The sequence below is a fragment of the Gobio gobio genome, assembly GCF_949357685.1.
Source record: "Gobio gobio genome assembly, chromosome: 24".
Taxonomy (NCBI): Eukaryota; Metazoa; Chordata; class Actinopteri; order Cypriniformes; family Gobionidae; genus Gobio; species Gobio gobio.
In genome coordinates this window covers 14,202,873-14,347,051 of record NC_137120.1, presented here as the reverse complement: position 1 = coordinate 14,347,051, position 144,179 = coordinate 14,202,873, and the positions used below count along the sequence as shown (strand labels likewise).

The 144,179-nt window shown below is 41.0% G+C and overlaps 3 protein-coding genes across 5 annotated transcripts; 1 reads left to right on the top strand and 2 right to left on the bottom strand.

The window, feature by feature from the left end:
- Positions 1 to 12,685: 12,685 nt before the first annotated feature.
- Positions 12,686 to 21,670, bottom strand: LOC307120773 (uncharacterized protein). 2 transcript variants are annotated; one of them, XM_079807947.1, is made up of 7 exons: positions 21,567 to 21,670; positions 19,966 to 20,089; positions 17,388 to 17,487; positions 16,287 to 17,300; positions 15,890 to 16,048; positions 14,095 to 14,184; positions 12,686 to 13,956 (listed from the first exon to the last, which is right to left on the bottom strand). In XM_079807947.1, exons 4-7 carry the CDS (start codon positions 17,259 to 17,261, stop codon positions 13,642 to 13,644), a joined length of 1,539 nt encoding a protein of 512 aa, XP_079664073.1. In that variant the 5' UTR covers positions 17,262 to 17,300; positions 17,388 to 17,487; positions 19,966 to 20,089; positions 21,567 to 21,670; the 3' UTR covers positions 12,686 to 13,641. The 2 variants fall into 2 exon arrangements, with proteins under 2 accessions (XP_079664073.1, XP_079664072.1); XM_079807946.1 differs by lacking the exons at positions 19,966 to 20,089; positions 21,567 to 21,670 and having other exon boundaries at positions 16,287 to 17,458.
- A 4,730-nt stretch (positions 21,671 to 26,400) lies between these two features.
- On the bottom strand, positions 26,401 to 89,292 carry LOC307120356 (uncharacterized protein). 2 transcript variants are annotated; one of them, XM_079807367.1, is made up of 7 exons: positions 89,142 to 89,276; positions 46,980 to 47,306; positions 40,773 to 41,081; positions 35,079 to 35,399; positions 33,757 to 33,885; positions 32,646 to 32,674; positions 26,401 to 28,219 (listed from the first exon to the last, which is right to left on the bottom strand). In XM_079807367.1, exons 1-6 carry the CDS (start codon positions 89,185 to 89,187, stop codon positions 32,664 to 32,666), a joined length of 1,143 nt encoding a protein of 380 aa, XP_079663493.1. In that variant the 5' UTR covers positions 89,188 to 89,276; the 3' UTR covers positions 26,401 to 28,219; positions 32,646 to 32,663. The 2 variants fall into 2 exon arrangements, with proteins under 2 accessions (XP_079663493.1, XP_079663492.1); XM_079807366.1 differs by lacking the exon at positions 32,646 to 32,674 and having other exon boundaries at positions 89,142 to 89,292.
- Positions 89,293 to 94,068: 4,776 nt separating this feature from the next.
- Positions 94,069 to 117,623, top strand: LOC307120689 (CD48 antigen-like). The gene is made up of 4 exons (XM_079807825.1): positions 94,069 to 94,269; positions 94,386 to 94,688; positions 116,534 to 116,818; positions 116,927 to 117,623. The coding sequence occupies exons 1-4, from the start codon at positions 94,227 to 94,229 to the stop codon at positions 117,115 to 117,117; spliced, it is 822 nt and encodes a 273-aa protein (XP_079663951.1). The 5' UTR covers positions 94,069 to 94,226; the 3' UTR covers positions 117,118 to 117,623.
- Positions 117,624 to 144,179: the final 26,556 nt, after the last annotated feature.

Genomic DNA, 144,179 nt, shown 5'->3' with positions numbered 1-144,179 from the left:
GCCGACGTATGTCAAAAAACTCTCGCGAGCGAAAGGCGGATGTGTCGGATTTTGCAGTCGAGCGCAGCTGCTCTCCACAGACTGCGCGGAGCAAAAGCATGATGGGAAACGACTTGCTGACGACACAGCTTTGCTTATTGGTTTAAACAACCGTGATGTATGGTTCTTTTTCAAAATGTTTGATTTTAAAACTCTGATATCATGTTTTTATGTGTGAATATTCCCAAACTCTCTAACAAAGGCGATCTCTCTGTGGGTTATGTGATTGTTGTCATATTTATAAAAAAAAAAATATATATATATATATACAAACATGTATGTAGGCCTAATTAAAGTAAAAATGATTGATAAACACGTCTTTCGAATGGAAATAAATAACAAAAACTTTGGGTGTCTTGTTCATAATATTTATTTTCATATAAAAGTAACAGAACTTAAATTACATCCAGTTTATCAGCAACAAAGCGCACGAGTGTGAATCCCGCGATATCCGCCTTTGATCTCGCAGGTGTCTGATGCACTACGAGAAGAGAGAACTGTCCGGCTTGCCTGCACTTTTTTCACTCCTCCCCTCACTGCAGCCGCCTAGTCTCGGCTGAATTTCAGGCGAGGCGAGGCGCATCTCAAACAAGCCTAATGTATGCTGTGTTCCACTCGAGTTTTAGACACGTACTTGCAAACTTCCCTAAGCGCTTCCCCTCGGGGGAATCCACTTTAGTTAATAGTCCGCCTACTCTGCTAATGGACAAGCAGCGTTCTTGACAGCATCACTCAGTATATATTTGTATATTTTAGGCTACAATAAAACGAAATATATGATAAAACACCACTCTACCTCTTTTAATTTTCATAAAAAAAATATTAAACATATTATAGCCACACAAATGTAGTGCAGGCAATGCATATTATCTTCAATGCATGTTTATAACAAAACGAAATATAAAAAAACCCAGCCACATTTTTTTTAAAAACACACATTAATGTGTGCATAATATAGGCTATGATTATCACTGTAATAAATGAACTATGACAAAAAACACAACCCAGTCTCTTTTTGTTAAATGTCATTTTATGTGTGATCAATAGCAATTACCTGTAATGATAAAATGATAAAGACAGACATTAGTGTGTGTGTGTGTGTGATCTATAACACACACTGTAAACATCAGCACTATATAACCTGAGTGAAGATCTGAACCTGTAATGATAAAGACAGACATTAGTGTGTGTGTGATGGATCTATAACACACACTTCAAACATCAGCACTATATAACCTGAGTGAAGATCTGATACTGTAATGATAAAGACGTGTGTGTGTGTGTGTGTGTGTGTGTGTGTGTGTATGAGTGTGTGTGTGTGTGTGTGTGTGTGTGTGTGTGTGTGTGTGTGTGTGTGTGTGTGTGTGTGTGTGTGTGTGTGTGTGTGTGACTGATCTATAACACACACTATAAACATCAGCACTATATAACCTGAGTGAAGATCTGATACTGTAATGATAAAGACAGACATTAGTGTGTGTGTGTGTGTGTGTATGTGTGTCTGATCTTAAACACGCTATAAATATCAGCACTATATAACCTGAGTGAAGATCTGAACCTGTAATGATAAAGACAGACATTAGTGTGTGTGTGTGTGTGTGTGTGTGTGTGTGTGTGTGTGTGTCTGATCTTTAACACACTATAAACATCAGCAATATATAACCTAAGTGAAGATCTGATACTGTAATGAAAAAGACAGACATCGGTGTGTGTGTGTGTGTGTGTGTCTGATCTATAACACACACTATAAACATCAGCTCTATATAACCTGAGTGAAGATCTGATACTGTAATGATAAAGACAGACATTAGTGTGTGTGTGTGTGTGTGTGTGTGTGTCTGATCTATAACACACACTATAAACATCAGCACTATATAACCTGAGTGAAGATCTGATACTGTAATGATAAAGACAGACATTAGTGTGTGTGTGTGTGTGTGTGTGTGTGTGTGTGTGTATGTCTGATCTATAACACACACTATAAACATCAGCTCTATATAACCTGAGTGAAGATCTGATACTGTAATGATAAAGAACGTTCCTTTATGCATATTTGTGCAAGTGTCACACACTTTTTTACACCTTGTGGGATTACAAATTTAAGAATCTGTTTAAGATCTGCTGATCCTATGTCTTGAAATAACATCACATGAAAAATTAAGGCGAAGAACATATTATTTAGCATTTAAAGCTGGAGTCCGTAAGTTTTACCTCTTTGTCGAAATCTATGTTTGAACCCTGAAATTGCAGTTATTTTATCTTCTTTACGTGGGTTGTGCATCAACATGGCTCTTCAGCGCGTATTAATCTAATGTTTTGCGGTGTATGTGTGGGTTGCAGCGCACCAGTTTTCAACGATAATTGACGTTTTGAACTTTCTGGATTACAAACCGCCATCAAAATGACAAGTTTAATTACATTCCAGCTGCTGTAAGAAGAGGCCACAAACGATCCACCACCTGCAGCATCCACACACACGATATAGGACTGGTGATACTCTAGAGTCTGGGGTGGGTTCCTATTTAATTTGCGTGCTTTGTGTAAGGCCGTCACCCAGATTCTTTGTCTCCATTTCTAATTTCTGCCCCCTAAAAATGTATACAACAACAACATATCCCTGCATCACAGCATGTGTTCTCAATAAAGAATCCTGCTGAGGTAGTTTCCTGGTCTTTGCTTCTGAGATTTCGAACAGCCTCATTATCACATGCAACCCGTTCTCACTCCCAAGGCGTCAAATTCCGAAGCATGGTCAAGTGCTTTCCGCGTCACAATAAAGACGCTGAAGGCACCCCTAGGCGTCACTATATCGACGCGCTGAGTGCTCTATTGATTTCAATGAGAAACCTTTGGCGTCAGACACAGACGCATCGGGCATGGGAAAGTTATCGTCACGCTGATCATATATTGGGTTATGATTTTGCCATTATGACATGTTGGACTGTGATTCTCAATTTAATCAGCCAGCATCATTTTATTTACGCTATCTAGACACGTTTTAACATTTAACCCAACCCTATTCCATCCCTAAACCTACCCATTTGTGTGGTATAAAACGCAGATATAACAGGCAGAGTCGACTGCATGCACAATTTATTAAAAAAATACAAGCGATTGATTTGTGTGAAGGAAATTCCCAAAAGCGATCAGCGTCTCCATCCGCAGAAGATCACGAACACACAATTTCAAATATTGCCGCCCGTTACGTCAGTTTTCATAGTGAAATTGCATTGGTTCTCGTATGTCTCGTGACCAATTGCGTCATTACGTCACCTTTGATTTTAAAATGTCATTGGCTCTCGTGTGTCTTGTGACCGAATGCGTCATGCTAAAGAGGCGTGTGTACTATTTGAATGAGATATGAATGAGTGCGTTAATGGCGGGATCATCATCTCAGCGATTAAAACATTAAGATCAACTCTGTTCTTTACATGAAGACATTGTGTGACTTCAGAAGACTTGGAATGCAACATGAGTTAAAAGTTTTATACTGTTGTTGGTAAGTGTAACGAAGCTTTGTGTGGGTGAAGGAAGGAAGAAGACAGGGTCGGCTTTCACTGGGACTGTCGCTTTATTTCTCAGTTTTTCTCAAACAAAACACAGCGCATGTGGGCGCACAAACTCAATAAGTATCTCTCTTCTCTTTCAGTAATAGGCACTTGATTTCCTCCGTGTTCTCAGCAGGCAGCAGCGTGCGCACAGTCCCATTCCAAACTCTCTCTCCTCTCTCTCTCCCAATCGCGGGTTTTATGGTCTCTCCACGCCAATTACTGGAACGAGAGACAGGTGTAAGTGATCTGCACTTGACCTACTTACTCACCACTCGTCTCCGCAGTCTCTCTCTCCCGCTACAGACTTCGCAGAACCACGCCCCCTTCGCCACATACCCCACCGCCCGCACCAGGCCGAGGAGCCATCGTCTCTCTCTTAGAGAGCTTGCGACTGATGTACAGCACCGGCCGTTCCTCCCCCTCCACCTCCTGGGAGAGGACTGCGCCCAGCCCCCTGTCCGAGGCGTCCGTCTGTAGGGAAAAAGGGAGAGAGAAATTAGGAGCTTGTAAGAGCGGCCCACCACACAGAGCAGCCTTTATTTGGGTAAAAGCCTGCTGGCACCGCTCCGTCCACTGAACTGTATCCGGCACCTTCTTTTTAGTCAGATCACTCAGTGGGCTAGCGAGGTCCGAATAATTGGGTACAAACCTTCTATAATATCCCGCTAGCCCCAGGAAATGTCTAACCTCCTTTTTGGACTTGGGCCTTGGGCAGGTCGCAATAGCTGCAGTTTTGTCAATTTGGGGCCGCACCTGTCCATGACCCAAGTGGAAGCCCAGATATCTTACTTCCACCCGCCCAATCGCACACTTCTTTGGGTTGGCCGTGAGCCCCGCCCTCCTCAGCGACTTTAGGACAGCACGCAGATACTGCATATGCCGCTGCCAGTCCGCACTGTAGATGATGATATCAACCAAGTACGCAGCAGCATATGCAGCATGCGGCCGGAGAATCCTGTCCATTAGACGCTGGAAGGTCGCAGGAGCCCCGAACAACCCAAAAGGAAGGGTGACAAATTGGTGTAACCCAAACGGCGTGGTGAAAGCTGACTTTTCTTTGGACATTGGCAACAAGGGGATCTGCCAATATCCCTTAGTTAAGTCCAGCGTCGAATAAAAGCGAGAGGTCCCTGCCGATCAAGCAACTCGTCCACCCTTGGCATTGGGTACGCATCAAAATTCGACACCGCGTTCACTTTTCTGTAGTCCACACAGAATCGCACTGAGCCGTCAGGTTTTGGTACCAAACTATCGGGCTCGCCCAATCGCTGCTGGACTCTTCTATTACCCCCATATCCCCATATGTTCGGGTAAACGGTACGGCCGGCTGCGAACTACCACGCCCGGCTCCGTCTCAACATGGTGTTGAATGAGGTCTGTGCGACCAGGGAGGGGCGAGAACACGTCAGCAAATTCTGCCTGCAACGACTCTGCCTCTAACCACTTTTTAAGGAGGTTGAGGTGGTAAATTTGACGTGCTCCCTCCCTATCTGAGCGCACCACCTCATAGTTGAGATCCCCGACTCGCCGTGTGACTACAAAGGGTCCTTGCCTCTTTGCGAGTAATTTAGAATTGGAAGTAGGGAGCAATACAAGTACTTTCTCTCCCGGTGCAAATTGACGGAGTCTAGCCCCTCTGTTGTATAGCTGTCTTTGTCTGTCCTGGGCCTGTAACAAATTCTCCATTGACAGCCGCCCCAGAGTGTGGAGTTTTGTTCTCAGGTCGAGGACATACTGAATTTCATTTTTACTCGCGGAAGGCCGCTCCTCCCAAGTCTCCCTAAGGACATCCAGCACCCCCCGAGGCTGGCGCCCATAGAGAAGCTCGAAGGGGGAAAACCCCGTGGAGGCTTGCGGGACCTCGCGGACAGCAAACATCAGAGGCTCTAGCCATTTATCCCAATTTTTGGCGTCCTCGTGAACGAACTTACGAATCATGGATTTCAATGTGCGGTTAAACCGTTCGACCAAGCCATCCGTTTGTGGGTGATAGACCGGAACTGGGACCACCAGAACACGATCCACCGGAACTGGGACCACCGGAACTGGGACCACCGGAACACGATCCACTGGGACTGGGACCACCGGAACACGATCCACTGGAACTGGGACCACCGGAACACGATCCACCGGAACAGGGACCACCGGAACCGTCACGGAGGGAGCCTTCCTTCTCCTCCTCTGCTTGGAGACCACTGGAACCGGGAGCCTAGTGGTCTCCTCAGTGATACGAGCCCATAGCGCAAAGCATTCAAAAATGTTCATACGAAGTGGAACCTCTCCAGATAGTAACTCCATCTACTGCTGGAGTCCGTCTCCTGCTGACTCCTATACATGGTCGGTACGTTTTGTCACGATCCCCAAACAAATGAAACTGGTGCGAGGACTCAAGTGCAGGGAAAGGTATTTATTTATTTAGGTCTACCTCTTCCTACCCCCTCTTCCCCTCTCTACCCCGTTCCCCTCTCTTTTTTGAGCTTTAGCTACTTTCCTTTGAAAATTGAAGGCCAAAACCTCTAGCATCAGTTTATAGTGCGCCTCTTGAGGCTAAGGGGGGTGAGGTTTACTTGCACAGCTCTTTACTGGCCTCGCTACCCCCTTCCCCTCTCTTCCCCTTTCTACCCCCTTCCCCTCCCTTCCCCTCTCTACCCCCTTCCCCTCTCTACTCCCTTCCCCTCTCTACTCCCTTCCCCTCTCTTCCCCTCTCTACTCCCTTCCCCTCTCTGTCCCTCTATACCCCCTTCCCCTCTCTTCCCCTTTCTACCCCCTTCCCCTCCCTTCCCCTCTCTTCCCATCTCTACCCCTTCCCCTCTCTACTCCCTTCCCCTCTCTTCCCCTCTCTACTCCCTTCCCCTCTCTGTCCCTCTCTACCCCCTTCCCCTCTCTTTTTTGAGCTACTTTCCTTTGAAAATTGAAGGCCAAAACCTCTAGCATCAGTTTCTAGTGCGCCTCTTGAGGCTAAGGGGGGTGAGGTTTACTTGCAAAGCTCTTTACTGGCCTCTCTACTCCTCACTTCCCCTCTCTACTCCCTTCCCCTCTCTACCCCTCTCGACCCCCTTCCCCTCTCTACCCCTCTTCCTCCATGGGCTCCCCCTCTCATCCTCACTCTTCCTCTTCCTCTTCCTCTTCCTCGAGCAGGCAGTTGCCCTTGTTCATTTACTTGGCCAGGTGCCTCCATGTTCAGAAATTGTACTGGTCCTGCATGGTAAAGCTCTTTAAATACATGTTTGGCAGCATTCACAGTCATGGACAGCACCTGTCAGGTAACAAAACATACTGTTTGATTGGTCATCTGAGATGTGTGAAAGTCCTCCTTCATTAGTCAAGTTCTAGTTTTACCTGACTGTCAATTGCTGTAATAAATGTATCAAATGTTCCAAGGGATTCATATATGGTAGGCTATTCATGGTATTATGTTCTTGACTAATTTTGACAATTGAACAGACTATTGTGCAAGTGATGACTTATACAATGAAATGATGCTGACACGTTTTGGAGCGAACAACCATTAGACTGAGAATCAAACAATCAGTTTAGATCAACAAGATCTATTCACTTGGAAATTGTGCTTAATGTAGGCTACCTGTACTTAATCATTTGCAAAGATGTACTGAGACATTGAGACATGTACTTAGACATTTGCAATTTGATGAAATGAATGAGAAATGCTATTCTGTTGTGAACAATTGCCAAGTGGTTTGGAGGTTTGTCCATGTTGTTTTGAGAATGCAATTTCTGTTTCAAGAAATGAGCCAAACCTATAGAGAAACACTTTCTGCAATGCTATTTTACAGTTTATTTTCATGTTCAGTCACTAGGGGGAGCTCCAGGAGCATCGTCTGTTCTAAGACTAGTGCACAATCTGAGGTCTGAAGACAAAGAATGAGACACTCTGATCCTGTTCTGTTCAAACTAGTATTTTAGTGCATGACAGGTTAAAACTATAGGACCTGTTTGAAAGATTTAGACCACTTCTGTTACAGTACTGGGATGTTTATCCTGTGTTCTGAATCTGATTGGTTGTCTCTACTTAGTAGGTGTGGCTGCTGTTGTGCTGTCAACATCAGCCGTTACTGATGAATCAGATATTGTCACATCAGGACACTAGGGAGCGATGATGATGACCTTTAACAAGCCTCAGAAGGTTTTTGTACAGAAAATAAAGATTTGTGAAATAATTGGATTATTTTTGAAGCTATATTTGCCTATATTAACCCTAGAAAATGATCTGAGAGCACAATATGTAAAGCATATGCATACAATGCAAAGTATCAGTTTTATGAAACACATTTATAAAATGCATTTGCTTCCCTGCTGACAAATCCAGCCAGTTCATTAAGCTGAGTTCTGCTGGTCTTTTGTGGAAGCTGAGAGATCAGTTTTTATCAGTTCCAAGTAAACCAGCATAAAGGCTGTTTTCTACGGAAATAGACAAAGGTCAAAACGCTCTACAGGATGTTGCTTCTGTGCGAAATGAGAAGTAAGAAGATAAAAAATGTCTAAGATTCAATAGGCTATTGCAGAAAATACTGCACTGGCATTGCCATGTAAATGCAATAATAGACTATGTATCAATGCACCATGCCATATGAGTCCATTACTATACTGTAATTTTAAAATCATTAAAATAATTATGAGATTATACTGGAAATGATAGTTAAATATTTCTGTAGGAAGTTGTGGCACATTGGCCCTTAAAGTGACAAATTAACAAGTGTGAAATGCCACCTCAGAAACTAGCAAAATAGATTAAATTCTCCACTGCTCTAGAGTCCAGTGGCGGCGTGCTTTACACCACTGCATCTGATGCTTTGCATTGCACTTGGTGATGTAAGGCTTGGATGAGCTGCTCGGCCATGGAAACCCATTCCATGAAGCTCTACACACTGTTCTTGAGCTAATCTGAAGGCCACACGAAGTTGTCAGTGGCTACTGCAGAAAGTTTGTGACTTCTGCACACTGTGCACCTCAGCATACACTGACCCCACTTTGTGATTTTATGTGGCCTACCACTTTGTGGCTGAGTTGTTGTTGTTCTCAATGGCTTCCTTTGTTATAAAACCACTAACAGTTGACTGTGGAATATTTAGTAGTGAGGAAATTTCATGAATGGACTTATTGCACAAGTCGCAACCTATCACAGTACTACCCTTGAATTCACTGAGCTCCCGAGAGCGACCTATTCATGTTTTTAAATGTTTATATGCAGACTTCTTTTCTTGATAACATTAAGGATTTCCCCTTGACAGCTTTACTTTATGTGTTAAATAAGAGGAGGTTTTTTTCATCATGGAAGAAACATTGTTTCCACAGAATGCTTTAGACACTTGCAGCTCAGTTTCTGAGTCAAAGTGTAACCTGCTGTGGTCTGAGTTTATGTCAGGTTAGTCTATTGTCCAAACGAATGTGGCCAGTTCTGTTACAGCACTGGGATGTTTTTCCTGTGTTCTGATTGGTTGTCTCTGTTGTAGTGGGTGTGGCTGCTGTTCTGAGGTCAACATCAGTCAGTTACTGATGAATCAGACATTGTCACATCAGGACACTAGGGGGTGATGATGATGACCTTTAACAAGCCTCAGAGGGTTTTTGTACAGAAAATAAAAAAATTGTGAAATAATTCGATGTTTTTAATCCTATATTTGCCTATATCAACCCTTGAAGATGATCTGAGATCCTTTACTTCAAAGTATATACATTTTATCAAATACATTTATAAAATTTATTTGCTACCCTGCTGACAAATCAAGCCTACGGTGTTTTTAGTCTTAAGTGGACATTGAGCTGAGTTCTGCTGGTCTTGTTTATGGTTTTGGAAGCTGGGAGACCAGTTTTATCAGCTCCAAATAAGACCAGCATACAGGGTGTTTTCTACGGAAATAGACAGTCAAAATGCTCTACAGGATGTTGCTTCTGTGTGAAATGAGAAGTGAGAAAAGAAAAAAAATTCAACGGGTTTTTGCAGAATGCTGCTCTGGTATTGCCATATAAATGCCATAGTTGATAATGAATGCACCATGCCATCTGATTCCATCAGATCCCAATGACAATGAAAGTTGTTTCTGCTTGAAATGACAGTCAGACAGTCAAGTTGTGGCACGTTGGCCCTTAAAGTAACAAATGTTTATTCAGCGTGAAATGACACCTCAGAAAATGGCAAAAATAAATTAAATAGAGCTTCACATGATCACACCAACAAATGTGTGAACTTTAGTCATGCGCTTCATAAACATGATGACCATAATTGTATATGTCATACTAGATACCGTTCCTAAAATAAAACTGGTAAAGCTTCAGGACGATGCATTGAGTAACTAGGCCTAAAGGAAAAACTAAAATCTCAAAACATGCACCGTTGCAAGATCCAATTTATTGTGTTTTAGAAGATTATCTATTTATAATGATAAAAGTATTTTGGTGGGAACTATGGGGACAATGCTTTGGGGTTTATTTTCATTTGTTAGTTTTCATCGACTGTATCATGTGACTAGAGTGTGAAGCACGTTCTCGTACATGAACTGTGACGCTGGAGTTTATTCTCCCTGACTGAAGACTTTCTTTATAAACCTACGGATAGTTTTCAGATCATAGTGTTTTTATCTTAAGCTGTTGGAGATGAAGTTGCACACACTTATTTTGTTGAGTTTGTGTTGTTTGTCTGTTGAGTTATAAACACATTTTTTGTCGTTACTTTTAGTGATTAATATGCTGTTGAAAATGTTCAAAGGATTTAAATGAGTTGTTATTAATCTTGTTCTCCAGGTGTGTTTGGTGTTGAGACAAATGAAGTGAAGATAGTTTCAGTGAAGAAGGGAGATTTTGTCACTCTACACAGTGATTTTAATGGAAAACAGACATATGATGAGATAGAGTGGAGGTTTGAGAACAGTCGTATAGCTAGAATCAAGAGAGCGATCAGTGACAGTCCTCAATATGAGGATGATGAGAGATTCAGAGACAGAAGTGGGGGGAGGGGGGGTCTTAATCTCATAAGAAACCAGAGCGAACATCTCAACATCACTGAACTCTGTCAGATAGTAAATCAGTGGCCATAGCATTTACACTTACAGAGTTGTCTTTTGTTGTAGTTTAAACTGAGACTAATGACTGTCTCTATTTTGCCGTTACAATTCAAGGCCTACATCCTACATCACAACCTCCTTCACCCTTTCCTCCTCATCCTCCTCTAGCTTCAGTCTCTCTGATAGTGCTGATCTCTGCCACTGCTGCTGGATCTCTGTTGATCGTGTCTGTAATCATGACGTTCTGTATGTGCAGGAAACACAAAGACGCAGGTACTGTCGGTGCACCTACAGGCTTTTTTTGTGAAGCAACAATATTCTAGAGAAAAATTATGTTTTGATTGAACATGTCTGTCATTACAGTTCAGACCCATGAAGACGAGACTCAAGCTGATTCAACACTCTACAAACACACTGGACAAATGACGGCAAGTGTCTCTTCAGTGACATTTACATTTATTCATTTCACTTTTTCTCTTTTTGTTCAAAATTTAATGAACAATGCAAAATAATAACTAGGCTACATAACATATAACAATAAAATATTAGCCTGGTTAAATCTGTATTATTGCACATTAAATACTGGCAAATATGTTTAACAAGTTTGTGAAATGGTATACAAATGGAATACAGTGACAGCTTTTGTACCTTTTTTTCTGAGACGGTATGCTGTTCTTCTATTATTAATATATAATGCCTCCTGTGCTAAATGTCTGGCTTGTTTGTATTTAGCCGTGTATTTGCTCTTGTCCTGATATTGAACATGTTTTATTCTTTCCACAGTCCACTTGATTTTATTTTGTCACTGTTTTGAAAGCTGCTCTTGTCTTCAGTGTGAGAAACCGTGTGTCCATCATTCAGTGTGAGAAACACTGACTCATAACCTGTAATATCTATCGATGAATCTGAAGCAGATTTCTGTAATTTTATTAATATTGAGCTCCTGTAGGTTTTGCATTTGAAACATCAGGTTTGTTTTTCTCCTTTGACCTTTTGTGTTTGTGTTTCTTACAGAAATCTGAAATGACGGAGGTGGTTTATACATGTTTCACCACAGATCAACGATCAAACTCTCTGTCATTCTGTTTCTTTACTAATCATACTGATCTTTGTATTGACATTTACACTGTAAATAAATAAAATATACATTTGCTGAATTAATGCTGCTGGATTCCTTTAGACTGATATCAACTACATATTTTGTCTGTTCATTAAATCATGAGAAACTCATAAACATGGAATGTGTAGAATGCATTTATATTTGAGTGAATTGATTATTGATAAGTGCAATAATCAAATAAGGAGTTTTAAATTAATATAAATCAGTCTGTTAAATCTTTAAATCCATTATTATGTGTCTAACTTAAAGCCGCACTAGGTAACTTTTGCTCTCGGGCTCCCCCTACAGTTGTGAAACAGTATTGTCCTCTACTACTGTCGTAAACGGTCATTCTACATCAGGGGATGCATCGCACGTGCATTTGTTGACATGACAACTAGCCCTGAACACTGCAGGAGTTCACATGCAGGTGTTCTGCTTGCGTCGCGTGTGAAATGTCTTCATCCCAGGTACAGTGGCATATGTTTCAGCATGTCATATGAATACAATTTCATGGGTTTTATTTTTTTCAAACGCCAAATGATCGCGATGCTCACGTTTACAAGCCAGCTTCATTATAGTAGCCTAGTCACCGTAAAAAATGATTTGTTGACACAACTTGACTTGGTCAAGTCATCTTGTTGCATTGACTCAGTTAAGTTTAGCCAACATTAGTGGTTAAGTTAACTCAACTTATATGTATTTGTTGAAATAACTTGCAGTAAATTGGGACAACGTACTGTATCAATTAATAAGCATTTATATTTTTTTGTTAAGTCAACTTAAAAACATATTGGTCGAACTTAGTTTTTTATGTTTTCACAACTATTAACCAAGTTTAATTGACATAAAATAGTATTTTTTCCTCAACATCACAACTTAACTTTTTGAGTTTACTAGACTTCATTGCTTGCTTTGACAATAAGTTTTAGATATCTACCTGGAACCAGATTTTTAAATGAACACAACTGCAAAATTGAAACTGTCAGCATTTATTTTTTAAACAGATGCACAGTACCCAAAATCAGACAAAAAGAATTAGCTTGCAAAGATATAAGAACATCACAAGAAATGCTCTTTTTCTTTATGCACAGACCCATTCTTAGAGAATAGTACAAATAATTCTTGTCATTATCAGATATTTTCCTTACAGTAACAAGTGTACATGAAGAATTCACAAAAAGCAGTGTTTCACTTTTCAAATAAAACTGTCTTCAATTCCCAATCAAACTTCAAACATGACAAGGTAACAAGAAAACAGTCTGTTTGAAAATAATTCTAGAATACCAATATTAAAATATACAGCTCACAGAAACGTGCAAACTTCGCTATGCACAGACCCATTTTAGAGCCTAAAATAGTACAAATAACTTTCCTTGTCATCAGATATTTTCCTTACAGGAACAAGTGTACATGAAAAATTCACAATAATTTGTGTTTAACAACTTCAAATAAAATAGTCTCTTCAATTCACAATCAAATGTCAAACATGACAAGGAAAGAGCAGCAAGACAAGGTAACAAGAAAACAGTCTGGTATTCTTAAATTATTTTCAAACAATGTTAAAATATACAGCTCACAGAAACAAGTGCAAAATTTTCTATGCACAGACCCATTTTAGAGCCAACATAGTACAAATAACTCTCCTTGTCATCAGATATTTTCCCTACAGGAACAAGTGTACATGAAGAATTCACAATAATTTGTGTTTAACAACTTCAAATAAAATAGTCTCTTCAATTCACAATCAAATGTCAAACATGACAAGGAAAGAGCAGCAGGACAAGGTAACATTCTGTTTGAAAATAATTCAAGAATACCAATGTTACACTTATAACAATGAGATCTAAAATAACAATGGTCTTAAACTTTAAAACCATGTAACAGTGCAAGTGCTATATTGCAATAGTAGCAAGGAGGAGAAAGTAGTTTCTTATCTCAGCAACTTGCTCTTCAATGAGTGAACTCTTGCGGTGCAAGAGTCTGATCCAACTCCAATGAACAGGCGCTGTATCACTTCAAAAGTGAATTTTAATTCCTTTGGGTAGTCAAGGTTTAATGCGTACACCAGGCCCATCAGGTTCAGAAAAGCATTAGGTATGTCACTCAGGTGACGCATCACCACTTCTTCCTCAATCACCAGGGCAACGTCATTGTAGAATTCAGGCAGAGGTTCCATCACATTTTCCACAACCACTAGGATTCCGATCACCACACCCTTGATCACATCTTCTTCACGGTCACTGGGCTTTGTAGAATGAAAACAAAATTAAGGTCCTATTAGTTAAAACCAATTTCACAAACAATTTAAAGTCCCCAGACCCCTGCAAATTAAGAGATCTAATGTTAATTTTTCCCTCGTTTTGCCTTAAAGGTTTCAGCTTACCTCGCATATCTTCATGAATTTAGAAGGAGTCTCTCGCATGTACCACGGCAGGCCAAGCAATGCTGCAGTCCTCATCCTTTGGTTTGATGTCTGTAAAATATAGGATGGTTAAAGTACCTGCTTTATTGGTTCAATCCTTTGTTTTTCCTTTTCATTTATCCTTTCAACCCCTCCCTCTGTCTTGAAAAATAAAAACATTAATTACAAATGTGTACAGTTGGATACTTTTGTTGTTAATAAATCACCAATGATGTGGTACAACAACAGTTGTTTGTTACCTTTTTGTTCAGCACCAAAATACGATTTAATAGTGGATGTAACCAGCTCATGTCACTTAAACCAGGAGTGTCAAAGGGTGCTTTCACACTGGTCTCGTTTGCTGCGGTCTGGACTCAGAGCCTGAGCGCGATTGTTCCCGGCGACCCCCGCAGTGTTTGTCTGGTTTCACACTCAACTGGATTCTATCGAACACCATGTTTTATTACATCATCACAAACGTGCATGACGCATGATAGAAAACAGAACATGGGTCAATATATAGTTTTTTATTTATTTATTCTGTGCTCTTATGTGCAGCTGAGTGAACAACACAGGTTTACGGTGTGTGTGTGTGTGTGTTTGTGTCTTATAATGTGGGCTTTTGCTGCTTGCAAACTAATTATTTTGAGGAGACAGTGGATTTCCAAATTTGTTGTCCTGATTCCACACGCTGTGCGAACACACTGAAGGTCCACTCTCGCTCGTATCAAAGATAAATTATCAACACTATCTTTCCTTACAAGCGTTTTATTTAACTAAACTACCCGAGTCCACATAATGATTTTGTCATGTGGACTCGGGTGTGCATTGGGGTACCAAAGCCAAGACTACCTGGAAGAAGTGGTCTCTATTCGGTTGCACTTAAACCGTGCCACGGTACGGGTGAATGTGAAAGCAACACGGACTCGGGTGCGCACTTGTCCAGGAAGTAATGTGACCTGTGCATGCGTTTTAGCTTATTATGATGTATTTAGTTAAATATAATGCATGTGAGGGATGATAGTGTTGATGATTTACCTTGGATACGAGCGAGAGTGGGCCTTCAGTGTGTTCACGCATAGCGTGTGGAATCAGGACAACAAATTTGGAAATCCACTGTCTCCTCAAAAGAGTTTGTTTGCAAGCAGCGTAAAACCACCTTAAGCATCACACACACAGTAAACCTGTGTTGTTCAGTCAGCTGCACATAATAGCACCGAATTAATAAAGAACGCAATATATTGACCCATGTTGTTTTCTATCATGCGCCGTGTATGTTTTCAATGACATTATATGCACACAAACACACCATGGTTCGACAGAATCCAGTTGAGTGTGAGACCAGACCAACGCTACTGGGGTGCCACAGGAACAATCACGCTTGGGCTCGGACCACACTGTTCATATCAGGTTTGACGTTACTACAGCATACTACAACAAAATCAAACCTCATTAGTTCTTGTGTCATGACATTTGATCAAAAGACTTGCAAGAACCAATGAGGCTTGATATTTATGTAGTAATACAATAAAACATCATTGTAAATAAAGATTGACATTTTTATGTTTTCATCATACAAAGATGATGTATGATTTCAGAAGACTTTGAATGTGACACAAATTGAATAGGTTACTTTTTAGATGATTACTCTGAAGTCATTGTATGAAAAGATATCACTATCAATATGTTTATGGTGCGAGTATTGAGTAAGTGAGTAAATTATCACAGAATTGTCATTTTAGGGAGAGAAAGATTGCTTTAAAATAAATTGACTCACATTCTTATCAAGGCTCTCCAGTATTGAAGTCATTTCTGGAATGTCCTCATAACGCTTTGACCGGAATAACTGTATCAGCTTTGAGAGATGACCATCTAGGCCTTCCAAAAAGGACTTGCTCAGGTCCTTTGAAACAAGCCTGGTAAATTCTTTGCGGATCTATAAAAACAAATACATTTACAAATTGAACAAAGACGCCAGGGTCTCAGCGACAACCTTAAAACATTAACAAGTAAAAAAATAAAATAAAAAAAGTCACTCAATGTGAAAGAACTATAATAGAAAGAAATATAATCTTAGGATATTAAGTTTGCCCATATCTTCTAATAGAACAGCACAACTTTCACAGCCCAAGATTTTGATTAATTCAAAGCACACAGAAACAAACACAATTTACCTGTCTCTCTGTGAAAATTGCTGGCCATCGGATTTTCATTTGTGACACTGGTGGCTCCTCATCAACGACTTCTTGTCTTCTCAAAGAATACGTGCTGCTCATAGCAGCATCAACAAATGTGATGTCCGGAGTCCTCTTCATCATCTCCACAGACATTTGCTCTCTTTCCTTTTCTAGACTTTCCCGGTCTCTGTCCTGAGGTAGATCTGGTAGAAAATTTGTTTCGCACCGTCTTGGTTTCTTGACTTTGTTTCTCTTTCCTCTTGTCTCCCCAAGACCTCTCCTTTCAGAATTCACTTTCAGTTCCTGACAACCAGCATCTCTCAGCTTTTGCCGGTAGTTGCCCATTTTAAATTTCAAACTAATTTTCCACCCATACCACCCAGATGTGGAGCTTGGCTCTTTGAGACAGGGGTGTTTTTCAATTAAGGCAGCTGCTACATTCTCAATCTCTTCATTCCCAGGATAGGCTTTGTATGAGTATATATTTTCTGCAAGTTTCTCAAGAATTTCAATCTTAATGTCTCTGGGAATTGACAGAAGTGTTCCATCCTTTCGAAATGCCTCATTTCCTTGTCTTAGCCTCAGCTCCACATCATAAGTAAAAACAGGGATGGGAAAGGTGGTTGGCCATGGCTGCGAACGAGGGGCAGATAACTCTGAATGGATGCTGGGTGAAGAAGTTGATGGAGATGACGATTCACTTAAAATTGCAGTGTCTAAACTGGAGTCTGATAATGTATCAGGAAAGGGGGTGAAAAGGACCTTCAGTGTAACCTTGTCTTTGGGCAGATCAGCTACGCAGGTAAGGTTACAGAAATCATGGAAGTCTTCATCTTCATATTGAAGGTCAAAAGAATCTCTTAGTTGGAGCTTGTTTTTTAGTTCAAGCTTGAGGCCATCAACTGAATCTGGAACAGGATCAAGTCTAACTTTTTGAATGTTCTCTGGGGAGACGATCACACGGAACAGCATTTTGAAATGGGAATTGAAAATTCCAGGGTTTCTCTCCAACTGGGGAAAAAGTAAAAAGAGGTTATTCATTTGATTGATGTTTACATATTTTAATGTGAACACCTAAAAAAAAAAAAAAAAATGTACCTTAGTGAAGCAAGAAGGTTTTTGGTGTGATATTTAACTTGCCAGCTCTGACATAAGGATAAAGTGGATGGTATCCATTAAGCTCCTGATGTTCCACAACCTGCAGTTCAGAAGTGCAATAACTTGTCAGCTCATAACTTCGCAAATGCTCTATGTACCAGGCTTTGAAGGGTTTGAGGATGAATGACAATTTGTTGTTCACAATTATCATTTTGACAATTTCGCCAAAGTCGGGCAGTCCACTGGTATGCCCTACAGACAAAAACATTCCCTCCGAGTACTTGGTACCATAGATGCATGCATGAGTTGAAAGAAGTACAGAGTCTATGTGTCCATATTTTTGCTCAATGGCCTGCCTCACTGAACGTTCAAGTGTGTCAGGTGAAACGACAGCAACTCGTCCTACTTCAAGATCAGGTTTGAAAACACTTGGCAAATCCAAGTAGTAAGCCAAAGCAAGCTGATGCTTTTTGGCCTGAGTGAGCAAGACATTTTTGAAGTTTTTTCCATCATGTACAACTCTCTTAAAGAATTTGTGCTTCGCCTCAAAGCGAATAGTCCAAAAATCTGTCAGAGGCCCAAATCGACGAATCATCTCAGGATAGTGTTCCAAGAAGTGATGTTTGGGGAGAATATGGAAATCTGGGAAACACTCTTTGAGCAAGCACCTGTGTTCTGAGATTTTGGACTCCAAGTAGCACAATGTCTCATCAGAAAATTGTCCAGTAGCTAGGAGCTCAACAATATCTTTCAGATCTAGTAAGATTTGCCAAGTTTTGTCTCCTTCTGGTACTCTGTGACCCATCATCAATGGCAGTAGCCTTAACAGAGTCCAGTTTTCATGGCAGTTTCCACCAATTGAACGTTTCGACATAGAAGTCTTTGAAATTTGTTGAGGTTTGTTAGTTTTATCAGTAAACTTGAATGGAAAAGACTTGATGACAGCATTAAGGTCATCTAATGTGAAGTACCTTTTGGAAATAAAGGACTTTATGCAAAGACTTAACTCTGTTGGTACTATACCTTCAAACAGGTCGTGCATAAAATCGGGAGGAAACCCTTGAACTGTCTGAAAATAATGCAGTTTCTCAAGAACACAGTCTCTCTTTACTCCATTCAGGGAAACCAGTGAATTAATCTTCAATTCATCAAGGGTGTGTTTGTGAGATTCAATCGTCCTGAGTGGAAACACCCCCTCTCTGACTTCATGCAAGTCAATATCCTTGCGACTAGCTAGGCAAAATCTGCAAAATTTATCAACATTGAAATTTTCTTGGAAGCCAGCTAGCGAGTGGGCCCCCAAGTTGTCCGCTGACACATACAACACAGAACCCTTGACACTTGTTCCCAATTTTTGAACATATAATCCTTCCTCTTCAAGGACTTGAATGTCCTTAATGAGTGGTTGAAAAATGTCATCATAGCCATAAATCTTTACATCACTGCTATTACACAGGCAAGCCAGATAAATTGATTGTACCGAAGACCTATACTGTGCTGGCAAGTTTGATATTAACCAATACACTGCACAGACCTTATGCTTTTTTTTGGATGTGCCCAGTGGGTTACATACCTCGTAGTCATCTATATACATCCCAAGTGCAATGTTTAAATTCTCTGAGGAAAGCAAAGGATTCCCTTTGCAGCACAGTCCATCTCTGTATGTTTTAATCTGACCGGACTGGTCAACAGTTTCCTGCAGGATTTTATCCAAAATGTCATCACGGTTCAACAACTCAGTCAAAACTTCCAAAATTGGAATATAAACAAACTTTCTTTGGGAGGACGATTCTAAAAAATATTCAACTGGCTCAATTACTTTGAAGTTGTCCTTGTAATAAGTGGTTCTTTTGTATTCGGTTGCAAAAGGGCCACTCTTTGAAAGGGAAGTTAGGGGATTTGTTTTTTCAACGATCTCAGCTAAGGCAGCAGTCAATTCATTGGTTAATAAACAATTGTGCTTAACCAATACACTTTCAATTATTCTTGGAGTGAACTCTTGCACAATTGAATAAACACTGCAAAGCTCATTTACAATTTCCTGTGTGGTGGCCTTTGAGACATGTAAAGTTGTTTGCATGCGAAGTAACAGTGATGCTACTTTGTGTTTAATCAAATCCTGTAGGTTTTCAACATCTATGTCACTGTCTACTGTTGAGCAATCCGGGCTGAATGAATGGGTTTCAGAGTCTGCACTTTCAGGGTTTGAATCATCAGGAATGCAAGTTTGATACAAGTCTCTACGAAAATCTTGTAAAGTGCTGTGGCGATGATTCCTACTTTTGTGAGCACGGAAAGTGCTGCACACACTGGTCTGGAAACTACAGTTTTGAAAGGGGCACCTCACTGACTCTCTCTTTTTAATGTGTGTTGTAAGATGAGCAAAATACTGTGAAATACTGCAAGCCTCTGAAAAATGACACAGGTCACAGTTCACATTTGATGTTGCTTTAAGCAATTTTGAGGAGGCGTGAAGACATTGACTATGTTCGCAGGTTAAATGCTTCTTCAGAGACAGTTCACTCCTAAATGTGCATACACAATCCTTATAGATGCATGGGAGTGGACAGTGACTTGCCTGATGGCAGTGTTTAAGCTTGTAGTGGATGATTAAGGCACGCTGGTTGGGCGAGGAAAATCTGCAAATTTTGCAACACCACCTCATCGATTTCTGCTTCCACTCTGCTTGCACTATACTGATCCTGCAAATAAAAAAATAAAAAAGTAAAACTCCATCTAAGTACACATATACATGTTACATTCAGAAATATTCACTGAACATAGGGCTGCACAACTATTCAAATATCGAATTGCGATTACTGATGCCACGATAACGTAATCATGCAACGTCGATACGTTGTAAATTATAAAGTCACAAAATAAAAGTAAAATACCACGTTACTACTAGTACGTCGTGTTAGCTGAGAAGGATTTGCATGCAGGTATGATGTTCATTCTATTAATCAGGAGCAGTTTCCGTGATGTATTAACAGTTTTTGTTAGTATTGTGCATTTACCATGGTAAGTGTTGTTTCCATAACCCAAAAATACCAATTTATGTTCACTTTGTCTTATTTTGTATATAGCCTGATATTAACTTTGTATAAAATAATAAATATTTTTAAAAGACTGAACTAGTTTGGGACTGCTATTAAATAGCTTAACCTTGTTAAGCATTTATGTATCAGTATTAGTCATATTCTTACAATTTGTGTTTATGTTAAGTAAAGGGGGACAGTAATTTTTGAGTCTACAATTTTTTTTTGTAAACAAATGTATAATAGGCATAAAAAAAATGACCATGCGAAAATGTGGGTGCCATGGGCAAACGAGTTGAGAACCACTGTGATAAAGCTAGGCTATTTAAAACATAACTGAATCATTTGAAATTAATAAATCACCCATTACAATTTAAAGGGAATAATCGAAAATGATGTCATAATTGTGCAGCCCTAAAACATCTTACTTCCCAAATACAATTATGAGGCAAAAAATGTTTTACAACTTTTTATTTCTATTTCTGGTGATGCATTAAATGTTATACTAATGATTTTGCTGTCAATATAAAATTGAGCAGGCTGTTAATATAGCTTTTATTGTGAAAATGTTTTATATAAATAAAGTAACCCTGAACTTGATGATTCTTCAGGGCTTCACAGGTAACACAATTGACATAAAAGTTTAATCTTGTGATAATGAACTAAGTGTACAAATTAATATGTATGATATATATGATTTATGTACAAAAAGTTGACATTATATTAATACAAAATCATGGCAAGTTGCCTATATAGGCCAACAGAAGAATCACCGTTTGCACATGCTCAAAAACGCATGGTATGTCATTTGAAAAAAATAACAACTGGCCGTTTAACATTTAACGTAAATCTAGCATTTATAGTAGTAATGGTCAACACTAATTATGGACTGGCGGCGGTGCTTCAGATATTAACGTTACTGGTCATTCTGTGTTTCTAAAAAAAATATATCCGATTAAGAACACGCTAAAAAGTAACTTATATGTACACAATTTACCATCATTAACATATACTAGTCAAATACTTCTCTTTCTGCTCACGTCTCGACAGCAGCTCGGTGTCTGGCTAACACACTGTATAGCTACCAAAAATGTGCGTGCCTAAATTTTACATGAAAGAAAGAACAAATCAGGGTACTTACAATAAAAATCCATCTGTAGATCTCCTTTCGTCTTCGTCGCCTTTTTTTCTCTCGCACCATCAACTCATGTCGTGATCTCGTCTTCTCGTGCAGAAAATGGCGATGGCGCGTCTGGTTCAAATGCGTTAGTACGTCATCATGACGTAGAGCTTCTGGCACATGCGCATGAGGCAGAAAGTTGAAAGAACCTATGGTTTGTTGTTATATGAACACATTATTATAAGTTTTCCATTTAACTTTAAGTTGAGGTTGTTATAACGCATCCTATTGTGTAGTGAGGCACTGCAAGTTGACAGGACATAATTTTACTTGTCCACCTGACTAAAACTCAGAATCACTTTTTACAGTGTTGGTTCCCGTTTTACAGAATCTATATGATACTTCAATTCAATGTTTGAGTGGTAGGTAATAACCATATATCGTCAATATTATAATATCAAGCTACCATAGATGAATCTGCAAATTTGAAAAATCGATTTGCATTAAAGCTTGAGGAAAGACAAATAAACCAATATCACAGACATGTTAGGTATCCTCAGTGGCGGTTCTAGACCACGGTAACTATGGGGGCCAGGCAGGGGCCACTTGTGCTTTTAGGGGGCACACGTTAACATTTATCTTAACCAGTAGATAATTAGGTAGTTCACCTGAAAATTCTATCACCATTTACTCACCCCCATGTCGTTCCAAATAGGACTTTCTTATGTTGAACACAATATTAACTTATTTATTTTATTAAACTGTTGTATAAGATCAGTAGGCCTATCGCATTTGCACTCATGCTATTCTGGGTAGAAAAACAGAACTTGTGTGATATTGCACTCGTTACTCATGTTATATTGCTTAGTCTATATCATGATGTAAATGTGAGGGCGTTTTCACACTGGCAGTTTAGTTTGAATAATTGGTAATGTGAAAGTTGTCATGCGGACCCGGGTGAGCTGAGCTCAGGGGAACTGAATTCGAGACTGCCTGAAGGAGGTAGTCTGAGCTCGGTTGCGCAAATTGCGCTCGAGCTGTGCTGCGATTCATGGGAATTTGAAAGCAACAAGCTAATACGACTAGCGGGCCAGTGGCGGACCACTGGAGGCAAAGTTGGCGGCCCGCTGGCATTTTGCTCATCGTTTTCCTAGCGGCCCACCGGCGGCAGCCACCACTTTTCCGACAGTGGTCCGCTACCGAGCCGCTGGTTTATAATAAATGTTTTCTGGCCACCCACGGACGATCCACTGGTCATATGATTCACAACTGGGTAATTATAGTTAGATCCAATATAATAATATTTAATGCAATAATGAATCAAAAACAAAGTACACAACTGCTAATAACCATTGTATATGTATTTTTTTGGATAGAGGCAACACAAATGCGTAGCTAAACAAATGGAAATAAACATAAAATAACTATAAACATTATGATAGCCTATTCAAAATATGTACTTTTGTTAATATATATATATATATATATATATATATATATATATATATATATATATATATATATATATATATATATATATATATATATATATATATATATATATATATATATATATATATATATATATATATATATATATAAACAGGATACATAAGACTGTATTATATATTATAAGATTAAGACTCGGGTGCGCAAGAAAAGTAACCTGCGCATGCATTTTATCAGATGACGGTGTATTTAGTTCAATACAACACATGTGTAAGGGATGATAGTGTTGATGATTTACCTTGGATACGAGCGAGAGGGAGCCTGCGGTGTATTCGCGGTGTAGAACGCGCTCTGACGCGGACCACAACAAACGTGCCCAATGTAAAAACGCTCTGAGTCTAAAACTCAAACAGGGGCATTTCTGCCGCATATCTTGAATTTTATGGACATTCTGGCACTGAAATGGTTTGGTTAACGACATTCTAACAATACAGGTTTTGGAACAACACGAGGGTGAGTTACATTAGGTGTTTTTATTTTCTTTTAGGGGGAACTAACCCTTTATTTTATTCCCAGATTATTGAAAGTCTTTTATTTGGCCATGTACTGTATCACTCGATCTGCAGTCTCTACACGTGAAGTAAAATCATTTCAAGTTCATTTATTTATTTGAAAAGTAATGTATCTGTAATATGATCATGCATGCTCAATTTATAAAAGTAAAACTAAACCATTTATTTTACATGTTTTGTAGCCTACCTGCTCTGTTAGCAGACTCTTCGCAAAGTTAGCATAGACATCAAAACAAACATCTAATACTCTATAAGCAACACTGGACAATTGGATAAAATAATATTATTTCTCGCTATATGTGAACAAGACTGAAATTACATTATTCTGTATCTTTTCTCGGGTATGCCTATCTCTGTCATATTCGCACATGAACGGTTCTTTCATTGCGTTGGTCATAATTTATCTTTGGCTGCATCTTCCTAATTCGGAATATGATCAAAGATTACATATGTGGACGTGTTCGGAGAAATTAGCCATTGAAAAAATATATTTTAACTACCAGTAAATGAACGAAATGACTGAATGGAATTCAAAGTCGTCAAGTCAGTAAAATTAATCTCCAGTAGCTATCACTGCTGCGTAAGGGTGCAGTTACATTCAACACAACGTGTATAAAGAGAGCTTATTTTATCTATAATCAAGAGCGTAGCAACCGCTATAGCCCGCGTTTTACAACTATTTGAGCGAATGCAGACTGAGTGACGAATCATTCATAAACAGACATCACTTGCGCGCCACAGCGCGCAGCCTCCTCATTGCTTCTCTGCATTGGTTATTGGTTATGACACAATAAAGTGCTCTTTTCATCACACACCGCCACAGCAAAAAACGCACATTGCAACCAGTTTCAGAACATTGTTTGGTGCGATGTGATTCCAAATTTACGGGGGCCAGAGGGGGGGCCAGGCTTGTTGACACGGGGGCACCGGCCCCCCTGGCCACCCCCCTAGAACCGCCACTGGGTATCCTAAATATGATTTTGTATGTATTACGTATTTACTTGCAAGAATGTGGCCCCTCCTCCTTCAGCTCACGCCAAAAAGCAAACGCTGGCCCAATGTTGATCCTCGTCCTGCCTTTAATCCGATCACTTTCTCGTTTTCTCTTTTTGCTTTCCTCAGACAAAACCTTTGCTTTCTTATTTTTCTGTGCTGCTTCGGCCATGACTATAACATTCGGCAAACAAATGATTTGCGAGCGATTTTTTTCACGCACGTCCGAATTTAAGGAAGTGGGGATGGTGGTGGAAGTGACGTATATGCCGTAAAGCAGTCTAATTTTGTAGTTCTTTTTGTTCTCGGGTTACTACCCGAAACCCGAAGTTTAAAAGTACGATTAAAAACGATACAGACCCCGTCAGGCTATGGCAGACGCAGAGCTGCAAACTTTTCAAAATAACTTAGAGTGAGATTTGGTGGAGCCAACCAAAATTTTGCCACGAACAAAGCAAAAATTGCAACAAAAAATTAAATAAATAAATAATAATAATAATAATATATATATATATATATATATATATATATATATATATATATATATATATATATATATATATATATATATATATATAGATAAATAGATAAGGTTGATAATTAATTATTTCTATTAAGACAAAATGCATCTATATGACGCTTTGTATACAGTATCCTATAGACACACACACACACACACACACACACACACACACACACACACACACACACACACACAATTTTAAAGCACTATGTAGAGGCATGGTTTTGTCTAAATAGAACAAATTGATTATACATCAACCTACAGCATACATTTACAGGGAAGAAAAAGGAAAATAACTGTCTGTCCTGTCTGTTGCTCTTCTGTCTGTTGTGTGGTTCTTTTTTGCTGTGGCTGATCTAAAAAAACAGTGTTGTAGTAAAAACTACTTTGAGTAGTTAAGTTATATTCAAGCTATCCTTTTGAAAATAGCTACACTACAAGTTACTATCAAAAAGTAGCTGGCTACATTGAAACCATGTTTCTTTTTCTTCTTCTTTTTTTACAATGAGATTGTTACAAATAACTGAATAATTGTTAATGAAGAATGTTATAATATTTGGGGTGCAAGCTTCATAATGCAATGTAATTATGATTTCAAAGAGTATAGGGTGAATTCAGGGTTATTGGTACACTTTTCCCCAGTCATTTCAATGGAAAAAACTGTCAGAATCATTACACACAATACTCAAATATAGCCTATATCTCAAACTGGCTGCCCAAGTGCAAAATGGCTACAAATTTAACATCAGTGCAAGAACAAAATGTATGCAAATCAACTTTGCGATGCTGTTTGCGAACGTTCGTTGGAACTATGGTTTCGGGAAACACAACTCGTTTAACTATGCTTATAATGACGGAACTTTTGACCATAGTTAGCGAAGGACGCTTTCGGGAAACGCACCTCTGAGCGTCACAGCGCTCAACTTCGCTCATTACAGGCTCGTTCTCGTCAGAACCCAAAACAGTATGTAACTTTAGGTCGCGCAACACCGTATTTATTTGCCCATTTATCTTGAACCCCCTCACCGAAAGCATGATCGGCTCAACATGTAGATATAGATATATAGATAAACTCATCTTTCAGGCATTTGACAGACCGGGTTGGCACTTCAGCGTGAGAAATCGGGGGTGTGGCGTGTGAGCGTGTGAAACCAATCAAATGCGTGTGTCTCACGGCCAATGCGTGAGAGTTGGCAGCTCTGCAGACGTGTCATTCAACCTATTGTAAGTCGATGTATCATCACAAGAGTTTTGAAAATATATTATGAAGGTTGAAAAGTTACCTAGTGCTGCTTTAAACAAAAACCATGCAACAATTATGGCAAAACAAGCTTTTATTTTCATAATCCACAATGTGAACAGAAATAACTGTGATGTGTTTAATGTTAGAATATTTATTATAAAAAAGAAAAAGCTGAATGAATGAAATGTTCAGACAGTAAATCATCTATAACTCTTGTATGAACACAGAATATCAGAGCGACGCTGAGAGCGTTTAACACTTCAGTCCTCATGAAAACATTCAGATTTATTAGGTAAAAGAGAGACAAGGCAGTCATTGAAAAATATTTAAACATAAATTGAATAAAAAATTGTGCAATGTAACTGGTAAGAGCATAAAGCAAGCCAACAAGAATAAAGCATATATATATATATACACACATATCAAGTTCAGTTTGAGAATATTTCTGCAATAATCATGCCTTCTTACAGAGTGTAATAAATGAAATCAGTTAAACTAACTTTTAAGTACACAATAATAGAGCCCTGCACGGGCCTCAAATCTCGGCCCTAGCCCGGCCCCTGTCCGACAGCTTTTCAAAATGTTCGGCTCGAGTCCGACTGAAGCCCGTTTTTTTATTTTAACCCTCCCTATTACACATTGTTGCAGCCATTAAAATAGCTAGTTCAGTTTTGTTTTTTATGTCAAAGTAGTTATATTTCGTTTTGTTTCTTTATTAAGTTAATTTAGAAAAATTTTTGAAGCATTTTTTTGTTTGTTAAATTAAAGTTTTTGTTTTTTAAAGTGACGACCAACGGCCGACAGTGAGTTAACCACGTTTGATCAATTTAGCCTCTCAAATCAACACTTGAGTTGTCTTGCTTATAATAAAATCCATAGATATAAAACACTTCAAGCATCACAATGTTCATTTAAACGTTTAGCCTACTATCACCACCACAGTAAAAAGGCATTTCTGACAAGCTGAGGCAGACTGATGCTGCAAACGAAAGGGGCTACACAATCTAAACAAATAAAAAAAACATGCAGGTTGTCTTACCTTACACCTCTCCGCGAAATTAATATAAATCCTATCTTCAATTCCCGACCTGCGCTATATGCACATTTAACAGAGTTCACGTCAACGAAAGCAACAGATATGAGCTGCATTTATCCATCAGCTCATTTCAAGATCAAAGACCGCAATATGAGAACGAGCGACCTGAGCTCTGGTAAGAGCATTTCGTCTCATTAGTTTTAATGAAGATGATTGTGTTTTTGAGCATCTAAGATTTAGCCTATTTTCAGTTTCACTTGCAACAGTTTGCGTGTTGGCTTGCTTTACTCATTTGAGGCTATACGAGTTGCATAGCGCCGTATGCTACTCAAAACACTGTGCGAGCCAGTCTAGACAGTCACGGTATAATGGTCTCATGTTGTTTCCACCAGTGCAGCACATCTCATTGTTCCTTTTAATTAATTAATGTCTAAAATATAAAACGAAGGAGCTAGAAGCCTAAAAAAGACCCAAAGCCCGGCCGCGTTTGAGGTATGGCCCGAAGCCTGGCCCTAGGGGTATAAAAAAGTCGGGGCCCATCGCGCTCGGGCAGAAATGCAGGGCTCTACACAATATGATCATCATCAGTGAGGATGATAGCGTTAAACTACATAATGAACGGAAAGCATGTTTCTCTGTTTATGCCAAATAAAACCCCAAAGTCTTCACTTATTGGCTGCACATCTCAAAAGTACACATGGTTTAGACTTCAAACACTGTTAATGTGTATATTGTTACAATGATTATAAATGACTATTACGGCAGGTTACTTATTCAATGGATCATTTGGCCCTTTCTCTTCACCAGCAGAATCATCTGTCATCTGTTTCTTGTCTTCAGAAATGTGCTACAGAATACCTGTGAGAAAACACAGAAAGAATCAAAGAAGAAAATCTGAATATGCAGCATTGTTTTTCCAATTATACTTTTTTCTTGGGTATTAATGGTGTTTAATAAATATACTAATGAAGCCTTAGTAACATAAACATTAACAGAGCCAAGGCTCCTGCTGAAACAATTAAACAATTTTTGTCAACTTAATTTTCTTTTTATTTATCTAATTATTAACCCTCATCCTTCCCTTGGGTCATTTCTTTTTCAATAAAAAATTGAGTGTTCATCGGAGTGGTCCTGGATTTTTGTTGCACTTGAACCACGAATACACACACACACACAAAAATAAAGACTGGATTCGAGGAGTTTTGTGGTTGAAATTTAAAAAAGTAACAAATCCTTCTTCCCTCACGAATGCTTCAGTACACATACAAAAATGCTCAAAATTCAAACAAAAAAATGCTAAAACTACCAAAAAATGATTGTATTATGTCTACATGTGTATCTGAACGCATACTGAAAGAAAAACTGACTTTAGGACCCAGCGGAACAGCTAATTTTCTCATTATAGAGTAATAAGGTCATCTAGTGGCAAGAATCATGAAATATCATGTTATACTATCTTTTTTCTACAAGAGGTCGACAAAGACACCCAATGCAAGATATTTTGAGCTAAATTAAAAAGGTTATGCATGTAGCCCCCCGGCCTGCGAAGGGCGTTGGGGGTATAGAGATTGCTAATGTGTCGTCATCATGACGTATTCCCAGTGGTAAACGCAAAGCATTTTGGGAATCCGCGGCACAAACGGGCGCCAGACTTCTTTGCATGGAGGGAAGAACGCAGCGTTGATGCCGTCTACCTGCTGTGTAATAAACTGCAATAGTCGTTCTCACGATAGAAGTGGCATAAAGCTTAAGAACTGGATATACAAATATAAGTAAACACTTTGCAGTTTGAATGATGTCCTGTATGAACAAAATGACGGAGTATATTTTTATGTGTCCACTGTTGGATTGCGCCCGCTCCCCCCTCTCTCAGGCCGGCTACACACTGTGAGCGTGGTGTTTCTGTTGTGTGTCAGCTGCGTGGCGTTTTCTGTGTCTTTGCACACCTGGGGCCCGTTTCAGAAAGGAGGTTAAGTGAAAACTCTGAGTAGGTTAACCCTGAAATAAGGGAAACTCTGGGTTTTCTGTTTCAGAATGGGAGGTATGTCAAACCCGAGAAAGCAGGGTAAGCCAAGCCCGTTTCTGAAAGAGAGGTAACTTATACTCAGAGTCAGTTACCAGGGTCACTTACTCTGTGAACCTAACCTGGTCAGAAGCAGGTTTTCTTTGGTAAACCCAGAGTTTCTTTCGTTCTCCTCCCCCTTTTCAAAGCACCAGCAGTGTTTAAATACTTTATTCATTCATTCAAACGCCACAAATGCTTTTCTTACTGAGTATTTTGGTCATATTTCAAGTATAAATATAAAAAAAATTATAAATTTACTAAAGTAAGCAAAGTTTACTTAAAACAAATTACATTTTCTGCCACTTGACAAAAATACAAAGTAAGAAAAGCATTCTTTGCAGGAACATTCATTGCTCATATTTTCATCATGAGGACACTGTCAAACTGACAAAAATGGCATGTCCTTTTATACAGGATCCTGACGTTCACTTGATAATCCTCTAGAAGTATCCTAATAATTCGAATTTCCTTTAGGATTTCCAGTGGTTGGACGCATTTATGACACTCATATACCCATCATCACACTTTCTGAAAACGGATTATTGTATGGAATGGAAGGATGCTGCCAGATGGTAGTACAAGATATATGGCATAACCACCACCACAGCTGTTAAATACATTTATTTACATTTTTAGTCATCTTTATTTCCTACAAATACTTTATTCTTTTTCCTGTTGGGTGTTAATATTCTTCCTCCATCTCGTCTTCATCTGTCAGTGGTGCTGGTGTTTGGCTGGCCTGAGTAGAAGTCAATAATGTCATTACCCTGATTAATAAATGTAACCGGTGGGATCAGAGAACATTTCATTATGTGAAAAGAGCATAGACCCTTTTCACATTTCTGGGTTTCCGAAGCTGAAGTCGTCATAGTTGGGTTAACTCTTATAGCGGTGAATGAGAGAATACATTAAATATATATTTCTGTGTCTCCATTTGCTCAAATAGCAAAAGAAAAACTCCACAATAGTGATTTCACAACTTTCAAAAAGATGGAAAAATTAAAGTGAGATTGATAACTCCAGTGAAAAGAGAGAAAGAACGAACCATACATCACGGTTGTTTAAACCAATAAGCATTAAGCTGTGTCGTCAGGAAGTCGTTTCCCATCACGCTTTTGCTCGGCGCAGTCAGTTGAGAGCAGCTGCGCTCAACTGCAGAATCCGACACATCCGCCTTTCGCTCGCGAGAGTTTTTTGACATACGTCGGCATGACATCAGAGCAAGGCGGACCGCCCTCGGACACTTTTCTAACCGGAATGCATCTCGCGCTGATCACCGGTGATCGGTTCTGCGCAGATTTCGCTCATCTCAAACAAGCCTCATGTAAACGGGCCAAACGTACCCATAATTCTTTGCATTCTGATGACGTTGCCGTGCCAGTTGGTCACATGTCTTAGCGATCTCTATTGTGGCGAGCAGCGAGGCCGAGGGACCGTGAGGGCGGGTCGAGGCGGCGTTCATCAGAGAGGATGAGCGCCAGCTGCGAGCCGCAGCGATCTCGGCCCTTGCGGAGGAGTGAGGGAGTATAAAGAAGGAGCGACGACAGTGAGGGACGAGAGAGGACCAGGCCTGGATTTTATGTTGAGTTTTATTTATGTTTTATGTTCCGCTGCAGTCGTCCGCGAGGGGCTGCAGCTGTTTATTTTCATTTTGTGTTTGTGTAGGCGGCAGTCGACCGCGAGGGGCTGTCGCCGCCATTTTGTTTTGTGTTTTATTTATTAAAGTTTTGTTGAACGTTCGCCGGTTCCCGCCTCCTTCTTCCCGTACAAACAAACTTTACTACAGTAATCATTAACATTTTCATAAGTAACTGTAATTGAATTACATATTTTTTCTCAGAAACTGTAACTGATTACAGTAACATTTATTTTGCAATAAAATTACATGTAACTTACTCCCCTCCAAAGTTTTTCAGACAGTGAAGAATTCACTCGCAAAGGAAAGTTCATAATAAATATTCCATCCATCCATCCATCTTCTACCGCTTTATCCAGGGCCGGGTCGCGGGGGCAGCAATCTAAGCAGAGATGCCCAGACTTCCCTCTCCCTAGACACTTCCTCTAGCTCTTCCGGGGGGACACCGAGGCGTTCCAAGGCCAGCCGGGAGACATAGTCCCTCCAGCGTGTCCTTGGTCTTCCCCGGGGCCTCCTCCCGGTTGGACATGCCCGAAACACCTTCCCGGGAAGGCGTTCAGGAGGCATCCGGAACAGATGCCCGAGCCACCTCAGCTGTCCCCTCTCGATGTGGAGGAGCAGTGGCTCTACTCTGAGTTCCTCCCGAGTGACTGAGCTTCTCACCCTATCTCTAAGGGAGCGCCCAGCCACCCTGCGGAGAAAACTCATTTCGGCCGCCTGTATCCGGGATCTTGTCCTTTCGGTCATGACCCAAAGCTCATGACCATAGGTGAGAGTAGGAACGTAGATTGACCGGTAAATCGAGAGCTTCGCCTTACGGCTTAGCTCTTTCTTCACCACGACAGACCGGTACATCGACCCCATTACTGCAGAAGCTGCACCGATCCGTCTGTCAATCTCCCGTTCCATCCTCCCCTCACTCGTGAACAAGACCCCTAGATACTTGAACTCCTCCACTTGGGGCAGGAACTCTCCACCAACCTGAAGTGGGCAAGCCACCCTTTTCCGACTGAGGACCATGGCCTCGGATTTGGAGGTGCTGATCCCCATCCCAGCCGCTTCACACTCGGCTGCAAACCGTCCCAGTGCATGCTGAAGGTCCTGGTTAGAAGGGGCCAACACGACAACGTCATCCGCAAAGAGCAGAGACGAAACCGTGTGGTCCCCAAACCTGACCCCCTCCGGCCCTTGGCTGCGCCTAGAAATTCTGTCCATAAAAATTATGAACAGAACCGGCGACAAAGGGCAGCCCTGCCGGAGTCCAACATGCACCGGGAACAAGTCTGACTTACTGCCGGCAATGCGGACCAAACTCCTGCTTCGGTCATACAGGGACCGGACAGCCCTCTAATAAATATTCATATACAATAATTAAATGAAACAATAGTATTTCGTTTTAGTATTATAGTAGTATTTGTAAGGCTTCTCTGTAAAGATTAGTCTGACAGAAACAATAAGACATATATATTAGAGATCAAGACAAGGTTTTCTCAGTCTTTATATTTGTTTTAATGCTGTTTTTGTGATTGGGTTAATAATGTAATGTTGTCAGAATGAACAAGAGGAATGAATCCATATCTCACATTTTTTGTCCAGTAGCTTTACCACGGCGCTGGAAGCAAACACAGATTTTCTTTTAATGTAAATCTTTCATTATCGCAGGCAGACAAGATCCCACTGAGATAATAAGAACCACCTGACGGACATGTAAAGTGACCTATCAGTTTTTGTTGTTATATGTGCCATTTAGAGGCAGTTTTAACTTAAATAGAAAAAACGCTGACAAAAAGTAGAATATTCAGTTGCTTGTGGATATTTCGTCTTCAATGTGCTTCTAACAAACTCATATTTAATGTCATTACATTTGAATATAAAATCCAATAATTATTCGCTGTATCAGTTTGGTACCTTGTAAACATATGGACTGATAAAAACACCCGTCTGTGCAAGAATGGACTTTAGTTTTTACTTTTCTTGAAGTTTTCTAGTTTAATAACAATGATTGTTTTCCTTATATATCTTAATATGATTATTTGTTTAATTCTGATGAATGTATGTGACATTGTGTGTGTGATGTGATTCTTGGCTGTTATGACACTCAGCATGTTTCACTTAAGAAGCATTAAAAATGTGCAGTCTCTGTATTCCGGGGAATGACCCCTCACTCCCACTGCATTATAATTACCAGCGGCAGCGAGCAGGATATGATGTCACGCCCTAGGGCTTCCTTTTTTAATAAATAAAAATATAAATTGATAATGTAGAAATACAAATAATGATAAATTGATAATGTAGAAATATATTCTCTTTAATGCATCAACACAGGGGTAAACTGTGCTCAAAGTCAATTCACATGGACTTTAATATTTGTAAAGGTGTTTCTTTGGAATGGTATTTGATGTCTGAAAAAAGTCAAACCCACGCACACACACACACACAAAATTCTGAAATCAAACACTGGTATTAATCTGTCCTGTCTGTTCTTAGAGTTCAGATATCAGATAAAGTAAAATAGCAGGATCTTCCTCAGCCAAAGCATCTATTAATTTCAATCAATCCATCAGTCTGGAGTATTTTTACAATTAGACTCTTTTATAATAAAACAAAGATTACAACAATAATCACATACTGTAATTGTAGTAATAAAAGAAACAAATAATTTAATTGCACTCCTTTTAAATTCATGTTACTTACTCCTGTTGGAGGGCCTGGATATATAACCCTTCTTGATCCTCACAATGACTGCAATCAGGACCAGGACCAGGTTCAGGACCAGGCTCAACGCAAATGCAATCATTTTCCAGTCTATAGACACTGTAATAGCTAAAGAAAGACATTAATTAGTGAAACTGCTTCTGCCATTCTGACCTCAGCACTGTGTTTTTCCACACAAGATTTCTGGATCTATGAAGATTGTGTGGATGTATGAAGTCACTTCATTTCTTCACAGGTGAAGAAAATCACATTAAATATCAACATGTTACACTAACCACAAACAAAGTCACACAAAATATTCATAATTTCAACACTAAATCCATTGCTTTAGCATTTCACACTGTAAGCTGATTTCTGTCAAATGTTTTGATTGTAAAGCATGTTTGGGCATCTTTGTTTTTAGTGGAAAAAGTCTTGTTTTTGAACAAACTGGTCCTCCCGTCTGTATATTATATATATATATATATATACACACACTAAAAGTCAGTATTCTGTTTCTCTCAAATATACCTGAATTTAAGCTAATCATAAATGTGACTTGAATGTTAATTTAGTTGAGCAGCTGTATTCAGGGCCAGGGGACATGAAACTGAACAGATCATAACTAATAATCTACTTTCCTGTACATTGAAAGCAAGCAGCATGGAAAAACTAGACCCTAAGCTAACTTAATCATGTTATGACATGTAAATGAAGGTCAAAAGAATTAAAACGTTCCCTTTGCATCTTGAACACAGGTGACTGTACACTTATAACATGTTAAATATATATGAATTTTGGAATCAAAAATATAGAAATTTTATTGGGTTACTTGATTTAAACTGAACAAAAATGTATTTTTTTTTTTTTTAAATGACATTGACACAAAGTCATAATGGTCTACAGGATTTCTCTCAGTAATGTCATTTCCTACTGTATTATTTTCTTAACGACAAAATGACTTCCTGCCATGAGGGATGAAGGGTGCAGGGGTCAAAACTATGCTCAATAGGAAAATAAAAATATCTGACCATATTTGTAAATCACTATTAATTTACTTCTTAAACTATAGTATATAAGCAGCCTCACACTCGCCATCATGCTGCTGTTCAGTTATGTGATCATCTGCTGCCCAATCACTCTCATGATGATATTCAGAACAACAAAATGTCTGTGATATTGAGAAAGTACAATTCTGTAAGACTGTTGTTGAACACATTATAGTAATATTTGCTGGTGGAACTTTAAATCTCAGCTTAATTCAGTTTAATTAATAAAACAAAAAAAAATTAAATACTATTCAATAATAAATGTTTCCTCACCAGAGACAGTAACAATGAATGCCATACTTGAGATCCCAGTGTTGTGGTCGATCTTTAGTTGATAAAGTCCAGTGTGTTTGGTTCTCATGTTGTTGATGGTCAGAGATCCAGTCTGATGATTCAGCTGCAGTCTGCCTCCGAATATCTCGGTGAGATGGGGGTATGAGATCTCAGTTCCATTAGTTTCTGCAATGACTGAACCTGACGCTCCAAACCTCCACAGTATCAGATTAATTCCCTGTATTTGAGTGAGATCAGGGTTTAGAGTGACAGAATCTCCCTCCATCACTGTCACTGTCTTCACTACATCTGCATCAAACACTGCAGAACAAACAGAAACAGTTTCTCAGAGATTAAACTAGTCTGTTGTGATAGCAGTTAAGGTTTATCAGCTTGTTTTTTTTGAGAGTCATCATCAGTCTCTGGCTCAAATTAATATGTAAAACTGACGCCATAGTTGGCATTGTTACAGGGTCATTCCATTCCAAATCAACAAAATTTCATAAACTTCTCAATTCAGATTTCTTGGTTTTATTCAGATTTATTTATTTATTTTCTGAAGAAATAAATAGTGATGAAAGCACTCGTTGCAGTGTTTAAACACGTTGCAGTAACTTTTTTTAACGTGCTTTTCCAGGTGTAACGAGTGGCCCTGATGAATTGCAGGCAACGGAGACCAGCGTGTTTTCCCCCGCGGTCACCAGTACGTTAACCCCGTGTCTCCTGCCGAAACACACACACACGCAGCGAGACAGGACAGACATGTGACATATCTCATGTTTAACCACTATCTACATACAGTTCATGAGTTTGTGTGCCCATATAATCTTAGTGAAAGTGGTAAACAGATGTGGCTTGCTGTCTGCTATAGAGGGGCTCAGCGAGGATATTCTACCCGAGCTCCGATTGCCCCCCCTATAACAGTCAAAATTGTACAAAAGGAGGAGCAGGGGAGGAGGAGGGATGCTGTAGGAACTAAAAATGTGAAGAGGTAAGCTGCTGGTTTTATACCTTGGTATTAATTGGAAGATTAGATGGGCGTACTCCTCCCGAAATTACGTTTAATAACTTCACTAAGAGCCAGTAAGCTGTTCTCTGCAGGTACATGAATGCTGAACGGCCGCTGATTCTGACGAAAGCAATTTTAAATATTTTAAACAAATTGTAAAATAGGCACTATGTTAATAAATGAGTCACATATTTGAGTTCTAAATAACTACATTCTCTCCTAAAAAAAACTCTTAAAACTAAATTTCATGACACAATAACAGTAGTATTTGTAAAAAATATTGTGGATTTGCTCCAGTAAACCGGTAACTTATTTAGTAGCCAGATGAGTGAAAAAGTTAATTTCAAACCCTGGTTACACCACAACTAACGATTCATTCAGGACAGACAAATAATTAATTCGTGGATGAGGGAATGTCCAAAATCATTGGACTTTTATCATGCCTTCATGCGCTATCGGAATTATCGCAAATACGAGCACCCCTCGGGGTAGATGCACTGGCCCACTCGTGGCCCAGAGTGCTGCTGTATGCCTTTCCTCCCCTGTGCCTGATAATTCCCAATCTGGCCAGGGTGAGAGAGGGGGGTCTGTCTCTCATTCTGATAGCGCCCAGGTGGCCCAAAGGAGTGGGTGCCTCCCCCTCTGCACAGATTTATTGTCTCAGGCGAACAGGGAGATTTATCACCCACACCCGGACAGGGTAGCTTGTGAGAGGCCCGTGAGAGGACGAACATAAACGCATTAGGGCTTCTCCCGCGCGGGTCGTGGCTAGTATACAGAATGCCATGAAGGGCCGTTTCTACACGGTCCTTATATGGCTGTAAGTGGCAAGTGTTTGGTGAGTGGTGTGATGGGTAGGGTCTCACTTCATATCAGTGCTCAGTTTCTGATATTTTGTGTTTCCTCAATACCTTATGGATACGGGCAGGTCCTTTCCCACTATTAAGGTCTATCTGGCAGCTATTTATGCTGGTCATGTGAACTTTGAGGGCTCAACGGTTGGGCAGCATCCGCTAATCCACGGATTTATGAAGGATGCCCGTCGCTTGTTGCCAGTCATTAGGAGAACGATCCCTGAATGGGACCTCTCCATGGTGCTGGAAGCTCTGTCTCAATTCCCTTTTGAGCCTCTGGGGAATATTTCCCTAAAGTTGCTGTCCTTCCAGACAGCCTTGCACTTGGCCTTGGCATCAGCCAAACATGTGAATGAGTTACATCCACTCTCGGTTCACCCCTTGTGCATTATATTCTCTCTGGGTGGAGATAAGGTTTTCCTTAAACCTAATCCAGCCTTCATGCCGAAATGTTTCCCTGCGTTCACATCAGAGGTGTTGGAGCTGTCCGCTTTTCACCCTCCACCTCTTTTCCTCTGCGGAGAATCAAGGGTTAAATGCCCTGTGTCCGGTCCGTTACAGTGCGTTCCAGAAGAGTGACCAACTCTTTGTTTCATGGGCTCTTCCCCACAAAGGCAATCCCCTGTCTAAGCAACGCTTTTCCCATTGGCTTGTGGGCGCTATCATTTTTGGCTTACGAACCAAAGGGAGTGCAACTCTCAGGGGACATCAGAGCTCATTCCACGAGGGGCTTGGCCCGCCTCTTGGGCTCTGTTCAGAGGAGTATTACTGCAGGTTATCTGCTCTTCTGCCACACACAACACATGTCCTGCTTTCACAGCGCAGTTACGTGTGTGCGTCGGTGTGGCGGGTTCATGATTATGAGACGTGTCAAGCACCGCCCCTTGGGGTGTCTGTCTTTTTCTGGCTAACAGGACCTCACTGTGAGTGTATTGGGCAATCGGTTTTAAAGACAGAAGGGAGTGACATCTCCAACCACCCAAACACAACAATGGGGGTGTTGTTGTGTTTGGTAAGGATCACTGAACACAATTGGCGGGACGCCTGGCGCTCTTTTATTGATCACCTTTTTTTTGTATCATATGTTTGAGTAATTATCATAAATTAGGTATCATTCGAAACCTTACAAACTCAAAATTCATCCTGTGAAAACCGTTTTGAAATCGGATGTTGCGTTACCATGGAAACTCAGAAACATGGTACTCTAAATTCTTCTAGCGGGCTCCTCCCCCTAGTGGGCGGTGTCATATTTCATATTACAAAATGTATTTTAACCACTTTATAATCAAAGTCTTTTCTAATCTTGACAAAAGACATATCATCGGAAAGGTCTGGTGACTGGTATTTGGTAACTGTTTTGTTATGGAAGTGATATATGGACAGAAATTTACAGGAAAATGCATTTAAAAAAGTACCAATGAAATGTGGATAACACCTGGTGGCTATTTTTGGTATAGCGCCTAAACAAAATCTCATGGGAATTTCAATTTTTGTGATATCAACTTCAAATTTGGAACACAACTTGGTTAGACATATGGCTTTGATTTTATAGCAATTTTATAGTAAAACATTTTTGTAAAATATATATATTTTATATAAAATAAAAATATTTAGTACAGTATTTTTCATTTACAGTAAATTTAAACTTCCATAACTTTTTCATACTTTCATATTTTGAATTGCTTTCACTTCAGAAATAATCTGCTGAGTGTCTTCTTTAAAACAAGACCAGACTTAAATTTCCATTTATTCATTTGTGTGTGTGTGTGTGTGTGTGTGTGTGTGTGGACTGGTAATCATCACGTTATGGGGACCAAATGTCCCCACAAAGATAGCAATATCCGAAATCCTCATCCTTGTGGGGACATTTTTAGGTCCCCATGAGGAAAACATCTTATAAATCAGACTAAGTGATGTTTTTTGAAAATGTAAAATTGCAGAATGTCTCCTGTGAGGGTTAGGTTTAGGGGCAGGGTCAGTGTAGGGGGATAGAATATACGGTATGTACGGTATAAAAACCATTACGCCTATGGAAAGTCCCCATAAAAGATGCAAACACTACATGTGTGTGTGTGTGTGTGTGTGTGTGTGTGTGTGTGTGTGTGTGTGTGTGTGTGTGTGTGTGTGTGTGTGTGTGTGTGTGTGAGAGAGAGAGAGTGAGAGAGAGAGAGAGAGAGAGAGAGAGAGAGAGAGAGAGAGAGAGAGAGAGCATCGTATAACATCAACGATGCATTACACTTTAATTTATTTTGTGCTAATAAAATTATTAAGCCTATTTGGAGAGAGAGATGTTTAATATGACAAAATGTCAGTCATCGTGTGATAACGAAACAATAACTAGGCCTAGGCTAGACTACTTGATTCTGAGCAGGTGTTGTCAGTGAAGAGGCTGTAAAACTGTTGGCTAATTTACAGATACTTATGAAAAACTGACGCCGATTTTCTGGGAAACATTCTCTAACAGCAGTCAAATTGTCATTGTTTGTGTCAAACAAGTTGTGAATTCGTTGTAACATTAAAACAGGAGATCATGATTTAAGGCCAATTTATACTTCTGCGTCGAGTGCACGCAGAGGGTACGGCGTACCCTACGCATAGACGCGTTGGATACGCCGTACCCTACGCCATAGCCTGACGCGCACCTCTCCAAAAATGTAACAACGCGTCAATTCTACGCGGACCGCAAGCGCTGTGATTGGTCTGCCAGAACCCTTCCCTCAGGTCAATAAATAAATAAAAAATCTGCGATAGGAGTGTGTGTGTGTGTGTGTGTGTGTGTGTGTGTCCAGAAATTGGATGATAGTTCCTTATGTCTGCTATAACACAATATTTTGCAGTCCAGCGATTCTTTATGGTAGTAAATAAATACATAGATCCACTGAGTATAGTTTATTTATTTTCTCATTAAAACCAAAGATGTTAATCAGTAATTGTATATCAAGAACAGGGACACATTAGGGTATATTTCGTGAATGAAGTCGCCGCAACAGCAATCGATTGCTCGAGCCACCGATACTGAAAACAGCGGCCACCAGCTCCGCATGATTTCACAAACACATTCCAGCGCCAGATCGCCTTATTTAACTTTACTAATCAACTAGAGATGCTTAATTTGTATTAGATACAACAACTCAAGCTGCAAGAAAAGCCGCTCTCTCACTGCTGCTGATACTCCGACATGAATGTACACATTCTACACAACAAGCTGCTTCTTCTTCGGCTGTTCTCTTGATTACACCAACATGCCCGAGGACACTGTCTACTAGCGTCTGCATGTGTAATTGCACATTGACGCAGACAACAGTGCAGAAGTATAAATGCTCAAGACGGCGTCGGCTACGCGCGTAGCCTACGGCGTACACTCGACGCAGAAGTATAAATTGGCCTTTACTCTGTGCTGTGATGCTCGGAGCTCCAGTGGTTTGGGAGAACGAGGATATGCTTTTTTTTTTCATTGGTTGTTGCATTAAATCTTACCCAGAAACAATAATGCGGTTTTCTGATTGGCTATTGTGTAGCCTCTTTCTTTTTTTTGATTAGCTGATAAGTTGATTCCCTCCCAGTTCCATAGAGTGAGCGGCCCGGCCAGATACATTTTGGGCGCTGCGGCATATTAAATATATGATAAATAGTTTTTCTGCGTGAGAAATACAATGTGGGGCGGGAGTGCGTGACAAAAGACCGAAATGAGTGACTGTCACGCTCAATGCGTGACACTTGAGAGCCCTGATTATTAATGTATATACATTGAAAACATTTCAAGTGAAAGTGATAATTCTCAGAGCACAGATGTAAATAAGATATTGATACTGAAAGATTTGATCTACTCACCACTGACAGTAACACTGATGCTCCTCTGTAAGGAGTGTGAGCTGCTGCTCATGTTCAGATGATAAACTCCAGAGTCTGTGGATCTGGAGCCACGGATGGTGAGAGCTCCAGAGTGCCGATCCAGCTGCAGTCTGCCTTTGAATCTCTCATCACTGGTGTCATGTGAGAAGAACTGATCGCCACTTTTATTGATTCCAGCAATGAGATGGTCTTCAAACTTCCACAATATCAGATCATTTCCCTGTATTTCCTTAAGATCAGTGTATAAAATGATAGATTCACCTGCCATCACTGACACTGTATTTTTACCTGTCACAACAACAAAAATATATTAAGAATACATATGATTTCAGATTTTAATTTTTTTTTTTATCTCACAGTTAAGTGTTCTGTGGTTGATGTACTTACAAAGCGCAAATTATAAAACAAAGACGAAGCAGGCGACAAACACAATATACCAAGAGCAGAATAAATGAGCATAGAGTCGCAAACAAGCAGAGCCACTGATCTACCATAAACACAGGAGCAACAAATAAAGATAACTTGGTTGTCATTTAATTTTGGCCATTTACAGTAGTTAAATTATTGACCAATAATAGACCTGACAGTGAGTAAGGATCAGGAAACATCACCCTATTGCTAAGGGTTAGTTTAATTAGTGTATGTCAGCCACTCTTCTTCTGAAACCATTAAAATAATCGCAGAAGGCAACTGAATGATCCATGTTGTAAATATTTTGGTGCTCATATCTGACTGCTATGGAAGCTTGTTCCTGCCACAGAACAAAATATATAAATACATAAATCAAAAGGTAATTTTTACTTTTTGAAGGAAAAAAAGGCAATTGTGAGACATAAACCCACAAATACCTTTTTTTTTTTTTATTCCGTGACAGAAGTAAAGCTTCTGACTGTTACTGTCACTTTTTGCCAGCAGATAGGCCCCGCCCACAAAACACGTCATCTGTGTTTACAAACACCAAAATGGTCTATAGAGCCACGTTACAATATGAGAACAGTATTAATATTACATTTGTACATTAAAAGAACAATGATTTTAATGTTAATTCCAAGGATTGGCACCAGATAAACAAATGGAACTGTTTGCTCTACAAAGCTTTTTGTAACCAATCTTTTCCAAACAATTTACAGCTTGACAACATCAAACACTGAAGAAAACATTAAGAAAACTGATCAGAGGCTTCAACAGTGTATGTATTTCTTTGAGTAGACTTTTTTCAAAACGCAATGTTTTATATTTATATGATTGTGACTCACACTCTGTTTAGTGTATATATATACAGTATGAAACTCACCAAGTTAAAATAAATTGAACTGAAATTGACCACTTATAGTAGAGTACAGTGTCATTTCTATCACTTTTTTATTTATGATTGAGTTTTTATTATTATTAAACGCATGTTAATTTGGATTGTGTTCTACACATAGCATTGTACCAACTGGCATTTTAAATCCTTAGAACATGACCGTGCATAAAACAAACTAACATATTGTTGTAGATAGACATTATGGGATACAGACAAATGTAAAGGCATGAACCCTGTGTCCTAATGCTGAAGGATTCATTGAGTTTACTATACAATACAATGTAACATTTATTTACTGTGCATTTTCTCTTATAATACAATATAATCTCTATATAATCCAATGAGCAAATGTTTCTTATTTCTGTACTTCTCATCTGCCTATACATTACCTCTTGCCATAGCATATCGAATGTAATACCCATTTTACAATAACCTAACCTGCCCTCCCCAGCTTCACTGTTTGGTACTTTGGTCGTGTGTTTTTGTAAAGTTTCTCCTCCTCCAGGTGACGCTTCATGATTCAGAAAGACAAATTACATTGAGCCACATTCAAATATGAGAATGATATTAGTCTTACTATACATATACCAACAGAATAAACATTTTTTGCATACTGTAGGATTGGCACCTGATAAACAAATGGAAATCTGCCCCAGAAAATAATAAAACTTGCCCATCTTTAAAATTAAAATTATGTTTATTTAGTGTAAACTTCAGTGTTAATTTGAGCATTCAATTGTTCACTAGTGATCAAAGAGTCTAAATATGATAATTATAAAATCAAACTGAACCATCAATTTTTTTTAGAAAGTTTGAGCTACTCACCACTAATATTAATACGTAATTTCCTGAGTAAGATCATGTTGCTGGTGCTGATCTTCACTTCATAAACCCCAGACTGATTGAGTTGGATGTTTCTGATGGTGAGTTCTCCGGTTGGATTATTCAGGTTACTCCCACCGTTTAACCCATTAACTTGCGCGAGACCATCACCGGTTCTAATGTTTGTTTGTTAAAATTTACAGCATGATTTTACCATTAAAGTTTTAATTACTATTGACAAACAATACATCATTTGAAAGTTTAAAAGCTCGCACTTTGATATTTCAAATCATAATGTCACAGCGACAGCATCATTTTAATTTGTTTCAAGAGTAATAAACAAAACACGCAACATTAAAACGAGGAGTTCTGAACTGTTTTTGTCCAGTGATGACGACAGATTAATTAAATAATGTAAAAATCAGCATAGAGTTCATGATAATTATCCAGAACATAATACCAGTTCGACCTTTTAGTCCAAAGAGTGGTGATTTAAGAGGAATATCGATTGATTCTTCTTTGCTTGCAAAATATTTCTTTTGAGAGAATTAAAATTCCTGTTAAATTTTCAATAAATTATGTAGTGTAAGAGGTATTTCAGTAATACAACACTATATTATCATGTTTGCTAGAGTCTTACGAACAGATTAACCCCGCCCCCAGTGTTCTCTGTGCAACACTGATTGGTCAATCATTGAAAACGTTCTAACAGCGCCACCAGTTGTTGGGATGACCAAATATGCACAAACTGTAATATTCACAGCACACAGACAGCCAATGTAAAGTTTTGATGGAAGAAAAATATAGACAAACAAAGAGATAATTACAGAGATTTTATAGTTTGTATTCCACTATCAGCCTTGTGCGGGTGTTCAAACATACACGTTTATATTTAGGAATCGTAATGTTTGTATTCTTAACAAATGTGCATTCTGTAATTTATGTGTCACTAGCATTATCAAACAACTGCCAAAATAATGACTGTATTAAAACAAGTTTCCTGAACAATCCCTTTGTCTGACACTGACTAGAGGCGTCAAATCATATATTGTCAGAGCAGGTAAAAAATGTTATGAAGAGCTTGCTTCTTAAATGTTAAAAATTATGTCCTAAAAAGTATGCTTGTGTGTAGTATGAATACAATCTAGACATATACATCTGCCATGTTAGTATTGTCATATGACCAATATGGAAATTGTGTCACTGTTCACTGATTTGTACAAATTCTTACCCGTGGATTTATGGGATAGTAAAGTGTTCATCCATTGTGAATTTTATAATCTTGATGGAAGTATTAAGTCATCCAGGCATTATAGCTTAAGGAATATGGTTTATTTGGATATTTGATGTGATGTTTTGGACATGATATATAGTAAGGAAGTAGATTTATTTGGACACAGGGACTGTCTTGTCCCCCTGGTCGTGCAAAACTGATTGTCCCACCCGCAAATCCCTCCACTGGGTAAGCCAATGTTGGTATATCAGACTGATCTAGATCCTCAAACAAACGGATCAGATAGTTATGTGATAAAAGGCTGAGAAGTGAGCAGTGTGCTGTACTAAAGCTACACTACACTACTTTTTACATTCTGTCAGTCAACAGAATATATTTTTTGATTCTTAATTGTTCAACACATATAGAACTACTAAACGTTTAAAAATTTGATACAGAGGCAAAGATGTACAGTACATGTTTGCAGACTGGAGAGATATTTGTACAGATATATTGCTTAGAGAAGAGTTCTGCACAGGGGTAAATGTGTACTGACTAAAGTCAGCTGATTGGATAAATAAATTACGGTTTATTATGAGAAAAGTGGAGATGACAAACAATCTATATCTCTGCTGGATAGAGATATGTCAGCAGTAGAGACCGAAAGATGACAGGTTGGGCAGTTTGCTGTAAATCAGTCATAATGTAAAAGTGTCAATATGTGAAGAGTAGATGACAAAATAACAGTCTGGAAAGAAAGTCATTTTGAAAATGTGGGTGTAATGTTTGAGAATGAAGTGACAACGGAAAAGCAGGAATGATGAACTAAAGCACTGCCACCATAAACCTGCAGTCATGTTTGTAACTTTTACAATTGTACCTTCAAAGCATTACTGTTTCAGACTAATTCAGCTGTTTAAATATTCATAATTTACAGATACAACAATTATGTTTAGTTGTGTATATTGTTATATTGTGTTTCAGCTCCGATCAAATCCAAGTTGCCATTTTGGAGTCTCCAAGTATCCATTTTTAAAATGTACATTCTATAAGAAGAAAATGTTTCACGAACCTCATTTATAGTGGCTTTACAATCAAATTTGAATTATAACTTATTCAGACTTGTGGCTTTGAATTCATTGATTTTTGAGTTGCTTATGGCACATTTTCATATATTTGGTTTTAAATATATTTTATATATTTAAAAAAATCATTACTTTCTAAAATATTTAAGCATCTCTCACGTTTTGTCTATAATGACAAAATTGATTTCTAAACTTGAATGACAATCTCTCATCTCTCATCTTTCTAAAGAGCCATCAGTTACACCTGTAGTCCAGAGGGTTGATGAACTGTGACTGTTTTAGTTTGTGTATGTCGGGTTTGGGTTTGAGCTCAACTAGTGGGGGCGACAGTTAACAGGTTAAGCCATCAGTGCGGATGACTTCATCTTTAAACTTCCACTGTATCACATCATCTCTCTGTATATCAGTAACACCAGTGTGTAGAGTGACAGTATCTCCCTCCATCACTGACACTGACTTCACTCCATCTGTGTCAACAACAAACACATCTGGAGAACAAACAGAAGCAGTTTAAAACAGAGATCAAGCTTATAAAGCTGCAAGTATACAGGTCTAGAAGTCAGAGACCACAATGAAAATCTGTCATTCAAAATCTTTAGATGGCTGATGATGGCACCCGATTTATTAATTTCATATTTTATGGTAACAGTTATTTGGAGTGAGAGATTCAGGGGGAGTGACTTTACTTGATTAGATATTGCTCACAGCTGATTGGTCCAATTCCAGTTTGTGATCTCTTACTCAAAATAAAACTAAGCATAATCTTCTTGAGGCCAAAAAACTAGTTTGCTAAAACTAAATTTACATACACACACTGAATTAAGCAACAAATAACCTATTCAATGAAAAGTGTATCTGCTATTACATGTACCGTCTGTTTATCATTCAGATATTACATCTAATTCACTTTGTATCTGATAATAAATAAATTAATAAAGTTTTCTATATGGTACAAAGTTGTTCTTCCTCTAGGGGACGCTTCACGATTCAAAGACTAAATATATTCAGCCACATTCAAATATGAGAGTTACATTAGTCTTACTGGAGACATTTGTAGTCTAAAATAATAATTTAAATGCATTAATTCCAAGGATTGGCACCTGATAAACAAATTGAAATCTGCTCAAGCAAATAATTAAATAAAATGCCAGGTCCTGTATTTTTAACATTAAAATTGTGGAAACTTAAGTGAATTTTAAATCTGGATTTAAATCAGCAAATTAACAAATACAGGTTCACATTTCTACACAACATCCAGCACCAGAGAATAAAGGAGCTCAGAATCAGTCATGAGCATTTCAGCCAATCAGAAAATAAGGCATCACGCCATAGAACATTGGAATTGCTAGTTTTTACTGTTTGAAAAATACAACAGTTGCTTTTAACCAAAAGGAGACATCGATAAACACAAATTAAATCTTAATAAATAATTTGTATAATTTTCTTTTGTGAAAATCATCTGATTTTGTAATTTTTACTTTTGTTCAACTGTATATAGCCTCTATACTGTAAGTTGACATGAAAATAAATAACTCTACACCTCTCTGCTGCAAAATCTTCTAAAGTTCTGATTATACTTTCCTTTACACACATTTCTCATTTTACACAACATACTTTTAACTTAATTGCTGCCTTTAACTATTCAAGTTACAAAAAGAAACAACAAAAAACATTTTTAAGGGTAAAACTTTTTTTTGTATTATTCGACATTATCTAAATGGTTCTCAGACTATTAAGATTTTAAATCTAAAGTTACTCACCTTTGACAGAGACATTGTATTCCATGGGTATCACGCCTGTGCTCTTCCTGATCTGTAGTTGATAAGGTCCAGAGTCTGTGGTGCTGATGTTTGTGATGGTCAGAGATCCAGTCTTATCCAGCTGCATTCTGCCTTTGAATTTCTCAGCAATATCAGCATCAGATGTGTAGACTTTATTGGTTTTCTCCATTTTAAATATGATAATATTATTAAACTTCCACAGAATCCAATCTCCTGTCTGTATTTCAGCATCACCAGGCTTTAGAGTGACAGAATCTCCCTTCATCCCTGACACTGTCACTTTAACTTTCTCATCACCAGACACACCTGTGAATTTACAGTGAATTACAGTGAAATTACAGTGAATTTATCGTTTCACAGTCATTTTTTCCCTTCCCATTATGGTACTGTCAAGCTCTTTTTACTCTTTTGTCTTTTTAATTTTTATATGAAACATAAAAATGAAGAATCCAGAACTGAGTCACTACTCCTGTGTTGTCTACTGTTATTTCGTTTTAAAAACACATGGTTTGAAACGGTTTTCACCTCGGAAAATAATCACATTATGAAAAAAAAAATCCCAATAAAATATATAGGCTATATATATATATACATATATTTTTTACAGATCTTTTGTGCCTCCTTAAAATTAAACAATGTGGCTTGTATTACAATGCAATTTCTACAAGAAATGCTGAATGAGAAAGCATGAAAATAATTCTACTCACATTACTCTCATCCTTACGGTGACGCATTGCTGCCACATACATATAATTTTCTCGTTATAACGACGTGTATTTTCTCCTAAGGACATGTGTTGTATAGTGATGTGTGTATACATGTCTGTATCCACATTAGAGAATTCATATAACCTAATATAATGTGCCTTTGTCACACTTCCATGTTTGAAACGCAGAAGCAAGCTCAGCGTAAAATAGGCTCTTCCACTGCCTGTATCAGTGGCAGTGCCCATAGCACAAAATTGTTGTAATTTATTGATGTAGCCTAGACAGTTCATAACAGATAACCATGGGTAACGTGCCATGCATGGACCACTCATGATTATAGCCTCAGTGGCATAACTTTAACCTAGTAGCCTAAATAACGGACCCCGGTGCAGCCACAAATATCATAGCTATCTATAATAGGCCTACTGTAATTAAGACATATATTCAACAAATGTATTAAAAACAGAAAGACGCTATAGTTTCAGCCTTAGGCTACTCAAAGGCCACGGAAACATGGCCAGTGGCTTCGTTACGCACGTCAATTCATTCCCGGCTTTCCTGGTTTGCTTCTTATTTATCAAATAAACAGGCAATTAGTTGATGAAACTGAAAATTCACGAAATTCACTTTAAAGAGCGTGTATACCCCCAAATTAAAACGTGTGTGTGTGTGTGTGTGTGTGTGTGTGTATGCCCATTAACATACAAAATAATATTCACCTAATTTTCAATAATAATTTTTGATCTGCCTGCATTGACACTATTTTATTTGAACTGAACTGAGCTGGACAGAGCTGCTGTGCAGCAGAAATAAACTTTGTTATTTTCCTGTTAACACTGTTAAGCTGCTTTGAAACAATCTAGATTGTAAAAAGCGCTATATAAATAAAGGTGATTTGACTTGACAAAAGGTGAAGCAACTTACTTTTGCAAACGTTTTTTTCACATTTTGGGGGCTTGTAGATGACCGAGTCGTGCACCCAGCCGCAGCAGAATGTCTCGTAGCTTTCCAGTGATTACAGGCATTTGAATTCTTGCATAGTGTAATAACTGATGCCAAAAACCAAACAATTAACAATTTAAAAAAAAGCAATACAGAGAAAAAAACTCTCCTTCAACGTAGGCTACCTGGATAACGAAGCACATTAGCTTCCTAAAGTGCACAAACCTCCTTTCGATAACCCCCCCCGGGTGACCCATTATCTCGGGTAATGGTACACTTACTGAACCATCATCAAAGTTTGTTGATTTTTTCATTAAGCCTTTTGTTAGGACTCTCCCTTCTTTTATTGAGGATACTGTGGATGTTTTAAATAGTTTGTCTAGGTAATGTTGGGTCCCAATATTTAATTACCATGGATGTTGAGTCTTTGTATACCAACAATGACCATGAGGAGGGTCTACACGCCTTGAAACACTTTATTTCTGATAGAAAAGACACCAGACCTCCTTCTCACTTCATTGTACAACTCACTGAGTTTATTATTCACAACAATGTTTTCGTTTTTACTGACAAGCTGTACAAACAGAAAATTGGTGTTCCAATGGGCAGTTGTTTCTCATCCAATTATGCTTGCCTATATTTGGGGTTATGGGGGCATGTCCTTAACTCGGTTAGTCCGTTCTATCATTGCATAACATGGTATGGTCACTACATTGATGATTTACTATTTATTTTTAAGGGTACTGAGACTCGAGTTTCACCAATACCTTAATTCCATCAATAGGAATATTAAATTGTCCATAGAATACTCCAAAAACAGCATTGATTTTTTTAGACCTAACCATCTTCTGTCATGTCTTCGATCTGACCTGTCGTGTTTCGTTTTGACAGTTCGCCATGTGCTCTGCCGTCATTGTGGTGTCTCCCCACCCCCTTGTTATTCCATCAGCGTTATCATTCACCGCTATCACCTGTCATTTATCAGACTTCCTTAATTATTCCCCTATTTAATCCTTTCGTGTTTGCTGTCCTGTGCCAGATTGTTTGTGTTTGTTACCTTGCGCTCCGGCCAGCCATTCTCTTGTCTTGTCATAGTGAAATCGTGTTTGTTTCCCGTTTTGAGGCTCCAGTGCCTGTTTGAGTTCCTGTTAGTGTTACTCTCTCTCTCTCTGTCGCCCAGACCGTTCTCTCGCTGTTCCTGCCTGGATCTCTCCCGTTCCCCGGCTCTGGTTTGTCTCGCTCCAGTTTCCCGTCCCTCGCCCACCAGCTGTCGCTCTCTCTGCCGGCACGCCCACCCGGGCGCTGCGATCTTCGTAGCGGTCTGATTCTTCAGCCTACCTGAAACCCGCATGGAACCGTGCTGCCAGCGCCCCCTGCTGGCTTTACTTTTCTCTTTTGTTGACTATTTTTGCCCAGTTGAGTGCAAAGAACAAATAATAAATTAAGTTTTGTCGTCTGCAATTGAATCTCGTACTGATCCTTGACAGAACAATCTGGCCATGTTGGATTCAGCAGACACAGACCAGGTCCGGACAGCACTCGCCCAGCAAGGTGCCCTTCTAGGCCAGCAAGTTACCCAGCTTACCACCACTTCACGGGAGGTAGAGTTTCTGACAGCTCAGGAGGCCGATCTCAACGCACGGGTTATAGAGCTCCAGCGAGGAGCGCTGGGGCCTCAACCTACCAACCCTCCTGTTCAATCTTCTCCTCACCGTGAGCCCGAACCTCATTCAAACAGCCCACCACCTTACGACGGGGATCCTAACTCCTGTCGGGCATTTTTGTCTCAATGCTCTCTAGTGTTTGCACTGCAGCCCCGCTGCTACGCCAACGAAGACTCCAGGGTGGCGTACGTCCTAACTTTGCTTACTGGTAAAGCCCGTGAATGGGGTACTGCCGTCTGGGATGCTCAAGCTCCTTTTTGTCATTATTTTGAGGACTTCCGTGAGGAAATTATCAAATTGTTTGACCGATCGGCAAGGGGTGATGAGGCCGCTTCCAGGCTGGTGCGGCTCTCGCAGGCAGGTCGTTCCATCACAGATTATGCTATCCAGTTCCAAACCTTGGCGGCCACCTGCGATTGGAATGAGAGCGCCCTGCGCTCCAGGTTTCTAGAAGGGCTGGATGACAGTATCCAGGATGAGATTGCCACCCATGAGCTGCCCCGTGACATGGATTCCTTGGTTGACCTGGCTCTTCGTATAGAAGCTCGGATCCTTCGTCGGCGCCAGCGGCGGTCCGTTAACCCATTTTGGAGGTTGGGAGAGGGCTCCCTTCCCCAAGTCACCCCCGTCCAGTCATCACCTCTCCCCACTGACCCTGAACCCATGCAATTGGGACGTCTCCGCCTCACACCTCAGGAGAAACAGGATCGTCTGGCTCGAGGTTTATGTCTGTACTGTGGGAAACCTGGGCACTTTGCTATCAAGTGTCCTTTAAAAGCCATGGCCCACCAGTGAACCGGGGACTCCTGGTGGGCGCATCTCCTTGTGTTAATTCCCTTTGTTCTCGCACGCTGTTACCCGTCTCCGTCCAGCATGGGGGCTCCTCCAACTCCTGTCAGGCCCTCGTGGATTCTGGGGCTGAGGGCAATTTTCTGGACAGCGCTATCGCCAAGCAGTGGGATATTCCAGCCATCCCTCTCCTCACCTATTCCGGGGTGGTCGTTAGCTGGTCAGCTTATCTCCACCATTACCCACACCACCCCTTGCGTAAAGTTGTTTCTGGCAATCACCGGGAGTATTTTGAGCTGTACCTACTGAATTCCCCGGATGCCCCTGTCATCTTGGGGCATCCGTGGCTGGTGCAGCACAACCCTCACGTGGATTGGTCTGGGAGTTCTGTGTTAGCTTGGAGTCAGTTTTGTTTAGCGTCTTGTCTTGGTGCTGCTTCTTCTGGTTCTGTGTGTCCTGTTTTTCAGGTGGAGGCAGCAGATCTGACCGGAGTCCCGGCGGAGTACCGTGACCTTCATCGGGTCTTCAGCAGGTCCCGAGCCATGTCCCGACCGCCCCACTGGCCGTATGATTGTGCTATTGACCTCCTTCCAGGCACTTCTCCGCCCAAGGGTCGGTTATATTCCCTTTCTGGTCCTGAACGAGAGGCCATGGACAGGTATATTCAAGAATCTCTCAATGCCGGTCTCATCCGCCCCTCTTCCTCTCCCGCCAGGGCAGGGTTCTTCTTTTTTGGGAAGAAGGACGGCTCCTTGCACCCTTGCATTGAATACAGAGGGTTAAACGACATTACTGTTAAGAACAGGTACCCCCTATCTCTCATGTCGTCTGCTTTTGAGTTATTGCAGGGAGCTCAGGTCTTCACCAAGTTAGACCTCCGCAACGCGTACCATCTGGTGCGGATTCGTGAGGGGGATGATGGGAAGACAGCGTTTAATACCCCTACGGGACACTTTGAATACCTGGTCCTACCTTTTGATCTGACTAAAGCTCCTGCTGTCTTCCAGGCCTTGGTCAATGACGTGCTGAGGGACATGGTAAACAAGTTTGTCTTTGTGTATCTGGATGATATTCTCATCTTTTCCCCTTCCCTACAGGTGCACACTCAGCACGTTCGCAAGGTCCTTCAACGGCTATTAGAGAATCAGCTCTTTGTTAAGGCAGAGAAGTGCGAGTTCCACTCCAAGTCGGTTACATTACTGGGGTATGTCATCTCAGCTGATGGGATCAGGGCTGATCCCGCTAAGGTAAGGGCCGTAGCCGAGTGGCCAGTCCCCAACACCCGTAAGGCTCTGCAGCGGTTCCTGGGCTTTGCCAATTTTTATAGGCGCTTCATCAGGAACTTCAGTCAGGTAGCTGCACCCTTAACGGCTCTCACCTCCACCAAAGTACCTTTCAAATGGAGTAGTCAGGCTCAGGAGTCCTTTGATGTTCTTAAGTCCCGTTTCATCTCTGCTCCTGTTCTCTCTATTCCAGATCCTGATCGGCAATTCATTGTCAAGGTGGATGCCTCCGATGTTGGGGTAGGCGCGGTCCTGTCTCAGCGGAGCCATAAAGACGGGAAGGTGCACCCCTGCGCCTTCTCCCATCGTCTGAGCCCAGCTGAACGTAACTATGACATAGAAAACAGGGAGCTGTTGGCAGTCAGGTTAGCTTTGGTTGAGTGGCGTCACTGGCTGGAGGGGTCGGCGCAGCCCTTCCTGGTTTGGACGGATCATAAGAACCTTGAGTACGTCCGTTCGGCCAGGAGGTTGAGTTCGCGGCAGGCTCGATGGGCACTCTTCTTTGGCCGTTTTAACTTCACCCTCTCGTACCGGCTGGGTTCCAAGAATGTCAAGCCTGATGCCCTCTCTTGTCTGTTCGATGCTCCTGGGGAGGGGGCACCGGCCGAGGCCATCCTTCCCAAGGGGGTGGTGGTAGGGTCTCTCTACTGGGACGTCGAGAGGCGAGTGGAGGAGGCCGGTTGAGCAGTGGAAGTGCCAGAGGAGTGCCCGGAGGGTCGGCTGTTTGTGCCGCTACTGTCATGTCTTCGATCTGACCTGTCGTGTTTTGTTTTGACAGTTCGCCATGTGCTCTGCTGTCATTGTGGTGTCTCCCCGTCCCCTTGTTATTCCATCAGCGTTATCATTCACCGCCATCACCTGTCATTTATCAGATGTCCTGTGCCAGATTGTTTGTGTTTGTTACCTTGCGCTCCGGCCAGCCATTCTCTTGTCTTGTCATAATGAAATCGTGTTTGTTTCCCGTTTTGAGGCTCCAGTGTTTGAGTTCCTGTTAGTGTACCTCTCTCTCTCTCTCTCTCTCTCTCTCTCTGTCGCCCAGACCGTTCTCTCGCTGTTCCTGCCTGGATCTCTCCCGTTTCCCGGCTCTGGTTTGTCTCGCTCCAGTTTCCCGTCCCTTGCCCACCAGCTGTCGCTCTCTCTGCCGGCCCGCCCACCCGGGCACTGCGATCTTCGTAGCGGTCTGATTCTTCAGCCTACCTGAAACCTGCACGGAACCATGCTGCCAGCGCCCCCTGCTGGCTTTACTTTTCTCTTTTGTTGACTATTTTTGCCCAGTTGAGTGCAAAGAACAATTAATAAATTAAGTTTTGTTGTCTGCAATTGAATCTCGTACTGATCCTTGACATCTTCATTGATTCATAAGGCAAGTTACACACCACAATTTTCAGAAAGAAGACCTCCAGAAACACCATTCTTAGGGCTGACTCTTTTCATCCTCCACACCTCATTGATAATGAGGAAGCAGCGTCCCCTTGGAATTATAAGGTTCTATCTGACGTTTATGTCAAAATTGAGTTATTCACATATTCTTATTCTGTTATTTACTTATTTACATTATGGGATGTTTTTTTTTAAAAGTTGTGTACATTTTGGGACTTTTTATTGAAAAACAAAAAGGTTCTATCTACAAAGTTGAACTCTGACTTGGCTCTATAAGGTTCTATCTGCATGAGCCAATCAGCACTTCGAATGCACAGAAGAGGACCAATCAGGATTACTTTATAGGTCGTGTCGCCGGCTTTTTACTTGACAGGAAAGATCGCAGACACACAATATCTGTGAGAATTATGGCACACAACACAAAGTTTTTAAGAAACCTCAAGATCGACAATTTTATTGACAATCTTGTCAAGGACAGCAGCCCGAATTCCAGGCATCATATAGTCAGTGAATCATTTTTCAATGATTATTAAACTTTATGAATTAATTTGCCGAAGCATGTCTGTTTTCTTGCAGTTTTAAAAGTCTTAAAAGGTCTTAATTTTTACAATATTAAGCCATAAAAGGTCAAATAGTCAACAGTTTAATTGTTGGGGTCTTAATTACAACAATAAATGTTAGCATGTTATTTCAGCCATACTGATGTCTAGAGAGAAAGCCATTTTACCTGGCCCACTTTAGGTGGAATAAAATCCTGCTCAGATGTATTACAGTAGCTGCTTTCTGTCTAAACAAAAGAAAGATTAACAATTTCTGCAATAATGTGTTTAATTACCCACCATATTGGTACCAAAAATTAACATCTGCACTGGACAAAATATTTAGACCTACCTTGCTTAATTTGAAATGTCCTAAATACATGGAAGTACTAAAAATATGAAATAAATGTCATAGAAAGGATAACATTTTACTTTCCAACACATGTTGAGACATTGTTACAACATTATTTTTATATTTAATGTTCAAATAATGTTTTGGCAGATAGAACCTTATAATTCTAAGCGAAAAGTGTTTTTTTAGAATTAGAAGGTTCTATCTGCATTTGACCCATTCCAAAAATCCCCATTTACAATTTTGAGAGGATTTTGATATTGTATATTTAGAATACATTTAGGGTCCCTGTTATTTTCATGTTTGAAAGAAACTTGTTCCCCATATAAATTTTCCTATATGTAATGCAAAAACTTTGAAGCTCAATATCTCAAAACTGCTCAGAACGCAGATAGAACCTTATAATTCCAAGGGGGCGATTTGGCCAATTCCAGCGGTTACGTTGATTTTGAAAAACAGGCAAATAATATGTCAGAACATTTTATTAAAAGAGCCTACAAACCAGTTCCCTTAAGAGAGTACTCTCGTATTGCGTTTGCTAAACGCTTATGGGGGAAATTCCTTTCCTCGAGAAATTGAAGCAAATTTTTATCCAAAAATACCTTTTACACGCAGTGCAGCTGCACAACTCTCAGCAGGAAGCAGCTGCGTGCTGATTGGCTGTGCCACTGCAACTGCAGCAACCTATAGCGAGACCGCGGGGCGGGACGGACCAATCAGGTCCTTCTAAATTCCCGCCACAAGGGGCAACAGAATTTGCATAGCCAAGGGTATATAAGACCCTGTCTCGCAAGGTTAGTCAGATTAATTCTTCTTCAGCGACTTGCTCTCGCTGAGCTCCGGATCGAAGCCTGCCGTCGACACGCACCCAGTGGAACTCTGCAGCCTGAGGACGTCGGATTCTCCGCCTTCAACCTGCCTTCCAGCTGCGCCATCCGGCACATATCCTATTAATACCTTCTGTGTTTACACATTCAAAAAGAGCCGAGACGTTGTTTCAAATGTCTCGTTCCTGCGCCTCGTGCAGAGGTTTTATCGCGGACGAGGATCGGCACATCATCTGCGTGTCATATCTCGGACGAGACCACACGCAGGCTGCACTCAACCAGGGCGGCTGCCCGGAGTGCGACGAACTGACGCTGCAGACCCTTCGGGTTCGGCTCGCCAGTTTCGACCCGAATCCCGTCCCTTGCTCTCAGCCTCTCGAGCCACGGAAGAAGAAACGTTGCGGCCAGAGGCCCCCGGAGCGCTCTGACGAGCACACGCCAGGCATGTCCCCGCGTGCCTCACCATCGCCCGTATTGTTCGTCAAGGAACAGCACAGCTCCCCTCGCCTGGCGGCTGCTACTGTTTCCTTCGGCGGACCGGAGGAGGAAGAGGATGACAGCCTTTCCCTTGCTGCATCCGAAAGTGGGTGGTCGGATACCGCCTTGGAGCACGCCACTTCGACGCAGACTGCCAGCGGCGCCATAACCTCAGTCAAGCTGAGCTTATGCACCTGCTCACGAAGGCCGTGGACGACCTCGGCATTGACTGGTCTCAACCCGAGGAGCCCACGAGAAGTCGACTGGATGAGTGGTTTTTCGAGAACCGCCGTCAACCGACCGCTCAAAGGCCCGCTCCCTTCTTCCCAGAAGTCCACGAGGAACTAACAAAGTCGTGGAAGGCTCCATTTTCTTCTCGCGCCAAATCCTCTTTTTCTTCAGCGCACTCGGTGGTCGATGGCGTTCAGGAAAAAGGATACCAAGCCCTTCCTCCCCTCGAGGAAGCCGTCGCTGCACACCTTTGCCCGCCCTCCGCCAGAGGATGGCAGTCAAAGGCTGTGCACCCTTCCAAGGCCTGCCGCACTACTTCCAGCCTCGCCGGTCGAGCATTCGCCTCCACGGCCAGGCGGCGTGAGCGCTACACTCGATGGCGGTGCTTCAGGTCTTCCAGGCCAAACTCCTCCGTTCCCTGGATGAGTCTGTCCCTGATAACGAGGCTCTGAAGGATCTGCGCGGCGCCACTGACTTGGCCCTGCGCGCCACCAAGGCCAACGCTCAGGCGATCGGCAGATGTATGGCCAGCTTGATGGTGTTGGAGCGCCATTTGTGGCTCAACCTGACCGAAATGAAGGACGCGGACAAGACCGCTTTCCTGGACGTGCCCATGTCGCCTTCAAGATTATTTGGTCCCTCCGTGGTTGGGTTCACAGAGCTCTTCACTGAAGCTCAGAAGGCTTCGCAGGCAATGCGACATTTCCTGCCTAAGCGTTCCAGCTCCTCTGCTAGCCGTCACGCTAAAGCTGGACCAGCCCAGCCCATCAAGGCGGCGCCATCAGCTCACCAGCCTCGCATGGCTTCTAAGCCCGGACAGCGTTCCCGCTCTACAAGCCGCAGCAGACCGCCGGAGCGTCGAGGTCCCCGACCCAGCAATGTGTCGAAACCTGAGCCTCCGAAGCCGTCCTAGCCAGAGGTATAAAGAGAAGGTGGATAGCGCCCGCTTCGGCCGGTATACCACCTCGCTCTCTTCTAAAACGTTCCCCAGCTCCCTTCAAGGTGGCTGGGAACATCACATTTACAGCCAACGAGCCCGCAAGCAAGGCAAGGGGCGGTGGAAGCCGTACACCCCTCACAGAGCGAGTCAGGCTTTTACAGTCGTTACTTCCTTGTACCAAAAAAGGACGGTGGTCTCAGACCCATCCTAGATCTCAGATGAAGCGCCCGTTCAGAATGTTGTGAATGAAACAAATCCTCGCGCACATTCGCCCGGGAGATTGGTTTTTCACTGTGGATCTAGAGGATGCCTATTTCCACATACAAATAGCCCCTCATCACAGGCCATTCTTGAGATCCTAACCCTAAATCAAGGTAGACCACAGCTGTGTGTTGGCTCTGGCTCCTTGGAAAAATCCCGTCTGGTACCAGACGGGCATGAGTTTGGGCACTGTTACGAAGTGGAAAGTTATCTCGACAGATGCATCCAACCTAGGTTGGGGAGCCCTTCACGAGGGCAGGCCAGTCTCCGGTCTCTGGTCAGACTCGCAGAGGAGCCTTCACATAAACTGTCTAGAGATGAAAGCGGTCACGCTATCGCTAAGGGCTTTCCTTCCGTACATAAAGCACCACCATGTCCTGGTCCGAACGGACAGCAGGTCGGTGGTAGCCTATATAAATCGCCAAGGCGGTCTGAAATCTATCCTTCCGCCATTGTGTGCAGATCAAGTCCTAATATGAGCAGAGCACAATCTGAGCTCACTGAGAGTGACTCATGTGCCAGGCATTCTGAATTTGGGTCCGGACATGCTGTCCAGGGGCAAAGTGTCCCCTGCAGAGTGGTCTCTTCACCCACATGCAATTCAGACAATTTGGGGCAGGTTTGGAGAGGCAAAAGTGGATATTTTCGCCTCACAAGACAATGCTCAATGCCGAATATATTTCTCCAAGCACAAGGATGCGTTGGCCCACGAATTGCTCAACCTTCACTTTATGCTTTTCCCCCAATCTCAATGTTACCTCAGGTCATAGAGAGGATCAGGGAGAGCAAATGCGCTGTGCTTTTAATAGCCCCGCTTTGGAGAAATCAACCTTGGTTCTCACTACTGAGTCAGATGTCAGATACAGATCCGTGGCCGATCCCGCTGAGGAGAGACCTCCTCATGCAGGCGGAACGGCAGATCTGGCATCCCCGTCCCGATCTATGGGTGCTTCATGTCTGGCCCATCAACGGGTACATGAGAACCTCTCTGAAAATGTATTGAATACTATTACTGAAGCTAGAGCCCCCGCGACCAGGCGGCTCTATTCAGGCAAATGGTCAGTCTTTTCGGACTGGTGTAAAGCGCGAAGTCTGACCCCACATGATTGTGAAGTGTCAGAAGTGCTTACATTTTTACAAGAGTTTCTGGACGCGGGTCGTTCCCCCTCCACGCTCAAAGTTTATGTGGCTGCTATAGCAGCGTATCACATTCAAGTGAACGGACTGTCACTAGGAAAGAACGTTCTCATTGTTCGCTTCCTTAAAGGGGCTAGAAGGCTTCACCCACCTCGCCCCCCTTCAGTCCCTATATGGGACCTGTCCTTCATGGCCTTCATAGGAGGCCATGAAGAGCTCTGCATTTGAGCCTCTGCATTCGGTGAGCTTAAAGCTCCTGTCACTAAAGACCGCTTTTCTGCTGGCGATCGCGTCAGTTAAGCGAGTGGGTGATCTGCACGCGCTCTCTGTGAGCGCCTCGTGTCTGGAATTTGGGCCAAACGACTCCAAAGTCGTCCTCAAACCAAGACATGGATATGTACCTAAAGTGCTTTCAACTCCGTTCAGAGCACAGGTCATTTCACTCTCAGCACTTTCATCACCGATAGATGAAGAAGATGCTAATTTGCTCTGTCCTGTCAGAGCGCTGAGAATATACATAGAGCGTTCCGCTGCTTACAGGCAAACTGAACAGCTCTTTGTATGCTTTGGCGGCCGCACCCGAGGGTGCGCGGTTACAAAGCAGACCTTGTCACGTTGGATAGTGGATGCTATCTCACTGGCCTATGAGTCTAAAGATCTCAGCTGCCCTTTAGGCATCAAAGCCCATTCTACTAGAGGCATGGCCTCTTCGTGGGCTTGGTCTACTGGCATTTCTCTGAATTATATCTGTGCGGCGGCAGGCTGGGCCTCCCCGTCCACTTTTATCAGATTCTATAATTTAGATGTTCCGGCCTTACAAGCTGGGCTTCTTGCTGTGTAAACAGATTTAACCCCTTAAGGCTCGAAAAGTCCGGTCTGGGTTAAATATTGTATAAGTCATAAGCACATTCCTTATACGGCTCGAATTATCTGGCCATTCATTATTCCTGGCCCGACTATGTCTGGTCTATACATTATATTATTACACGTATATCGTGTTCATTCTCATTAAGGGCCCGACTCAGGTCTGGCTCATTTTGGGACTTCTTGATATCATATTACGGGCCCACCTAGGTTGGCCTGGGTTTGGTGTCATCGGCTTTAGAGACGTTAAGCAAGCACAGCGTTTTGCATTGGTCCCCCATAAGCGTTTAGCAAACGCAATACGAGAGTACTCTCGTAAGGGAACGCTTCGGTTACTAACGTAACCTCGGTTCCCTAAGATGAGGGAACGAGTATTGCGTTTGCTTGCCGTGCTTGCTTACTTGCTCAGGAGTCGCTTCAGTCGATTAACCATACTAACCTTGCGAGACAGGGTCTTATTTACCCTTGGCTATGCAAATTCTGTTGCCCCTTGTGGCGGGAATTTAGAAGGACCTGATTGGTCCGTCCCGCCCCGCGGTCTCGCTATAGGTTGCTGCATCTTAGGGAACCGAGGTTACGTTAGTAACCGAAGCGATATCGTCGCTCATGCACGTTCCAGAGCCCAATCCTTGAACCGTTCTGATACCTTGATTAAGAAGGGACGCAAGAGAGATACTCAATCCCGCCCCTTTTTTATCACACAATATAGCATGGAGGCTAGACAGATAAAACGGATCATTCAGGATAATTGGGCCATTATTAATTCTGACCCTGCCCTCCAACAGGTCTTTCCTCAACCTCCTTTGGTTTCTTACAGAAGGGCCCGACTCTTTGTAATAAGTTGGTACATAGCTATCTTCCCCCTTAGAAGAAGGAAAGTTGGCTTAAGAGACCAATTGGGTTATACCGATGCATGAACTGCCCCCATTGTAGTAATGTCATCCCCTCGAAAACCTTTGTGGATTTAAAATCTAACAAAACATTCAAGATAAAAGATTTCATAAACTGTAACACCACATTTGTAATTTACCGCTTATCTTGCCCATGTAAGGATGTGTTTTATGTAGGTTGTACAAAAAGACGTCTGCGTGATCGATTGGCGGAGCATAAGTATGCAATTCGTACCAGTAATCCTGACTATCAGATGGCCCAACACTTTTTACCTATGCACAATAAGAATGATTCCCTACTAAAAATAGAGGTTTTGGAGCATGTGAGACCTTTGGATAGAGGAGGTGATAGGATCCGCAGACTCAACCAGAGCGAGTCATTTTGGATCCATCAGCTGGATGCGCTTCGTTATCCAGGTCTGAACGAGGACATTGAGTTCAAGTGTTTTTTATGATGTGTTTTCTATGTCCTTATGATGGTCTTGCCTTGTACTTCTTGCCTTGGTTTTCTCTGTCTTTGTTTTTTCTAATATGCAATACTTGCTTTGTTTTCCTCTCCAGGTAGCCTACGTTGAAGGAGAGGTTTTTTTTTCTGTATTGCTTTTTTTAAAACTTTTTTCTTTGTTCATTACGTTGGTTTCCATAATCCTGTAGACCTGATTGCCTAATTGGGTTAATTTATTGTATTAGGCCTTATTAGGCTAATTGAAAGATTTCGGACCATGGGTCGGGCTCAACTTATAAGACAGGTCGATCTTTATCACTGTCCAGGTAGCTCCCGATAAATAACCGAAAATTAATTAATAACATGTAACAAGTAGAATTAGGTACTGCTCTTTTAAGGCAGAACGCACGCACTCACTCGCTCACTTATGAGTGGGCAGTTTGTGGATGGAGAGTGAGCTGTGAACATCGCATGTATGTTCTGTTGCTCTTTGCACTGTTTATTTTCTGTTCAGTAACGCGGTTGTTAGTGGAGTGTTTTGCAAACTGCCTCGTGTGCGTGGGATCGACGACGCTGATAATAAACCCCTGTGAATGCGCAGATGGCGCGACCGCCTTTCTCCAAAGTGTAGATGGCGTGACCGCAGTGTGAAATATCAGATACGTGAGTTTTGCTTACACTACAACCATTCAGGCCAACTATCTGGCCTCTCTGTGTAAAGCGTTACAAACACATAATCAAGGCTCGAAATCGCTCCATATGCTCCCAAAATGTGTTCTCTGCAACCTCAAAATTCACACAGCACAAATGGACCGATGTTAGGCTATAGTTAATTATGACAGCGCTACTGCAGCACGCATCGCCGCAGACGATCAGCTGAATATCTCTTCAGCAAACTGCCGCAAAGGAAAGTAAAAGTCGCAGACGCTTAATACACAATCATCATAATTAAAAGTAAAGAAACTAAATGATCAGTGCTTATGCCACTCTCTCCTATTGCGGTCTTTGATTTTGAAATTAGCTGTTGATCAAGAAAATGCAGCTCATATTTGTTGATTTCGGTGGTGTGAACTCCATTAAAAATGCACATAGCGTGGGAATTGAAGATCGATTTATATCCGTTTTGCGGAGACACATTTATGTGACCAAGTGTAAATGGAATCATTCTGATAAATCAGATAGATATCTGATCTGTAAAAACACATGAAGTGGACCAGGTATAAATAGTCCTAGCCAGATCACTGTTACCGAACTGACTGTCTTCAGAATAGTTTAGATGGCATTTTTACAGCGGAAACGCTTCTTTTCCATAAGCACCTCCTACTGTCAGAGAGTGAATTTGCATTTTTATTCAGTCCATCTGTTTTTGTTTTGTTCAGGTGTGTCTTATGTAACAATTTCACAAAGCTTAAGTCAGACCATTCTGTATTTGCTCTAAGTCTTGAAATTATGCAATCTGATTTGAATCAAAAACAACTGCTCATGCTACATGTGTGTATCTTTGTTTGGATCGTGATTAAAATGCAGTGGTTGCCTCATTTCAAATGGCATTTTTTAAAGCCCAGTTTGGCCTGTTATAGAGCAAATAAACAACAAATACATTTGCTTAAACAAAGAAAAAGAAATCGACAGATGGTCTCAGAAATAAATAAAAAAAACCTCTGAATCGGCCATGAAAAATCTATAGGTAGATCTTGCCTTTCATCAAGGCTGAGGTCAGGGATCTTTGGCTTGAAAAGGTTGGTGACCACTGAAATAAAGGCTTTTTTCCTTCTCCTCTTTTTACGTCTGACTGAGTGCCTGGGACCTGCCTTTTTTTGAGTCTAGGTCTCTATTCCATTCTGCTGCAGGCAGCTCGTATGGGTCAACGTTTTTTATATCAGCCAGCTTCTCTAAATACCTCTGCTTGGCATTGGTAATAAGTTTATCCCTGTAAGGACCCTTTTCTTTTGCTGCCGTCTTCTCCATTTCTTAATTTGTTCTTAATTTTCTCGTCTTTCCTGCTCCGTCTCTGTATATCACTCTTACAATGTTGCCCCTGGCAACCAAGGGGGTAATCCAGCACCCAGAATGCATCCCTTTCATTCCACTCCCATTCATTTTGGCGTCACTTTGACAGCGAATAACTTTACATCTGAGGCGTTTAAAGACTCCATTTGACCATTGAATATTTCTAAAGACACACTGCAATGTATAAAACGCTCCATTACCTTGTATCTTACACTATTGCCCCGTAGAAGCCATTTTTGTAAAAAATAGGCTAACAATTGCGTCATAACCACGCGACTGTCACATAGTAGAGAAATTACCGTATAGACAGGAGGAGAAGCTCAGAGGCAATCTTTTACTGTCTATGAGGCAATCTGGGGGACGTGGAGGCATAAAGTCCGATAAAGTCAAGGGTGAAGCATGGGGAGAAGCCCTTAGAGAGCCAAAAACAAGGGGACAAAATATTTCAACAACGTGATTCAGATTTCACTTAGCACAACTACTAGAAGACTTACAACTGCCAGACAGGTTGCTCACGTCACATCTACGTCGTCAAGCTCAGTACGCTCAGCCATCAGGAAGTGAGAGCGTCTAATTTACTTCACTTTTCCCCATCGAAGCCTATGGGGTCGCTGTGTGCATTTCTTTTACTGTCTAGGCTGGCAACCAATAGTGTGAGATCCCAAAATGGTGGACGGGCTCAGACTCCGCCCAATTAGTCACGTGACAGCAAGCGACCATGACGTGTCTCCTCAGCCTGTTTATTTGATAAATAAGAAGGAAACCAGGAACACCGGGAATGAATTGACGTGCGTAACGGACCCACTGGCCATGTTTTTTTACACGGCCTTGAGTAGCCTACGGGTCTTAATTACAGTAGGCCTATTATTGATAGTTATGATATTTGTGGCTGCACCGGGGTCCGTTATTTAGGCTACTTGGTTAAAGTTATGCCACTGAGGCTATAATCATGAGTGGTCCATGCATGGCACGTTACCCAAGGTTATCTGTTATGAACTATCTAGGCTACTTCAATAAATTACAACAATTTTGTGCTATGGGCACTGCCACTGATACAGGCAGTTGAAGAGCCTATTTTATTTTTTGATTGAGCATGCTTCTGCTTTTTTAAACATGGAAGTGTGACAAAGGCACATAGGTTATATGAATTCTCTAATGGGGAGACATATATACACACATCACTATACAACACATGTCCTTAGGAAAAAAAACATGTTGTTTTAATGAGAAAAATGTTGTTTTAATGATATCTCTCGATATTACGACAAAAGATGTCTACGCCGTGTGATTCCGTGTGTATGTGTAAGCCGAAACGAACCATCATCTCTGCGTGTATGTCTATGCCGTGGGATTCCGCGTGAATGTAAATGGATTTATAAACATACAAAATTATGTTTTTTTGAAAATGTAAAAATACAGAATGCTTCTTGTGATGGGTAGGTTTAGGGGCAGGGGCAGTGTGTGTGTGTGTGTGTGTGTGTGATGGGTAGGTTTAGGGGTAGGGGCAGTGTAGGGGGATAGAATGAAACGGAGTTGATAAACACGTTAAAAATCGATTATGCGTCTTGATAGCACGCCAAAATGGCATACGAATTGGCGTGTCATACATACGCCATTTCATGAGATCAGTCTGGAAAAAATAATATGTATGAGGCAGCAATGTCATCGTACATCCTTCACCAACTACGCTGGCTCCCTAGCCTGGATGCCAGCCGAACTTAGCCCCGCCCACAACAATTGTGCCCGGGCAGTTCGGTCTGGACTCGCTCCATAGAGAAGTAATTATGCCCGAACAGAAACTGTTCGGACCAATGAAATTGTCAGGGCGGGCTTTAGACGATGATGGACAGATGATAAACAGTAACGTAATTGTAGAAGAGGACTGGCTTCTTTGATTCAGAGAGTATGAGGATCGTTAGGTAGAGCTCACAGCAGGTGATCGGTCAGAATCACGCAAGATTTCTTCATTGGAAGTATTTATTGAATCGACAACTGCATGGCTGAATATGTACAGTGAGGAGTGGTTCTGAACAAATAAAGAAATAAAACAAACATAATTAGTTGAATGCAAATGAATGGTTCTCATGCAACAAACCTCTATTTGTATTAACTGCATCCTATTCTAATAATATAGCAGAAATAAATACAATAATATTTTAACATGGCCAAAACTGGCATTAAAAGAATGAAATGTCTGTACTGTAGGTCTAAGCAGCTACAACTATAACAATGAGTAATTATGAACCATTCACTATACAATGGCTGCATCTGCTGGTCGCATAAATAACTACACCAGGCCGCTCAGAGAGGTGTCACGTGACGACCAGCGTACATGCGGGAGGTGCGTGCCCTATAACCAATTAACTAGGTTGAAGGCGAATATCACCGCAGTAGCTTACAAACTATGCGCAGAGGGTGCTTAAGTGGTATTCTACAATGTATAACCAAAGAATAATGCCCGAGTGGCAACCTATACATTGATAGAAAGAAGTATCACGATACGAGGACTAACCGGGCAGGAAAGCCTGAGCTTACAGTTAGCAACACTAAACAGACAAAACACTACCAATCTATCCTTAGCAATGACAGTAAAAGATCAACAAAATACTGATTCTTACTTGTAAAGACGCACACAGAATAAAGCAGTTGTACCAAGGCGGGTTGCAAGTCCGTGCGGTTAGTGTAAACTACTGGCAAAGTCTCGCACAGAATGCTACCAGCGTGCAGCGATCCTGAGTCACTTGTGATTGGCTAATAGTCCAGGTGAAGCGAGGCGTCTTCTAGTAGGAGGGAGAGAGAGAGTCACAAAGTGTCTGATGCTTAGCGGCCACAAGGGGGCCTTTTTTACAGCCGCCCCCAGATTACTGAAGGGAATCTGCAGAAGAAGAAAAGGCGCCCACTCGTCCGGTAGTGGTCAGTCTGACAACTCTGGAAGCTGGATGAGTCGAGCCACAGGGCGGGTGTACGCCCGGTCTCCCACCTTCACTTCAGCAGATCGTACTTTACCGTCGAGGCCGGGGGAGATGCTGGTCACTGTACCCACTGGCCACAGTGAGCGAGGGAGCTGAGGGTCAATGATGAGGACCGTCTTGCCGATGTGCAGGTCTGGGTTTTCAGCATTCCACTTCTGTCGGGCCTGGAGGCTGGGCAGATAGAAACGGATAAAATGTTTCCAGAAGTGGTCAGCCAACAGCTGGCTATGGCGCCAACGCCTACTGCTCAGGAGCTCGTTGTCAGGATACACCACCTGCGGGAGAGAGGCATCTGGCCGCCCAATGAGCAGTGAGTTGGGAGTTATTGGATCAGGGTCGGCAATGTCCGCAGATGTGTAACCTAATGGTTTGGAGTTGAGAATCCCTTCAATCTCAACTAGCAGGGTTCTCAACACCTCATCTGTAACAAGCTGGGCTCCAAGGGTTACTTGCAGGGCTTGTTTTACTGAGCGTATCTCGCGCTCCCAGCAGCCGCCAAAGTGGGGGGCGTTAGGTGGATTAAACTTCCAGTCGATTTGCTGAGAGGCGAGTTGAGCTTTGATGTCTGGAGCAAGGTCGGCGAATGCTTCCCGGAGTTCTCGATCACTACCTCTGAAGTTAGTCCCCTGGTCTGAAATCAGCTCGAACGGCTTTCCTCTGCGGGGATGAACCGTCTCAGGGCCATGAGGAATGAGTCGGTATTCAAACTGGAGAGCAGGTCGATATGCACGGCTCGGGTGGTCATGCATTTAAAGGGGTGGTAAAACACATTCTTTTGAAGGCTTGATTGTGTTTGTGGGGTGCACTGTAACATGTGTTCATGCTTCGTTTTAAAAACAAAAATCTTTATTTTTCATATATTTGACCTTTATTCTACACTGCTCTGTCCCTCCTTGTAAAACGGTCTGATGCTTTCCGGGTTGTATGAAGCCAGTCCCTCAAAAATACGCATTGGGCTCAGATTGGTTAGCTGGCCCAGTGTGTTGTGATTCGCTAACCGCAGTGCACGTTTGTCGGAAACGTCACGCCCCTTCCCTTCACCGGTAGACTGTGCTTTGGTCAGTATTAGAAATGATTAGGGATGCACGATATATCGGCAACATATCGTTATCGGCCGATAAATGATTATTTTTGATGTTATCGTTATCGGTCCAGTAAGAAAATTTGACCGATATAGTCAAGCCGATAGATAATGTATTATTTCCTTCTGCTGAGACAGACGCACTGCGTCCACCATGATGGGGTTTGAATTGCTCTAAATATGATTGGAATCACTTCGAAAAGGAAAATACAGTTATGTGCAACATGTACAGCACAAGTCTAACATATAATCTACATAAAATGATAATGAGAATACGGCTGTAAAAGAATGTTGTGTTTCAGCGCGTTTGTTGAGGGAAGAGCGCGCCCACGGAGTTACACCTTCATGACAAGCACAGTCAAGTTCGCTTGTAAATTCACAGCCTTTTGTGCCATTGTAAGTTGTAATATTATATTTATTATTCTGTGTATATAATCTCATATAGGATGCGTTTGGTTGAGTTAATTAACGATGCAGTAAAGCACTTCATTGTACCGGTCTTTAGTTTCAGCACGCGCATTTCAAACAGAAATGCACAGCATTAATAACTACTGGGACTGTCCTATAAATAACACTGTAATGAGAATATTTTTGTTTTGTTTTGTAAGTCGTAATATTACGTTTTTGTAGTATAAACATCTGATTAATGTCATATAGGATGCGTTTCGTTCAGGGCCGGCCCTGACCAATTTGCTGCCCTAGACAAGATTTTACTTGGTGCCCCTTGAAATAAAAAAATCAATGCATTAAAAAAATAAAACAGTACCAGTGTTTCCGCAACTTAGACTGAAAACATGTAGTGCTAAACCTACATGTTTTCAGTCTAAGTTGCGGAAACACTGGTACTGTTTTATTTTTTTAATGCATTGATTTTTTTTTTATTGTTGTTTTATATGATGTCCAGTCCATTCTACCCCGTCTTTATGTTCATGATATTATTATTTTTATTTATTTTTTAAAGGCTGATGATAGTTAAACTATACAAAAATAGCACCTATGCCACATTACAGCCTAAACACAAATAACAAGTAATTGCATCCAGCATTCATGCACAAACAATTGAGAACTAGCAAAAGTGTTTGTTTTCCAGTAGATGGCAGCAAACTTTCACTAATATGCACATTCATGTTTTCACCATGAATTAAACTTTGGAGAAATTTTGATATTTAATGTGAAATTTACATAAAATGTAGCTATTTTATATAAACCTGTATATAAATATCATTACTAATTTCGGCAAATACATTTTAAAATGTCCATATGTCCCCTTAAAACTGCACAACTGTAGAGTAAAAACATTAGCTATTAAAAAAGTGATATTACATGCGTTTAAAAAAAACAGATATGAATTTTTTTTTATTTATTTTTTTATAAAATACACTGTCTGTGGCCTCTGGAGAACCCAGAACAGCTGCTTGCATATAGTTTAAGGTAAAACTGGAATTAATTTCCAGTTTTACTAGTAAAATGACATTAGATATTTTTTCCTTGTTTTCTGGGGGAAAAAATCAAAATGAAGCGAGTTTTAGCTTAAAACTAGCACAATTATCTTCCAAATGGGGTGAGAAAAATTATCTTATTTCTGTTTGGGACAGAAACAAGATTTCAATCAGAAACAAGATTATTTTTCTCACCCCATTGGCAGATAATTTAGCTTGTTTTAAGCATAAACTCACTTAAGAAAAAATATTATTTTACTTATCTAGTAAATGCATCTTGGTTTAAGAATTTTTAGATATTTAGACTAGAAACAAGACACAAATACTAAATAAGAAGAGCATTTTTGCAGCGTTTCCCTTATCTTGCCTGCATCAGAGGGCTTCTGTTTTTTAAGACACTACAATTCGGCCATCCGTCATAAATTATCAGGCAACTTTCACCGGGTCTACACCTGGAGCGCGGCCAAGCACCCTAAAAAAATGAAAGTAATCCTGTCTACATTAGATGCGGCGAGAGGCGACGCGACACAACAAATTCCCACCATTAAACTGATCACGCGTTATATTTCTGACGCCCTTCAAGTAGCTCGGCGGGGGAGATTGATGAGGCGGACCGGGAAGAGGCGGGGGACTTGGTTAAGTTTTTTGCGCTTTATTTGGTAATATTTCAAATTAATATTAATAAAATAGTATCAGTAATACATTTTGGCGCCCCTATGGATGAGTGGCGCCCCTAGCATTTGCCTATTCCGCCTATGCCACGGGCCGGCCCTGGTTTCGTTAAGTCAATAACCCGCAGTGCTTCATTGTACCGGTGATCATCTTCAGTTTCAGCGCGCTCTCAAACAGGGGAAGAGCATCCACAGGAGTTATAGGCCTTCACCTATGCGGGATTTTGTGCTAATATAAGTTGTAATATTATATTTATTTTGTATAAATATCTGATTGTTCTCATATATGATGCGTTTAGTTGTTAATTAACCTTCTAAGCGCTTTAGTTTACGGTTGTTCGTTCATTCTCTTCAGCGCGCGCTCTCAAACAGCAACATGATTTAATAGACTAGACTAATATTAAAGATGTTTACTATTACTGTAATATTAAACATATTTTTTTCAAAAACTAGCACTTTCATTGTTCTCGTATCATTTCCATCAACAATATGGTTTGATTAAAACCATTTCCTTATTGTCCGCGCGGAGGCTATTTCATGCACGGCACTTGCATTCTGATTCTTTATTATGCAGCCTAAGCAATGCTGTTCAATAACTTGCTTGCATTTTTAAGGTATATTATTTTTATTTTTTTAGGCAATAGAATTTTTGGTAACATTTTACAAATAAGATCGCATTTGTTAATGCATTAACAAACACGAATAAACAGAGAACAATAACCTTTGTTAATGTTAGTAATAAAATGTTTGTGTTTATTAACAGTCCATTCACAGTGCATTACCTAATGTTTAACCTAAACTTTGGATCTGAAAATGTTGTGATTAACATGCACTAAGATGAATAAATCCTGTTGAAGTATCGTTCATTCATTGTTGGTTAACTAATGCTAACAAAAATTAAACCTTATTGTAAAGTGTTACCATTTTTTTTTTATAAAGTAAGTTGGCCATAGGAGTGTAAAATTAATTTGAAAAGGTAAGGAATCTTACACTGGTTCAAATAGGCTACTGTACTGTATAGGTTTGATTTATGTTGAAGTGTTTGGGACATGGGTTTTAATGGTGAGCCTTTTATTTTTGTAATCAGGCTCTCAAAGTTTATTCAAATTTGTATTTAAATTTATCGGCCAATATATCGGTTATCGGCTTTCAAATTTAAAGAATTATCGGTTATCGTATCGGCCAAAATATTCATATCGGTGCATCCCTAGAAATGATGGCGTCAATAAAACCACACCAATCTGAGCCCGAATCAGAAACAGAACATTTTAATGAAGATGATCGAGCAGAACCTGTTCAGTCCTCAAGAGTAAAGACTGCGGATCTATAGTGATCGCTACTGAATGGCACTGTTACTTCTGTATTTTTAGAACGATTATAGCCAAATATCTGTCGCAAGAACTATTAACCCAAAACACTAAACATTGGCTTTACTAGTAAGTTAGCCAAATCACACACAGAACCATGTTTAGCAAGCCTGTAGATAAACAACACATAAAAGCTCTAATCAAAGAATCATTTACACTAATGCCAAGTTCGCTGTTGAGATTTTAACGTTAGTGTTTGTAACGATAGGTGTCCGTCGGATAACGTTAAGTATGAATGAGCATTTAACAGACTGGTTTGCAGAACAGTGTTGTCATCTGTTTACTTCCTTGCTACAATGTACAACGTATTACAGGAAAACACATCGATGAAAAATAAATCAGACTTACAGGTTGTGGCCCGTAAACAGCTTCTGTTTGTAAATCCAGCTTTCAGGACAAGCCGTTGTGCAAATCCTGCATTGAACTCGCGAACATTGTGGAAGTTTTCCTCCGTGAAACGTGCTGCGGGAGGGAGCCCCGCGCGCGTCGTGCATTCACACACTGGCAGTGTTTGTCTTATGCAGCTGACGTTGTGCAAATCCGGCATTGAACTTGCGAAGATTGAAGTTTTCCTCCATGAGATGTGCTGCGGGAGCCCCGCACGCGCCTGTTCCCCTCCGTCTCATACACACGTGCATATAACATGCTGTATGTTAAACGCTCTGCAACGCACCCCCGTCCCTATGAAGGCTGAACAAAGCAAGTACCCCAGACCTGCAATCCGGATGAAAATAACAGCGTTTCCTCGGCATCGCAGCAACAACACTCCAGCCTAACTATACCACAACAGCGCCGCGATACAAAATGGCGCCCCCGACCCCCCTATTTAATATTCTCGGAGGAGGGGTTTATGTAAATATTGAGCCTGGTGATGTCACCAACCCTGGAGGAATGTCTGTAGTCGCCTACTGGCCGTTTGCTGTAGTTCTTAGAAATGGATTTCTTTAAAAGCAAATATCTCCCTTTGCTTTAAACTTTGAACATGGTAACTTTGCAGATGTTGTTTATGCTCAAGCAGCAACATTACACGCTAGCTAAAGTTAGAATAGTAAAATCGTGGTTTACCACCCCTTTAAAGATTATTCCCCAGCGCTTTTCACTCCTCCTTCCAATCGCCACCGAGTATGGCCCGAAGCAGTCTACTCCTGCTGAGTAAAATGCTGGCTTGAAAAGTTGGACTCTGGATGGAGGCAGGTCTGCCATTATAGGGATTTGTGGCTTTCCACGCCATTTTTGACACTCTTGGCACTTGCGCTGAAAGCGGCGGATAGCCTCTCGCCCTCCTGGTAGCCAATACTTGCGGCGCATCTCTGCGAAGACCCTCTCTGGGCCTGGATGGTGCAGCTGATAATCATACTCTTGGATGAGCAGCTGCGTGACTGGGTGTTTGGCATCCAGCACCACCGGGTGAACAGTTTCCGGTTCCAGCTGATTACTATGGCGCAGACGTCCACCAACACGGATGAGCTTGTCACTGTGGTCGAACTCTGGTGCAAGCTTGAAAAGTCTGCTGCTTTTGGCGACTGGTTTCCCTGACTGTAGCTGGGCATAGTCAATAGGAAAACTGTCTTGTTGGACCTGTTGTAGCAGAGCCAGCTGGGCTTGGCTGTAGGCTGTGACGTTGCCTGAGGCCGCCCCATGTAGAGTCTTCGTTGTGGCGGTCAGGAGGTCTGAAGGATGAGAACTGCTTAGCGTCCGGGTGATGACTTGGCGCGGTAGTGGTGAGGCCGCAGAAATTAGGTTTCTTGAGCTCTTCACCCTGATCTGCCTCTTTCTGGATCTGAGGACTTTGTGGCCATTTGTCTGGGGCACACCACAAGAAGGTTGGGCCTTGCCCCCAGCGGCTGTCTGGTGTCAATGTGTGGAGAGGTTTGCCGCGTGTTATGTCGTCGGCAGGGTTCTGCGCAGAGTCCACATACCGCCATGTGTCGCCCTCAGTGAGATCCTGAATCTCTGCCACGCGTGTACCAACAAACATTTTGAATCGGCATGACTCCGACTGCAGCCACTGGAGCACGGTAGTTGAGTCCGACCAGAGCACCACCCGCTTGATGTGCAGTGTGAGTTCAGATTTGAGGATCTGAGCCATTTGTGCTCCGGTCAGAGCAGCACATAACTCCAGGCGTGGGATTGACTGCTGCCTTTTTGGAACAACTCTGGATCTTGCAGTGACGAAAGCTACTTGGACGACTCCATGAGGATTCTCGGTTCGGAGGTATGCCACAGAGCCATAGGCTCGCTCTGAGGCATCACAGAACACGTGGATCTCACGTTCACAGGTGGGAGAGTCTAACTCATGGCCAGTGTAACACCTCGGAAGTGCTATGCTCTGTAGATGAGGTAACTCGTCCTCCCACTCTCTCCATGCAGCTAGCAGGTGATCTGGCAGAGCAGGGTCGTCCCAGTCACGCTTTTTGTCCCACAGGTGTTGGATGACAACTTTGGCTCTGGTGGTGTAAGGTACTAGAAAGCCAAGGGGGTCATATTGGCTTGCCACCACTTTATAGATGGAGCGCATAGTGACGACTTCTTCAGTGGCTAAAGCCTCTCGACACTTGAAGGACAGAGTGTCCTCTCGACAGTCCCACTGCAGGCCCAGGGCTGATTCTTCTTGGCCTGGGTGACCTTGGGCGATCCACTTTTCAGCACTAGCTGATCTTGCCTCAGCAGAGAGGTGACGGATGGTGTCTGGATGTGTACTTGCCCACTGGCGTAGCTCAAAGCCTCCCTCGGCAAGGAGAGTCTGCAGCTTGTCAATGATGGGCTTGGCATCTTCAACTGTAGGCAAGCTTTGTAGACAGTTATCCACATAGAAATGTCTTAACACAGAGTCTCTCACTGCATCAGCTGGCTGAGTATGGTCTGTGACGTGTCTCTAGAGTTTGGTCACCATGGCGGAGGATAACTTTACTGACCTTGAGAAGCACACGATGGCCCTGTGGTGGCTTGCCAATGTATAACACTTGGTCTGCACTTGGTATGGACAAAGGTTTGCTTTCACTGGACTTCACCTGGTCAGGCCTTCTCTCAGTTTTGTCAGTCTTGGCTAAACTTTTCTCGCTGACATCGTGCAGAGCAAGCAGGTGTCTGCTGTTGCATGTTTTACAACACATCTTCAAATCACATTCAGCTGATCTGTGTTCTCGGCCGCATCGCCAACATCGGTTGTTGTCCTGAATCCAGTAACGTTTCTGGGTGGCGCTGAGCAGTTTGAAATTTGCGCAATTATTCAGAGTGTGCTTGTAGTTCTCACAGAATGGGCAGAACTTCTTTGCATCTAGACTGGTTGGAGGGATGAATTTGGCCGACTCCCTAATCGATTTGGGTTCAGCCCCCAGCATGAGGACTGAGGCCTTAGGTGACGACTTGACAGTACACCTGAGATCTTTGGGCTTAGATCCAGTGTCCTTTCTCACGCGATATTGTGCTATATCCTCCTGGATCTGGAGCTCGTATTCCAACCAATCTGCTAGGTCCAGAAGAGTGGGAATAGGAATACGGAGCGGGTGGATGTAGCGCCTTAAACTGGACCTCAGGTCGTGCGGTAGCTTGCCCAGTAGACGGGTGACATGAGAACCACAGTCCAGCTCAACTTGCCCCTTTAAACCGAACTGCTCCAACATGCTCACCAGTGATCTGACGTTCAGGGCGAACAACCTGAATGACTTGATGTCTCCACTCTGAATGTTGGGGCCGTCCATCAATTCAGCAATACGCTGAAGGGCGAGTTGGTGTGGTTGTCCGTACTGCTGGTTTAAAGCTGCCATAGTGTCAGTGAAGGGGTAGTCTGAATTGCTATAGGAATCTGCCACCAACAATGCTTCCTCCAGCTTCAGATGATCCACTAATATCTGGAACTTGAAACGTTCAGTGGCATCCCTTGGAAGGAGATTGTCTAGGGCAATACGGAGTCTTGCAAAGTCTCTTGGGTTAGGACGGTTGAAGTTTGGGATTGTAGGAGTGGGCCCTCTGTATGTTCTTTCCTGTCCACCAGAGGGAGTCACTGAGCGTCGGCGTCTGGGCTCGTGCCGAGGTGAAGGGGGTCTACGTCTCTCACGCTGGTCTGGAGAGTAGCTGCAGCGGCGTGCAGGAGAGTAGTAACCTCGGCTTGATGGATCTCTGTATTCTCTGGAGGAATAACAATAGTCTCTGTAGCTGGCGTAGCGCTCAGGTGAGCGGCGGTGGCTGCACTGCTCATAATTATAATGAGAACTGTAGCGCCCTTCTCTGGACTCATCGCTTCGTCGCGAGGCCAGGTGCTTGGTGTGTATTGGATCGGGAGAGCGCTTAGGTGAGGGAGAGTCATACCTGGTTGATTCCCTGTAGTCCTTTGTCTCTCTACTGTGGCCATGACGCCTGTCAGAGGACCGTTGTGGTGGTGTCTCCCTGTCCCGGAAGTAGACTGATTTATACTGGGTTGAAGCACCTCCATAATCCAGCCCTTCTCGGCAAAGTCTATCTCTGGCAGCTACAGTACGTGGCTCTGAACGGGACTTGCTGGGCTCCGCTCTGGCTCTGAGCTGTTCGTTCTGTAATTTTAATTCCTTCATTGATGCCAGAAGATATTCCCTTTCTCGCTCTAGTAGGCGGCACTCCCTTCTCCACTCATCTGCAGAAGATTCCCATTTATCAGTGACTGACCATCGCACTGGGCTGTGGTGCAGCTGACCTTCTGGGGTTGCAGAGCGTGAATCAGATCTACTGTGGTCCTCTTCGTCTAGCCGCTCTCTGGACGGTGACTCAGAAGACTTCTTGGTCTGAGATCTGGTCGGGATATCAGATAAGTCATAATCTTGCAAGTAGTTAGGGAGGGACCGCTGCCTCCTGCATCGAGCACTAGACTCTTTATCCGAGGTGGTAGACATCTTGCTCCACTGCAGGCTCTGGATCCGGCTCGAAGGACCACTTTTGTAGAAGAGGACTGGCTTCTTTGATTCAGAGAGTATGAGGATCGTTAGGTAGAGCTCACAGCGGGTGATCGGTCAGAATCACGCAAGATTTCTTCATTGGAAGTATTTATTGAATTGACAACTGCATGGCTGAATATGTACAGTGAGGAGTGGTTCTGAACAAATAAAGAAATAAAACAAACATAATTAGTTGAATGCAAATGAATGGTTCTCATGCAACAAACCTCTATTTGTATTAACTGCATCCTATTCTAATAATATAGCAGAAATAAATACAATAATATTTTAACATGGCCAAAACTGGCATTAAAAGAATGAAATGTCTGTACTGTAGGTCTAAGCAGCTACAACTTTAACAATGAGTAATTATGAACCATTCGCTATACAATGGCTCCATCTGCTGGTCGCATAAATAACTACACCAGGCCGCTCAGAGAGGTGTCACGTGACGACCAGCGTACATGCGGGAGGTGCGTGCCCTATAACCAATTAACTAGGTTGAAGGCGAATATCACCTCAATAGCTTACAAACTATGAGCAGAGGGTGCTTAACTGGTATTCTACAATGTATAACCAAAGAATAATGCCTGAGTGGCAACCTATACATTGATAGAAAGAAGTATCACGATACGAGGACTAACCGGGCAGGAAAACCTGAGCTTACAGTTAGCAACACTAAACAGACAAAACACTACCAATCTATCCTTAGCAATGACAGTAAAATATCAACAAAATACTGATTCTTACTTGTAAAGACGCACACAGAATAAAGCAGTTGTATCAAGGCGGGTTGCAAGTCCGTGCGGTTAGTGTAAACTACTGGCAAAGTCTTGCACAGAATGCTACCAGCGTGCAGCGATCCTGAGTCGCTTGTGATTGGCTAATAGTCCAGGTGAAGCAAGGCATCTTCTAGTAGGAGGGAGAGAGAGAGTCACAAAGTGTCTGATGCTTAGCGGCCACAAGGGGGCCTTTTTTACAGTAATCATCCACATCATCAAAGGCGCTTGGGTTGAATTTGTTCTAATCCTAAACGGAGAACTTGTTGTTCGTATATGCATTCACCTACTATTTCTCTCAGAAATGATGATTGTGTTGGTAAGTACTCTGTGTATCCTTCAAGGGGTCATATAAAGGTACATGCACTTTTACAAGTTGATTATATGGAAATGTGTGTTGGCAGTGCCTGTACACAACCATCCTATAATGATAAAAATACCTTCAGTGTTTTTTTTTAATCTCCTTATATATTTCCCCCTGTCTCAAATCGAGCCGTCTGACTGTGTGACGTTACACGGTGTACGCCCCTCCTACGATTGTTGATTGACAGCAGCGTTTCAACATAGACCCGCCCTGAGCGAGCTGTCATCAGTTCGCCATTGTTGATACTTTGGAGCAGAATGGCGTATAAGCGATTGTGGTGTTGTGTTGTTGGGTGTAATAACGAACACAGCAGTCATTTTGATGTTCCTAAATCCGAACCGCTGAAGACCCAGTGGCTGCTGAGTTTTGTTTTAGAAGGGAATATTCCCCCCAATCAACGTCAATATTTGCGCAAATCATTTCTCAGCAAACGAGGATCAGTATAAAGCAGGTTTTGCTAATAAGCTGCTCTTGAAAAAAGGATCGTGTTCCTGCTGCACCTCAGGAAGAAGTGAGTGTAACATTTTATTAACCTTTATATTAATCTTTGCAAATCACTTGCACGCTTCGCGACGAATGAGGCTAAAGTTTACAGGGTAAGTTACATTACGGCATGCTTACTGTGTATGACGTTCTCAATATAATTCATAATCCCACGTTTATAATGAACAACGCGTTATGGTTGTTATTACAAACTGTGTACGCGGGTGATAAAGTTAACGTGGTAACACTACACTAAGCTTACTTTTGTACATGGTTTATAACGGTGTCTGTTACTGATTAAGAAGTAATGTCAAAAAAAAATCTTATAGCATAACATCAGTCTGTCAATGAACTAACATATACATCAGTAAACACATAGCAACTACGCTACTCTGCCAGTACAAAGATAGATCAAAGTGACATGACATTAACCAACCATTCAGAAACGTCCTGTTCGAACTTCATTGGGTTCGTCATCTGTTCCTGGTCCGACTCCGGTTCAAAATGATAAGGTTGCTCAGATGTGTCCTCAAGAGACTCCCGTTGCCATTATTTCTCGAAAATATACCCTCAACTGTTGTCAAGGCAGCACTCCACGTGTGTTGTGGTGTTGTGTCGGGTCGAACCGAACGCCCCACAGAGCAAAGGGGCGGGGTGAGCAAAGCTCATTATCATTTAAAGTCACATACACTGAAATGACTTGCTGAAAACTGAGCTGGTTTTGACCAGGTAAAATGAGTGTTTTCTTACAATACTAATGAGAATTTTTAATTAAAGTATATTACAAACTTTTCATTTAGACACTAAAGAATCATATTAACTTGTACAAAAATTGCATTCTATGACCCCTTTAAATTCTTTTTTTACAACACCGGCAAAGATCGTTTACACTCATCTTTTTCTTCTAACGTAACTTATTCCAGCGTACGTGGTTGCCAAGTTTTTACAACAAAACCCGCCCAATCGCTACTCAAAACTGACCAAAAACAAGCCCAATAGCTTTCCGGGGGGGGGGGGGGGGGGCTGCCTGCTAAAATTTGCATTCCTGGGTCTGTATATCACATAATTGGGGTCGCTTCAACCCGCGGACATGATAAACAACCAGCGGACTTGGCAACACAGTGCAGTTGAGTTCTGTTGACATTTGACAACTAACGTTATGCGTCGCTTCGTTGCTCTGATTGGTTGTAGGTCTATCCAATTGAGGTCTTTCCTGGCTCGGTTGAAACACGCCCCATAATCACAGCCCAACGGAGCAATATCAGACTCAAATTCTGACTAGAATTGAGTATGACGACGTCAGGCTACTGGCTCCCTATTGTCCACCATAATCAGTTCAAACTACTTGTCTTAGCACATTCATAGCAGACTTAATTCAGTCTTGTGCTCCCAAAAAATGTGCCTTATTAACACAGATATATCACCCAGAGGAAAACAAACGGTAACACTTTACAATAAGGTTGTATTAGTTAACATTAGTTTATGCATTAGTTAACATGAACTAACCATGGACAACACCTCTGTTCAGCATAAGTTAATCTTTGTTAACATTAGTTAATACAAATCCAGCTGTTCATGTTTAGTTCATGTTAGTTCACGGTGCATTAACTAATGTTAACACGATTTTAATAATGCATTAGTAAATGTCAAAATTAACATTATATACATTATATAGCATTTCACAATCTGCTCAGTTACTGGGATTTTCACACACAACCATTTCTAGGGTTTACAAAGAATGGTGTGAAAAAGGGAAAACCATCCAGTATGCGGCAGTCCTGTGGGCGAAAATGCCTTGTTGATGCTAGGGGTCAGAGGAGAATGGGCCGACTGATTCAAGCTGATAGAAGAGCAACTTTGACTGAAATAACAACTCGTTACAACCGAGGTATGCAGCAAAGCATTTGTGAAGCCACAACACGTACAACCTTGAGGCAGATGGGCTACAACAGCAGAAGACCCCACTAGGTACCACTCATCTCCACTACAAATAGGAAAAAGAGGCTACAGTTTGCACAAGCTCACCAGAATTGGACGGTTCAATATTTTTCCCCAAACGCAAGGATGCGCTGGCCCACGTCTGGCCCAGACACCCTCTGTATTAGATTAGATTAGATAAAATTCAACTTTATTGTCATTACTCAAGTACAGGTACAAGGCAACAAAATGCAGTTTAGGTCTAACCAGAACTGCAATAGCAGCAAGTGCAGGATATACAATGGTTGAATAAGTGCAGAACATGGATATGTACTGAATATATATAAATATATATATAGAGATGGTTATTACTATAAACAGAATTTACAGGTGAATATGTACAGTGAATAAATATACAGATGGTTAGTAAACAGAATTTACAGGTGAATATGTACTATCAATATATATAATATACAGAAGGCTATTACTATAAACAGAATTTTACAGATAGAGGTATACAATGACATGTTAGGCTAAGATGAGGAATATAGCAGTGGATTAAGGTAGTGCAATAAAGTATGGACAGATGCTCTCCGAAAACAAGTGTAAAAGTGCAGTGGAAAGTGATTGCATATTACAGTTAGAAGTACGGTGCAAAATGCATATGTAAATTGCATATGCATAAGTTGGTACTGTAAATAACAGTCGGCAGTGCAAATGAGCATAATCCAATTAAGGTATGGTAGTGCAAGATGCATAAGTAAACAGTTGTTACTGTAATAAACAGTCGGTAGTGTAAATTGACATTCAGTAGTGCAAATAAGGCAGATGTGAGGTAGGAGAGGAGAGTTAGCAGTATATGAGGGAAGTGGAAAATCAACGAGGGTTCGAGTTCAACAAAGAGACAGCTCTGGGGAAAAAACTGTTCTTTAGTCTGCTGGTCCTGGTCCGAGGCACCTGAAACGCTGGCCGGAGGGCAGGAGGGAAAACAGTCTGTGGGCTGGGTGAGAGAAGTCCTTAAAGATGCTGCGAGCTCGATGCAGACAGCGTTTCCTCTGGATGTGCTCGATGGCAGGCAGTGGAGTCCCTGTGATGCGCAGTTTGGGCAGTTTTCACCACCCGCTGCAGTGCCATGCGCTCCGCAACAGAGCAGCTCCCATACCATACTGAGACACAGTTGGTCAGAATGCTTTCTATTGCGCAGTGATAGAAGTTCACAGGATAGCCGAGGAGAGCTGACTCTTCCTCATTGTCCTCAGGAAGAAAAGGCGCTGGTGAGCCTTCTTGACCAGGCTGGAGGTGTTGGTTGTCCACGACATGTCTGCCGAGATGTGGATCCCAAGGAACTTGAAATTGGAGATACGCTCAACAGCCATTCCATTGATGTGGATGGTGTCGTGTCGTGTGTGCCTCTTGACTCTTTCCTGAAATCCACGATGAGCTCCTTCGTTTTGGTGGTGTTGAGGAGCAGGTTATTATCAGTGCACCATGTGGCCAGGTGCTGGATCTCCTCCCTATAGGCAGTCTCATCGTTGTTACTGATGAGGCCAATCACCGTAGTGTCGTCTGCAAACTTGACGATGGAATTAGATCCATACACAGGCTTGCAGTTGGAGGTGAAGAGGGAGTAGAGAAACGGGCTTAGCACACAGCCCTGTGGTACACCAGTGTTAAGTGTGATGGACGTGGAGCAGGTGAATCCTGATCGAACATTCTGGGGTCTGTTGGTCAGAAGTCCAAAATCCAGTTACACATTGAGGTGTTGATGCCCAGGTCTCCAAGTTTGGCTATTAACTTGGTTGGGATAACAGTGTTGAATGCTGAGCTGAAGTCAACAAACAGCATACGTGCATACGTTTTCTTATTGTCCAGATGAGTGAGCACAGAGTGCAGTGCCATGGAAACTGCATCCTCTGTGCTCCTATTGCTGCGGTAGGCAAACTGGTGTGAGTCCAATGTGGATGGTAGAGAGTCTTTTAGGTGTTCCAGGACCAGCCGCTCAAAGCACTTCATGACGATGGGTGTGAGTGCTACAGGGCGGTAGTCATTAGGGCACCTCGGGCTAGAGTGTTTTGGCACTGGCACAATGGAAGTGCTTTTAAACATGTTGGTACAGCTGCTTGGGCAAGAGACAGGTTGAAAATGTCTGTAAAAACCCCAGCGAGCTGCTCCGCACATGCCCTGAGAACATGACCAGGGATGTTGTCTGGTCCAGCAGCCTTGTGCGCGCTGATCCGGCTCAGTGCCTTGCAGACATCTGTGGAGGAGAGTGTGATTGGTGGGTCAGCTGAGGGATTGAGCTTGGTGGCAGTTTCTATGTTGTCTCTTTCAAAGCGAGCATAAAAGTAATTTAGCTCGTTCAGGAAGTTGACATCAGTGGCTGCGGGGGTGGAGTGGGTGGGTTTGTAGTCACTGATGGCCTGAATGCCCTGCCACATGCGTCGAGGGTCAGAGTTGGAAAAGTGTCCCTCTATCTTTAGCTTGTAGCAGTGCTTGGCCTTTTTGATGCCCCTCTTCAGGTTAGCTCTGGATGTGCTGTAGGCTTGTGCATCTCCTGATCTGAAGGCTGTGTTGCGTGACTTCAACAGGAGTCGCACTTCCTTGTTCATCCAAGGCTTCTGATTTGGGTATGTGCTGATCTGTTTCTGGGTTGTAACACTGTCAATGGTGGTATTGATATGATCCAATACAGAGGAGGTGTAGGAGTCAATGTCCGTGTGAGTGCCACTAGTGGCTTGAGAAGCAAACATACTCCAGTCTGTGTGTAGAAACCTTTCCTGGAGTGTGGTATCTGCCCCCGCAGGCCACACCTTGATGGTCTTCACTGATGGCTTCACACGGTTGATGAGGGGTGCATATTTGGGGGTGAGGAACAAAGAAAGGTGATCTGACTGTCCCATGTGGGGGAGGGGTGTCGCAATGTAAGCTCCAGCCATGTTTGTGTAAACATGGTCTAAGGTTTTGTTTCCTCTGGTTTGACAGGAAACATGCTAGTGAAACTTGGGTAGCACTGACTTTAAGTTTGAGTGATTAAAGTCACCTGCAACACTAAAAGCAGCTTCCGGGTGATCAGTCTGTTGTTTACTGATGGCTGCGTGAAGTTCTTTGATAGCAAGCTTGGCATCAGCATCCGAGGGAATATAGGCTGCAGTTATAATGGTGGAAGTGAACTCCTGCGGTAGATAAAACGGTCTACATTTAACCTTGAGAAACTCAAGGTTAGCTGAACAATGACTCCCAACAATAGCAGAGTTTGTGCACCAAGCTTTGTTAATGTAAATTCACAATCCACCACCTCTGGTCTTACCGGAGCCATCTAATGTTCTATCCGCCCGGAGTGTGTGGCGTCCTGCTAGCTCAATAGCGGTGTCCGGTATTCCGCTGTTTAACCAGGTTTCCGTTAAGATTAGGACATTACAGTTCAAAAGTTTCTTGCTGTGTGTGATGCTGAGTCGAATCTCCTCATTTTGTTCACTAGCGACCGTACATTGGCAAAGAAAATGCTGGGTAAAGAGAGCCGTGTGGGGTTAGCCTTAGCTTAGCTCTTAGTCCTCCGCGCTTCCCCCGCCTTTGTTTACGATCTCGACGCCGCCTGCGAGCACTTCCGCCCGGCCGGGTAGAGTGCATAGCCTCGGGTGTCCTAGCGATCTCAGGAAGGAGTCGAAGATTGTCCATAAAACTGTCGGAAATTCGCAAACCAATATCCAAAAGCTCACAACGGGTGTACGATGTAAAGCCACAACTGTTCTGGATGAACGGACCCGAGATGAGTAAGAAAAATACAGCAAAATTGCAGAATCTGGAGAGACCTGTACTCGCGCCGCCATCTTGGATGATCGCAACACGATCACCCAAGGGCCTGGCAATCCGCATACCTGGCAATCCGTTACTGTTAAATGTGTCATCCTCAAATATTTTCTTGACTATTGTTGTTAACCGCTCATAGGTAACCTGGGGCCCGTTTCAATAAGGAGGTTCAACCAACTTCAAGTTCAAACTTGAACTCTGAATTGACTTACCCTGAGATGAGAAACTCTTGAGTTTTCGGTTTCAGAACAGCTAAGTTAGTTCAATCAACTCTGAGTAGACTAGGGTTGCCACTAATGACTATTTTTATATTGATTAATCTATCGATTCATCTATCGACAAATTTCTCACAATACTTTTTAACAATTTTACTTAAAGGGGTGGTAAACCACGATTTCACTATTCTAACTTTAGCTAACGTGTAATGTTGCTGCTTGAGCATAAACAACATCTGCAAAGTCACAACGTTCAAAGTTTAAAGCAAAGGGAGATATTTGCTTTTAAAGAAATCAGTTTCTAAGGACTACAGCAAACGGCCAGTAGGCGACTACACACATTCTTCCAGGTTTTGCTGACATCAGCAGGCCCAATATTTACATAAACCCCTCCTCCGAGAATATTAAATAAGGGGGGGGTGAGGCCATTTTGTATCGCGGCGCTGTTGTGGTATAAGTTAGTTAGGCTGGAGTGTTGTTGCCGCGATGCCAAGGAAACGCTGTTATATTCATCCGGATTGCAGGTCTGGGGTACTTGCTCTGTTCAGCCTTCCTTGTGGGACGGGGGTGCGTTGCAGAGTGTTTAACATACAGCATGTTATATGCACGTGTGTTTGAGTCAGCGGGGAATCAGGCGCGCGCAGGGCTCTCTGCAGCACAACAGAGGAAAACATCTAAACATCCACCGTCTTCGCGATTTCAATGCCAGATTTGCACAACGTCAGCTGCGTGAAAAAAACCCTGCCGGTGCGTGGATGCACGACGCGCGCGCTGCACATTTCACGGAGGACAACACAAACTTCGCGAGTTCAATACAGGATATGCACAACGGCTTGTCCTGAAAGCTGGATTTACAAACAGAAGCTGTTCACGGGCCACAACCTGTAAGTCTGATTTATTTTTCATCGATGTGTTTTCCTGTAATATGTTGTAGCAAGGAAGTAAACAGATGACAGCACTGTTCTGCAAATCAGTCTGTTAAATGCTCATTCATACTTAACGTTATCCGACGAACTCCTAACGTTACAAACACTAACGTTAAAATCTCAACAGCGAACCTGGCATTAGTGTAAATGATTCTTTGATTAGAGCTTTTATGTATTGTTTATCTACAGGCATGCTGAACATGGTTCTGTGTGTGATTTGGCTAACTTACTAGTTAAAGCCAGTGCTTAGTGTTCGTTTTGGGTTAGTTCTTGTGACAGATATTTGGCTATAATCGTTCTAAAAATACAAAAGTTAAAGTGCCATTCAGTAGCGATCATTATAGATCCGCAGTCTTTACTCTTGAGGACTGAACAGGTTCTGCTCGATCATCTTCACTCAAATGTTCTGGGTCTGATTCGGGCTCAGATTGGTATGGTTTTATTGACGCCGTTGTTTCTAACACTGACCAAAGCACAGTCTACCGGTGAAGGGAAGGGGCGTGACGTCTCCGACATACGTGCACTAGGCGTTTAGCGAATCACAACACACTGGGCCAGCTAACCAATCAGAGCCCACTGCGTATTTGAGAGACTCGCTTCATACAACCCGGAAAGCATCAGACCGTTTTACAAGGAGGGACAGAGCAGTGTAGAATAAAGGTCAAATATATGAAAAATAAGGCAATTTTTTTTTAAACGAAGCATGAACACATGTTACAGTGCACCCCACAAACACAGTCAAGCCTTCAAAAGAATGTGGTTTACCACCCCTTTAAAAACATTTAATTTAACTTGCAACTTTGACATTCAGTAGTGTACTATAAAAAAAGTAAACAAGCCCTTGACAAAATGTAAAACTAAAAATGTAAAAATGTAAAAGGTACAAATTTGCAAACCAACATAAAACTGTAAATGTTTGTCTCATCCAAGAATTTTAATTCTGCCACCCTGAACCCTGGCTAACAAGCGAATAGTGTCCGGCCGATGGCGCCGCAAGCTCGTGCAGTGCTGTCAGAATCAATCCGTGCATATATTAGAAAACTTACCATTTTGCAGTTTATTTAGTAATTGTTTAAGGCCATTTTGCGATTTCAATAATCATAAAATAACACAGCAAAAAGTCATTTCATGTGCTCTTGGGGGCCACCTGGTGGCCAAGCAGCCGCTTAGTTCGCTTATGCCTTGGGCCGGCTCTGCATGCAGGTCTTAAAGGGCCGGACCTAATATTCTGTGTGTTTAATGTTAATCAAACAACAAAAGAAAATAGAAAATCATTTTGACACACTTTCTTGTGATGAGAACTGTGACTGATTGCATTGATCATCTGAAGCGCACATGCTGCCGGAACGGCACTCTTCAAAGTGAGAGCGCAAACATTATTTAAAGCGGAAACACCATTTAAAGCAGCACTCCTTAGTGAAAGCACAAACATCATTTAAATCACCAGATCACATTTAGTTTTACTTGCATGATTATTCAAAGCATTTTAGATGGTTTATTCTACATGTATAATGCATTAATAGCGGGAGAGGCGGGATGAATTATGTGATGAACATGTTTCAAACATGATTAATTCTATACACATGAGCATGGGGAGAGAATGCTGCCTGCATTGAAAGCGCGAGTAATGTGTGAGGAAAAAAATTAAAGTTTACGGAGTTGCAGTGACATTATTACATTAAACAACGTTTTTAAAATAACGTTCAACGTTCTTTTTTAAAATAACAGTATATTAAAAGCGCTGAAAATAACAATAATAAAGTCAGTAATTTTTCACCCCAGACAGATGCAGTTGTAACCTAAATATTTTATTTTTGGATTTAATGTTTGTTCACATGAAGTGGGGGTGGCATGGGATCAGTTGATGCTGTATTTAGCTTCAGATAAAAACATTCACAGTTATTTTAGAGCTCCTTGGATTATTTTTCATCATCCATTTCATAAAATTTTATTACAGATTAATAAACTGTATGTAAAAGTATTTAATTTACAAGTGTCATGCTTGTGCTTTGACATCATTACTGCTTTATTTATTCAGAAAAAGAAGTAACTTATATTTATTTGTGTATTCTACTTTTCATTTTATTACTGTAACAACAGCGCCTCCACTAAATAGGCTATATATAACATTCTACCGGGGCACTAGGACCTGGAGGAGCTTCAGCTTCTGTAGAGGCTGCTGCGTGCGCTATAGTGGGGAGACGCGATTGTGCTTGTTTTGGGCTAGTTTTGTTGTGAAAACCTGGCAATCCTGCGTTGATTCACAAATTCAAGGCAGCATTTAAAAACTGACAATATAAATCACCATACATGCAATGCACTTGCTTGTTTTCACTTGAAGAATGACCACACGGCTGACGTGATCTTATCGCTATAGCAGTCCTTGCACACGTGAGTTATTGCAGGCGCATATCAACACGTTATCATATCGGCAACATATCGGCATAATTTTTTCATATCGGCCGATGCCGATTTTTATATTTTAAGCGTTTATCGGCCGATTCCGATGTCGTGCCGATAATATCGTGCATCCCTAGTCCTGATAACAATACACCAATAATAATATTATTTTAATAATAATAAAAAAGTACAAAATTAAAAAAACACTCTTGATTTTGGCTACGTGGATACATATTGTATCATGAGTTCAGAATCGAGATATATATCGAATCGTGACACGAGTGTATCGTAACACCCCTAGTGCGAATATCTTGTCTGACGTTCTGAACGCATGTCTTGGAGTAGGCTACAGCATAGCTTCCAGTTTCTCAGTAGATGTTTTTCTGCAAGTGCTATATCGTCCCCTTGGAATTATAAGTTGTGTAGCCTACATTTTGGAAGTTTTTATTTAGAAAATAAAAAGGTTCTTTCTACACAGTCGAATGGAATGCAAAAAATTAAATTGTATTTCCGCCAAAATAAAAGCTCTGTTTAATATTTAAAAAAAGTCTCTTCTGCTCATCAAGGCTGCATTTATTTGATCAAACAGTAATATTGTGAAATATTATTATAATGTGAAACAGCTGTTTTCTATGTGAATATATAGTAAAGTGTAATGTATTCCTGTGATCAAAGCTGAATTTATCATCATTGTACTCCTGTCTTCAGTGTCACATGATCCTTCACAAATCATTCTCATATGAGGATTTGATGCTCAAGACACATTTATGATTATCAGTTTTTATATTACAATATTTTTAGGATTCTTTGAAAGCTTTCTATTTAAGAGAAATGCTGTCCTTTTGAACCTTCCATTCATCAAAGAATCCTGGGGAAAAGGGAGCATATTCAGCATAAGAGACTAGGCTACTTGAAAAAAAGAAAAGAAAAAAAAGTACATATCCCAGTCTGAACTGTAGTACTGTAAGGCTTTGAATATTAACATCTGAGCACTCTTGTGGGTTTGCTACTGTCACAATTAAAAACTATGTATGGGTAAAAACACGACAGGCAGACATGATGTAAGCTACACAGCTACAACTACTAACATTGATACTGGGTGTGCGAATGATCAAGAATTGACAATAGTCAATCGTATTGGTGGCACAGAGGAGCCCCCAAATAAAATTCTGCTTAGGGCCCCATAAGGGCTTGGGCCGGCCCTGCCTGCACAGACCATACATTGTAACACATCTGATTTCTCACTCAACTCTGTATACGTTCACTGAAGACAAATCCGACTGTGTTTACCTGAATACTCGCCAGGACGTGCATTTTTACATATTTTTGACCATTCAAACCCAATAATCCGCGAAACTGTGAAACAATGAGGCTCCAAAATTACGATTCAACATGGCAACAGCACCCAACAAAAAGACGTCCACTTCCGAGTCAATACGTACGTTTATTTCTTAATCACTGTTATAATATGTGAATATATATATATATATATATATATATATATATATATATATATATATATATATATATATATATATATATATATATATATATATATATATATATAATATATAATAGTGAAAACTGGCAGAACAGTAAGTTATTGAACTAAAATTCATTTTCATGGCAAAAAAAAAAAAGTGAATGTGTCAGTTGCGTCTCACGGTGCCAGGTCAGTGGTGCATTAAAGGTGACTGGTCGTTAAGCCGATGAATATGACAGTAATGAATCGTCAGACAGGCACAACTGTGACAGGTTGTCGTTAGGATGGCAAATTTAACGATAATGGATCACCAGGTAGATACCAGTGACAGGTTGAGTTGCAGACACACAAACAATATAAGTGTCATGCCACTGAATTTTTACCCCAGCTCAGAAATTGCCATCACCCCTATACGGGTGAGGATCAGTAGCCATTAGTTGCATTGGAGTGACGTTGATTGATTTTCTAAAGGAGGTGCTGTCAATTTAGAACTAGTGACGCTTAATTCCGCCCTAATTGACAGTTGAAACTGCAGTGTTTGGAAAAGAACGACTGCTTAAAGGGACAGTTCACCCAAAAATGAAAATTCTGTCATTATTTACTTGCCCTCAAGTTGTTCCAATCATGTATACATTTCTTTGTTATGTTGAACACATAGGAAGATTAGTCAATGGTGCCCCCAAAGCAGCTTACAAACTTTCTTCAAAATATCTTCTTTTGTGTTCAGCAGAACAAAGAAACTCATACAGGTTTGGAACATCATGAGGGTGAGTAAATGATGACAGAATTTTATTTTTGGTTGAACTATCCCTTTAAAGTGCACCAAATAGGCTACTAAAGAGTTATTTTGAAATACATAAAATAATCAAATGTAAAATAATATAAAATGTGTTCTGTTGCAAGTTCACATACTTGATCTAATGTTTTCTTATGGTTTATTATTGAGCTGTCAAATTGTAAATGTTGAAATAATCATTTCATGTAGTATTCTTTATTTCTATCCTTTATGCAAGGGCGGGAGGTGTCTGGGCGTCCCTTATTTTGCCACACTGAAAGTGGCAAACGTCAAATCAGTTCTCCATTCAGCTTCTTTTGGGAGGTTTAGACATTTAAAAAAAAAAATATGTTTGCTCTGTCTAAATACACTTCAGAGTGTGTGTACGAGAGAAAGTGAAAAAGCATAATAGGCCTTTATCACAGAGGAATTGAATAAGTGCGCGTCGAAGCAGTGCACCGAATCTAACGGTTATGCATGTTTTCAATGTGCTGTTAACACCTAGCTGAACAAACATCACTTAAAATAAGCATCTGGAGGATGATTTAAAAATCCGGACATTTTCAGAGACGGTAGAAGAGATAAACTGATCTGTGTACAGGATTTTCCAAACTCTGCTGAATTTTTTTTAATCCAACACAAGCCGTATTACAATATTACCCCCCAATATACACGGTGCAACGTCCTATATTCGATCATTATTTTTGTTTAATTGTATAAAAGTAATAGCCTACAAGTTTGCTAGACACACCGGAGATATAAATGTTTCCGGTTTATTGAAACCGAAAGTGTTGAAATATAAATAAATGTTACTCACCTTCCACGAGTAATAAAATAGATAGAATGAAAAAAAAAATCCTCATATTGATGCCTTTTCTGATCGCGTCCAAAAACTACCTAAATGAGCCTGATGTTGGGCTCGAGTCTAACAGACAAAGTCACGTGATTTCTGAGAAAGAGGGTGTGTTAGGTCATAAGCGTTAAAAGACTTGGTCAACACGCCAAACAAACGGAGGTCAGTCGATAAAAAAATATATATTTATTTTTGCAATAAAAACGTTGAATGATGAATCCTGTACAGACACTCAACGATATAAATGTGACACATTATTATACATCCAACCGCTTTATTATCTGTAGGGTTTCAATCGGGGGACTGGAGCCTATAGCCTGTCTTTTTTAAGTTTATATATTCATGTATTTCTTTCGAAACTTACTAAAGTCAGGAATTAAGGACCTTTGAAATTCTTAACACACTATAGGCCTAGGCTATTTTAGACCCAGCATATAATTATTGAATCTTTTTGAACGATTGTGTTGAAATTAACAGTTCTGTTACAGTATTGGGGTGTTTTTCCATAGACATATTATGTGTTTTTCTCTCCCTCGAATCGGTGTTCTGATTGGTCGTCTTTGTATTGGTGGGCGTCACCATCATCAGTCCGTCACCGAAGTAGATATTCTCAATTCAGGACACAAGGGGGGGATGATGTGTTGTGTCTGAATGCAATGACTTTGATGTAGCCTAGTTTCATATACTGATTGGCTACAAGACACAACCAAAAAAAAAAAAAAAGAATGTCACGATAAAGGGAAGAATACTATCTGGGAATAAATACACAATCCAAACTTTAAAATCTCTCTAATTAAGATCATTAAGGGTCACTTGGTCTCTACTGACATAGCTTTGGCTACAAGATGTGGTCAACTGGAACTCAAAGTGAATAAGTTCAGTCAGTATGAAATAATTAAAATAACACTATTATTAGAATTAATGTGCAAACGTCAAATCAGTTCTCCATTCAGCTTCTTTTTGGAGGATTAGAAATGAAAAAAAAAAAAGAAAAGTTTGCTCTGTCTAAATACACACACTTGAGAGCGTGTTTACGAGACAGGAAGTGTGCAAGACTGTCTCATATTTAAAAAATGCCAAAGTGCAGTGCCCTTTATGCACACTTAGTGTATCCCTGTCATGCATTTTGTTCAGGGGAACTCGCCTCCCCCTAAATTGCGAGATGTTGAGGAAAATATTCCACTGCAAGTTAAATTAATTTGATTTTACATGTAATTTGATAGTAAAACAAAGTGTTGCACATTTTATTGGTGCAAAGATGAGAAGGCTATGTGTATTTTGTACAACATTTGCAACTTTTTTTTCTTCTTTTTCTTTACATAACAACTACTTAAAAGACATTTAGAAGTATAAGCTATTTAAATGCAAAGTATTGACAATTAAATAATAATAAAAAAAAGCTTTGTAAACATTTTTTGCAGCACTGTAAGTGTGCCCATCGGGTAATCAAAAGTTCTATTTACATACTTGCAGTCTTTACACCTACTTGAACACTTGGGCCAAATACAGGAAATACGTCAAAGTAGACAAGTGGTCATGTGCAAAAACCTCAAGTGTGGGTATTTGGATAGGGCAATTGTTCCCTAAACAGACCGCAATGAACAGAATATGCTGAAAATAAACCACAAGAACAGGTGATTACAGGTCTGGTTTGTTTGGACTATTGGAATTCAAAGTGAAAAAGTGTGAAGTGAGAAGTAAAATGAAGAACTGAAAAAAAAAAGACCACATCAACATGTACATGGTCACACACACACACACACACACACACACACACACACACACACACACACACACACACACACACACACACACACACACACACACACACACACACACACACACACACACACACACACACATGTTTGGTTTTCATCTTTTATGGGGACTTTCCATAGGCGTAATGGTTTTTATACCGTACATACCGTATTCTATCCCCCTACACTGCCCCTGCCCCTAAACCTAACCCTCACAGGAGACATTCTGCAATTTTACATTTTCAAAAAACATCACTTAGTCTGATTTATAAGATGTTTTCCTCATGGGGACCTTAAAATGTCCCCACAAGGATGAGGATTTCGGATATTGCTATCTTTGTGGGGACATTTTGTCCCCATAACGTGATGATTACCAGTCCACACACACACACACACACACACACACACACACACACACACACACACATATATTAACAATTTATTTAAGTCCACTTAAAAGAAATGATTTACAGGAACATAAACATTATAAGTGCAGTTAAATTACATGTACAAAATCATGGCCCAGTGGCATACACAGATCTTCACATCTCTCAGGGGTTATGGGTATAAGTAGCAGCGTCTCCTCCATACATGGCGGCTGCCTATGATAGCAGACAGGGCACAGTACTTCGCCAGCCGTTTGGCCCTCTTTTTGGGCATCCCAAGTTGTTGAAGCCCTCTTACCACCAGCCTATGTGTGTGTCCTAAGCTGCCGAATATGAACACGAGTAGTCTGCCCCGATAACCGATCTCTGAGATGGTGTTTAAGAGCGGCTGGTATTTAATGACCTTGGTCATAAAGGCTTCCTCCCTGCTAGAGTCAAAGGTGCATGCCATCTCCAGAATGAACACCTCACTGAGCTCCTCATTTACCACAGTAACATCTGGTGTATTAGCAGACAGATGTGAGAAGGCATCAGAGTTACCATTGCCATGCTGGAACATGGATGCTTTTACACTAGAGTGTTTATATGTTTTTACTGAAGGTGAGAGATGTTTTGATACATCTTTCACTATAAGGTCCACTATTCTGTCGTGGCGTGCGATGTACATTCCCTTGTAAGCATGGCAGCCTTTCAGAATGTGTGGAAGTGTCTCAGTGATCTGTTCTGTGGTGTGATGTAGACAGTGAGGGACCTGGGTTGTAGGAAACCAGATGGAAAGGTTGAGTCTGGTAGGAAGAACTTGCAATCTTGCTTTTACTGTGAAGGTGACGATGTCCTAACTGAGTGCAGTGTTCTTCAGAAACGAGTGAGAGACAGAGTGATCAGTACAGGAGAGACATGCCAGTTTCCCCTGAAGTCTCAGTCCAGTCCAGTGCTGTTTTTGGTGATGTTGGTGTAAGTCCAGGAGAGTTCGCCGGGCACCTGTAGATGTTAGCGGGTAGCTGTGGCCACCATATGTGGCTGTTGCCTTGACATAGATCAGGGGATCAGTGATGAAATGGGGCTCTGCACACACACACACACACACACACACACACACACACACACACACACACACACACACACACACACACACACACACACACACACACACACACACACACACAGTGAATTTATTTTCAGATGTCTGATCTTGTATATTTAATGTGTATGATGGACTTTTTTTTCTGTTAACATGAATCTCATGGTATGACTTGCCCTCATTAAAGCTTTACAGTAAAATAAAAACAGTAAAATCAAATTACTATCATGTAAAATAAAACATCTTTCAAAGTGTAACCTGCTGCGTTCTGAGTTTATTTCAGGTTTGCCTAGTGTCAGCGTGACCCAAATGAATGTGGTTTCTTTCTGTTGAGTTGACAAACGTCTTGCTCATGTTCACTATTGCATGTGTGCGGTTGACTGATGGGTAAACAGGCAAAAGCAAAATGTTCCTGATTTCCACTCTAGTCTAAACATTTACAGACAGGCTTAACAGGGTCACACAGGACAGGCATAACATTCAGGAATGGATCTCTAGGTAGACATGGAACTGGCAGACTTGGAACCGGCAGAGGAGGTGGGAGGCAGGGCGGGAATTCAAATTCTAAAATTTCAGTACTGATAACAGAGACAGGCTGGCCACAAGAAACAGAAATGGGCAGGATGCACTCACTCTCAAAGTCTATGAGCATTTCATCTGCCATAGTTTAGGGCTTTAGGCTCCATGACATCCCTTCAAACTCCACCAGTAATCCTAGGGGCACAGCTTATGCACCTGGTCAGATGTTTCTTGGGGTTCAGGTTCCGGGGATACTTGACTCAGTCTCTGGTGCTGGTATTGTGGCAGGCTCAGGCTTTATCGTCACTGCTAATGGCAATGAATGGTCATTAATGTAAAATGCTATTTGCAGTCTGATGGTCTTGGTGCATCTACCAGCAGGAGCTAATGAGGCTATGCTAACCAGAGCAACCTTGATCTCTAGGTCTGTTCAGAAAAGGCAAGGCAACAACAGTTTAGTGTTTGTAATCCATGCATTCTGTAAGTAGCCACTAGGGGCCGCTAGAAGTAATTCATTCAGTCAGGTCATTCATGTGACTGGGTTTGAGTCTGTGAGCCCTGGAACCTGTATAGCAAAATCAACAGTTTTCACGTTTCACTCATCATTTCCCATGCCAGATTTTACTCATCTCAACCTCAGTGAAATGTAAGTTAACTCAGGTGATGGAATGCTGGTGCTGTTCACTCTGTAACATATATTAGCCAAACTGCATTAAGCATCAGCTAAATGCATATTAAATGCAAGTTAAACAACGAAAACCTAAAACTTAAATGTATTTTTCACTAAATAACATCAAAGACTGTAAAACATTTTTAAAGGGACTTGACAACATCCAACATATCAGATTTTAGAAGCGTCTAACTAGTCGCAATCAATCTGACAACGGCAGATGAAAGTTGGCCTTTCTGGCTAAAGCGGACACAAAAGCATATGCGTATAGTCTGTGACTACTTTCAATACATATGCACAAGAACAGTTGGATGCCATTTTTTTTTACAGTGTCAATTTTACAAACCGACTTGTTAACCAGAAGGACCCTCTCTCTACAGGAGGAGAACCAGACCAGCCTCTCTACAATTCTCATTGGTTAAACAGATGTCACCTCATGTTACAACCGCAGCCTGGACAAGTCCACATGAAAGCACACACATATTAGTGGTGACAGGCTCAGGCTGTCGTCGTTCATTTTCACTGGCCAAAGGGCTTTATGTGAGATACACATCAGCTTCACAATAATGAACATATAAATTATCTTAAAATAAAGTCACATCTGTTTCAGTTGTAAAGTGATAATCGGAGACTGAAATGAGGCGCACATTTGTTTTGCCTTTGTTGTTTTATCTGGTTGGTAAGTTATACATCTATTTTTAGGACAATAGTTTTATCACAAGTTATAATACTATAAAATTGTTAAGAAGATTTGCATTATGTAACTTATGTAAGCCTTTTGATCTTGTTCTGTAGGTGTGCTCGGTGATTCAGATGAAATTAAGTCAGTGATGGAGGGAGATTCTGTCACTCTAAACTCTGGTCTTACTGACATACAGATAGATGATTTTATGGAGTGGAGATTTAACAGCACTCGCATAGCTAAAGCAAACATTCCTGAATATGATAATGATGACAGATTCAAATACAGACTGAAACTGGATCAGAATGGGTCTCTGACCATCACAAACACCAGAACCACAGACTCTGGACCTTATGAACTAAGCACCATTGTTGGGAGTAAGGAGATAATCAAGAGATTCAGTGTTACCGTTTATGGTGAGTAGAGAGTATAATATATGATGTCCTTTTCATATTGTGAATGGTAAATTATTCTTAATTATCCATATTTAAAGATGGTTTCTATATTTGAATTTGAAATTATATTTATAAATACTTCTCAAGCTGTACTCATTTACTTAAAATATATTGAGGTATAGTTTGTTTACTTTTGAATGTGCATTAGCTAGTATTCCTTACTGTAATACATTGATTTTTAAAACAATAAATGATTTATGAATCCAAATGTTCATTTTATTATGAAATGAAGCCAGGACTGAAGTATGTTTAAAATAGAAAGATTGCAGTTTTTATTTATAAAATCATTTAAATTTATTTGAGTGCCAATACACAGACATTAGACAGTGACTTTTATTTATTTAAAAATAACACAAAATACAATACAATAAAGTATCAGTTGCAGAGCTAGATGTAAAACAAGTGGTTGTAATGGGAGATTGTATTTTTGTGACATTTATTTGTCATTGATTTGTTGTCTGGCTATCACCAGACCAAGCTCAATTTAAGATTGAACGTTGCCGGACGAAATAAATCGCTGGCAGATCAGGCTGGGTTTACCCAGTCTGGGGTGCGTTTCCCAAAACCATAGTTGCTAACTAACTAAGTTAGCAACTTTGCTGGTTGCAATGCAATTTCCCATTGCCAACGACCTAAGTTGCTAACAGGTCAGGTCCCAGTCTGATTGATTTGACCACCAGATGGCTGAATCCAACGTACACATTTTTTAAATTATTTTAAGAATTTTTTCTTTTAAAAAAATAAAATGTTGCTATTGAAAAGCTTTGTGTAATGAACTCTTTTACAATGGGGTAGTACAAAGTAGTTCAGTACAACAGAACGGAATCTGCATCGAAGCTGGGCGGTAGTGCCATCTCATCGCACTCCGGGCAACTTCAGCGTGGTCCAGCCGAGACACAGACACAGATGATGTGGGGATCCCCGCTGAGGAATGGCGAGGCATTTGCAATAACGCCCGTCAGCTCTTTTGTCAGTGTGAGTGTGTGTGTTCGCCGCTGCAACACACACACGAGCTGACGGGCGAGATAACGTTACACACACAAGGATAATAAAGGATATAAACACGCCGGATGGCGCAGATGGAACAGCAAGGGCTGAGTCCAGAGAAGGAATCCAGCATCCTCAGAGAAGCAGAGCTGGTTCCGCTGGAGGTTTAACAACGGCGGTGACTTCACAATACCGGAGATCAGCGAAGGGTGAGTTCGATGAAGGTAGTAATGTGACATTTGAACCAAGGCGTCGGAGCTGGTGTGTAGAGAATAAATGGGCGTGCCAGATGAAGCCCCGATTGATTCGAGGCTTTTGCTGCTAACGGAGAAATCACGTGACCAATGGAAACGTCATCGGTTCGGTCTGAACGTCGCTTCAGGTTCGAAACTCGCGCCACCTTGTGGTTGTTGTGGCGTTACAGAGAAGTGTCAGGAGTAGTAGAAGTGTCAGAGTTGTGTCAGTTGGCTTGAAAGAGCCAACTTACTGATATTGTACTTAAACTTATTTTCTTCTTAGACTAAAAAACGAACCTCCTAGACTGTTCAAGCTACATCTACCAAACTCAGACTAGACCTTCAAACTGTTCTGACTCGGCATATGACTATTTCTATCTTTCATCTGACTATTTCTATCTATCATATGATTATTTCTATCATCTGACTATTTCTATCTTTCTATCTATCATCTGACTATTTCTCTCCATCTCATAGTAACCACCCAGAACACCGTGGCAACCGCCCAGAATACCCTAGCAACTCCGTAGCAACCACCCAGAACACCATAGCTACCACCAAAGTGTCCTAGCAACCACCTGAGTACCCTATTTACCACGCAACAATACCTTAGTTACCACCCGAGTACCCTAGCAACCACATAGCAAGACCCTTGCAACCACACAGAGTACCCTAGCAACCGCATAGCAACCACCCCAAGTACCTTAGCAACCGCATAGCAACCACCCTAGCACCCTAGCTACCACATAGCAAGATCTTAGCAACCACCCGAGTACCCTAGCAACCGCATAGCAACTAGGAATCGACCGATATGGAGTTTTTAGTGCCGATACCGTTTTTTTTTTTTATCAGCCTTAGCCGATGACCGATACGGGCTGCCGATTTTCTTGAGCCGATATTTGGAGCCGATACTGCTTTTGCGCTCTCAATTTACAACATAAAAATGACACAATGATCATGATGATAATTTAAAATTTAAAAAAGGAACATTTATTGAACTAAAAAATATATATATTTAACAAATAGTAAAAACAGCTGAGGTAGAACAAGAAAAAAAAGAGTTCAGTGGTGAAAATAAATTCTGAAAATAAATATTTAAGCACAGTATCAACAAGCAAGCAGCATAATAAAGTGCACAGTGACTGTACTGTACTTAATTTTAAAACTATTTACAACCTAGTCCTTTCATGGTTATACTCTAAAAAATGCTGGCTTAAAAATAACCCAAGTTGGGTTGAATATGGACTAACCCATCAATTGGGTTGTTTTGACCCAGCGGTTGGGTTAAATGCTTGCTTAAAACAACCCAATTGATGGGTTAAAACAACCCAATAGATGAGTTAGTCCATTTTCAACCCAACTTGGGTTATTTTTAACCCAGCATTTTTTAGAGTGTAGGTGCACTTAAAGGTAGGGTAGGTAAGATTTGGTTAAAAAACTTTTTTTCCAAATTTGTTTAAACTTTCTTTATATATCAATATATAATTAAAATGTAAGTACTCTGATAAAGAAAGTATAAAAATTGAGTGTATGTAGACCTCTCACGACTGTTTTAAAGACAGCTCATTATTTCCATTCACTCCACCTTCTCCCTTCTGGGCTCTTTCCAAAGCCATGCCCCCAAAACACATGAACGCGCTACGCCGAGTCGCCGACCGCTCTGAAGCTTGAAGTCTATTTACCTGAGACTAACGGAGAAGAAGGAGCGAAGTGCATGTAGTGACTTTATGTCAGAATCACATGTAATAAAAAAATCTAACTTTATTATTATGAATATAAACAAATAAGATGTCTTTTAGTACTCACTATCAAGCTAGAATAACGATACTGGTAAAGTTTAAAATACACACACAACACAGTGTCTACGACACACACAGATACAAGATAAAAACATCAGTAAACATAGGTAGAGAATATAAAAACAAACCAAGGGCCGAAATAAACGTGCAGGTAAAGTTCCCGGTGAACATGGTAAAAGAGTTTAGACAGAGGGTAGTAGCTAAAGCTAACTTAGTTCTAAAAAAAGTTCCTGGATGCGGTGTACTAGCTTTTACACATGCATTTTGTTATCTAAAGTTACATTTTGCGAAATTCAACACGACAGCGATCAACTTGAGCTAAGCATATTGAGTATTTATCATCTCTACTAATGGCTCGCTAAGTGTATACAGGGCCGGCCCGTGGCATAGGCGGAATAGGCAAATGCTAGGGGCGCCATTCATCCATAGGGGCGCCAAAATGTATTGCTGATACTATTTTATTAATATGAACTTAACTAAGTCCCCCGCATCTTCCCGGTCTGCCTCATCAATCTCCCCCGCCGAGCTACTTGAAGTGCGTCAGAAATATAACGCGCGATCGGTTTAACGTTGGGAATTTGTTGTGTCGCGTCGCCTCTCGCCGCATAATGTAGACAGGATTGCTTTAATTTTTTAGGGTGCTTGGCCGCTCGCGCCAGGTGTAGACACGGTGAAAGTTGCCTGATAATTTATGATGGATGGCCGAATTGTAGTATCAAAAAAGACAGAAGCCCTCTGATGCAGGCAAGATAAGGGAAACACTGCAAAAATGCTCTTCTTACTTAGTATTTTGTCTTGTTTCTAGTCTAAATATCTAAAACTTCTTAAATTAAGATGCATTTACTAGAAAGTAAAATGACATAAGATATATTTTCTTGTTTTCTTGAAAATAAAATTAAAATTAAGTGAGTTTATGCTTAAAACAAGCTAAATGATCTGCCAATGGGGTGAGAAAAATAATCTAGTTTCTGATTGAAATCTTGTTTCTTGTTTCTGTCCCAAACAGAAACAAGATATTTTTTCTCACCCCATTTGGCAGATAATTTAGCTTGTTTTAAGCAAAAACTCACTTCATTTTGAGTGTTTTTTCCCCTTAGAAAACAAGAAAAGAAAAATATCTAAAAATATCTGTCATTTTACTAGTAAATACATCTTGATTTAAGAATTTTTAGATATTTGGACTGGAAACAAGAAAAAAAAAACTAAATAAGAAGAGCTTTTTTTGCAGTGTAAAGTGAGGTACAGTGATGTAGGCTAATGAATGTACAGTTTATTTAATTGCATAGTAGTAAAATACTTATGTTCGCTAATTAATTCCAGTTTTACCTTAAACTTTATGCAAGCACAGCTGTTCTGGGTTCTCCAGAGGCCACAGCCAGTGTGATTTTGTAGATAAAAATGCATGCAATATCACTTTTTTAATAGCCTAATGTTTTTACTCTACAGTTGTGCAGTTTTAAGATGACATATGGCAATTTTAAAATGCATTTGCCAAAATTAGTAATGATATTTAAATACAGGTTTATTTAAAATAGCAACATTTTATTTAAAATTCACATTAAATATCTATATTTCTCAGTTTAATTCATGGTGAAAACATGAATGTGCATAGTTTAGTGGAAGATTGCTGCCATCTACTGGAAAACAAACACTTTTGCTAGTTCTCAATGCATAGTTTGTGCATGAATGCTGGATGCTATTACTCTTGCTATTTGTGTTTAGGCTGTAATGTGGCGTAGGTGCTATTTTTGTATAGTTTAACTATCATCAGCCTTTTAAAAAATAAAATAATAATAATAATAATATCATGAACATAATGACGGGGTAGAATGGACTGGACATCATATAAAACAATAACAATGAAAATAAAAATAAAAACATCAATGCATTACAAAAATAAAACAGTAGTAATTCCACAACTTAGACTGATAACATGTAGTGCTAAACCTTACAAGGGGCACCAAGTAAAATCTTGCCTAGGGCAGCAAATTGGTCAGGGCCGGCCCTGAGTGTATAACATTGTAACTTTATGCTAAGTAATGTTATGTTAGCTATATTAGGCAGCTACGTGTGCTAGTGAGACATGCTTCATGAAAACATAAACCAAAAAAATAATCAAAATAAAAGATTACCTGTCAAGCAGAAATACAGCCTCTTGAACTCCTCATATCAAACGGGTGCGCCAGGGTTGCCAGGTTTTCACAACAAAATCCACCCAATTGCTACTCAAAACTAGCCCAAAACAAGCCCAATCATGTTTCTCCGGTAAAAATCGCATTTGGGGGGTAAAATATGTGTCTTTTTGGTAGGGCTGCCTGCTAAAATTCACAAATCCCGGGGCAAAATATCACATAATTGGGATCGCTTCAACCCGCGGACATGAAAAACAGCCCGCGGCAACAGTGTTGAAGTAGCCCGACTTGGCAACACTGGGGTGCGCGCATGTGGGCAGATCATGTAGCAAAAGGGGTGGTAGCCATGGTAGCGAGAGAGAGTGACAGTCGCCCAAGCCAATCACTTGTTTCGTCCCGGTTTATTGCAGATTAAAAAGTCTAAAGTCACTCGATTTTTATAATCTCTTTTTCAGAGTACTTACATTTTAATTATGTATTGACATATAAAGAAAGTTTAAAAAAATTTGGACCAAAGTGTTTTAGATCATTCTTACCTACCCTACCTTTAACTTAATCTCTTGTAGAGCAACACCAGTGGTAATTCAGGAAAAAATCTCCCAATGCTCCACGTGAAACTTCAGTCTTTCAACCTTTTACCATCGTGTCAATTCTCAATTGATTTTGATTAATTTGCGCGGGAGAGCAAGACAGTTTGAAGACGGTGAGAGCTGCCTGTGGACGCCTGTCTGTAAATAATGCAGGGAAAAAAATATTGGCGAACGCAGCAGCCTTGTATCGGCCTATCTATCTATCTATCATCTGACTATTTCTATCCATCTCATAGCAACCACCCAGAACACTGAGGCAACTGCCCAGAATACCCTAGCAACCGCAAAACATCCTAGCAACTGCGTAGCAACCACCCAGAACACCATAGCTACCACCCAAGTGTCCTAGCAACCACATTGCAACCACCCAAGCAACCACCTGAGTACCCTAGTAACCACGTAGCAATACATTAGTTACAACCCAGAGTACCCTAGCAACCACATAGCAAGACCCTAGCAACCACAGAGTACCCTAGCAACCGCATAGCAACCACCCCAAGTACCTTAGCAACCCCATAGCAACCACCTGAGTACCCTAGCAACCACATAGCAAGACCTTAGCAACCACCCTGAGTACCCTAGCAACCGCATAGCAACCACTCTAGCAACCACATAAGTACCCTAGCAACACCCTAGCAACCACACCAAGTACCTTAGCAACCGCATAGCAACCATCTGAGTACCCTAGCAACCACATAGCAAGACCTTAGCAACCCCCCCGAGTACCCTAGCAACCGCATAGCAACCACTCTAGGCACCACCTGAGTACCCTAGCAACTGCCTAGCAACCACACCAAGTACCTTAGCAACTGCATAGCAACACCCTAGCAACCACCCCAAGGACCCTAGCAATTGCAAAGCAACCACTCTAGTAACCACCTGAGTACCCTAGCAATTGCAAAGCAACCACTCTAGTAACCACCTGAGTACCCTAGCAACCGCATAGCAGGTCTAAACTACTAACTAAAACTAAAACTATTTCAAACTTTAAACTTTTCAAACTATTTCAAACTTTAAACTGCAAACTTTTCAAACTTTCTGGCTAAACTTTTTCAAGCCAACTTAAAGTTTGTCTCGACAAACTTTTTTTTCCAGTTATTTTAATTACCATTTTCCAACAGTTTTATACAAATCACTTACGTATATACAATTTGTATATGTATGAATGTAAAAAAAACCTGCACACACTTGAAGTATTAAGTAAAAATATATTGAATCAGGCATTAGGAGGGTCATCCAAAATTACTTATTATAATAATTAATAAAAGGTTACCAAATTGAGTAAAATGTTTGTTCTTTCTTCCTTAAAGAATATTTAATTTTTTTTCCAATTGTAAATATTGCATTACATCTCTAAGAAGGTTTTGATGAGTAGGAGGAATTTTGTTTTTCCAGTTTATTAAAATTAGACGTCTGGCTAGCAACATCACAAAACACAATACATTAATTTGTGAGCTGTTCAAATGTATATCTGTACAACACCAAATAGTGACATTACTGGATCTGCTGGGAGTCTAACATTAAAAATAGCTGACAAAGTCTCAGTTATTTTAGACCAATAGAGAGTGATGTGGAGACAGTTCCAAAATGTATGTGACAATGAAGCAGGGGCATAGCCACAACGTTCACAAGAGACATGACATGTTAATTTTATATTAACATCCTGTCCAGGATGTTTCCACTCCTGGAAACATCCTGGACAGTCTTTGTTTGGAAAGGTGTAATCGTGCAGGATTTTAAACTGCAGCAGACCATGTCTGATACAAACTGAAGAGGAGTGGACCCGCTCTTGAGTTTCGATCCATTGGACGCCTGTGATGATTAGTCCTAAGTCTTCACTCATCCTTTATATGGTCTAGTGTAGTTGTACAATCTATCTGTGAAAGGTAATTATATATTCTAGAAATAGATCCTTTTTTGAGTGGATTGTTCAATAATACATTGTTCATAGGACATATTTCAGGCTGATTGCGAAAAGAGGGAAATGTTACTTTAGTGAAGTTGCGCTCTTGCAAGTATTTAAAAAAGTCTTTGTTCTCAATATTAAATTTATGTGTTAATTGTTCAAATGTTGGAAATATTTTGTCAATGAAGAGATCTTTAATTGTGTGCACTCCTTTAAGGTCCCATTGCTGAAATGTTTGACCTGAAAACAGCCTATGTGCTTGATTACCAGTTATTGGTGTAAGGATTGAACATTGATTCCACTGAAAATGTCTTCTGATCTGAGACCAAATTTTTAGTGAGTGAGACACAACAGGATTCTGAGCTTTAAATTTAGAAAGATCAGAGGTATAATGTTTCAATGATCTCAATGTATTAGGAGAAAAAGTTTGATTTTCCATCTGCTCCCAATCAGGTTTGAGAGGTCCATTCCAAAGTGACATACATCGAATATTGCAGGACCAATAATAGAGCCGGAAGCTTGGCAATCCCATTCCTCCTATGGGTTTGGGTCTTTGTAAAAAGGCTTTTTTAATTCTTGGTGTCTTTTTATTCCAAATAAAGGACGCAACTAAAGAATCTATTTTGTAAAAAAAATTCGTATAAATCAAAATTGGAACACACTGAAGTAAAAATAAGTATTTCGGTAAAACATTCATTCTGATAATATTAATTCGGCCAGCGAGAGAGATCGGGAGATTAGACCACCTCCTTAGATCTGTTGCTCCATAGGTTCATGAAATTTTTGCTGAAGAGGCCAGATATTTCCTGTGTGATATTTATTCCGAGATATTTGAAACAATCTGAAACAGCGAAGGGAAAAGGGGTAAGCGTATGCACTTGATCTTTTGCCCTAGAGCTGATTGGAAACAATATGCTTTTTGACATGTTAATTTTATATCCTGACACTTTACGGAAGTCAGATAGCATGGTCATCATTTTTGGTAGAGACAGAGATGGATCTGAAATATATAGAAGCAGATCGTCCGCATATAATGACACTTTATGCTCCTTATCTCCTCTTACAATCCCCTTATAATTCCCTGTAGAGCGCAGCAAAATAGCAAGAGGTTCTATGACTAGCGCTAACAACAAGGGAGATAAAGGGCAGCCTTGTCGTGTTGAACGGTGAAGAGGAAAAGAGCAAGAGTCCATATTATTTGTGTGAACACATGCTTTAGGCTGAGCAGCTGAATTAAAGAAATGTGGTAGGGGCCAAATCCAAACCTCGACAGGGCCGAGAAGAGAAAATCCCACTTGACCCTGTCGAAGGCCTTCTCTGCATCTAGTGAGATCAATATTTCGGATACTTCTTTATTTGGATTTTGAGTGTAGATAATGTTGAACAGTCGCCTGATGTTGAAAAACAACTGCCTGTCTTTAACAAATCCAGTTTGGTCTGGTGACACAACAGTTGGAAGGACCTTTTCCAAACGCATGGCTAAGATCTTTGCCAAAATTTTGTTATCTACGTTCAAAAGGCTTATGGGTCTATATGAACCTGGTTCTAGAGGGTCCATGCTAGATTTATGGATTAAAGAAATGCGTGCATGGTATAACGTTGGAGGTAGAGAACCTGTAGTCAATGCTTCATAATGGGCTCACGGGCTGCATATTCGATTTCTTCATTATAGACACTTAAAAGAAGTGTTGAGATTGGATCTATAAAAGCCTTGTAAGCAGGGCCGTGCAGAGAGTTCGTCAGGGGCAGGGGCTCAAATGTAAAAAAGGGGCAATATGTAAAGAAATGATATATATATATATATATATATATATATATATATATATATATATATATATATATATATATATATATATATATATATATATATATATATATATATATATATATATATATATATATATATATATACCCTGTTCGTCCCTGTTCGGGCGAACCAGCCTCTTACTGCATTTCGTTGCCTTGTACCTGTACTTGTGTAATGACAATACAGTTGAATCTAATCTAATACACATTATATATATATATATATATATATATGTATGTATTCATGTATGTATGTATGTATGTATATATATGTATGTATATATATCCTTATGCTCATCAAGCCTGCATTTATTTAATCAAAAATACAGAAAAAACAGTAGCCTAATATTGTGAAATATTATGACATTGTATTCTTTTTAACTTTTTATTAATCAAAGAATCTTGAAAAGAGTATCACAGTTCTCTTACGAGAGGTTCTCTCGTAGTGCGTAAGTTCCTTACGCATCGGGAAAGTATTCTTTCTTCGAGATTTCTGAAAACCCCAAAATTATCCTTAATTATCCTTTTTGCCGGCTCGTTGACTTCAGCGCGATCCTAGGCCGGGGGCCCCGAGGGGGAGGCGGCTTACCACGGCTGGAAGAGCGCGATCTGGGGCGGCCGCAAAATTATCCTTAATTTTGTAACATTGTCAACGCAGTGCGGCAGCCTGGCAGACCATAGCAGGCTATTCCAGCGTGCTATTGGCTGCTCTGCTGGCAACTGCAGCAGCCTATCGGTGAGCCCGCGTGACGTGGCGACCAATGAGGGCGCTACGCGCCCACCTGGCTTCATTTGCCTACAGGTGGGGCGTGGCCACGTGTATATAAGCAGGGCTCACGGGCTGCATATTCGATTTTCTTTTCTTCAGCGAAGCCCTTCGCATCGCTGGATCTGGAACCCGCCGCCGTGATCGTGCAGACGAGCAAGCAGAGGACAGTGCCTGAAGAAGCCGGCAGCATCGCGCCACATTCAGCCATCCGTGCCTGCTCTGCTATCCGGCAGCCCATATCCTTTTTTTCGCTCAGTGTTGTCGCCGCTGCGTCACACTTTCTCAAAAAGAGCCGAGCGTTTGTTCCAAAATGTCTCGTTCCACCTGCGGCTCGTGTCACGCGCAGCTCAGTTCCGGGGACCGCCATGTGATCTGCGCTTTCTGCCTGGGCCGTGATCACGCCGCCGCCGCACTTCTCGCCGGCGGATGTCCGGAGTGCGAGGAACTGACGATGTCGACCCTGCGGGCTCGACTCGATCAGTTCGAGGACGACATCCCTCCAGTCTCTGCTAAGCCGCGCAGAAAGAAGCGCCGCTCGCAGCGGACTCCGGAGTTCGCTGAGAGAAGCTCGCCGGAACCCTTCCCGCCCGCTTCACTCTCGCCTTCCCCGCCCCCACCCCAGGCCGCCTTTTCTGTTGCCGCCTCCGGGGATGAGGCGGATGCGGCCGCGGAACGCGCCGACAGCTGCTCCATCATGGCTTCCGACAGCGAGGAATGGTCTTCCGCGACCTCTTCAGTCCGAGCCTCCGGACGCTCTCGAGCGGGTGAGGACGCCGAACTGTTGCGCCTTCTCACCCGGGCTGTCGAGAAGCTTGGCCTCGAATGGGCCCCGCCCAAGGTGGCAGCGCCGAATCGACTTGACGGATGCTTCCTAAACAGTCGCCGCCGTGCGCCCACCTCCAGGACTGCACCTTTTCTGCCAGAGCTTCACGAGGAGCTCGCAAAGTCCTGGAACGCGCCATTCTCCGCGAGGGTCTCGTCTCAGGCTTCTTCGACGCTCTCACAAGTTGACGGCGCGGCTGAGAAAGGCTACAATGCTATCCCTCCGGTGGAAGAGGCGGTCGCAGCGCACCTTTGCCCGCCTTCTGGTTGGTGCTCAAAGGCTGCCCTCCCGTCTAAGGCCTGCAGAGTGACGTCATCGCTGATGTAGCGTCTGGAGCGTTTCCCAGCTAGGATCAAAGTGATCAGAGATGCTTTCCTCCAAACAGCTCTGCATATAAATGACATTTCTGGCCCACTGGCTCCGGCGCGTCTGAGCCAAATTGCGCCTCCAACTGTTTAATGGCCAGCTAGAAGATGACCAGGAGAGACCTGATGGCCCTTTCTGAACTTCAATCAGATGTTAATCAGCCAGAACAGTTCCCTCACCCCTCAGTCTGGAGGGGCCATGGGTCGTGTGACTCTAATACACACACACACACACACACACACACACAAGCATTCCCCTCTATTTAGCCTTTAATTAAACTATCCCAGAAATTACATATATGATGAGTTCTTAAGTGTATGCATGCTCCCTATATTTCTTATGCTTGCGTGATGTAAGAGCCATCTTAAACGCTCCAAATTGCTCTGTATAGAAGATGCACTGCCTTTATGTCTGTAAACCAAGGCATATCGGATGTCTAAATGTTCCTTTTTCTGTGTCTTAGTCAATGGTACAAAGTATATGATTATGAGATGTACCGCTAATATGTGAGTCCTTTTGGGAGTGAAACTTTACTAGTTCTGGCTTCCAGCAACAACATTCCATTGAGTAATAAAGTCCGAACAAAGAAACTCTCTCCCGCCTGAAATTCACACCAACGATTGGTGGCCGCAGGGAAAGTGGGCGTAGTTAATGGACGTTAAAGGCCCATTTATACTTCTGCGTCGAGAGTACGCCGTAGTGTACGCGCGTAGCCGACGCCGTCGTGAGCATTTATACTTCTGCGCTGTTGTCTGCGTCAATGTGCAATTCCACATGCAGGAGCTAGTAGGCAGTGTCCTCGGGCATGTTGGTGTAATCAAGACAACAGCCGAAGAAGAAGCAGTTTGTTGCTGTGCATTCATGTCGGAGTATCAGCAGCAGTGAGAGAGCGTCTTTTCTTGCAGCTTGAGTTGTTGTATCTAATACAAATTAAGCATCTCTAGTTGATTAGTAAAGTTAAATAAGGCGATCTGGCGCTGGAATGTGTTTGTGAAATCATGCAGAGCTCGTGGCCGCTGTTTTCAGCAACGGTGGCTCGAGCAATCGATTGCTGTTGCGGAGACTTCATTCACGAAATATACCCTAATGTGTCCCTGTTCATGGTATACAATTACTGATTAACATCTTTGGTTTTAATGAGAAAATAAATAAACTATACTCAGCGGATCTATGTATTTATTTACTACCATAAAGAATCGCTGGACTGCAAAATATTGTGTTATAGTAGTCGTAAGGAACAATCATCCCATTTCTTGACACACACACACACACACACACACACACACACTCCTATCGCAGATTTTTTATTTATTTATTGTCCTGAGGGAAGGGTTCTGGCAGACCAATCACAGCGCTTGCGGTCCGCGTAGAATTGACGCGTTGTTACATTTTTGGAGAGGTGCGCGTCAGGCTACGGCGTAGGGTACGGCGTATCCAACGCGTCTATGCGTAGGGTACGCCGTACCCTCTGCGTGCACTCGACGCAGAAGTATAAATTGGCCTTTAAGGACAGAAACACCTACACATTGTTGCTCAGTCATCTTGCAAGGACCCCGGACGAGACAAATTCCCTTTTCCTCCCATCTCATCAGCGCGGCTCGCGGGTTTTCGACCTGCGAGCCGGCGCGGTCCAGCCAAGCTGATGTTTCCTTTGAAGATCGACGCGCTCCGCGACGCAGTCAGCGGACGCACTTAGCTGGACAAGATGAACTTTCCCTTCCAAGACGACACCTTTAAAAGTCCCGCGGACCAACGAAGCTCTGGAAGAACCAAACGGAGAGAGCGCTTCAGCGCGCAAACTCTCTGAGAAACGCCAACGCACATATCTTGCTTTACACAACACCAAGAAACCATGCAAGTATCAATTCTACCGAAATTTAGATGCGTTTTAAAGATTGTACCCCTGTTTAAGGTGATATTTCTTGCTGGCTCCAATGGTTTTGTCTGGGAAGGTGTCGGATCGGACACGATCTTACCCTCCTTCCTTTCCTTTCCCTTCCCTTCATCCTCCTCTTTACTTTCCACTATTCTGTAAATACATGTATTCTTTATGTGGTCATGTGTAATCGTAGTAGTAATCTTTATTAAAACCATGATATTCACGTTTTGATTGTCATTGTTTGCTCACGGAACACGAGTCCCTTTAATGTCAGATCTAAGCTACGAGCTCTTATAAGCATCGTTGAATGCTTTAATTAATACCATAACTCGGAAAGTTTGTCCTTTGTGGCCAGAGGGATAAACTTCCTGAAAAGTGGGTAGGAAGAATAGACCTGGTGAGTTGATAAAGAATCTCCGCTCGTCCTTTAAACGGAACGGAGAGGAATTTTGAATCAACTCCCTTGAGTTTATTCTGTGATTATTTAATATAGATATATCTGTAGTTAATTACAATAAATTGTTGTTAACCATATTTATATATATTATATTGCATAAATACCGAGGTGAGGTATTCCCATTTTGGGTGATTTTGGAGATTGGTGATTAGATTATAACCCGTTATGATTAATCATAAATCCCTAAATATTAATACCCACAATTCCCTATTGAGCTAATTTTTAATTTAAATATATATGTGTAGCAACAATGAGTTTTGGGGAATAATTAACTCAAATGGTCTAAATATTCATGAGTCTATGAATATGATTTGCTTGTTGTACAGACAATATTACGTATAACGGAACCTTTAATCATTTAAAAGTAACCTTTATCCAAATTGATTTCTTCATCAATTATCAATCTTACAAACCTTAAGAAACATTGATCTGTTTGATCAGGACAAATAATATCTCTTATGTTTGCACAATTTGTATCACTGAAGTAGTAATACGAGAAAATCAAGCTTAAATGGGTAGCTAAAATCTTACGTCTCATTGACTTTGAATTTGTGAGCAAAACAATACAGATTCAATTTAATGCAATCATTGGGTTTTAATAAAACAACTACAGTTTACAAAGCTACGATTCATTCGGGGAAATATGCATATATATGTAGGAGAAAACAAACAATATGGTACAAACAAGGAAACATGAAACTTAGCGAATAATAAAAAGGGAAAGAAGAATTAACAAGAGAGAGAGAGAGAGAGAGAGAGAGAGAGAGAGAGACAGACAGAGAGAGAGAGAGACAGACAGAGAGAGAGAGACAGCTTCAGTCTTTTCGCAAGAGCCCACAAGAAATTCATATAAATTCATAATTCAGACAACCTTTTTCAAGCAGTTTGATTGTGAAATAGAATACTTGCATTACTACGGCTTCTCGTGTAAGTGTCTGAGTTCGAATCGTCGGGGAAGTTCGCTAAGGATTTGTGAGTCCCAGGTGAACTTCTTTGAAGTTAAGGAAAGTCACTCCAGAAGTCTGCCGGTTTCTCTCTCCGTGCGGGGAGGCCTTCTCTCAGGGTTGGGAAGACCAGGGATGGTCTTCCCCTCCATGGCTAAATGCCAAGAGGTCCGTTCCTTGTGGTGGCGAGAATGCAAAGAGCTGACGGTCGGTTCCAGTTTTTATAGAGGGGAAGGCCGACGCCCAAAGAGTTCGACTCTCCAATCTCTTGCGGCTACATGATGCGGTTCGGATCTAATCAGCGTAACACACAGGCCCTTTGTTTAAGTATGATTTGATTAGACAAGTCACGAGGGCTGTGAGGTGTTCAGACTTTGGTCTATCCTGCCACATGACTGATTGAATCATTACTGTTACATATGTAACCCTAATACGCTACACTGATCGGCCGCGCTTTCGCTGGCTCCAGTCAAGCTGCATCTACTCTGCACTCTATGGCCGTGCTGCAAATCCTCCAAGCCAATCTCCTCCGCGACCTGGACGAGAAAAGCTGTGACGCTGAGTTGATCACGGATTTGCGAAGCGCGACGGATCTCTCCCTCCGCGCTACCAAGACCGCAGCACAGGCCCTCGGACGCTCCATGGCCTACCTCACGGTAGCTGAGCGCCACCTCTGGCTCACGCTCGCGGACATGCGAGAAACAGAGCGCGGGGCCTTCCTAAACGCCCCGCTCTCCCCGTCTGGGCTCTTCGGACCAGCGGTCAAGGGGATCGTCGATCGTTTCTCTGAAGTACAGAAAACGACGCAGGCCATGAACCTCTTCCTGCCTCGACGCCCCGGCGCCAGCAATAGCTCCGATGCTCGCCGTCCTCGCGACCAGCCAGCACCGAGCTCCGCGCAGCGCCCAGCACGGCCCCCTTCGTCTCAGCGAAGACCGAGCGGCCGCCCCAGATCGCGCTCTTCCAGCCGTGGTAAGCCGCCTCCCCCTCGGGGCCCCCGGCCTAGGATCGCGCTGAAGTCAACGAGCCGGCAAAAACGCCCTCTCGCCTGTCAATAACCGCCGTTTTTACGGCGAACCAGAGAAATCACAAAAGTTGCATTATTTCTGGTTGCACGGCTCACGCCGTATGTGTTTCAAATGCAGTAAATTTGCCCACTTTTCTGTGTTCACCCCTGCACACAAGCACTATAAACCCCGTGTCCCCCACTCACATAAAGCGGCCACCGGCCGCTCGAGTGCTAGAGTTAGGTCACGTGTCCGCTTGTTTGCGTCCACGCCTAGCCACCACACGCGCTGTCACACAGCCACTCTTTACCGGTCATGTTCCACGCGTAAGAGTTGTGCCCGCTCAAACGCGCTCACACATTTTCGCGAACATTATGCCTCAGGCGCTACGCCCCGCGCCACACACCATTTGTTCTCCGCCCAGGGTGGCCGGAGCGATGAGTGTAGGGCCACACACAAGCCATTCCCCGCTCAAAGCGGCAGAGATACAGTGTGTAAGGCGGCCAGCCATCGAGAGCGATCGGCTGGCCCACAGCACAGAGAGCGCGCGCACCGCGCCCGCCCCTCCTATACAGGCCGTCAAACCCGCGAAGCGCGGCGTTTCGAGCCCGGAGGCCGTTCTATCCCGTGTGGCACACGCGAACGCGTGGGAAGCCATTCTAGGTGTATCAGAATGGGTGCTGAGAACAGTGAAGCACGGCTACACTCTGCAGTTCGCTCGCCGCCCTACTCGCCGCCCTACTAGCACATCTACTTCGAGCGGAGATAGCCACGCTGCTGTGCAAAGGGGCTATAGAACCGGTTCCCCATTCTATGAGCGAGTCAGGCTTTTACAGCCGGTATTTTCTCGTGCCAAAAAGGGATGGGTCGCTCAGACCGATTCTGGATCTGAGGCGTCTGAACAAAGCTCTTATGAGGAGATCGTTCAAGATGCTCACGACCAAGCAGATCCTCGCGCATATTCGCCCGAGAGACTGGCTAATTTCCCTAGATTTGAAAGATGCATATTTTCAAATCAAGATAACGCCGCGTCACAGGCCATTCTTACGATTCGCCTTCGACGGCCAGGCTTATCAATACACCGTCCTTCCGTTCGGCCTGTCACTAGCACCCCGTACATTTACGAAGTGCATGGACGCGGCCCTCGCTCCCCTGAGAAATCGAGGGGTGCGAATATTGAACTACCTGGACGATTGGCTCATCCTGGCGCAATCAGAGGCCGAGCTCCTCGCCCACAGGGCAATGCTGCTCAGCCATCTGGACAGCCTGGGGCTCACGGTCAATTGGACCAAGAGCTCATTAGTGCCCACGCAATCAACCTCATTTCTGGGTTTGAATCTGGACACTGCGGCAATGTCAGCCCGCCTGTCACCCCTACGCGCGCGCCAAGTTCGGCGCATGGCTGCGTACTTCCGGCCGGGCAAAATCGCACCTCTCAAGCTTTTTCAGAGGATGCTGGGACGTATGGCCTCAGCTGCAGCTGTGCTCCAGCTGGGCTTAATGCGCATGCGCCCGCGGCAACGCTGGTTAAACGCCCGAGTGCCTCACAGAGCCTGGGCGTCCGGAGGCTTCAGGATCAGAGTGACTCAGGGCTGCGTTTCAGCCCTAGAGCCCTGGTTAGTAGCCGACTGGTACCAGCGGGGAGTGACAATGGGAGCCATCTCACACCGCAAAGTCATCTTGACGGACGCCTCCACCTCGGGTTGGGGCGCCGTTTTCGAGGGCAGACTGGCCTCGGGCCTCTGGTCGAGCGGAGAAAAACTCCTAAACATAAACTGTTTGGAGATGATAGCGGTAGAGAACGCGCTCAAGCAGTTTCTCCCGTTTATACGAGGACACCACGTGTTGGTCCGGTCGGACAATACCACGGTGGTGTCCTACGTGAACCGGCAGGGCGGTGTCAGGTCCAGGTGTCTGGGCAATCTGACGGAATGCCTGCTCGTGTGGCCACACAGCTCGCTGCGCTCGCTGAGAGCTGCGCACGTACCGGGCCACCTCAATGTGGGCCCGGACAAGCTGTCCAGGGGCCTCATTCTCCCAGGAGAATGGTCCCTGCACCCCCAGACAGTCCAGCTGGTATGGCGTCTATTCGCCAGAGCGGAGCTCGACCTCTTTGCAACAAAAGAGAACGCCCGCTGCCCGACGTTTCTGTCCAAAAGCGAGGATGCGCTGTCCCAACCTTGGCCCAGCCTCCCGCTGTATGCTTTCCCGCCGATTTCCCTATTGACCCAGGTCATAGCGAAAATCAGGGAGACGCGCCGCCCGGTGCTCCTTATAGCGCCGCGCTGGGAGAACCAGATTTGGTACCCAGAGCTGGTGAAGCTGTCGCACTCACCCCCTGGCCAGTTCCGCTGAGAGCAGACCTCCTCTCTCAAGCAGGAGGGTCAGTTTGGCATCCCGATATTATCATTGATATTTGTCTGAGAGGGGCACTTTTGATTCATTTTGAAAAAGGGCAGGGGCTCGAAAACCCAAAGCCCCCCAACCCACCCCCCCCCCCCCCCCCCTGCACGTGCCTGCTTGTGAGTATCAAGATGCATGTTGACTAAATTCAAGCATTAAGGAGAAAACAGTGTCTTCACTTTTATCTTTTTACACATTAATTTCCCACATATAATTGAATGAGGAAAGGAAAAACAAAAGAATAAAAAAGCATGTTGACTACTTGAACATACATTTTGCTCTCCTTTCTTTCTGGCCAGCAAATTTCTCAATGACTCTCTGATTAAACTCAGTCATCTCAGTAGTGTCAGGAAGTTTGCATTGTTCAGTCAGATATTTGAGGTCTCTTACCCCCGTTGTTGTCCACAAAACTTCAGTACCGACACTTAGAAATAAAAGACAGGGAAAGCAATAAAGGGCATTGCTAACAAAATATCCAGTCAGCCACTTACGTTTCTCATAACAAGCGCAGGTGAAGCTCCGAGTGCAGCTGCGTCCTTTGTCACTGGCCTGCTGCTGGATTTGTAAATTGCGTTGGATCACTGTGTCGCCCGCGCACTTTCGCTTTAGTGGCCAAGAGTTTAAAGTTGAATGACAGGTGACGAGAACCAATCAGATTGGATAAAATAACACGCATCCAATTCTGATTCGCCAGGGACACAATGACCTGCGTCCGGAGGAGGATCTTTAAGAACCAATTAGAGACCAGATTCAGGTCACATGCTGCCCGTATATTTTTAGACTCAGATAGACATCCATTTGTCCGGCATCCCTCACGTATGAAACCGCATGAAACATATTGAAGAACATATAAAATAGTTAACCCATCAAAGTCAGTTTTTATTAAATGCTGAGGCTCTTACTAACAGCCAGCACATCGTATGAGTAAACTATTTTATTTTTATTTCACTTTTATATCATTTTTGTAAACATCTATATTTCTGGAATTTTGATGGGGGCGGCGCCCCAGCGCCCTCTATTGACCAGCGGCCACTGGGATCCACTAGTATATTGGGCTCAACACTTGGCACTGTCATTTTTATGTTCAACCACATCCTCTGTTCCTTGTGAAAGGATCTTTTCCAAGGTTGTTGAGGTTTTGTACAAGAAGAGGAATCGTCTAAACCCCAACACACTTAAAAAATGTTCTGTTCCTCAATAAAAATCAATTATAATCCTTCCTTCACCCACCCCAAACTGCTGTACTGCAGTTTGCTCCATCCCCAATCCCATAAGCCCTACACACTAAAACTACACAATAAACTGTGCACACTGCACACAAAAAACAGTGACAATTCTTCACATTTCCCACCCCAGACTGCTCTGTTTCAGTTAGTTTTATCCCTCCACCATAAGCACTGCACTCAAACGTTTGTTGTTCATACTGTCACTATCCAAACAATTTATGAATAATTAATTAACAGTGTGTCTGACAGTTGTCTTTGTGCAGTTGTCTATTTTATTTTTTACCCAGGCAATGGACAAATTTCTGCTCAGGTCATTGGCTCAGGATTAATGGATTTGTCAGCTATTTCTTTGCACAGTAGGTGTCACTAGTGAGCAGTGATGAATGAAGCTTTGGGTAATGAACCTTTTGGTGAAGCAATGTGCTGCGAGGTCTCAGTGGTTCAGGCAAGGGGGTAATCCAGCACCCGGAAAGCGTACTTCAGGGGCAGCCATTGCTAACCAAGCCATCACCTGCTGTTAGCATTCCATTCACTCCCATTCATTTTGGTGTCACTTTGACAGCGAATAACTTTACATCTGAGGCGTTTAAAGACACCATTTGTCAGACTCACTCCACTACGGGTGAGGATCTAATTCTATCGTCAAGTTTGCGGACGACACTACGGTGATTGGTCTCATCAGCAACAACGATGAGACTGCCTATAGGGAGGAGATCCAGCACCTGGCCACATGGTGCACCGAAAATAACCTGCTCCTCAACACCACCAAAACGAAGGAGCTCATTGTGGACTTCAGGAAGGAGTCAAGAGGCACACACGACACCATCCACATCAATGGAATGGCTGTTGAACGTGTCTCCAGTTTCAAGTTCCTGGGGATCCACATCTCGGCGGACATGTCGTGGACGACCAACACCTCCAGCCTGGTCAAGAAGGCTCACCAGCGCCTCTTCTTCCTGAGGACACTGAGGAAGAATCAGCTCTCCTCGGCTATCCTGGTGAACTTCTATCGCTGCGCAATAGAAAGCATCCTGACCAACTGTGTGGCAGTGTGGTATGGGAGCTGCTCTGTTGCGGAGCGCAAGGCACTGCAGCGGGTGGTGAAAACTGCCCAGCGCATCACAGGGACTCCACTACCTGCCATCGAACACATCCAGAGGAAACGCTGCCTGCATTGAGCTCGCAGCATCCTCAAGGACTCCACCGGACCAGGACCAGCAGACTAAAGAACAGTTTTTTCCCCAGAGCTGTCTCTTTACTGAACTCAAACCCCCGCTGATCCACTCCCCTCATATACTGATAACTCTCCTACCTCACATCCACCTTCACTTTGTTATTTGCACTACCGACTGTTTATTACAGTAACAACTGTTTACTTATTCATTTTGCACTACCACACCGTAACTGGATTATGCTCATTTGCACTGCCGACTGTTTTTACAGTACCAACTGTTTACATTTGTATTTTGCACCGTACTTCTAACTGTAATATGCAAACACTTTCCACTGCACTTTTACACTTTTTTTCGGATAGCTTCTGTCCATAATTTATTGCACTACCTTAATCCACTGCCATATTCCTCATTTTAGCCTAACATATCATTGTATACCTCTATCTGTAAAATTCTGTTTATAGTAATATCCATCTGTATATTATATTATATTCATAGTACATATCCACCTGTAAATTCTGTTTATAGTATTAACCATCTGTATATTATTCACTGTACATATTCACCTGTAAATTCTGTTTATAGTAATAACCATCTCTCTATTTATAGATATATTTATATATACTCAGTACATATCCATGTCCTGCACTTATGCAACCGTTGTATATCCTGCACTTGCTGCTATTGCACTTCTGGTTAGACCTAAACTGCATTTCGTTGCCTTGTACTTGTACTTGTGTAATGACAATAAAGTTGAATCTAATCTAATCTAATCTAATCTATTACCTTGTATCTTACACTATCGCCCTGTAGAAGCCGTTTTTGTAAAAAATCGGCTAACGATTGCGTCATTACCACGCGGTAATTACTACTACCATTTCTCCGTGAAGTCTATGGGGTCGCTGTGTCCATTTCTTTTACTGTCTATGGGTTCAGGAAGCCTCATTTTGCCATCACTAGCTGATGGAGTGACATGATATGGGGTCTTATAGCCTAAATATGCAAATTTAGGTGGTGTCTGGCGTGCTTTTGGGCACGAAGCGCCCCCATTGGTGCATACCTCAGCCACCCTTGCCATAGGTTCGTGCAGTTGCCGCAGAACAGCCAATCAGCACGCTATTACGCTCCATCTGGGCTGCACAGCGTTTTATATAATAGAAAATTATAAGGATCATTTTTGGCTTCATATTTTCGAGAAAAGGAGTTTTTCCCATATAGCGTAAGCTAAATTGACGCATTACAAGAGTACTCTTGAAAGGGAACTTGTAGCGCTTTATTTCTTTTTGTTATTTCATGTTTTGCAGCTCCACTATCCCTTCCGGTCATTACCAGTGACAGTTCAAAATGTTCATCAAGCTCAATATGTGTGCTGCTGTGTTCAGTGATGGATGTGACCAGGGTGACTCTCTCCTGGTACAAAGGAAACCGTTTATTGTCCAGCATCAGTGTGTCTGATCTCAGCATCAGTCTCTCTCTTCCTCTGGAGGTGGAATATCAGGATAACAACACCTACAGCTGTGTGCTCAACAATCCCATCAGCAACCAGACCAGACACGTCTGCATTACCGATCTCTGTCGTTTGTGTTCAGGTACGTCAGCAGCGATATTAGTGTTTATTTACTGAGCCAATCTGTGTCACATTCAGATAATATTCATTTATATTTACTGAGTTGTAAAATTATATTTCTGTGCTTAAGGTCCCTCTTCAGATGAAGTCCATTATCGTGAAAGCACTGAAGCTGTGATTCGATTGGTCGTCACTGCTCTGGTGGGCGTGGCTGCTGTGGCTGCTTTCATTGTGCTGGTTTATGACATCAGATCCAGAAGAGTTGAACTGGAAAGACATCAGACTATCAATGAGGGAGCTGATACTCTAAAACAAGAATAAACTGTCTGTGTTTTTTATTCCTTCACTTTTTTCTTTCTTTTTCTTTTTAATGTAATGAATATGTAATGAAGTTTTTTTTCACTACAATATGAATTGTCATGTGTTAGATTTTTTTCTTGCTTCTTTTATTGTGAACATCTGATATCTGATAAAATGTCATTATGATTTGAAGTTTGCTTTTAAATACAATCAAAAACCTATGGATTGTTTATTAAATAAAGTGATAAAGTCCAATGAGCCATTGTAAGATAATGCTGCCCCCCCCACAAATTTTCAAAATGCCCCCAGCAACAAAACCGTTTGTTAATATTGAAAATGTTAATACTGTAATGATATGCGTGTATGTATATAAATATGCGTATCCATTGTTTCCTTTTTATTTACTGTGCATTTAATTAGATTTTTCATTTTTGTGTTTTTCAAAATAAATTTTAATTATTAGTTTAATTATTTTGAGTCTGCATTCATTATTCACTGTTAACACTATTAAAACAATATATTTAATCAACCTTGTCCTCTTTTTGTTTAGTTAAGTTTGAGTTTTAGTCCTTGCATTTAAGTCTAGTTTTCGCCAATGAAAATCTAGTCACATTTTCATTATGCTGCATTGATGATCCCAATTATTTTGCTCAAAATTATAAATCACAACGATGGTTGTCATTTGAGAAATGTATTTACTGTTGCACTTTCACCTCTATAAGCACAAATCAAGAGAATGTCGACCCGTATGCATGGTCTATTTTACATCTAGTTTAATGATTTATTATAGGCTATTTATCATATGGCCTGGTAAAAATGTACAAAAAATTTTTTTTGTTTTTCTATTAAAATCTATTCTATTAAACAGCAAGAAAGACTTTGTATTGTCACACAGAGGTTGCGTAAGTGCAGTTATTCAGCAAAAACAATTGCAAAATAGTCAAGAGATCCATGCTCAGATTTATTACAGTTCATCACCATAGACTAAAAAAAATATGGACATAGTGTCCGTGACCCATAGGATTCTGAAGAGCAGTTTTGAAGTGCAAATAGGGTCGAGCTAGCCTGGCTCCACCCTCCTACGTACTTCCGCTCCATTTTCATTTTCCTTCAGTACTCTGTCTGGGACTGCGGTAAACATGTTTTTTTCTGCTGTAAAGTTGGGCATTTTAACATGGAGCTCAATGAGATTCAGCTACCTTTTAGAGCCTGTCTCTAGCGGCCAGTAGGGATGGGCAACCGTGGTCGAGTAATCGAGTACTCGAACGTGACAGCGATCATCGATCATGAGAAAGATGATCGCCCTGAAAAAAAAATATTTGTCTCTTTTTTTATTGGTTATTGCGTCGTTTTGCGCGGTACCGGAGGTCTGATTGGTTAGCGTTATACAGCACGCCTCCAGACCGTGGCGAAATAAAGTGAAACTGAGGCGTGCACTGCAGTGATGTCTGGAATCACTGATCATTAAATGGTTAGTGCAAGATGCGCCAATCTGTCATAGCCTATAGCATTATAATGAGAACACGATGGAAATTAGAATGCTGTAAATGATCTGTGCTTAGTTCCCCGTGTCAGCTGATCCACAGAGAAACTAGCGAGAAGCTCGTGAAGTTCATGTGCGCATTCGCGTCCTTTTCTGCAGATGCACGTTGTAAGATTACTTTTATGTTGTCTATATCTGATTAATCTAATATAAGAAGCGTTTGGTTGAGCTTAATAAGCTAGCAAAGCGCTGCCGGCTGTTGTTCATTCTCTTCAGTTTCAGCTCAAACGCATATTTCATGCTCGACATGATGGTTTAGAGACAGTCAAATTATTTTTAGATAGGCTATTTCTTTCTCAGAATCATTTATATTAGTAATGCAGCAGTGCTATACTGTTCTCATATTTTTTAACAGAAGACCTAGTTTATTTAAAGTTGTTTTTCGTTATGCGTTCGAAAACGCGCAGTGTAAACGCTTCGATCATGAATAATCAAATTAAGTTCATGATGTGCAGAGCCAATCTGTCAAAGCATTATAATGAGAACAGGATTTTAATAAAATATTGCTTCTGTGTGCTTTTGTTGTCCGTGTATCAGCGTTGTTAAAGGTGAACTATGTAGGATTTTTGCAGTAAAATATCCAGAAACCACTAGGCCAGTGTTATATATTTTGTTCAGTTGAGTACTTAGAATATCCCAAATGTTTCCAACTATTTGTAAATCGTGAGAAATTGCTATTTTAACCAAGGAACCAGGACGTGTGAGCAATGCGTGTGAGGGAGTCGCCTGTCGATTGCGTCATATCTGCGTCACCCTCGGTTTCCGGTTTTATTCAGTGAAACACTTTACTCTCACTGCAGTGTGAACAAGTGTCATAGCAGCCGCCGAGCGAACGTCATAACTCCCTTTTCAACACACTCAGATATATCTAATACGATAAACAGAGTTGTGTTACCTCATACTCATGACTGGAAAAGAGGAAGTGGCGCCGGCAACCGTGTCATAATAAAAGTCCCGCCGGCGACTATGCCATAATAACAGTCCTGCTCTTCAATCGCTCCTGGGGCCTCGCTCAGCTCCATAACACTCGGTCCTGCTCTGCTTCAGACTACAGTAATGTTAATAATCGCATCCATGAACATGATTTCTGCCCGAGTCCTATACTGACTGTTTTCCACCGGCTGTGAGGTGAAGATCACATGTCCCAAGATTCTGCGCTCAAACGTGGCGTCATCAAACTACGCCTTTGTTTTGAACAGGCGACCTCTAGTGGACGGAAAAGTTACATAGTGTAGCTTTAAGGGAAGAGCGCATTCAAAATTTTCCGTTTCAAACCCTTCGCCTGTAAAATCTAGCACGCTGAAGTTCACGTGCGCATCACGTCCTTTTGTGTTGATTTATAATAGGTTCATAATAATCTTCATATTAATATTGATATATGGTGCGTTTGGTTGAGTTTATTAACCAGCTAGCAAGCTCTGCAAGGTGGTGTTATTTCACAGTTTCAGCTCAAAGGCAATGCTCGATATTACTGACTTGGTTATTTGAGACAGTCATTTTATAAAGATGTTTCTTTTTCAAAGACATTTATGCATCATAATCTAGCAGTTATTTTTTGTTTTATATGTTCATGTTTTCATATACCTGGCTGTTTTCATGTCACATTTGTATTTGTCAACTACCATTTTCATGACAGTTTTCATTATCTCAATGACGGACATGCCCCGCCCCCTGCACATGCCCCGCCCCCGAGTACTCGAGTACTCGTTTTTGAGACCTATTGATGATCGAAATGAGAAATTGAAAAAAATGCCCATCCCTAGCGGCCAGTCGATCAATTGCAGTTTAAGTCACTTCCGTATTACCAAGAGAAATGGGGGAGGATGCCGCTTGGTTCAACACTGAGAAGGTTTGATGGCAGATTTAGTCGCACAAACAGCACATGCGTCTCGTGAGTCGTGACAGAACACAGACCGGTTGAATGACATTTTAAGGAGAAAATCTCAAATGGAAATTTCTAAAAGCAGCTTACTTTTTTATTGGTGTTTTCAGATCATCCGCGAGAGAGAGAGAGAGCACTCACGTGCACATGGTTGCCAGATTGCAAAGTTTAAAGGGGTACTTCACCGCTGGAAAGGTGAATGTGTATTTAAACATTTATGGATAGTAGAAATGTGAAATAATTTTAGAAGTTGGTGCCTTCTAGACTGTGAAAATACAGAAAATCAAGCGCCAGCGTTAGTTCTGGCAGGCCACGTAGTCAAGCTCCGCTATCAGCTGATTGGGAAATTCTAACTCCGCCCCTCTTTCAGCTGATCTGTTTCAGCTGATCTTATGCTCTCAATTGGCTTCTCTCAAACAGGGCGGCTTACTTAAGCATAGCTTCACTTCAATCTGCCTGCTTTTGAAGCCCGAGTTCGCTGTGTGTGAACGACTCACGTAAAGGTCGATCTCGTTCTAGTGGATTCACTGAAGCGGCATTGGCTCGGTTGGTGGTGAAGGTTCGAGGTCTGGCGGGTTTAGCATCGACTGTGCTGAGACTGGAGAGGATGGATGCAGGTAGTATGGATGATGAAGATGATTCTTCGGTAGTTGATAGTGAGGGATGGTCTCAGATTCCTGATGCTTCAAACAAAAGGAAAAATAGAGATTCTGAGTCAGATGACAACACTACAAGAGTAGTAGGAATAAACAAAACAAGGGAAATGGAGGTAGAATATAAAGTAATGGTTGCATTTTCTGGGCCAATCGAAAACATTGATAATCCAATGAGACTCACGAAAATAATCAAGAAAGATATTGGAAATATTAAATCAGCAAGGTATCTATCAAACAACCGTGTCCTCCTTTTTTGTGTTGATAAAAAACAACAAGAGATTGCCTTGAAGATCAAAGGGCTGGGAGGTAAAGCAGTCAAATGTTATGTACCGGGAGAACTTGATAACCTTAAGGGAGTGATCATGGGGGTGCCTGTATCACTATCTAATGAGGTTTTAAAGGATCAGATTAGGAACGAAATGGTTTCAGAAGTAAATCGTTTACTATCCAGTAGAAATGGTAAAAAAGAAAGTAGTACTACTGTTGTACTATCTTTCAAGGGTGAAAACTTACCAGAACGTATTAAGATTGGGTATGTTTGCTACACAGTTCGACCGTATGTGAGACCAGCATTGAGATGCTTTAATTGCCAAAGATTGGGTCATGTCGCAGCAGTTTGTAAGGGGAAAAAAAGATGCTGCAAATGTGGCGGAGAACATGATTATGGGCAATGTGGAGAGGGTGTTGAACCCAAATGTTGTAATTGTGGAGGGCCACATAGTGCAGCGTTTTTAGGTTGTAAATTCCAAAAACAAGCTACAGAAGCAATGAAACTCAAAACAGTACAGAATATATCATATGCCCAAGCAGTCAAGCAAGTACAAGTTACAAATGGGAATTTGAGGGAAAACAGCATAACTCAGTCTAAAGAAACTTGTAGTCATAAGTGTCTTGTGGACGAAAACATGCTAGTGGTAAACAAGATCAATTTTGTGGCATTTATAGCAGAAGTCATTAATTGTTCAGCTCAAACAGACAAAAGAACAGAAAAGCTGAAAATAATTATATCTGCAGCCACTCGACATCTGGGTATTAATGAGGTTTCAGTAGAACAGATTCAAACTATACTTGGACAAACTGAAGGAACAGTAGGGACGGGTGATCCTTTGGGAAGTCAAAGAAGTAAAATTAAGAAATGAAAATATTACAGTGGAATGCCCGAAGTTTGATTGCGAATGGACAGGAATTTAAAAGATTTGTATACCAGCTAGTAGAGTTACCAGATATCATATGTATTCAAGAGACTTGGCTTCGTCCGCAATTAGATTTTAGCATTCCTGGATATAAGTTGGTTAGAAAGGATAGAGTTGGGTCAAATGGTGGAGGATGTGGGACATTTGTTAAAGATGGAGTGGCTTTTAGAGAAATAATAATAGATGCTCCATGGGAATGTGTTATGGTAGAGGTGTGGACACAGGGAGGGGGATTAAAGGTGGTAAACTTTTATAATCCTTGCAGTCAATTAACAATAGATGATCTTAATACAATAAGAACCAAAGCTGGGGATAATTTGATATGGTGTGGGGATTTTAATGCACATAATTCACTTTGGGGAAGTTTATGTACAGATAGTAACGGTAGGGTAGTAGAAGAGTTTTTGGAAGAATACGCATTAGTGTGTTTAAATGATGGGAAGGGTACTAGATACAATATAAGGGATTCATCGACTTCTTGTATAGATTTAACAATAGTTTCTGGAGCTATAGCTTTAGAATGTCAATGGGCAGTTCTAGATCAATCAACATTGGGAAGTGATCACTTTCCAATAACATGTGATGTTGGATTGGAAATTCATCAACAAAATAAAGCAATGCAAACTAGGTGGAGGTTTGATAAAGCTGATTGGGATAAATTTAACATCTTATGCATTGATGGAATTGAGAATTATAGCTTAGAAGATGATATAGACGTGTGTTCTGACAGATTAAATGAAATTATTATAAATGCAGCTGAAGAATCTATTCCTAAATCTGAAGGTAAAAGAAGGATGAAAATTGTTCCTTGGTGGAATGACGAATGCACTAAAGCTGTTAAAGATAGAAATAAGGCTTTCAGAGATCTTAAGAAAACATTAATACCTATAACTTTAATTATATATCAGAGGAAACGGGCTCAGGCTAGGAAGATAATAAAGCAAGCTAAAAGGAAGTACTGGCAATCTTTCTGCTCCACAATAGGTAGGGAAACCCAATTAGGAGATGTATGGTGTGTCCTTAAAAAGATGGTTGGTGTTTATAGAACTCAGAATATTCCAGTCTTAGTAGATGAAGGGAAAATAGCAGTGACAGAGGAAGAAAAAGCGGAAATCTTAGCTACCAAATTCCAAGAGGCACACAGCTCGGAAAACCTAGGAATAAATTGTAAGAGAAGGAGGGAAGAAATTCTAAAGCAACATCAAGATATTTATTTAAAAAAACCTGATAGTCAAACAGCTTTGGATGCTGCCTTTAATATGTGGGAACTTAAAAGAGTATTAGTGAAGGTCAGAAGTACTGCTCCAGGAAAAGATAGAGTATGCTATACTATGATTAAACAGATGGATGAAGTAATACTTAAAGTAATATTGGATCTTTATAACAAAATATGGATGGAAGGACACCTACCTTTATCTTGGAAACAAGCTATAGTAATCCCTATTCACAAACCAGATTCTGCAATAGCAGGAAATTATAGACCAATATCTCTAACATCGAACCTCTGTAAATTAATGGAAAAAATGATTGTTAACCGTCTTTATTATGTGTTAGAAAGCAAAGGACTAACAGCTTCTTATCAGTATGGTTTTCGACCAGGTAGATCTACCTTAGACGCACTAATAAGATTAGAAACTGATGTTAGAAAGGCTCTAGCAATGAAAGAGGTGTTAGTGGCAGTATACTTTGACATCGAAAAAGCATACGATATGATGTGGCGAGAAGGATTGCTGTTAAAGTTGCAAAAAATTGGAATTGAGGGAAGATTTTATAATTGGGTTTTAAGTTTCTTATTTGGCCGATTGATCCAAGTCAAGGTAGGCAATACATTATCACAGATGGTGAATGTAGAAAACGGTACCCCACAGGGAAGTGCCATAAGTCCTGTATTATTTAACATAATGATCAATGACGTGTATAAAGGAATTCATCCAGGAATAAAAACAGCATTATATGCAGATGATGGAGCGATGTGGAAGAGGGGAAGAAATGTTAAATATATAGTACAAAAAATTCAAGAAGCAATTGAGGTTGTAGAGAAATGGTCTGTGGAGTGGGGATTTAGATTCTCTATATCCAAAACGTGTTGTCAGTTTTTTACAAAAAAGAGGATTGCAGAAGAAATTAAACTTTATTTGTATAAACAGCCACTAGAAAGGGTATTAAGTTTTAAATATTTAGGTTTATGGTTTGACTCCAAATTAACATGGAAAATTCATGTCAAATATATTGAAGTGAAATGCAGCAAAGTACTAAATCTAATGAGATGTTTAGTTGGCCAAGAATGGGGGACTGATAAACAGTCTATGATCAATATATATTATGCTCTCTTACGATCTGTATTAGATTATGGATGCATTATATATGGATCTGCATCAAATAGCATGCTTAAAAGGTTAGATTTAATTCAAGCACGAGCTTTGAGATGCATCACAGGAGCAATTAAAACGACTCCAATCTCAGCTATGCAAGTTGAAACAGGAGAGTACCCATTAGAAATAAGACGTCAAAAATTATCTGTCGCTTACTGGATCAATTTACAAGGGCATAAACAGGATCATTTTACAAAAGCAATCATAGAGGGGAGTTGGGAGACAATAAATTTAACAGGAACAGGCTTTGCATGGAAAGTAAAAGAATGGGCTTCAGGAATGTCATTAAATAATATATCATTTGCATTAACTGTAACCATTTCCCCAATCCCACCTTGGTTTTTTACCCAACCTGAAGTTGATCTGCAAATTCATGAGAGTATTCAAAAAGGACAAACTGACATCAAGAACTATACAGTTGAATATATTAGAACAGTTTATTATGCGTTTCTCACAATATATACAGATGGATCAAGAAACATAGAGATAGGTCGTACTGGATCAGCCTTTTATGTTCCAGAATTTAAAATTGGAAAATATGAGAGACTAACAGATGGGACTTCAGTATATACAGCAGAATTGGTGGCAATTCAAATGGCACTTAGTTGGGTAGAAGAAGTGATGCCTAATAAAGTTGTGATTTGTTCAGATTCAATGGCATCACTCGTAAGTCTACAAACACATCAATCAGTCAGATATGATATTTATATAGAAATATTGAATATTCTATATAGACTAAGGCAAGCTGGAATAATAATTACATTTGTTTGGGTACCGGCTCATGTAGATATACCAGGAAATGAAAGAGCTGACAAATTGGCTAAAGAGGCACTAAAACTGAACATCCCTACAATTACACTTGCTTTAAGTAGAATGGAAGGAAAAAGTATAATTAAAGAAGCTTGCAATCAGAAATGGCAAAGTTATTGGAATGAATGTAAAACAGGAAGACATTTTTATAATATACACAACAATGTAAGACAAAGTAGAGTGACACAAAATTTAAGTAGAGAAGATCAGGTTATTTTAACAAGACTAAGAATGGGACATACAAAACTTAATTCAACACTTCATATTATAGGAAAACATGGAACAGGATTATGCGAAATATGTCAAGTAAAGGAAACAGTTGAGCATGTGATGTTAGTCTGTCCTAGGTATGAACAGGACAGAACTGAGTTAATAAGGAAGCTACATGAAATGGGAAGCAAAGAATTTTCACTCAACAACATATTAAACACTACACTAGGATCTGGGGAAATTATAAGGTCAGTTTTAAAATTTATTAAGTATAGTGGTCTTCGAAATAGAATATAGACATCATTAACATACTACTAGACTGAAATCACTCCACACTCCAGCACAGGTGGTGGCGGTATGCACCAAAAAGTTGGTATGCGACCCGCCAATAAATCCATAGAAGAAGAAGAAGAAGAATCTGCCTGCTTGGACGCTTCTGCTGCACGCTGCTTTGCAATCAGGATAAGAATTAATGGTTTTCCTATGCTTTATCATCTATGCATTTTGTGCAGTCTGCTTTATCAAATCACCAAACCATACACAAGGCTTTTTAAAGTGCAATTGCCTGTCACGTTGTATTCATGTATCAAACGGAGCTACAGCAATTCTATGTTCGTTTTGAGTGAGATAAGTAGGCTATGTGTTGGCTAATGATTCAATCACGCAATGTGAGCATTATTTTGGCAAATATGTATTCAATATTTACATACTTGCGTAAGATGAACGTGAGCTGCAGCTGCATTTTCATCAGAATTATACCAGGACATGTACTATTTCATAACTATGGGAGCAGTAACAATTATGACCATGTGTTGGATACTTTCGTCAGCTTATTACTAGACTAACTGCTGTCTCGTACGAATGATTTATTTATTTATTTTTCCCAGCTTACCCGAGTATGGCGGTTCAAGTCTAACGTTAAAAGCTATTTCCTCAACGAAAGCAACCCCACTTGCTGAGCCTGTTATTTTATCATTTGGCAAACGTTTTACTGGGTTTTGTGTCTCGGGCTCTGGGATACGTGCTCCATTGCAGTGTGTTTGCAGCGATGGGTGGCGGCCGATCGTCATGAACGTGATCCTGAGAGGTGGTCGTCAGAGAGGTATTTATTAGTTAAAATCACTCACTGCTCAAATGCATGTTTTGCTTTAAAACAAGATTTGTCAGGAGCTAATTAAATGTGGAATTCGGCAAGCAAAACAGAATCATATCACAAGGAATTGTGCAGTGCGAAATATAGCGAGAGCAATTCGCCCCCACACGGTTCACCTCACATTCATTCAGGTTGTAAACGTAAACTCGCGTTTTCGTCGCATGGTTCACAAACTGTCTAATTTGGAGTTTGCATCGCTGCATTATTTTCATGGACTCTCTGAAGGTATACTAATATGTTATGTGACTGACTCAAGAACAATTTCAGAGAAATCTGCACTCCACAAATTAAGTATATCAAGCCTATGTCTCAGCTGGCAATTTCACACTCATTCATCTGTCTTCACGAAGCTAAGTTTATTTTTAACTCTGTTAAAATTATCAGGTAATTTGGCAACGTAATTGACAATGGTATCTGCATTGCTTAAGCTTAGTCGTTTTCAGTAAAATGCTAGGCTTATGGATATTGTTCTTGTCTCTATAGTTGGTATTTGTAAATTGTAACTCATTTTAAGCTAAAGTTGATATGGGAAATTTTGTCTAAACTATAGTTGCGATTGGGAACACATTCGTCTTAAAGGTATTATTAATATTGGAAGTGCTCGTTCTTAAAGCTATATCTAATATTGAGTGCTTGCCTTAAAGCTATACTTATATTGGAAATGCTTGTTATTAAAGTTATAGCTAATATCGGAAGTGCTTGTCTTAAAGCTATAACTAATATCGGAAGCGCTTGTCTTAAAGCTATAATATTGAAAGTGCTCATTCTTAAAGCTAAAGTTGCTATTAGAAATATTGTCTTAAGCTATAGTTGAAATCGGGAACGCACTCGTTCTTAAAGCTATAATATTGGAAGTGCTCATTCTTAAAGCTATACTTATATTGGAAATGCTTGTTATTAAAGTTATAGCTAATATCGGAAGTGCTTGTCTTAAAGCTATAACTAATATCGGAAGCGCTTGTCTTAAAGCTATAATATTGAAAGTGCTCATTCTTAAAGCTAAAGTTGCTATTAGAAATATTGTCTTAAGCTATAGTTGAAATCGGGAACGCACTCGTTCTTAAAGCTATAATATTGGAAGTGCTCATTCTTAAAGCTATAATTAATGTAGGATATGCTGTTATTAAAGCTATAATTAATATCAGAAGTGCTTGGTCTCAAAGCTATAATTAATATTGGAAGTGCTCATTCTTAAAGCTATAATTAATATAATATTGAAAGTGCTCATTTGTAAAGCTATAATTAATATCGGGAGTGCTTGTCCTTTGAGCTATAATTAATATCGGAAGTGCTTGTCTTAAAGCTATATTAATTTTCGAAGTGCTCATTCTTAAAAGCTATAATTAATATTGGAAATGTTTGTTCTTAAAGCTACAGTTACTATCGGAAGTACTTGTTCTTAAAGCTATAATATTGGGAATGCTCGTTCTTAAAGCTATAATTAATATTGGGAATGCTTGTCTTAAAGCTATAGTTAACATCGGAAGTGCCTGTTATTAAAGCTATAATTAATATTGGGAATGCTCGTTATTAAAGCTATAATTATTATCGGAAGTGCCTGTTATTAAAGCTATAATTAATATTGGGAATGCTTGTTATTAAAGCTATAATTAATATCGGAAGTGCCTGTTATTAAAGCTATAATATTGGGAATGCTTGTTATTAAAGCTATAATTAATATCGGAAGTGCCTGTTATTAAAGCTATAATTAATATTGGGAATGCTTGTTATTAAAGTTATAATTAATATTGGGAATGCTTGTTATTAAAGCTATAGTTAACATCGGAAGTGCTTGTTCTTGAAGCTATAATTAATATTGGAAAAGCTTGTTCTTAAAGCTATAGTTAATATCAGAAGTGCTCGTCATTAAAGCTATAATTAATATTGGAAATACTTGTTCTTAAAGCTATAGTTAATATCGGAAGTGCTTGTTCTTAAAGCTATAATTAAAATTGGAAGTGCTTCTTATTAAGGTTATAATTAATATTGGAAGTGCTTGTTCTTGAAGCTATAATTAATATCGGAAATGCTTGTTCTTGAAGCTACGGTAATATCGGAAGTGCTTGTTATTAAATCTATAATTAATATTGGAAATGCTTGTTCTTAAAGCTATAATTAATATTGGAAATGCTTGTTCTTAAAGCTATAGTTAATATTGGGATACATGCGTGTTCTTAAAGCTGTAATATTGGAAGTGCTTGTTGTTATAGCTATAGTGATATTGGGAACATGCTTGGTAAAACTATAAGTATATTGGAAATAGCTTGTTGATAAAGCTATGGTGTCAGGAACATGCTTGTCTTAAAGCGATATAGCTACTGGAAAAATACGTTTTCTCAAGCTATAGATGTTGGAAATGGGCTTGTCTTAAAGCGATATCGTTAGCTATAGTAGAGTTTGGAAACGTGCTCGTTTTAAAACTGTAGGTGCTATTGGAAACACACTTGTTCTTAAAGTTATAACTAACTTTAGAGTAGAACTTTGGAGGTACTTTTCAGATTTGATTAAGATTACCACAACACTATTTTTCTGGTGTATCAACTTGCACCGATTACTCTTTCACCCTTAGACTCACCCTAAATAATAAGCTTTTCCTCAAAGCTATAGGCACTATGGGAATTTGATATTATTAAAGCGGTAGTTTAAACCTGATATATTGCTAATACGTTTTACTCGCGGTCACATGACTTCACATTTCTTATGTATCAATTTATTCCTAGCACTTCAGCATAATCCTAAGCACACTAAACTGACAGGATAAGGTGATGAACGGCGTTTTATCTCTGAATCTGACTCTGCTTTGTCATCTATGTTAGCCTACCTGAGGAGCCATCCACAAGCTGTTCAACAGGATCCATTATTTGTCTTGGAGGAGGGAAAGCTTGTGCCCAGAGTCTGGTTTGCTTCCTGTCTCCGCCTGCTGTGCCTACCGCAAGCTTCCCTCAGAGCATTATACAGCTCATTCTCTGTGCATAGAGGCTGCTACAACTGCCGCTTCCTGCAACTGCAACTCCAGTCTCTACATTGAGGCCATGAGGCGATGTGTCTTCAGCCGCTTATGTTCGTTATATTTGGCCCGATGCGTGAGCCATCCATTAGAAACCTATGAGTGCTGCTCCATATATAAATTTAAATTACTTATATTATTAGCGGTTACATTCATCATGCTAGCTTCACGTAGATCGATTAGATCTTACAATTAAAATCAGTTAGACGACCTTCTCGGAACGCTTTTTTATTTTTTGGATCCTCCGTGGCTCTTCGATTAGAAGGAAGAGCCAGGGAGGATTGCCCGGTATGGTCTGTTGGGGGGATTTTCGCTACTTTCCAGTCTATAAATAGGAGGATTGCCCCTAGAAGCTGCTGCTGTTCCCTGTTTTTGATTTCATGGAGCTCACCATGATAACGAAGGGAAATTAAGAACAGCACCATATTGCCTATTTACTATTTATTTACTCGTATCATTAACTGTAGCTACATTCCTCGTGCTAGCTTTACATAGATTACATTTTCTCATCTTCGTATCCTCTGCTGTCTCTTCAATCAGCTGGAAGAGCCAGGGAGGATTGCCTGGTATGGTCTGTTGGGGGATTTGCTCTGCCCTCCCAGTTAAATGGGAGGTCGTCCCCAGAATCTGCTGCTGTTCCCTGTCTTGGCTTTTCATGGAGCTCATGAAAGGATGGGGAATTTAGAACAGAGCCATACCGCCAAATCTAAATCTTTACAAAATATGCAATTAAAAAATTGTACTAAATGTTTGTCTATAGTGTTTTTTGACTTTAGTGGACCTGTCAGAAATGTATTTTTGGCTCATATGGATGAAAGACAACAACTCCCAGAATGCATTTGCTTCACTGCCCTACAAGGTCACTCCCAAGCCATGCCTACCTACCGGTTACATCACTTGCCTACCGCGGCACCACCCCACCGTTGTTTAGATTTTTATAGTAATAAAATAATTTAGTTCAGTTAGAGAACAGACACTACAATTAAAACTGTTCGTGTCTGCTCAATACAGCACAAGCCGAACTAAAGTCACAGCACAAATGCAGCAGGAGTCTGATTTCATTCATCAGAGAGGGAGGAGCTGACAGACCAGATGATCGCGGAAGATTTGGTTTCAAAGAGTTTGTCATTGTACCATTTTGTTGTCTTTTCATGAACCCACAATTCAAGCAACCCACCACCGAATTGGCACTAATTTGAAACCGAAACTAAAATGAGCACGGCCGCCCCGGCATTGATTCACTGCCGCATTGTCATTCATTCACGGCCCCAGTCATTCACGGTCCGTGTCCAGTCTGGCACGTTTTCAGTTCATGCCTATGGAAGCTTCACTTTCATAGGAATTAATTGAAAATACTTGTGTTGCTCTGCACCGCTCCGTTATGAATACCCGTGCGACCGTCTGTGTCTCACAGTCTGTGAGTGAGATTCCTCCCCTATGGGCGGGTTGAAAACATGCGGAACTAGCTCCTACTACTGGCTGTAGTCTCTAGCCTTTGGCCAAAAAATCCTCCGATGACATAAAATAACGATATTTGCGTCATCGGAGGCTTTTTTCCAGAAGTAAAATACATAAATCTCTCATCTCAGGGGGATATGAGGGTGTGTGTGTGGGGGGGGGGGGGGGGGGTCACGATCATTCGAATATACTACCGGGTTTCTACTGATACAAAGCTTAATGATAATCGCTGATGTAACCCTTTAAGTAAAACATCAGATAGAATGTGTTCTTTTAACAGAAAAGCTCTGATTGGGGGATCGAATGCTCCTCTTTTTTTCCACTGACAAAAACATTTTGGTCAAGTTTTAATTGTTTTAACTACATTTTAGTCTTGTCTTCTTTTGTCAACAATGTTGCATGTTGATATAGACACAGTTATCGTAATGAAGTTGGTGTCATCTTGTCTTCGTCTCATCTTAGTCATGGAAAAAAAGATTGTCAACGAACATTTTTCGTTATATTTTCGTTAACAAAATTAACACTAACAGCTACAGACCTCCAAACTTTGTGTGACCTTAAGATTAGCTCAAGAACAGTGTGTAGAGAGCTTCATGGAATGGGTTTCCATGGTTGAGCAGCTGCAGCCAAGCCTTACATCACCAAGTGCAACGTTAAAGCGTCGGTGTAAAGCAAGCCGCCACTGGACTGGATGACTGGACGATCACGCTTCACGGTCTGGCAATCCGATGGACGAGTCTGGGTTTGGCGATTGCCAGGAGAACGATACTTGCCTGACTGCATTGTGCGAAGTGTAAAGTTTGGTGGGGGTGGGATTATGGTGTGGGGGTTGTTTTTCATGGGTTGGGCTTGATCCCTTGGTTCCAAAGTGAAAGGAACTCTTAATCCTTCAGCATACCAAGATATTTTGGACAATTTCATACTCCCAACTTTGTGAGAACAGTTTGAGCCCCTTCCTGTTCCAACATGACTGCACCAGTGCACAAAGCAAGGTCCATAAAGACAAGGATGAGCAAGTTTGGTGAGGAGGAACTTGACTGACCTGCACAGAGTCCTGACCTCAACCCAATAGGCCTTTATCACAGAGGAATTGAATACCGGAAGTGCGCGTCGAAGCAGTGTGCTGATTCTTCCGGTTATGCATGTTTTCAATGTGCGGTGAACACCTAGCTGAACAAATGACAATTAAAATAAGCATCTGGAGGATGATTTAAAAATCCAGAGATTTTCCGAGACAGGAGAAGAGATAAACTGATCATTACTGTGTACAGGATTTTCCAAACTCTGCTGAACTTGTAGTTTTTTAATCTGACATAAGCCGAGGGTCGTAAACATACGTGATTATTTCACCACACGGTGTCAGCGCACGTCTAAATAGTGTCCGCGATTAAGTGTGTGTGAGACATGACGAATAAAATCTGAATGAACATATTGATTTGTATTAATATTTTAGTCATTGTTCTGTCACTTGTCAGTGACAATCATTTCACTGTAGCCTACAGTATATGTAATTCACACATTTATGCCAAAATTCAGTCACGCTGTTAACGTATTACTGTTTAAGATTAATTAAATGCTTAACATTGTTTACTTTCTTTAAGGCAGTTACCGCGCATTCATTCATCTATTTATTACATGAAAATGAACCATGGTTTTTATTAAAAAAATAAAATAAAACATGGTTATTGTAGTTTATCATGGTATTTGTAGTAAAACTAATACAAATGGTAGTCAATCCACGAAAAAAAAAAATAATAAAACCATGGTTAACTTTCGTAAGGGTGTTTATCAGTCAAATTAATTAAAAAATGTAACAACAGGTATGAAATATGATTAGCAAGAGAAACGTTGATGTTAATGTTAATGAGAAGACAATCACTGGACTGCGGCAGGTTAGAAATGTATTTATTATTCAGAATGCACATTTGGATGGGAACATTTCAGCAGGCTGACGATATGAGACGTAAACATCCGCAGTTTGGAAATGCATAGGCCTACAACACACAAACATACAACTTCATCCCACCATATCAGTCTCACCCATGCTCTCCTCTATTCTTTTAGTGTCAGGAAATGTTCAAATCTGAGGTAAGGATGTCATTATTTAGTATTAGAGCACGGGATCGCTGCAGTTACACCCGCGTTTTGATTGAGTCGCGATGGGACCGGAAGTAGAGGTGCACTGCTTCACTTTCCGGAAATAGGAAGTGTGATAAAGGCCTATTGAACACCTTTGGGATGAATTAGAGGGGAGACTGCGAGCCAGACCTTCTCGTCCAACATCAGTGCCTGACCCCACAAATGCACTTCTAGAAGCATGGTCAAAAATTCCCATAAACACACTCCTAAACCTTGTGGAAAGCCTTCCCAGAAGAGTTGAAGCTGTTATAGCTGCAAAGGGTGGGCCAACTCCATATTAAACCCTATGGATTAAGAATGGGATGTCATTAAATTTCATGTGCATGTAAAGGCAGGCGTCCCAAAACTTTTATATTATAATTTACAACTAGTAGAGGTGTATTAAATGCTAAAACGGCATTCTATACTAAAATAGCTTCCAGAGCTATTTGAGACTTTTTCACAGATGACAGCGATCCTGTTTGTTTCATGTTTATTGAGGCAGTAGCACTAATGCTCATAAAACATATAGTGTTTATAACATTAACAACTATTTTCATGTAATCTTAATGCTATAGTGTCATGTTCAAAATAAAACTAATAAAAAATATTTATATAGACCCCATTTTTTTTGGTATTTGAATCGTATAGGCTTGTATTGAACATTCTTCTTGAATGAATGACTGAATGAAACTAATGTACACTCAATGTACATGTCTCTTCAACCACCACCAGCATCCAACTGGAGGATGTGACAACAGCTGAGAGGAGACAGATATTTTTCTCGCAGGATTAACATTTGAATGATTTTGAAATATAAATGTCCCCAACACTTGTGTCTGAATATAATAAAAGAGGTAAAAATAAATAAATAAATAACTACAGCTCTCTATTATATATCTATGTAACATGACCAAAAGGGGAAATGATCAGGCAGAAGGCGGTAGTGAAGCTTCAATAAACAAACATTTTTATTCAAAAGAAAATATAATTACGAAAAAAAACATTAACAGGATGCAGCAGACCTTAAATGCAATTACCCACAAAGAAAAACGATAAAAATAAAACATAAAATAAACAAAACCCACAGATGGCCACAGGTTACTTAGGTTGTGAAACAGAAGTGGCGTACAGACAAACGTGCTCCCACTGCAGTCAAACTCACAGCAAATCACACTGCAGACCTAGAAGGAAAGAATAATAAAGTGACCAAACCACCACACCACTGAAGGCAACCCCGCAGCCACCATCAGGTCAAAAAGAAATCTACAACAACAAAAACAAGACAAACAATAATATTAACAGTGGGTAATGCAAATGGAACAGATAAGTCAACACTGTTAACTGACTATGATCGACTTTCCTTTTTTGTCTTTGGTGTGGCCTCAGTTCTGCACTTGGTCAACTCTGGTCCAACATCCAACCAAAAAAACACAATCTCAACAATAATTCAACCTAAAATAAACGGTAATCATGCATCCCTGTAAGGGAAAACACAATCCATTACTGAAAATAAATATTTACAATAAAAAGGAAAAGTCACATAACCAAAACTTTTTAAAAGAAATAAAACATTCAGGATAAACATTTAAATCATTAAAACATTTAAAACTCCCTTTTTAAACTCTATGTTTTAAATAAAAAATAAAAATAATACCTCTACCATCCGTTATTTTGGTTTATGACACTCAGGCAACCATCCAGCCATAATGCTAGAAAACAAACAAAATAACATCAATAAAACATGTGTTATGTGTTAAACGGTGCATCATGTGTTCAATACTATGTTCCACCAATATTTGACATGTGACTGCACAAGCGATCCTTATATTTGCTGGTCTATTGCCACCATGCAACACGTAAACCTGCCGCGACTTTCATTTTAAAGGTCCCATGGCATAAAATTTTCATTTTATGAGGTTTTTCAACATTAATATGAGTTCCCCTAGCCTGAATATTGACCCCAAGTGGATAGAAATGTTGATCGGTGTAAACCCGAGTTCTGGCTGTCTTTCTCTGCCTTTGAAAAAATGACAGGCCAGACGAGCCAATCCTGAAGTCTCCTGGTTTGACGTCCAAGCAGGACCGGTTACCTCCCTTTCCTCCACCCAGAGAATCTGGCACGCCCATGCAAACGCGAGAGATCATTACTTGTGAACGAGTGAACGCTGGCAGTTTCTCAGTGTTTGGATGTACAAATGAAAACAGAAGTCTTTTTTCAGTTCCTTCTGATCTGTGATCAGTGATTTCCTATGTGTAGCTAATTATTTATTATTCGTGCACACACAGCGGCTTCTCTCTCTCCCGACAGAACGGTGTTTTCGTGTTTTCTATCTTGTGAGTCAGTGTTTTTGTATGTCCTCGTCGCGTCTATCTGTTCTAAAATGTGCATACAGTCTTTTCTGCTCAACACCGGCAGAGCCACATCTTTAGAGATAAACCTCACGCACGCCGAAGCTCGGCCTTCAACATCCCCGACCCCCAGTACTGCATCTGCCCACAGCGGAGGAGCCAAACACGGCCAGAGATTAAGCAGAAGGAGGGTAAGCGTGAGGGTATCCGGCTAGGCTAGCCAGCTTTCCCCACAATAAACTGGATTACATTCGATTACTGCTGTTGTGTCTTTGTTTGCGCTGTGTAACGTTACTCAATGCGCATCACTGACGCTATTCATATGATTGGAACATATCTAGAAATAATGCTTTAATCAAACTTACTAACTCGTTCATCTCGCTACATTGCATGTGTTACAAAGTTGGTAGAATAATGATGAAGACGGACTCGGCGTGACTGGGACTGTGTTTATTCAGAACTCTCAGATACAAACACAATAAACTCGCGCTGACTGACAGCGCTCTCATAACTCAGTAAGTTACTATAAATAACTTTGTTAGCAATCGCTCCGTCTCTGTGATGTCCGGTTCGCGAACGAATCATTCTTTTGAATCGGTTCTTTTTAGTGAACCGAACCAGTTCACCAAATCGGACTGAATCGTTCTAAACGGTTCGCGTCTCGAGTCAGCGCTGATCCATAATTTACTAAAGTTACTAACTTTCTGACATGAGTTACAGCTCCTCCGACTAGAAATAAACTAATAACCTGAAGTATATGCTGTAATAGTTCACCCTGAACTGAGACATGCTGAGAGAACTGATGAGAAGTGAACACAGGTCCATCCGTCTCTGGCAGCAGCTCGTGCCTGCTCGTGCCTCGTTAAACCACGCCCCCTCCGCTCATTTAAAATGCAAAGATGTCAGCCAATCACAACAGTGGGCGTTTTTACTGAAGTCTCACAGCAGACACGCCTCTTGAAGCAGGGCATTCAGCCACAGGGCAAACAGCAGTATAGAAAAAATGCCTTTTATTTCTAAATTATGACATTTTATGATGTAAAAATCATACTAACAATATAAGTACACCTCAGGAAACATTATAAAATAATAGAAAAATGCCATGCCATGGGACCTTTAATGAACAGGGGCCCGTTCTTCGTACCTCGCTTAATACATCTAAGATGATTTGACAGATCCCAGATCTTTTAATCGTGATAACTGATCTCTGGCTAATTTGGTTCTTCAAACGAATTTGCGGATTGGATTAAAATATCTGGATTAAATGATCTAAGATTACTGAGCGTTCTTTTTTCCCCTGAAGAGGGCAGATGCATCGATACTCGAAACCACGATCAGCAATGCAGCGATTGGCTGGCGTCAAGACAGCAACGTAATGACATCATATAATTAAAAAGCCACCTGGCAAAAAACTTGACAAATAAAAAATAAAAACTTGACAAATTACACAAAAAAACCCCACGAATTTCTTAACCTCTTAACAAGCGCCCCATTTTTGTGGAATTTTTTGAAAACGATATACCCAAATGAAAATGTCTGCAGCTCTTAAACCCTATGGTCTATATTCATAAACCTGGTCTTATTTTAAACTAGACACTTGAAATATTGCTACCCAAGAGTCATAATAACTCAAAGTAATATGGGAACAGAGTAATATACATGTAAATATACATGTAAGTGACTCACGTTTTTTGTTTTCACTTAGGGAAAAAAATATTATAATTTAATGTTAAGAGCCTGAAAATAACTTAAATATAAAACTGAATGTCTAATCATGTCATGATTCAAATATGAGGATGATTCTCTCAGTAATGTAGCTTCTGTGAGCTTTTATGTCAAGAAAAGTCTAGGCGTCATTTCAAAAAGGCCATTTATTTCAGAACATTTGCTATTGTAAAGAGTAGTTTTTCATTCAAATAAATCTGCAATAAACTGCAATATACTACTAATTATAATGGATAAACAGTTACTGAAAAACTAAAGCAACTATTTACAGAGATTACAAAGTGTAAAAAACTCATTTAGCTGATGGGAAGCGTCAGTGAGAGACAGCGCGCTCTCCACTGCAGTTGCACCATGGAGAACGTGCAGCCAGCGCACAAACAGTATTCACAAAAGCCTACTTACGCAAACTGCGCAAGATAATGCCTTTTGATTGGTTACTAAGTCCATCAATCAAACCTTTGTTGAAAAGGCATTGGCTGGGCACCGAGTGCCTTTATCCAACGAAAACCATGGGCGCAATGATTGACAGCTCACCAAGCCTGTAAGGCACTTCCTCTATATGATGCATCCCAGAAGAGTCTCTGATTGAAGGAGAGAGACGAGGGTTGAAGCATTGCACGTGGGAGAGTCTATTCTAGCAGGGGGAGTTTGCCAGACACGGATTAGAATCGATATTTCATTGAAAATGGACATGATTGATCACGCTAACTCAAAACTCTCTTGCAAACAACGGAGGATTTTTAGTTTTTTCCCTATTTTTTCGTTGTTTTGGATTAAAAAGTGGGATGCATTTTGAAGAATGGACTCTTACACAGAGATGTATGCGGGTGTTTATTGGATTCGTCCGATCTGATCTGAACGACAGGAGATGAAAGATGAGTAACGCTGATATTTTGCTTATGTTTACATGGCAGGTCCTTTAGTGTTTCATTTAACCCTTTCCTCTCTGGTGTATTTATTGCAAAAACAAGTTCAGAACATGAATCTTGAGTGTTTTAGCTTTCAAATGATGCATAGTTTGTGATAGTTGATTGAATATTTTGTATAAAACAAAAGTAAATAAAAGTACACACCCCCCCCACTTCCGTCAACCCCCCCGTCCACGAACCGGTGGCGATATTTTTTTTCCCAGGATGGTAGGGGAAGGTACCGCCTTTTTCGTCTATGATTGGCTAGAAGGGCTCTCCTCCGATTGGTTATTTGATTTGGCCGTGAAACGTCATCTCACGTTCATGGCAGGCCAGGCTGTCGTGTGCGTGCCGTCAGATTTATATTCCAAGTTCACATGGTGTATCTAGGTGAGGCAAACACTATGGGTAAATCGACTGTACAGTAACTTTAAAGCCACACAGAAATGTGGTGGTTAAGGGCCACTGTGTCATGCCAATGTGTTGATTCGTCCCATCTTCTTCAATAGCTAGCAGAGTTTTTTGTCATGCTAATGTACTGATTCGTCCCATCTTCTATAGAAACAATCTCTTTCCAAAACAAATAACATTTGTTAGCCATTTCAAGGTAAGGATTACACAATATTAGTTCATCAACATTAACTGTATGTTAAACATTACTAGTAATTATTTTGTGTGTGTGTGTGTGTGTGTGTGTGTGTGTGTGTGCGTATGCGTGTGTGTGTGCGCGTCGGAAGCAAAAAAAATGTGGGTGGGTCCTCAGAAATTTTTTACTGGAGTAGATGCCAATTACATTAAGTACAAATATACCGCTTTACTTGGTAAACGTATAGGTCGGAAAGACAAAATTACGTAAATCAATCGCCATTTCATTGAGAGTGACAGTAGTGTAGGGGTGACGTACGGCATCTAGTTTTGACACAAATCGACCCGCGGTTCGAGTCCGGCTTTCGCCGAAATCAATCTTCTCCGTTTTCCCATCACATATCAAATCGGAAAGGCATTTATTTTCAATACAAATTAAGAAAATATTAGAAAAGTGGAAATAAAGCGTCTAATATGTGTTTAATAATAAGTGTTTATCGATTAGGGTTAGGTAAACAGACATGTGCTGAATGTTAGAGACGATAAAAGTGAGTGGGTCCAATATCATTGATCGTAAAAAGTGGGTGGGTCTTGTCCCACACACATACAATAGGCTTGTTTGAGATGCGCCTCGCCTCGCCTGAAATTCAGCCGAGACTAGGCGGCTGCAGTGAGGGGAGGAGTGAAAAAAGTGCAGGCAAGCCGGACAGTTCTCTCTTCTCGTAGTGGATCCGACACCTGCGAGATCAAAGGCGGATATCGCGGGATTCACACTCGTGCGCTTTGTTGCTGATAAACTGGATGTAATTTACGTTCTGTTACTTTTGTATGAAAATAAGTATTATGAACAAGACACCCAAAGTTTTTGTTATTTATTTCCATTCGAAAGACGTGTTTATCAATAATTTTTACTTTAATTAGGCCTACATACATGTTTTTATATATATATTTTGTTATAAATATGACAACAATCACATAACCCACAGAGAGATCGCCTTTGTTAGAGAGTTTGGGAATATTCACACATAAAAACATGATATCAGAGTTTTAAAATCAAACATTTAAAAAAAGAACCATACATCACGGTTGTTTAAACCAATAAGCATTAAGCTGTGTCGTCAGCAAGTCGTTTCCCATCATGCTTTTGCTCAGCGCAGTCGGTGGAGAGCAACTGCGCTCGACTGCAAAATCCGACACATCCGCCTTTCGCTCGCGAGAGTTTTTTGACATACGTTGGCATGACATCAGAGCAAGGCGGACCGCCCTCGGACACTTTTCTAACCGGAATGCATCTCGCGCTGATCACCGGTGATCGGTTCTGCGCAGATTTCGCTCATCTCAAACAAGCCTAATGGTTCCGAAGCCCATGTGTGTGTGTGTGTGTGTAGCCATGAAAGTTAAGTGTCGCTGGTGTCATATTTGTGCAAAGGAGAACATCATACCGAGGTTAGGATTAGGTATAAATCAACGGACAGGGAGAACAGCTCCAGTAATAAATGGTTTTGGCGCAGGTATTGAGAGGTTAGGGTTAGGAAACAGCTAAGACTAATCTAAACAGGCTATGAAATTGTGAACTTGAAAAATAAATCTGAAGACACGCACATATAGCGCTTTTCTTAGTAGGCTATGTTGGATTGACTTCGTTTAACGACGATCAAAACAGACTGACAGCCTGCCATGAACGTGAGATATATAACCAATCGGAGGAGAGCCCTTCTAGCCAATCATAGACGAAAAAGGCGGTACCTTCCCCCACCATCCTGGGAAAAAAAATATCGCGAACCGGTGCGGGTTAAGAGGAAACATATTCCTTTATAAGGAAACAGCCAAACGACCAAACCAACATAAGTTATAATAGATAAATTATAAATGTTTTTTTTTTTTTACATGATTACCAATTATTTATATTCACGATTTTATACAGTATTTGTACACCCTTTACATTTTTATTTCAATGTTGTAATTTAATTTTTATTTAAATTTGAAGCAGATTTGTAACGTGACAGTATTTAAGTTTCTTATGGGTCAAGATCAAATTATCCTCTATTGCGCTGCATCAAGCCACTCCCATAATATCCGTGATCACTTAATGCACGGCTCAGAGTAACTGTACAACATGTGTGTAAACCAATAAAAACAAAATTATATAAAGTAATTATTCCATCACAAATAAATCGCTCAATCAAGTGGTTGTGTCTATAGTATTATACATTCTCATATACATATACAATATAACATTTTTATATTATTATTAGGGGCCAAGCACCGAAGGTGCGAAGGCACCTATTGAAACCGTTCCCGTTCTTATTATTATTATTCATCTTCTTCTTCTTCTTCTTCTTCTTCTTCCGCCACGAAGTCTATGGCAGCCCATTGAACCGTATGGTAAAAAGTTGTGAAATTTGGCACACTAATAGAGGACAGTCTGAAATGTCACCGTAGCAAATTTGGAGTCTCAAACTCAATCCCTCTAGCGCCACCATCAGTCCAAAATTTGACTCATGTTTATGCGAATAACTTTTGAACCATAAGGGCTAGAAACAAACAAATTTTGCGTAGCGGTTGCAAAAACACTCATAAGCCTATATCTCCACAACGCTTTATCGTATTCAAACCAATCTTGGTATATGTCATCACAAGCATGACTTGAAGCAACATGCAGCGTTTCGGCGCAGCGCCACCTACTGGTCCGGAGATACAAAAAATGGCTATTTTTGCTTATAACTTTTGAACTGTTTGTCCAAAAATCATGTCTTCCGCACCATGCTTTGAAGGTACTCAAAACGTTTTGGGGCAGTGCCACCTTGTGGTCAGAGGTTATAACAAAATTTACAAACATGCTAATAACTTTTGATTAAATTAGCCTAGTTTAATGAAACTGGTCATAATACAGTCATTGGCTCATGCCGAGAACAGAGATACTAATTTTTCCATATTTGGTCAAACATCCTGTCCTCAATGTTCTTATTTGATCAAAACCTACTTTTTCAAACTCATCCTAGACCGTTTGTCCAATTTCCACCAAAATCGAATCGTATCATCTTCAGACTGTGTCAACAAAAAGTTACGGATTTTGCATCAATAGATGAAACCGTTTTTGTAAACCGCAGCGACGAAGTTGAGCCATTATGCCAAAATTACTCTTGAGGCTGTATCTCTGCAATGCTTTGACATATTGGCATCAAACTTTGCATGTGTCATTGTTCCCTTATTCTGACCACACCACATCAATTTCGTATCTGTGCCACCTATTGGTCAAAAGTGATAAACCATTAACTTACATTATCAGTGACTCAATATATGATATTTCAGCCATTTTGCCTAATCTTCTTAAACTGTATAATTGTTAATTGCTGCAGTTGGTCTGACACTCTCAGACTACAATGCATTTTCAGCCTTTTGCCTAAAATCATCTTAAAACGTGATTCATTTCTCATTGCTAAAGTTGATCTGACACTGCCAGCCATTTTGGCATGTCTTGTCTTCTTCTTTGCGCTTGGCCCCGGTATTGCTGCTTGCAGCTATATTTTAAAATTATTATTATTGCCCCAGGTTCAGTAATGCACTCTTGTAATAAAGTACCAGTGGCTGGGACAGATTTTAAGTATCACCTCAAGATGCAATCTAATCCTGTTTACATGAAATAAGCCTGCTCCCGAGCAGGTTTAAGCTTACGGACCTGTTACTATGACAACAAGTCCAGGATGAGCTTCGAAGAACCAAACAATCCAAGATCATGCCAAATCGTCAACAATCAAATCCAGCTAACTGTTAGCGAGGTACGAAGAACGGGCCCCTGGAAGACATACAACAAACAGAGGGGCAACGGTCAGGGTATATTCTGGCAAACCGTTTGCCAATCGCGTCTAGCAAATGGGCAAAGCAAACTGTTGTACACGCCATATACGAACACGTGATGGATAACTCGCCAAGCAAATCATTCGTTTACCTTTTCCCAGTGCGATATTGATGAAGGAATTAAGTATAAGAGAATGAAGCAGCAGGAGGCGTGTCAACAGTTAACAATTTCAAAGTTAAAGTTCCTGCAAATTAGGTTTTAAATAAATGTGTAAGCACTATTAAAATAATAGAATTTAGTTTTAATCCAAATTCAACACTCACTGGCAGATAAACTGCCCTCTACTTTAAAAATGACTTGATTATTCCATAATCTTAAGCATCCAAATCGTCCTTATGTTATGTCTCAATTTAAATAAATAAAATATAAACAAAATAAGTAGCCTACCTGACTGTGCTGGTGGTAAATATTACATAGGCTACAGTGTACATTTTATTTCTTGTAATTTAATTGAAACGTTTTCATATACATACTTATATACAAAACACTTTTTTCTTTATTTAGTTATGGTATCATAACACATAGGAAAACTCCTAATTATTAGTAAATATTTTTTTAAAAGCAATGCAAAAATGTATACATTTAACTATTAATAAATACAAAAAAATCCTGTTGACTTTTTAATTTTATTTTAGTGCATAACTATTTGAAATAACGTAAACATTATTTCAGTTCTATCTATCTATCTATCTATCTATCTATCTATCTATCTATCTATCTATCTATCTATCTATCTATCTATCTATCTATCTATCTATCTATCTATCTATCTATCTATCCCTCCATCCATCATTCCATCACTTCATCCATCACTCTATCACTCCCTCCCTTCCTCCCTCCATCAATCACTCCATCCATCCATCACTCACATCACACATTTTTTCTTTTGACCATAGATGAAACAAAATCTCATATAATTTAAAGGTGCAGTGTGTAGTATTTATGAGGATCTATTGACAGAAATGCAGTTTAATATACATAAACCAAGTTTTCAATATATAAAGGCAATTGTTTCTATTACAGTTTTTTTTATTCGCTTTGGTACTATTTTCACAAGTAAGGAGTACATTTTCAAAACTCTTAGTACAAAAATCCAAACTGATCACAATTGTAACACAGCTCGTCATTCTTTCACAACCATTCAGTTGCACATATTTTCAGTCCACATAATCATTGTTTCAATCACAAGATTATTATAATATGTAATGAGAACATTTGGTTTAATCACCGAAACACAACAGTGTGATTTTCT

What these genes read in the sequence shown, in the direction of transcription:
- LOC307120356 (XM_079807366.1), bottom strand. Translation starts at nt 89,187, where the DNA reads ATGAGGATTTTTTTTTTCATTCTATCTATTTTATTACTCGTGGAAG. An exon ending in TATTTTATTACTCGTGGAAG is followed by an intron (nt 47,307 to 89,141) that starts GTGAGTAACATT and finishes GTAAATTCACAG; the next exon opens with GTGTGTCTGGTGATGAGAAA. An exon ending in ATTCATTGTTACTGTCTCTG is followed by an intron (nt 33,886 to 35,078) that starts GTGAGGAAACAT and finishes GTCTTTCTTTAG; the next exon opens with CTATTACAGTGTCTATAGAC.
- LOC307120773 (XM_079807946.1), bottom strand. Translation starts at nt 17,330, where the DNA reads ATGAATAACCTCTTTTTACTTTTTCCCCAGTTGGAGAGAAACCCTGGA. An exon ending in CAATTTTCACAGAGAGACAG is followed by an intron (nt 16,049 to 16,286) that starts GTAAATTGTGTT and finishes TTGTTTTTATAG; the next exon opens with ATCCGCAAAGAATTTACCAG. An exon ending in AATTCATGAAGATATGCGAG is followed by an intron (nt 13,957 to 14,094) that starts GTAAGCTGAAAC and finishes CATTCTACAAAG; the next exon opens with CCCAGTGACCGTGAAGAAGA.
- LOC307120689 (XM_079807825.1), top strand. Translation starts at nt 94,227, where the DNA reads ATGAGGCGCACATTTGTTTTGCCTTTGTTGTTTTATCTGGTTG. An exon ending in TTTGTTGTTTTATCTGGTTG is followed by an intron (nt 94,270 to 94,385) that starts GTAAGTTATACA and finishes CTTGTTCTGTAG; the next exon opens with GTGTGCTCGGTGATTCAGAT. An exon ending in ATTCAGTGTTACCGTTTATG is followed by an intron (nt 94,689 to 116,533) that starts GTGAGTAGAGAG and finishes CATGTTTTGCAG; the next exon opens with CTCCACTATCCCTTCCGGTC.